Here is a 124,863-nt window from a genome sequence, read left to right as displayed (position 1 = left end):
AGAAGACTATCCCTTGTTGGTAGTAGGGTTCTGGTTCTCCTACACAGCCGTCTCTGAGCTTGGCTTGTCTTTAGTCCTTCAGTTGGTGTGTTGCGGTGATCCAACATTGACAGGTATGGGTCCTCTCCTGCAGCTTTGGCTTTCCTCATCAGTCGTTTTGCTGTTTTCACAGCAGACTCTGCCTTCCTGTTGCTTTGTGGGTATCCAGGAGATGAAGTTCTGTGCTGAAACTCCCACAGCTGACAGAAACGCTGGAACTCTTGGGAATTGTACTGTGGCCCGTTATCTGAAACAACTACATCTGGAATACCCTGACGGGCTTCAGCTTCCTTATCACAGTACTTGATTTTGTATCTGGTAAGTAGTCGATTTCCCAAAAGTTGGAATAGTAATCAACTGTAATTAGGTAGTCTTTGTTGTCATAAGTGAACAAATCTGTAGCAACCCTGGCCCACGGTCTACTTGGTACCTCATGTGGATGTAATGTCTCTTTTTGTTGTTTTACATTAACTGATCTGCAAATGTCACATTTTGCTATGAATGTCTTAATATGTTCGTTCATTCCCGGCCAGTAGACACATTCTCTTGCGCGCCTGAGGCATCCCTCCACCCCCAGGTGAGCGGAGTGAATACGGCGGATGATCTCACTGCGGAGTGTGTCCGGGATGACAGCTCTCTCTCCTCTGAAAATGATATCATCCTGAACGCTCAGTTCCTCTTGGAATGAGTAGTAGTGCATGATGTCCATTGGTGTGTCTTTCTTATTTGGTGGCCATCCCTTTTGAATGGTCTTATTTAGTGTCTGTAGTGTGTTGTCTTCTAGGGTAGCAGAGCGGATTGTGCTTAGTCTCTCTTCTGAGATTGGTAGGTAGTCTACCATGTTGATCGTCTCAATCTCCGCTTCCACTGAACCTGTAGTGGAGCTCTCCATCAAGTATGCTCTGCTCAAGGTATCTGCAAGCAACATGTCACGTCCAGGGACATAGTTCACATCTATGTCATATCTCTGAAGCCTGAGCAACATTCTTTGGAGTCTCTTTGGTGCGCTCAACAGCGGCTTCTTGACAATGTTCTCCAACGGCTTATGGTCACTCTGTACTGTCACTTTTCGGCCATAAGTATATTGATGGAATTTTTCCATCCAAAAGACAATAGCCAAACATTCCTTTTCGATTTGGGCATAGCCCCTTTCCGTCTGTGTCAGTGCTCTGCTCCCGAAAGCTACAGGCTCCCCTTTTTGTGTCAGTGCTGCTCCTAGCCCCGTTTCTGATGCGTCACACTGCAATGTCAGTTCCTCATTTGGGTTGTAGTATTTAAGTACAGGTGCTTTGGCTATATTGTCCTTTAGCCTGCGGAACGCTTCGTCATGCATCTCTGTCCAATCCCACATATTGTCTCTGTGTGTGAGCTGTCTCAGTATCTCGCAGTCGTCCGATAGGTGTTGATAGAATTTAGAGAGATAATTCACCATGCCAACAAGTCTCTGTACGCCTTTCACGTCTGTTGGTCTCGGCATGTCCCTCACTGCTCGAACCGTATCGGGGTCAATTTTCAGTCCATCGGCTGTCAGCAGGTGTCCGATGTAGGGTACTTCCTGTCTTCTCAGCCTGAACTTGTCTGCGTTCAGTTTTATGTTCTTTTCCCTGCATCTGTTTAGAAACTGTCTCACTTTCGCATCGTGGTCTTTGTTGGCCATCTCTTGTGTATCACCTTCACCTGTGACCAATACATCATCGGCTATGATGTACTATATGCCCGGCAGCCCCTCCAGCGCTTGTGTCAGCTTCAGCTGGAAAATCTCAGGTGCTGGGCTGATTCCCATAGGCATCCTGAGCCACCGAAATCTGCCAAACGGTGTCGAGAATGTAGTCAGATAGCTCGACTCCTCCTCCAGTTTGACGTGCCAGAACCCATGTTTTACATCACACACTGTAAACATCTTTGCTCTAGAGAGGTCTGGGAGGATGTCATCGATGGTAGGGAGGGGAAAATGGCTGCGCTTCAGTGGCTTGTTGAGTGGTCTGGGGTCGATGCATATCCTAGGCTTCCCATTAGGTTTCTGCACAGTGACCAGACTGCTGATCCACTCCGTGCTTTTCTCCACCGGTGTGATGATCTCTCTCCTTTGAAGATCCTTTATTTCTTCCTTCAGTGGAGTCATCATGGCAACAGGGACTCGTCGTTTAGGAAGTTTCACTGGCTCCACCCTCTCATCGATCTCAATCCTGTACTCTCCTTCCAGGCAGCCATCCCCTGTGAACACATCTCCGAACTCCTTCTTTATTTGTTCGATGGTTAGTTCACACTGAGATGGTTCCTCTTCAGTTACGATGCGGTCTATAGCTAGAATGTTCTCACATTGTACTTTGATCAGTTTCATAGCTTCACTTGCCTCCCTGCCAAGCAGTGGCAGTTTGCAGTCCTCATTCACTACCACAAACTCCAGCCGGTATAGTTTATGGTTTCTCGGGTTCCTCACCTTCACCTTGCATTTTCCAAGTGGATGCAGCTTGGTTTTGTTGTACATAATCAGCACTTTCTTTGTGCGTTCCATCTGAGTGTCTGGATTCAATAGATTTATGGGGATTACATTACAGGTAGCTCCACAATCTATTTGAAACTTCACAAGCTCTTTGCCTACCAGCATCCCTGCAAAAAGCTGGCTGTTCTTGGCTTCGTCATCTCTGGTCTCATTGCCAGTATCTCTGTAGTATTGACACTCATGACGTCCTCATAATCATCACTGTCCTCTTCAGTCACATAGTGTACCTGTTTTCCTCTTTTCCATGTCTCTGTATTGGATTTGCATCTGACTGCAAAGTGATTTTCTTTACCACATTTTTTGCAGCGCTTTCCAAAGGCTGGACATTTGGCCTTGTTCCTTTCATGTGTCTTCCCACAGAACATGCATGACACAGTGTCCATGTTTTTATCTTGCCTTGCTGTCTGGTTCACTATGTGTACTTCTTCCACTTTCACTTCCTTCAATGGTTTTGCTATTTTCACGTGACAACTCTGTAGCTCTGCACAACTGTTGGACACTTGTCCAATGTCAGCTTTCCCTCTCTGAGTAATCTCTCTCTCAGTCCTGAGTTATTGTTGCCACATACTATTCTATCACGTATAAGTGAGTCCTTTATGTCTCCAAAGTTACATGTGCTGGCTAACACTCTGAGATTAGTTACATATGTATCAATGTTTTCATCCCGTCCTTGATTTCTCATGAAAAAACGATACCTTTCTACTGTCTCATTTACGTTAGGGTTGCAGTGTTCATCAAATTTTCCAATCAGTTCACTGAGTTTCCTCCTGGGAGAAGTCACATCGCTCATCAAAGTTTCACAAAGTTCCCTACCGGTCTCTCCGATCAGGTAGTAGAACAGTTTCACTTAGGGATGCACCGAAATGAAAATTCTTGGCCGAAACCGAAAACCGAAAATGAGGAAACCAAGGCCGAAAACCGAAACACCGAAATAAATTATTATTCCAATTATTAGTACCATTGCATTTATGGCTATGACTGTGTGCTAACCTTACTAAAAATCAAGGCGTTGCAATTCAAAGAATAAATAAATCACGAAATTATGAAAATATTTATTTAGAACTGACATTATGCACAATATAAAATAAAATTAAATGTTTAACTTGACCACACATGTGTAGCCTACATGAAATAATAATGTACAGGCCTGTAAACTGACTGGCCTGCTGAAATATTGTAAAATTAAATATGTTCTCTCATAAAAAAACAAAGTGCATTTAAGTCAAGTGCATCGAAACTCTTGTGAATTAAGCAGAATCTTTTGCAGCTTGAAATCTGTGTCGATCCACTGTGCAGTTAGACTGAGCATACTCGTGATGCTGACGTCTGAGCTCCATATATCGGTCGTGAAACTGATTGCTGAAATATCAGATGCCATAAGCTCATGGACGTGAGTTGCAACAACATTGAACAGCTCAGGTAAACATACGTCTGAGAAATGTCGTCTGCTCGGTATGGCATAACGGGGCTCAATGTGCTCTATCAGCCTACGAAATCCCACGTCCTCTACAACAGAGAACGGCTGATCATCTAAGGCAATGAATTCCATCATTTTTTGTGTAATGCCCTTAGCCTTGGCACCATCACTGGGAAACTTTTTGGCCTTTTCAAAAACGTCTGCCACAGACGGAGTCGGTGTGCTCGGAATGGCTTTCCTTTTCTGTGCCGCGTTTTTCTCAAATTCAGAATAGCGATCGGGGTGTTTTGATTTAAGATGATGAATTAAACCCGACGTGGAAAAACTCTTTGCAGATATACCCCCTCTAGAAATTTCGGCTTTACACGTATTGCAAATTGCTATTCGTTGTTCTTTTTCAGACACAGTGAATTGCGTCCACACCGCAGACATGTTGGCCCGAGTGCTGTTCGCGGTTTTTTGCTTGCGTCATCATCACAACGTTCTGTTTCGGCCTTGTTGTTTCGGTGACAAAAGTGTTTCGGCCGAAAACAGAAAATGCACTTTTGGGCCATTTTCGGCCGAAAATTTTCGGTGGCCGAATTTTCGGTGCATCCCTAGCCCTCTATGGGACTTCGTCATTTATAAATGACGCTTCAAAAAACAGCTTTAAAAAATAACACAAGCCTCTAACCAATCATATTGCACCTTTAATGTGTCACCTAACATCCCTTCTAACCAATAAAATCAAAGATTATATAATGTCATGACAACAAGGAAGTTACAAGGAAGTACAGGAGACAAGAGCACATGTTAGGTCACATGCACAAGTAGCATCATGGTAAGTCCATTTTTAAGCTATAAAACACACATAAATCACCAATAAAAAAATATTACTAAATAGCCTAACAGTTGTTTTACTATTTTAGTCATTTCATGTAAGGAAATCTACAAATCCTTCTTCAAAACAGTTAAAAAAGTGCATGTCATGTATAAATGACAAAGTCCCATTAAGGGAAAGAAATGTTCCTAATGGTTTCTATTGTTGTGATGGAGATTCGACTGTTGTGATGCAGGGTCAAACTATTTATTCATACGTCTTTCTTAGGACGTTTCCAAGTTTTATGGTAAAGTGAGAGGGACAGCTATGCCTATTCCTGAGGGCAGTGAGGACAGTGCCAGCAGTGATGAGGACGAGGTAGTTGTGAGAGTGGAGCCCAGAAATGAGCAACAGGAAGACAGCGACAATGAGAGAGATGGTAGTGATGAAGGACAGGATGAGAATGAGGAGCCAGGCAGTGAGGAGGATCTTCAACCAGGGATAGGCCGTAGGTTGTTGTGGAAGTCAGCGATCCGTGCCCATTACCCAGTCCCTGCCTGGAAGATACGTCTGGCCACAGCAGAAAGGGTGCATTCCCCAACCTATTATTTTAGGCAGATGTTCTCCCCTGAGTGTTTCAAACACATTGTAGAGCAGACCAATCTCTACTCTGTACAGAGCAATGTGAACGCACCCCTGAATTGTTCAGAGAAAGAGATGGAGCAGTTCATTGGCTGTGCCTTTCATATGGGCATTTATGGTGTACCTGCACAACGCATGTGCTGGCAGACACACACTCGCATTGACAAAATTGCTGAGGTGATGCCAATGAGAAGATGGGAACAGATCAAAGCCAACCTCCATTTCAATGACAACACTATGGAGGGCCCTCATAATCTAGGCCAAGATCGGCTCTTCAAGGTCAGACCATTTCTTGACTTTACAGTTGAGACTATGAAAAGCATCCCTTTGACAGAGCATCTCTGTGTTGATGAGCAAATAATCCCATTCAAAGGGAAGAGTTATTTGAAAAACTATAACCCCAAAAAGCCCCACAAATGGGGTTACAAGGTGTATGTGCTTTGTGACTCCAAGGGTATGGCATACAACTTTGAATTCCATGTTGGAAAAATTCAACCAGTCAGTGGAATGCCTGACCTGGGTGCAAGCAGCAACATAGTCCTGCGGGTAGCATCCATAGTACCTCCATACCAGAACTTCAAGCTATACCACGACAACTGGTTTACTAGCATAGGTCTTGAAGTAGAAATGGCAAAGAGAGGTATACACTGCCTTGGCACAGTCAGAACAAACCGGTTGAAAGGATGTCCCTTGAAAACAGACAAGGAAATGAAAAAAATGGGAAGGGGCTATTTTGAGGAGAAGGTTGCTATGTGTGAAGGGGTGCAGGTAATTGCTAACAGGTGGCAGGACAACCGCAGTGTTACTCTACTCAGCACTTTCACAGGTGCACACCCAGTTTCTCAGGTCGAAAGATGGGACAAAAAGAATAAAGAAACAATCAACGTGACATGCCCCACTTCTGTTGCATTCTACAACAAACATATGGGAGGCGTTGATTTGATGGATTCGCTGATAGCACTGTATCGAACGAAGATCAGGTCACGCAAGTGGTACCTTCGAATCTTTTTTCATGTCATGGACATGATTTGTGTCAATTCATGGCTACTCTACCGTCGAGACCGTGAGACAAGTGGTCAGCCACAAAGAGGGGAACTCAGTCTAAGGGAGTTCAAGTCAATCGTTGCTGATGTTCTCTGCTCAGAGGGCACAGAAAGGGCCAAATGGGGGCGGCCAAGTCAAGTGGAGACTCCCCGAAAGATGGCTAAGAGGAGGGAATCATGCCCTCAAGAGGAGGTCAGGAAAGATGGCCTTGCCCACTGGCCATACTATACGGAAAAACAAGGCAGGTGCAAGTACGGCAACTGCTCAGGGCAAACAAGAGTGAAGTGCAGCAAATGTGACGTTCACCTGTGCTTCACACCAAAAAAGAACTGCCTGGTTCAGTTTCATAACTAATGGGACAAATTTGCATATATCTTTTTAATTATTATGGTTCAAGAATCATTCTGAAATGAAATTTTTTAAGTGTTTTATCAATAAAATGTGTTCATGGATAATGAAGCCATTGTTATTTAATCAATTGTTTTTTACATTAAGAAATCATGGAAAAATATATACCCGAATGGGACAAAGTCATTTATAAATGACGATACCCCAAAATAAAGGTCAAAGGTCAATTTGGGAAAGTGAGCATAGGAAATTTATTTTAGGCCTTAATACACTTAAAATCAAAGGTCATTAAATTTTTTTAGTTAATTTCCTTAATTAGTCCCATAGAGGGCTAGTTTCACTCTTACATCCTCTGCTGCCTCAGGCATGAAAAGATCCATGTATAGTGTAAACTCCTCCTTCCATGATTTCCAAGCCTTCGCTATGTTGCCGGTGTGCAAACACAATGTCGGTGGAGGTTTCAAACCTTCCATTTTTCACTGCCGACTGACTGGAGCGTAGCTCTTCAACTCCCGCGATTTTCTTGTTAGCCGGTCCGCTACCGTTAGCTAGTTAGCTGCACCGTAGAAGTCCGTTTTTCTGCTCCGTCCTCTTTAAGTTTCCGCTGCCACCATGTTTCATTCTGCCCTGTCTCTACCCGATACAGAATGGACGATTAAAGCATATTCCAGTTTGCTTACACTGTTTATTTCAATCCATCACTGGCTCACAACATAGTATTTGCAACTCTGAACATCTACCGTTCCTAGGTGTCACACTCTAACCCGTCCGTGTTGCAACAAACACTACATAACAATACTATTGTTACAATATAAACTTTGACATTAAAGTAACCAATGCATTAATGCATCATCCATTATGATTCATAATTTCTGTATAAATATATAATTTGAGCATTAGTTGTTATTAACCTACATATATATACAAATATTAATATCTTTTTTTACCTGAACCTACCCTATGTTTTTAAATTCAGGAATGTTAGTTGTAACCAAGTATTTCTAAGCTGCAGACTGAAAATGTAGTTTTCTATCCCTCCTTTCCACCTCTGACCATCCCAGTGTCCCCTTATCCCTCCATCCCTCCTTTTTCAGAGATATCGTCAAGCTACCTAGGGATATAAATAACAGGCCATACACTGTGCGTGGATATTTCCCTAAAATAAAAGGGTTCACTATAAATTCGCAAGCCACTTGTTTTATTTTGAAAATCCTAATCGGAAGTAATTTATATTGACAATATATAGATTTTGACGCGGGACGTCGCTGCTGTTGCTCCCCGGTCTCCACTCTGGATTTACATACCCTTATTTCCGTGGGACTGGGAAGCGAAAGAGGAGGGTGCTGGGTCTCTCAGGAACTGAGGAAACAACCACAAACAAGCTTATTTAACAAATTCACAACTTTATAGACACCTAGTCGACCCTAAAAATCGTCGGAATAAGGTTAACGCTACTTTTCTGCGCTTGTTTCGGCTCTCCACGGTGCTCCCATTGGATTACTTTTCTAAAGTCTGGAGGAGGGCTACGAGCTTTTCGGAGAAGCCTGGAAGCAGTTTGAGGTTTGAAGGGCTGTGGCCATGGCCGGTGGTGGTGGTGGAGGTGGAGGGATTTCTCCTTTGGGGCCCGCTCCGCCGATGTGGTATCACCGGGACCTGAGTCGAGCGGCGGCTGAGGAGTTGCTTGCCCGGGCCGGGAGAGACGGCAGCTTCCTGGTGCGGGACAGCGAGAGTGTCAACGGGGCTTACGCTTTGTGTGTACTGTAAGTAACTTTGTGGCAGAAAAGAGAAGCTTGTATGAACTCTGAACTCGTGTGTGCGGCCTGTGTTTGGCTATTATTTATTAGGAAAAGTGAGGAGCCGTGCCACTGTTTTGGTTGGTTGTATTTTAAGCAATGGTGTAAAGTATATTTAACCAAGTACTGTATTTAAGTTCAATTTTCAGGGACATTTTGCTACTTTGTACTTCAACCACACTACAATTCAGAGGTAAATAGTGTACGTTTACTCCACTGCAATTATTTAACATCTTTAGTTACTTTGGATTAATGATATGAAAAATAAACATTCATAAAAAGGACTTCAGTTACACCTAGAGTTACATTCACATTGAAGTGTACTTTAAAGCTAATACTTTTGTACTTTTACTTATGACAGAGTCTTCCTACAATGTAGTAGTTCTACTTTTACTTAAGTACAATATCTGAGTACTTCTTACCATCTCTAAGTAATTCAACCAAGCACATGCCTTTAGGTAATCCCCACCTGGTCCGTCGTTACGCCAAGATAAATAAACTGTAACTTTACACACACTTTCCTGAACTGTTGGATCAAACTGTAACAGTCTTTGGAGCTTTCATATACCAGTGTGCAACAGCCAAACTCATGTGTTTACTTTCTCCTGGAAGTGTGTGAGTGGCAGAGAGACTGTCTGTCTGCAAGGCAGTAAGACTCCAGCATGGCACACAGCTCCAGGGCTGTCCCTGTCTGTCTGATGTGGTTGCCTGGAGCGCCGTTTTTACATGGCAAAGAAACTCAATGTGGTGGAGGAAATATAAAGAGCAACTACAGGGCTGGTGAGGCCTTGCAGATGTTTTAATTTAAGGCTCAGATATGATCAGAGTGGTAGTGAAGCAGCTGAGTATTTATACATACTATCTACTGACCAGTGGTGTAAGGTAACAAACTTGTACTGTACTTTAGTAGAATTTTGAGGGACTTGTACTTGAATATTTCAGTGTTTACTACTAGGTAATTCTACCCCACTACAATTAAGGGGTAAATCGTTACACGGAAATCGTTAAGTGCATTTAGTTACTTGAATGATGTGAAAATAATTAACACTTAAATAGACTTTAGCAGCACTTTGAGTAAGCTTCACAATACCCTGCAGCGTACAAAGTAATTAACATTGACCAGCATTAACACTTTAAAACATCAATAATTATAATCAAAACATCTTTTTTTTTAATACTGAAATAGGCCAATCTGCGTAATAAGTTATTTTGGTACTTTACGTTTATTTTGGTGCTAATACTCTTGTGCCTTACTTGAGTATCATTTGGACTTTTTACAGAGTATTTCTACACTCTGGTACTTCTACTTTCACTTAAGTACAATATCTAAGTAGTTCTTCCACCTCAGCTTCTCATAAAGTATATACAAAAAATGACTCAAGTCTATGAGCTTTAAAGGACCTGCTCAAGTCTTTGCTAAACAAAATGATTAAACGCCTAACCATATTTACACACGGGAGAGTTTGTCACCAACTACCTCCATGTGCAGCAAGCAATCAATCCAAACGACCTCACCACCTGCTGACTGGAGGAACAGGTAACTGTATTCCTACTCTGTGCATCTGAAGAACAGACAACCAAGCGTCCAAACTTACACAACGCCATCAGCATTTTGTTCACCTGACAATGACTCAGGCAAGTCAAATTAACTGTGGAAAAGGGATGTTAAGATTTTTAAAAAATGACTCACATTGCCCCCCAGCCAGCGCCCACACAAAGTTAAACAAATTCAAAAACGACTGGCTGTGCAGATGCAGGAAATAAAAGGCCTACTGTGGTACTCCGACATTGGCTTGACCTACATCCCCTATCTGATAGTTTACCCCATGCTGAGTTTATTGTGTGTGTATACACTCAGTAGAACATACTGTATGCATTACCTGAACTTGTAATTGATGACACTAACACATCAATCCTTTATTTATTTCCTCACCATATCATATTCTGCTAGGACAGGCTTACTCTCACATTTTGGCTCCTAGCTTAGTAAAATAAATACTGGTGGTAAATATCTATGTTCCCATTCTTTGCTGGATGCACTGGTAATGCAGTGGGTCACTCAATGGCCAACAACATTCCTCACGGCCATGCATCATCCATTTCCGGATTTTTTTCCCGCCTCTCCCTTCCTCTCCCCTTTCACCTTTCGTATCGCGGACATTGTTTCATCTCAGAAAGTTTCTTTTGTGATACCTTAAGTTTGTCATAGAAAGGCTTTATTCCAACATTGCTTTATGAACAATGTTGATGCTTTTATCAATAAGTTTTGCCTACACGTACAAAAACCCCCAGTATTTTGACAAAGTAACACTTCATATGGAAGTGAAATGAATACGGTAAAAACAAAACAGTTAAACTCCATAAATTATATACAGCCATGCCCCAGTATTTTTGTACAAACCCTGAACCCGTGGATGAAAGGATGTCATGGTCTGTGTGCTATTTTGCTCAGTAAAATAAAGGATTTCCAGGAAGTCAAATCTGAATCACCAGGTGTGTGAAAAGCTTCCAGACTACTGAATGGCACACCAACGATGTTAGTCATCGCTCATAGTGTGATGTTATGGAGGCTCAGGCCTGATTTCTACACAAGACGGGTTCTCTGTTGAATATCATGCCCTCTGTCTTCTGCTTCACCATCTCAATTTCAATCAAAAAAAAAATTGCTGGTTTTTAGTATCAGGATTTGGAAAAAATAACGTATCGTCATTTTGACATTATCATTCAAGAAAATAAAATGTAAGAGGTTCTTTATCCAACAAGGATTTAAAAAAATGAATTCTGTAGAATTCTGGGACTTCTCTGCAGCACCGCAATACTTTATTCAGAATGATATTCAGACATATTACCAATTATTGTGCATAATGCATTTGGATAGTGCTCCGGTCCATATTACGATTCCGATAACATTTTGATTAATTTTGCAGCCTTCGTTCCCAGCATGCCCTGTCGAGTAAATTGGTAAAAATGCATTGTTTTTGTTAAGAGCTGAAATAATCATTGTATTTTCACATTTCCTCTAAAGCCAAGTTCTTTTAAACTGCTTAAACCAGCTGACTTATGTTATTCTTCAGACCTGAACATGTGTGGTAGAAATGGCTTTACCTTGGTAAGACATGGGTTGACCTTGCCCTTGAGCCTTACATACTGCACACTGACGTGTACTAATTTTTAGGGATTTGGAGAGAGAGAGAGCGGTGTGTTCAGGAAGTGTCTCCATTCTGAGAATAGACAGTGGGAACAGTGTTTGTGTTGCTGACATTTGGCCAGTTTATCCTTTGGCCTTTGCCTTTCACTTCCTCTTTATTTACATACAAGTCTGCATAATTCGGATTTTGTGTGTCTGCATGCAGACTTACTGGGAAGTGACCAATTTGACCCGCTGATACCAGTGATCGTGTTAAGTTTTTGTGTGAAATGGGTGTTTGGTATTCATGTGCTAGGCCTACATATGGTTCAGATAAAGTATCTTTAATAATGTGTAGTATGTTAGAGTTTTAGCATTTTTACCTCCCCAGTTTGTTCCTAAATATATATTTTTGAAAACAGTTTTCTAGGTTATTAATTTCTCCAATGTTTCCAGCTGCAGTGCCACACTTTTGACTCCAACAAGAGAGGTTCTGACCATAGTGTGAGGCCATATGTTTAACTTCAGCATTGCGTATGCATCAGTGGGAAAACTGCAGAGATATTGAACTGTTTTGTATTTTTCCTGTCAGGAAGACGATCTTTATTATCAGCACAGCGCGTCTAAACATGTCACGGTTCAGGCAGTGCCTTCTGCGTTTGCTGTGTGTGTTTGAAACCTAGATGTTTTGTAGAAAACATTCCTCATCAGATGGCGTTTCAGTGGGTGTTTACATTATTGCCTTGTGGAGTTAGTGGGTAGTTTAATGTATACTTTTTCTTTAAATGTCCAGGTGTTTATATATATTTACCGTCTGGCCTTACAGTATTTTTTAGTGTGAAGTTGCAGAAAGCTGTGAAATAGATTTATTGTCCCCTTGTGATTGATTGATTTAATAATAAGTGTAATCATTTGTAAATAGTGGCTTTTAGCTCAGTAATGAAATCTTTGAAAATAGTAAAATTTCCCTCATTTTTCTTGCTTTGAAAATATTTTCTCTGTAGGAATTGTATCTGGTCCTACACAAGTATGAGATGAGCTGTGAAACACACATTACATTTCAATTATAAATACTAGTATAATAATTATTTATCATATAGTTATTTATTTTTTATACGTGGTCATTGGTATGTTTTGATACAGTCTACAGAGCAGGGCTAAACTGAGGTTGGATGACACAGAAGAAGAGGAGGTGGCTCTCTTAGACAAAAGAACAGGGGAGTCAGGGCAGTCATTATCTTTAAGACAGGCCATTGTTGATAACACACACACATAAACACATTGTATGCTTTGGTTCTATGTCCATCCCATAATAAACCTCCCTCTCTTTCTCCCTCTCCCTCCCCCTGTTATAACTTTGCTGCCACTGAAACAATAGTATTTACTCCACAGACACACAGAGAATCTCCTCAGCTGCCAACAGGAAGACAAACACCCCTTCCCCCCAACACACACACAAACACACACACACACACACACACACACACACACACACACACACACACACACACACACACACACACACACACACACACACACACACACACACACACACTGCAGTGATTCCTGTGATATGTATTCTGTGCCACTGGACCTACAGTGCATTGTGTTTGATAATATGATGGGATTAAATATGGATATGGTTTCAGAAACAACAGAAACACGACATCTCACTGGCCGTGTTGAAAAAGACAGGAGCAAATATTTACCAAGTGTTTACTGTGTGTGTGTGGTTAAGTGCTGGAGGCAGCAACAATCTGATTAATATCTTGCATTAAATCAATTCAACATGGACACTCTTTCCTCATAGTTTAGCTAGCTAGGTCTAATATGAATGAACTCTGATGCTGTGGGTATAAATCTGTGCCTGTGTTTTATTATCTCCCCCCCCCCGTCGTCGTCGTCTCTTGTGTGCTGTAGAAAAAAGGCAAGAATACCAAAAAAATAACGTTTTTTTTGGGATCTACTACAGCAGGGCGGTAAGCAGCCTGTAAAAACAATATTGGCCAAAGTCGGGAAGTAGTCCAAAGGTCAAAACAGAGTGAGAGCAAATTTAAATCTCATCACATTTTATTTCCAGATGCACAGGAAACTGTTTTATGTCAGACACTGGCACAGCTTTTGGCATTTGAAACTCCCTGTTGAATAAAAAAAAGGGAAATGTTGAGGCAGCACTTTGTTGAGATTGCAGGTGCTCTCTGCATCCTTCAGGTGTTTGTTTAATTTTTACCAGGGCTCATTGCATGGGTGGATTATGGTCTCAGAAACACATTTTGTTGTCCTCATTGTGGTGTGCAGCATTATGCATTAGATAAGACAGGTCAGTCTGAGCACATTGGTATTTTTAAATACTTACTGCCTGGCAGCATAAAGACTGCCAGCCATATTGTTTTTAAGATAATATTCCATCCTTGCAATGAGCCATTCAGAAGATGTAAATATAGACCCAAAATATAGTGTTTTAGTATATTTACCAGAGGGCCACTTTTGCTCGAGTTGATTGTTTATCTGTGGGACACTGACCTGGAAAGACCGGAAAAACAGCTGAGGGGCAGGGCAGGACGAATTCCCAACATGGATTTATCCCTCCCTCAGTCCATAACATGTACACACATTGTAAATAAGCCGAGTACAAGCAGCAGTAAAATAATTCCTCATGAGTTTTGCATTGGCTGCAGTGGTAACACCCACACATCTAAACAGACGCGCCACCATAACCCACGGCTTCAACACACCAGGAAACATAAACCACAACATTTGTTTGGCAAATTGAACATTTTGCATCCGGTCCAATGAGCACACGTGACATGCAGACATGAAAATCATTCAACTCTAGCACGAGGCTGCAGGCGTGTAATCATGGCTGTGCAAACACAATGTCAGAGCATTGATCTGCGATTGGTTAAAAAGGTTGTGGCTCAATCAGTAATGCAATTCAGACTTTCAGGAGGTTTAAACGCACGGTAGTTGTTGACTAAAAGAAGCACTCTGTATCCCATCTCACAAAAGACGGTGTTTTTGGTCTCTCCTTTGTACATTCACTTCTACAAACATTGAGCTGACCTCTGTTCTGCTTTACTGTATCATGCTACCGTAAGGATAAAGCCCTCTCACAACTGTGACAGACAGCAACAGGTTGAAGCTCTGTAAACCCCCCTCACACTCATACATGATACACCCACCCGTATACACTGAGAACAAGAGAGTATGTCCACTAGCAGACTTGAAATGATATTTTTTTGGTTGTTGAATCAAACATGTCTCCTCTTCTTCTCTCCCTCTCCCTCCGTCTGCTTTTTCGCTCCATCTTTCTGACAAACATCTTTTCTTCTTTGGTGTTTTCCTTCTCTTTAGGTTTCAGAAGCACGTCCACACATACAGAATCCTCCCAGACGATGAAGGATTTCTGGCTGTTCAGGTACAGAAAAAACACACACACACACACACACACACACACACACTCCACTGAGGTCAAGTGTGTGTGCAAGTGTGCAGCATAAACTGTATTTGCTTCAGTAGCAGCTGGCAGGCAGAGATGCTTTTGTTGGCTTCAGGCTCTCTCACACACACACACACACACACACACACACACACACACACACACACACACACACACACACACACACACACACACACACACACACACACACACACACAACAACAGCAGCCTCTTTGTGCATAGTGCCCAACAGCTGTGAAGTCCCCACCACCAGCCACACACATGCTTTGTCACACACACGCACGCACACACACGATTACATGTTGCTGCAGACATATCGTGGCCACATCACAGACATCTGTGTCCCCGCTGTATACTTTTTGGGATCTTAGCTGCGACACTGAAGAGAGTCTAAAAGTCAAATGCTTCCTGGAGCTTGTTTGGGAACGATGTTTACCAAAACGGTTCTTCCTGGTTCGGATTATATTTAGAGCCGTTGGTCATATTTGCTTACAGAACATAAAGCATGGAACAATAGGGGCCACGGGAGATTTCAAAAACACGGCTGGTAGCCAAGGAGATTGGATGTTATTGTTATCCTCATGCCACGATTAAAAAAAAAAGGCTTCCCCTGTCTTCCTCTGTCCCTTGGTCTGCTCTCAGACGTCTCAGGGCGTGCAGCCTAAGCGGTTTAAGACGCTACCAGAGTTGGTGTCGTTGTACCTGCAGCCCAGCCAGGGTCTGGTGACCACGCTGCTCTTCACTGTGGACCGAGAGGAGACCGCTGTCAGCGACGACAGGGACTACTCAGGTATCTCCACACAGGCACACCTGCAAACTATGTGACTGCCTCCTCTTTTCCCATATGTTAACTCTCCTCTTCTGTGATTGGCAGATGGGGAGGATGAGAAGCCACCCCTCCCCCCTCGCTCTGCCTCCACTTCCACTCCCCCCGGTCCTGACACGCCCACCGAGAGGTACAAAGTCTTTATATGAGTCGGACTCAGTTTATCGTGTTCGGCTGTCCATATTGATATGTGAGCGCTGAGAATCAAATCACAAATCCCTCTGAGGGCTTTATCAAACCAACATGTTTAACAACTCTAGTTAGGAAACACACACACAGACACACACACACACACACACACACACACACACACACACACACACAAAGGAAGGATGTTGCTTCCCTGTGACTGTGGCTATGTCGGCTCCACTCACAGGGATAGTCAACAGATGTGTCAATGATTATATGAACAATACATACACTATACACACACACTATTCCTCATTCACTTTCACTGTTTCTGCCCCAGGGCATGCACACATCAATCATTAAACATATTAGTATCAAACATAAGAACACACACACAGGTGAATGTTCACAAGTTACAATTCACTCAATACATTATCATTGTGTTTCTGGCAAGTGAATGGTGCAATCCTACCAGCCACTTGCATATTTTAAGCAGTATTTGGCTGGTAAATGGTGCTGGGTTTGTGCTCTGCATGCATTAATAACCTCCGCTCTGCCTGTGTGCCCCCCTCTGTTTGCATAAAGAAGGAAAGCCACATCCTGTGTAAACCATGTTGGTCCCAGATGATGCTAAGCTTTGATTAAGTGTTTTTGTGTGCATATGTGTACATGTGGGGGTTTCTCAGACCTGTGTATATTAATGAACACATATTAGGACAATCACTGTGATTATGGTGAAGTGAGTTTGCTGCGTTTATCCTTCTGATGTGTCTGTTGCAATTCAGAGTGACTTACTCCACCATATTTATGACTACAGGTAGTATTTTTCCATGAGGTGAAAGAAGTACCAAAAAGTATGTTGCTGAAGGAATTTGAAAATCAGTTGTGATCTTTCCATGTGTGATTGATAAACATCTTCTAAATGAGAGCACAAAACATCATAGATCAGTGAATCATAAACACATTTAATTTACACTTGATATTTTGCCTATTTGCAGACAGGTCTAAAATAAGGCTTGGTGCAGGAAGCTTATTTGGAAGCTACAATGTGGACCGTATTAAAGGATCTTAATCATAAAAAAAGTATTGCTTGCTTGCAGGGGAGTGTTTTATTTGCCCATATTAAAAGTGGCATATGGACCATCAAAAATAAAAGAGAAGAGCATTGTGTCTCAGGAAAGAGCACAGCTGGAGGTATTTCAGTAAAACTAAAAAAAGGAAGCTGGGATCCTTCCTTGGCTAAATCCCCTTAATGTTCAGCTGAAATAGAACTGGCATTTTAAACCCACAGATACAAACTCTGAAGCTAGTTGTACAGGTATAGTTTACAGTGCGTGGGAGGCTGGGGGCATTCTGCTGGCTCAGTTGGTGTGTGTGTGTGTGTGTGTGAGGATGTGTGTGTTTTTGTGGAGCGGTGGGTAGCAGGTTAGACATACTGTAACTCAGCTCTCTGTCTTAGAGGAAGTTTGTGATTTAGAAACCCTGACTGCGCAGATTGCAGTGCTTACGGATTCTAACACATCGCTTGTAGCATATGACCGCTGTACAGTCCATTAAAGCTCTCTGTGTTCTGATGCTAGCAATGAAATTAAATGGCGTTTTTGATTGTATGTATTTATTATATATGGCAGTAATAGCATACAAGTAGTATAACAAAGCAGGTTAAGTATGAGCATGTATAGAAGATGGTTGTTCATTATGTCTTATGGACTTCATTTGTTTTAGCACTCCAGCAGCTAATGGCCTGAGCACCATTTCCCACGAGTACCTGAAAGGCAGCTACGCTCTGGACCTGGAGGCAGTCAAACAGGGAGCCTCCGCTCTGCCTCACCTCAACAAGACACTAGTTGCCTCTTGCAAACGCCTTAATGGGTGAGAAGGACGCACCAGCACACCGGTACACACACATGTTCTTGTCCATGCATATTCTATCTTCTCTGAAGTCTTGTTTTGGCCACAATGGCACATTCAAACATGGTGATAATACACAGGAAATGTACTATATTAAACAGGCTAGGAATAAAAAAAGGTTTCATCATGCTTGCATACATATACTTTATAGATTGGCTTTAGTCAGATCTAAATGAAGTAAACTATACATCTCTCTTTGTTTCCCGAACCAGGGAGGTGGATAAAGTTCTGTCTGGCCTGGAGATCCTGTCTAAAGTGTTTGATCAGCAGAGTGCTTTCATGGTCTCCAAGATGATCCAGCAGGTACACATGTTTGCCTCTGTATGTGTGTGTATGTGTATTTTAATCAGAAGCCTTCCTCCTGCCTCCTTTTTTAACACCATGAAAGTGGCAGTGTATTTAAGCCCTTTTCTGCATTCCTGCTTTAGACAGTATACTATGTACAGTATGTGTAGTATGTTTGGTCTGCGTTTATATTCAATCAGTTAAGAGTATTTATGGACAGCTGATCATTTTGAAACCCTTATTAAAAAGGAAGCTTCCCTAAGAATACAGCCACCCCACTTCCCAAACATCCACTTCTCTATTCTCTCAGTTTTGTGTCTCACTGCAAAAATGTATGGAGTTAAACAGATGAATAAAACAGAAATAGGTGACATAATGTCCTTAAGTAACAAGTGAAAAGCCTTGCTTACTAGCGAATACTAGCAAAGTTCAGCCTATCAGAATAGGAGACAGTCATTAACAAGCTCATGAAAACACAAATTGTGACCTATACATGCAAGGAGTGCTATAATATGGAGCTGTCACACACACACACACACACACACACACACACACACACACACACACACACACACACACACACATACACACACACACACTGTAGTGGGTGTCATTTTTCTCCAGGGACTTCTGGGGACAGCTGTGACATGCACATAAATAATATTTCACAGGGCAAAACTAGCACGACGTTGTTTGTGTTTGTCTCTGTAGGCTATGTGCATGTAGGGGTGTCTTATTTGCAATGTTTGCCAATAGTCGTGTGTGGTTGTGTTGCTTTCCATGTATAAATAGGGTTGAAATAATATCTTTAAATAGTTATCTCTTAAGTTACATGATGGATTGACTGGTGGCATACGTTTTGTATTACCTTAAGTCATCAAGCAAAAAACACTGTGATTTATGCATACATGTGTAGCTTGCTACGTAGCTTGTGAACGTTGTGTGTTAGCTGTGCCATTTCTACATTTTGGACCATTTTTTTTGTGTAAAGTCTCAACAAAACACATCATTTAGGCGTTCAATTTACTCACTCAGATTCACAGTCTTCCTACACTACACTCATTCTTTTTCTATCTAACCTCTGACCCGTTGTTCTGTCTTTGTTTTATCTCGTCCATCAGTCGGTGAATCAGGGTGGAGACCAGGAGTTGGAGAACCTTGTGACCAAGCTAGCAATACTCAAAGACCTGCTGTCCTCCATAGAGAAGAAGGTACACACACACACACACACACACACACACACACACACACACACACACACACACACACACACACACACACACACACACACACACACACACACACACACACACACACACACACACACACACACACACAGCTGTTGCTTGTTGGCGGTGGTTAGTTTAGATAACCCTCCCCATATGATGGATCATCTGCCCTGCTGGCTGCATGTCTAGCCCAGCATGATAACTCCAGGCTGGTGTGTGTGTGTGTGTGTGTGTGTGTGTGTGTGTGTGTGTGTGTGTGTGTGTGTGTGTGTTGTGTGTGTGTGTGTGTGTGTGTGTGTGTGTGTGTGGTGAGAGAGAGAGAGTGTGTGTGTGGTGAGAGAGGAGAAAGAGAGAGTTATTTTCTGCACTTGAAAGGGAGTGCTGATTTGTGACATTTCTTGATCAAGCTGCCATTGTCCATTTGTTGTTGCAAGCCTTTTAAAATATCTTGCATAATTTGTAACACTCAGAGAGCCAGATGAAGAGGGTGTAACATGTAGGTCATAAATGAAAGGTTATTTTGATTTTGTCATGCTAAACTGTGTTTTTTTGCACAGTGTACGACACCCATTAGACTTTTTGCTTTTATCCCCGGTTTGGAATTTTGAGCAACTCTGCCGCGTTAACAAGTGACACCATTCCTACTTGGACTTCATTTATAAGGAGGCTTTAAGCTGCCAGGGAAGGAAGTGGCCTCGGTGTAATGAGGCTGCATGTCATGGATCATGTGATGTCACTGGCTCCACCTTTTTTTGCTCCTGTTAAATCACATTCAGGAAATGGGAAAGTGTTTCCTTGTTGACACCGCAGTGAAGCTGAAAACTTTACAGTTAATCTGTTTGTTTCTGTGTGTTTTTTATAATTGTCGGTGCTCTCATTCTCTCTCTTTGTCGCCTTAGGCTCTGAAAGCTCTCCAGGACATGAGTCTGTCCTCTCCATGCTCCCTTCCTCCTCTCTCCATGCGTCACAGCAAAGCCATCCCTGTGCAGGCTTTCGAGGTACGTCTTCCCACACAACAGCTACACACGTTTTATTCATGGTTCTCTCCCTGCAGGGTGACATAATCGGTAATGTCATTTGTTATTATCTTTTGACATCTCTCTAGGATGGGCATTACCTTAAAACTGAAACTATTTTCCACCTTTTATCTTATCAGGGAAATGTGATGCGATACATATCTGAAGTATCAAAGTAAATACTAACATACTTGCTAAACATACTGCTCACTTATACATACTAAATTATCCCAGTTTCCAGTATGAGACATCAAAGCTTTTTCCACTATTGTCAATTGAGCTAAATGTCTTAATTAGAATTGTTGAGTAGATTTAAGACTTCAGGGCAAACTTGAGAATCTGTCTGAAGCTAGTTATGATTTATTTAAAGATAGTTTGCAGGATTGGTGGTTTCGTTTCACCGAGAACAGAATGAACCTGAAATACAGTAAACGGAGTATGAAGTCATATATTCCTCAACACATTGCAGGAAGTTTGTCAGCAGAGCCGATGTGAAACCACAGGAATGTTTGTAATGCACATCCTGTGGCATCTTCAGTGGCTTTAACGAGGAATATGATATTTGTCACTTTTTGGTTTTATGCACTCAATCGCACAATAGGTATGCAAGTACATGTGGATAACTGACATTGTGTTTTATTCTGAAAGTGTGCAGAAATAGTATCTCATATACTTATACAGATTTCATAGTAGGAGTGAAGAGGTTAAGAGAAAAAAGCTAATAATTATCTGTAAATCGGGAAAAGTGTGAGACGGAGGGGAAGAGGAGGTTAAGGCTTTAAAATATTAGCTGTGAGCCAAGTCTGCATCCTCTGTGGTGACCTGTTTTCAGCAGCTTCCTGTTGCACAGGAACAGAAGGGTTGTTACGATGAATTATGTTTAAGATGTGGCACCTGAATTATCCACTGACACAAACAAACTCTGTTAGGGTTCACATGATAGGACTTAAAGTCTGAATGCATTTCTGTCTTTATATGTGGACAGCTAAGAGTTATGTGTAAAAAATCAGGTCCTTGTGAGCGATTATAAAAGAAATCTGAATTCCTATCTTTCTGTTTATAACCAAGATGTAAGACTCAGGCTTGTTTTGTATGTGATAACCATAATTTTTAAAAAAGAGAGGGGGCAAATGAGCTGACTACTTTCATTTTGGAGACCCCTTGTGGTGTGAAATATCTGAGATTAAAAGAAAGTTGAGAGCTCTGTGGACACATTTATAAAATGCTCCTCCATTTTGTGTAAGTTTGTGTGTTTTTTAATCCTCCTCCTCTACGGGTACACTTACAGTTCAATGTAAATATTTCTATATTTTATCTTATAATCGATTTTTATCACAATCCCAATTTTGGTTTTATTTTGATGTGCAACACCAAGACACATTTATTGTATGTGTTGACCTACTTGGCAATAAACCTCTTTCTGATTCTGAATCTTTCCAGGTAAAGATGGATGTCTACCTGGCGGAGCTGACAAAGATCGGGAAGAGTCAGAAGTACACTCTGTCTGTGGACGTGGAGGGAGGACGACTGGTGGTGATGAAGAAGGTGAAGGACAGCCAAGAGGACTGGACCACCTTTACACATGAAAAAAGTATGAATCACACAAACACTTCATATAAGTAATCAATACATGTCCCACCCCTCAGAAATCTGTTTAACAGAGTATGCAGCACGGATAGTGAAGTATGTCATCTTGTGATCAATTTTGCTTGTAGAAAGGCTAACAATAGCCACATTCATCCATTGTGTGGCATCTTCTGTGTGTAAGAGCAACTCTACTCTGTTACTTGATGTCATATGATGTATTTTGAGCTAGATGCCTCCTGCCTCTGCTGTGTGAAACCCTGATTCATGTGTCAGTTTTAAATGTCTCTGTTTAATGTCTGTGGGTTCCATTGTAAGTGATATAATGTATTAATGGATCCAAACCTGTTCCAATATAGTTTTCTTTACGGTATCAGTTTGAGGTGAATTTGAGTTTAAGGCAAAATTATAAATGAGGATTAAATGAAAAATGAACTTTTTTTCTCACAATTTGTAGAGTCTATTATTTACTTGTTATGCCTTGTTGTTGTTCTCCCTCCTTCGTTTGAACCAGCTTTAACTCCATTCATTCGATTCGCTGACCTCGCTTTTTCTTTCTTCCTATCCCTGACCTTCTGTCTCCGGTATGTCTGTGTATTTGTCTGTCTCAGTCCGTCAGCTGATCAAGTCTCAGCGTGTGCAGAATAAACTGGGCATTGTTTTTGAGAAGGAGAAGGACAAGAGCCAGAGGAAAGACTTCATCTTTGCCAGTGCCAAGGTCTGCACACAGACACTCGCACACTGCCTCACACATACATTTATGGATGTAACAAAGTATACTCTTTCATTCATTCAAATAGACAAACGCATTTATATTCAAATTATCAGTGGCACAGACCCACACACATATCTTAGCAATTAATTCAACAAAAAAAGCGAAGGAGAGTTGTCTGCTTTAAATGAGAGAGCTGCTAAGGAGTAAACCCATAACATGTATTTAAATGTTAAATAGTTTAGTGAAAGCACATGAAACTCAAATGCTACCTAAAAACAAGGTGCCCTTTTGTGGCATCTTCCACGGACTGATGTGTGTGTGTGTTGTGTGTTTGTTTCAGAAGCGGGAGGCATTTTGCCAGCTGCTGCAGCTGATGAAGAACAAACATTCCAACCAAGACGAGCCAGACATGATTTCCATCTTCATTGGCACCTGGAATATGGGTGAGACACATGCACACACATTTATTATGTCTTTTAGATTAGGTTTTCGATTCAACATAACCTATGTTAATAGCAGTGGTGGAAGAAGTACTCAGATTTTATACTTAAGGGAATGTAGCAATACTACATTTTAAAAGTAGTTTATCACAAGTAAAAGTCCTGCGTTCGAGATCTTACCTAAGTAGAAGTACAGAAGTATCCTCATCAAAATGTATTAATTTAGGTGACTAATAACATAACTGATGTGTTTTTATCACAGCTGGTAAATGTAGAGCTAATTTGAACAACCGTATATGCTGCTGCTGGATATCTCGACCTGTAAATATATGACAACGTTTATTTAATAATTGATTTATATTTTGTAATAGCTAATGATCCAAATCTAAAATGTAACTAGGAACTAAAAGCTGTCAAATAAATGTAAGAGTAAGAGTAAAAAGTACAATATTGGATTCTAAAGTGTAGTGGAGTAGAAGTATAAAGTAGCATAAAGGGAGAATACTCCGGTAAAGAACAAGTAACGCAACATTGCTTCAAAATTGACACAGTTAGATGAATTTCCAGGGCATTACTAATATTCTCTGAAGAGAAAGTAACATTTTGTCTTTGTCTGTAGGCTCAGTGCCTGCTCCGAAGTCTCAGGCCTCATGGGTGTTGTGTCGCGGCCTCGGGAAGACTCTGGACGAGATGACGGTCACCATCCCTCATGACCTTTACGTGTTTGGAAGCCAAGAGAACTCTGTGTGTGATCGGGAATGGGTGGAGTCGCTGCGTGCCTTATTGAAAGAACAGACGGAACTGGATTATAAACCGGTGAGGAAAGATTTTATAGCATGTCAAGTGATTTCTGCTTGATCAAACATATCTATAAGTCCGGAGGCAAAGATAAAAATACCAATGCTGACTGTAGGTTCCTCACCGTCTGTTGTTCTTATCGGTTGTAGATCGCAGTGCAAACTCTGTGGAACATTAAAATTGCTGTGTTGGTGAAACCGGAACACGAGAACCGGATCAGCCACGTGGGAATGTCCAGTGTCAAGACCGGCATCGCCAACACATTGGGTAACAACAGTTCTCAGTATTCCAGTCTTTATTCTTCCTACACATATTTTAATTTCCGATCCAAATCTAGAGAAAAAAGACAACAATGGAATAACAGCATAATCTAACTCTGACTTGTTTCTGTTAACGAAGGGAAAGTTAAAGGATTATTATGGTGTGTATTACTTCATCGCTTGTGATCACACTAAAAATGGGACTTTGATTAAAAAGAAAACACATGGTAACCCTATGAGTAAATGCCATGATTAAACTCTGTAAAAAGTAAAGTTCTTATTTGTTCTGAACTCAAGATTCTGATAGAAGTGTTTTATTTAACTTTTTGATGATGTTTCATTTATTCAACAGGATCAAAGATGATTTTATTGTCTTGTTTTTGAACGCTTGTAATTAAAACCATGACAAATAATTGCTGTATTAAATGTTGTTTGTATGATTTGTTTGTTTTAGGGAACAAAGGAGCTGTGGGTGTGTCCTTTATGTTCAATGGGACGTCTTTTGGCTTTGTGAACTGTCATCTGACATCAGGGAATGAGAAAATTGCCAGGTACCTCCCACAGTCCTACACACATTATTTATGGCCTTTTAATTTCAGGGTATCTTACCTATTAACCCTTACATTTAGACACTTACTTGTGGTGGTCTTGACCTGTGACACAAATGACTTTTCGATATACTTTAACAGTTCGTCTGAGGACATCACACATTAATCTTTTACCGTCTTATTACCTGTAAACACATGTGACCTTTGACCCATACAGGAGGAACCAGAATTACCTAGATATCCTACGCCTGCTGTCGCTAGGAGACAAACAGCTGAGCTCATTTGACATCTCACTGCGCTTTACACACCTCTTCTGGCTTGGAGACCTCAACTACAGGCTGGATATGGACATACAGGTGAAGTAGAGCACAAACACACACACACACACACACACACACACACACACACACACACACACACACACACACACACACACTCACACACTCACACATGCTGCAGAATGATTGAATGGAGCAGGTTTGGATGACACTTCATTTTGTGGCCCTGTGTGCAGGAGATTTTAAACTACATTAACAGGAAGGAGTTTGAGCCCCTGCTGAAGGTAGACCAGCTCAACCTGGAGAGGGAGAAGAACAAAGTCTTTTTACGCTTTGGTGAGTATGCCTGTTTTTTCTATCGGACTGTCTTACTATCTATCTCACAGTACTGTTTTACCCCCTCTCCCTGTGCATATAGGGATAGGTAAGTGGGATCCTGATGCAAAATACAACTCCCACCTAGTGTTGTGTCCTAGTATGCAACATTAAAAGAAAGAGAGAGACGTTGTGTTTTGATTCAGCAATTGTCTGTTTGTTTATTCTCAATTTAATGTGTTCATCATATTAATTGATATTTTTGGGGCCTTTCCACTCACTTTCTTTGAGTCCTAACAATTTATTTTGTGTTTACTGGCTTGCAGGGGAAGAAGAGATCTCGTTCCCCCCCACCTACCGTTACGAACGTGGCTCGAGGGACACGTATGTGTGGCAGAAGCAGAAGGCCACTGGGGTTTGTTTACCTACTGATCAGCATCACAGATCTACTTCCTCCGATCGTTTTCTGACAACTGATATCTCTGCTGCGTCTTCCTTATTTCTGTCACAGATGAGGACTAATGTTCCGTCCTGGTGTGACAGGATCCTGTGGAAGTCTTACCCAGAAACACACATTGTCTGCAACTCCTATGGTGAGACCACCAGTAGAAAATAATTCAACACATTTGAATTGATTGTAACAGATTTTCAAAATGTTTTAAGCTGTTTCTGCCACTGGCTATAGGTGTACATTTTCTCTAGACATTGTTAACCTTTTTATAAGGGCTCTTCTATGATCAACAGGAGACTAATTGACCTATATTCTGCTTTGTTTATTAGGATGTACAGATGATATAGTGACCAGTGATCATTCCCCTGTGTTTGGTACCTTCGAGGTGGGGGTGACCTCCCAGTTTGTCTCCAAGAAAGGTACTATTGAAATAACTGAGCTTCTTCCTTATTTTGTTCCACTTCCTGTCAATCATTCTCCATCCTGGTCTTTCTTCCTTCTGATCTTGCTCTTTCTCAGGCTGCAAAAACATAATTTGACCAAAACCATATCGGCTTATTTTCAAAGTAGAGTGAGCACGTTTTAGAAACTTAATTAGGATTTCTTGTTTTCCAGCTCGGATATATACAGTTTGTGATGAACTCCTGTTGTCTGGTCAATGACTCACAGCTGAACAGAGACCAGAAACATGAGTTTGGCAGAACAGAAAGGAAAATCAAACTCATTCTACATGTTTATTCATACTTTGTTCTCTTAGGTTGGCAGATGTAGCATCACAGCTTTTGTTTTCCCATGATTTGGGATGTGCATGCCAATACTATAATCTAACTCATTACAAGTTATTATTACATCTATGATAAGCAAAATGTTGTTGGCTCATTCCTTCTGCATTTTCTTTAATTTTGTTCTTGTCTTTTGTAAATGCTATTTGCACAACTGGCTAAGATCTGCCCGCATCCCTTACTTCCATCTTGTTTTATTGTAGGTCTACCAAAGTCTTCAGAGCAGGCCTACATTGAGTTTGAGAGCATCGAGGCCATAGTGAAAACGGCGAGCAGAACCAAGTTTTTCATCGAATTCTACTCCACTTGTCTGGAAGGTGAGGAAATCACGCCTTTGCAGAAACGTTCTTTATCCCCAAGTGGATATACTTAAAAAGTGTGTCTGTTTTTTCTTCTCGTATGTCTCCCTCCCTCCCCCTATCTCAGGCAGTTAGTATACCTTTTAAGCTCAAATCCATGTTTGACCTGTGCTGCATCCCCGCCCCCCGTGAACCATGTACCTTTGAATGAATCATCTTCCTTCTCTCCTTCCCTCCTTATTCCCTTTGTTGTCTCCCCCCATCCCCCTCTGCCCTGCATCCCCCTCTCTCTGTCTCTCATCTGTAGAGTTTAAGAAGAGTTATGAGAACGACAGTCAGAGCAGCGACAACGTCAACTTCCTGCGCGTGGGCTGGTCCAACAAGCAGCTGACGACGCTCAAGCCTCTTCTCTCAGAGGTCGAATACCTGCAGGACCAACATCTGCTGCTCACTGTGAAATCCCTGGACGGATACGAGTCCTACGGTATAAAGAGAGTGTTTAAGTTTTTGGTGTTGCTGTGAGTTGACTTTAAGTCTGACAAACAAGCATGCCTGTGTTTCTTCCCCTGCCAGGAGAGTGTGTGTTGGCTCTGAAGTCTATGATTGGCAGCACAGCACAGCAGTTCCACACCTACCTGTCCCACCGTGGCGAGGAAACGGGAAACATCAGGGGGTTAATGCGGGTCAGAGTGCCGTCTGAAAGGATGGGAACCAGGGAGAGACTCTATGGTAATGTGCTGTATATGTCACTGTGATAATTAAAGTTCTAATCAGGGACAAGAACATATTTAAAGGAAGCAGTTGAGACAAATGAAAGTGGCTTTTAACCTTCAGGAGTTTGGAAACTTGCTCCAAATGATGCAGTTTCACTCATTTTTAATCCTACAGCTATTTTTTTATGGTTGTATTTCAGAGTGGATCAGTGTGGACAAGGATGAGACGGGCGCACCCAAAGGGAAATCCACTTTGGCATCCAGAGTGGGACATGAATACGTAAAGTCAGTACACTTTACTCGTTTAATTTTGCATGTGATGTGGATTTATGGTGAACTGCAAAAAGTTGAATGTTTTATTAAAATTGTTATCCTTTAGAATACTTCACATTAGTGTACGGTGTGCACACTACCTTTCCCTGCCGTTATATATTGACATTATATAAGATATACGCATAACACAAGATAAAATGGCAAGTATTTTGACTTATTTGCTTAAACATTTACAACAGTATGAAGAAACAGCTTTTTTAACTAACTTTCCGTCAATATTGATACAGTTAAACTTTTAGAAATACCATCATTTTGTCGTATTGAAAATAAGAAATCATTATATTGCAAGGAAAACACTTTATTGATCATGTTCGCCATTTTCCTGATGTGCCCCAACATGCTGGAGCGGTCACGTTTTGGGAGCTTTAATTAAGAGTTTAGATATTCTCCATGAACTTTTCCTGCTTATTGTTCTGAATCATCTGTTATGTTCCACATACTGACTTGTTACGATGTGCTCTCGAATGCAGGCCGTCTGCGGTCCGTAAACAGCTGGGAGAGCTGGGAAAAGTCAGTGAGGAGGGAGAAAGGAGCATCAAGGAGGAAACTGCTGCTAGGTACTGATGCACATTTATGTATTTATACACACTGACACATACGAAACCCATGAAACATCAAAATCTAAGCCATCACCCACCTGTTCTTTCCTTGCTTTTGTTGTGAAGGCCTAAACAGGAAGGAACAGACGGGGATCCATCCGTCTGCAAGAACAGCTACAATAATCCCGCTTACTACATCCTGGAGGGCGTTCCTAATCAGTCGGCCGCTGCTCTTTCAGCCGAGCTCCTTCCATCTCCTACCTCCTCAAACCCCCAGGTGACTAAAGCCCCTCTTGCCTCAGCTGGAGCTCGAACCAAACCCCCCTTTGTGGCCTCAGGGCCCTCCCACACACGCAGACCCACTACGGGGCACCCGGTCCGCGCTATAAGCGAGGAGGGATCATCAGAGGACGATGGAGGCGCCGGTGTAGCAGGAGTGCAGGTGGTGAATGTGGGGACAACAGTTGGAAGCACGCTGAATCGCCCCCCTCCTGACTTCCCCCCTCCTCCTCTCCCAAAGGGGGCCCTAGAGATGGTGGCAGAGACTCCCTTCTCCAAACCTCGCGCTCTTTACCCAGATCTAGCCGAGGTCAGGATCCCAGCAGCCAGTTCTGCTGCACCGCTGGCACTCGGGGAGGGATTTAGACGAGGAGGTGGGGGAGGAGGAGGAGGAGGAGGTTCGGGGGCATTGGACGACCAGTCATGTTCTGTGCTCCAGATGGCAAAGACACTGAGTGAGAGTGAGTTTTCTGGACACCCTCAACGCGCTCCGTCTGCGCCGCCGCTTAGAGGGCATCCAATGGGATTAAATCTGGACGCCTGCAGAACTTTCCCGCCCAGGAACGCCATCACAGAGAGTATCGCAGAGGACATGCCCGAGGAGGTGAGCACTTTATTTATTTTAAAATGTAATACTACTGTCAATGCTTTGGCAGATGTTGGGATTAAAATGTGTCTTGTTTGGGAAGTCATCATCCCATTTTGTGTACTAAAAACCCAAATCTCTTCCATTTGGGAATAACCCAGCTTCCTAGAATTTGATGTAAAAGCCTCTTACTGTTTAAACAGTCAGTTTTATCATCATACTACAGGGACTGGATCCCTTTCGTCTAATACTTTAAGTTTTAGTGCATCTTTCTCAGACTGAAGAACAATTCGCCCTTCCCTGAGCGCCATATTGTATCTTTAACTGACTTTTTGTGGAATAGCTGCAATGTTCTTACAGCAGTTTTTAGTGAATCCTGTATTTAATGTCCCCTGCGCAGGCACTTTGGGGAAGCAGTAGCTCGTCTTTGTCTGTCGGGGAATCCTCAGTGGGGGAGTGGCTGCAGAGACTGGGACTAGAGAGGTATGAAAAGGGCCTCCTACACAACGGCTGGGACGACCTGGAGTTCCTCAGGTACATAGACTAAGAGGTGTAGCAACTGGAATCTGTGTTGGAATAAAAACTAAATATCTACTGTTATTCTTTTAAGTACAGCATTACTGTTGAGTAATAGTAATTGTTTTCACAGTGATATCACTGAGGAGGACCTGGAGGAGGCGGGAGTGCTCGACCCCGCCCACAAGCGAATCCTGCTGGAGAGCCTGAGGCAGCAGCAGCAGCCTCCCAAATAAACTGTTTCAATCCGGCCCCGGGTCCCAGGAGGCTCAGCTGAACTGAACTGAACTGAGCTAGAATGTGCCAATTAATGCCAGACTGTGCCTTCTGAGAGAAATTGCACTCCCGTTTGAAATTGAAAAAAAACACTTGTAGAGTTACCATCTTGTTTTCTAGATGAACTGTATGTGTGTCGTCGTAGAGGTGGCCTTATTTAATGAGAATCATTTCAGTCCTTCCAGTGTCACTACATAACCCTCTTCTTGAAACCTCGTGAGAAGATTCAGGATGTGAAAATAAAATGTTTTTAATGACTCACATGTAGAGCAGCTGTTGCCTATGGTGCCATCAATTCTAACCTGCAGCTAAAGCTGGTTTGTTTTGCCCTGAGAAACTTTAACTTAAAGAGGGACTGAGTTTAAGACTGCCTTGATATTGGAAAGGAAGAAAACCAGAGCTTTTTTCCCCTCACTAACGGTCTTATTTGGAGAAACTATGGGAAAATTGTGAGGTAGCAATCAAGGGTAATGTTGACGTTTAGCTCGGGCAAAGGAGCACTTTGCTTCTGTGATGGAGGCGGACAGGAAGTGGTGACAAAGAAGGAGCTAGCCTTCACTCATGTCAGACTAAAGCTCGCTCAACTATCTCAAATGTTGTACTTTTGTGTTGATGTTTGGGCCATTGTTGTTTGAATATGGCATTTATTGTCTCAGTGTCCCTGCATGTATTTATGGTTTTATGTTTTTTTTTTGTGTTTAATGATAAAGGGAATATGGAGCAAACCAACCAAACCGGTCCTGGTAGAGCTAAAACGTTATATTTCACCGGGGTACAACATTTAAGGTCATGTGTTAGCCATTAGCCCCCCCAGTGTGTGCTTTGTTCACACTCAACACTGACATTTCATCTTTTCTATTTGAAATGTGCAGGTTTTGACAAGTTTAGAATCGGTGTTCGTTTGATCATCTAAAAAATCTACTTAATAGGGCTACAAAATCACAAGTGTACATGAGGAAATAAATGTTGTACCAAAATGAAATATCACTTAAAATGCTTTACCTAGCACATTTCATGCTCACATTTACCTAGCACATTTCATGCTCACATTTACCTAGCACATTTCATGCTCACACTTTAACTGTTTGTACATTTTAATTAACAGAAGAAGACAGATGTTGTTTTGGAAACTAATGCCCCAGGTTTGAAGGGCTAAATGTCACATCTTTCACTCATTTCATTTTTTTAATGGAGCAGTTTTCAGGGAATCGGTTACCTTAGCGAAAATAGATTACTTCTAACTAATAAGGATAATTATACAGAATATTAACCAAGCAATCATATTTGTATTTTTAAAAAGGAAAATATTCACCAAACATATAATGCCTGTAATACAGTCTAAAGATTTTTAAAATTTTGCTTATTTTATTTGGCTCTTTTGTTGGATTACTACAAACACACACTAGTTCAGGGTCATTAGATATTTTTTGTACTGTTGGGAGGAGATTTCACCTCTCATTATACATTAAAAACAGAATTGTCTGATTACGACATGACGTAGGTGGCTGCTGTTGTTCCCTTATGTGCCCAGCAGGTGGTGCTGCTACTCTATAAACACCATCAGTAGGTCTGAAGCTTACTGTGGAAACTTTGGGAAAATAACACAGAACTAAGTCATCTTCAGTGAATGGCGTTTGTTTGTTTAGAAATGTTTCCTGTGCAGTTACAATCATAGAGCTAACATACCAGTTAGTGTTCACTTTGCCTTGTTTTGTTCTTAATTTAAATCCTGCCTCTTTTCTTCCTGTGAAGCCAGTTTATAGTTGTTTTAAGAGATGCTGAGAACTCTAAACTCTTTTTGCCTAACTAGGACTAAATATGTGATTGTAGCAGTTTGTATTCATGTCTGTTCCTCCTATTTCTTTGTAACCCAAAGACATCCTTTAATTATGTTGCCCACATACAGCCGTCAAGTCTCAGCCATGGGTTTGTGTTACGTGTTGAACAATTTGTCTAATTTTCTAACAGTCAAACAACCGCAATGCAGACAATATGGTTTAGTCTTGTTAGATCTGATTTCTTTTCAACCCCTTTGGCCTCAGTGTTCTCCGTTATGTGTGAGGGTGTGTTTGCGTGTGTGTTTGTATTTGCGTATGAGTGAAAAAGACACCCCATTGTTTTCTCTGACTCACTTTATCTTGTTCCTTCATGTAGTTGCCTCTTTTTTTTATGTTAAGTTAATGTTTTGTTTGCCTATGTCTTTCTTTTTCAATTAAAATATAATATCTTTACTTTTTCCCTACATTTGCTCATTCACTTTTTGTTGTCGTCTGCAGGGAAAGCTAAGAGGATGTAACAGAAATGGTATCTGAGCTGTAAACTTGCCTCACAGCAGGAGAGGGAAAGAGTGTACGGTAAATAAGTGACATTTACGTTTTTATTTAGTCATGATTTCAGGGGCATGTCCCTCCAGTGTTCAAGAAAACAGATGTGTTAGTTTCTGTGGTCTGCACATAACACACAACACACTCAAAAAACCAGATCATTAAACGTATCACGTAGTGCTTTCATAATGTAGATTTATTAGAATATTCAGAGTAGTGCTATAACTTCTCATTCACTAGAGCTTCTGTTGATTCATAGTTTTCATGGACGTGTCGGTCTGTGGGACAGATGCTCCGCAATGAAATAACTCTGTAAAGCAACATGAGAGAAATCAACAAAAAAAAGCTACCTAATATTTATTATATTACTAATTTACAGTCACAAAATTTCATGGAGCAGTTCAAAGAAATATGTGGGTTTCCTCACTGACATAATAAAGAATATTAATAAATACATGTTTTTTCTTCAGTCTTTCTTCAAAAAGTCTGCTCTGAAATCAGTGTCGTTTCAGTGATTAGCTACAAAAAGAAAGATAGATGATACACAAGCAATGTCGCAAGGTGACAGAAAGAACAAACAGCTGCTTATTTTGTGTTTCTTGCAAAAAAGGATGGACGTAAATAAGAACAAAATTGAGGAATTAATGGATACACAGTAGAAAACTCCCCTAACTGTCTGCATCTCTCTTTATATTGCCAACATTAGACCAGCTTGCTTTTCATTTCTGAGAAAAATTGTCCCATATTCGTCATCCTTTGTAGAGTGAATGGAAAAACTCATAAGAGAGTCAAAGTCAGTGTTGGGTTTTAAGTCCGTTTGAGTTCATATCGCAGACTCAACAAAATCATTGCTTTCTAATAGGCCAGCAGGAGATCACCAGAAAGCTCTTCAGTCAACGATGAAAGTGAGAAACCAGTTGAAGTCAGTTATAATTAGATTGAATGACTTGTGGGTAAACTCTGCTCTGTGTATTACTACATCTTTCACCCCTATCCACCAGGAGAAGCGGCCGGAAGCGGCACCATGCCTTGAGTTCTCCCTCGACATTGGCTTTCTTAATTTGAACAAAGTGCCCACTGTTTGATAGAGAAAGGCAGGAGTGAAGGGATGGGACCATAGAGCCTGTGTGTGTGTGTGTGTGTGTGTGGGGGGGGGGGGGTCACATTGAGGATGGTAGTGGGGGAGTCAGGACTTGATACAGTAAAGAGGGAGGGTTGAACTGGGGAGGTGTTGTATTTGAACCCTGCAGACCTAATTGGATTTTGGGCTGCTCTGCTCCGCTCGGCAAAGAGATTTAAGGGGACCCTGTTTCCCTTCTGCTGGGAGAATGTGTGTCGAGTTGTGCTTGAGGGTGAAAGTTTGTTTGTTTGGTTTCCTGAGCCGCTGCTCAAGCTGTCCAAGGCTCTGTTGCAATGCAGAGAGTGTGGGAATGTGAGGTTATGAGTGAGCAGGAAAGACTGAAAAGACGGAGGAAACAAGACTGTGTACTAAAGTTTGTATGCACTGCTTCAGAGCCTGTACACAAAGAGTGTTGCATCATTAAAAAGGGTTTTTTGGGGTTATCTGAGGACGTATGAACAGATTTTTCGATGAAATTAAAAGGGTTAAAGGGTATAATTGAAGGAATAAAATGGACCATGTCCTGGGTTTTGCAGGAGCAGTTGCATAATATGTTGGGGCGGGAGATGGTGACCTGACCTTTGACTTAACTATGTGAGCTTTAAGTTTGATGGGATAGTTTATAGAGGAGAACCAAGGGGCCTTTCTGAACTACAGCAGACTACACCTGTGAATTCAGCGTTATGATGGGTAAGTCCTGACTCTCAACAAAAGCTAGAAACTCCTCACTGTTCCAGTGGACAGCATAATGTTTGTTTCTCATTTCCTCTTCCTCTGTGCTTCAGAACAGGTTCGTCTTGATGTTGGGGTTGGGTTTTCTGTGGAAGGAGGACAGGACTCCGGCAAAAGGCCCGGTCATACTGTCTGCCGGCTGCCAGGCCTTCAGGATCTCCTGAGTCTGGGCAGCGGGCTGGGCCACGGCTGGGTTGGAGGGCCCCAGGTTGGACCAGCTGGGCGGCTTCAGCCCCTGCAGGACCGGAGAGCTGGAGGTGTTGACGTAGCCGGTGTTGGCAGGAGCCGGGCTGGGGCTCAGGCTGGCAGGGCTGCCCATGTTTCCATTGGCTGAGCCCGGCAGGGAGGCCGTGCTATCAGGTGTGGGGCTGCAGGTGGATTCTTTGGACTCGTCATCATCGGATGAAGATCTCAGCTCTCCACCCTTCTTCCCTCCTGAGCTGCTGCTGGAGCTGCTGCCCGTGGTGCCACCGGAGCCGTTGGCCTTTGAGTTGGCTGCACGCTCCTGCTTACGAAACTTAGCACGCCTGTTCTGAAACCACACCTGTAAAATACAGATTAGCTCCAAGTTAATATTTGTTAGAAATATAGATATTATAGATATGGATGGATGAATAGATAGACAGATAGACGGATAGACATGGATAGATAGACATGGATAGACAGATAGACATGGATAGATGGATAGATAGTCAATCCTATAGTTTCCTTCGCTAAAGTTGTGCATAATGTGTTATACGTGAAAGCAGAAGAATAACAGGCTGCTTCTCTCACCTGAACCCTCGCCTCGGTCAGGTCTATCTTCAGCGCCAGCTCCTCACGGGTGTAGATGTCCGGATAGTGCGTCTCAGCAAAGACCCTCTCCAGCTCCTTCAGCTGGGAGCTGGTGAAGGTGGTCCTGATGCGCCTCTGCTTCCTCTTCTCGTTGAGGCCGGAGGGGTCTGAGAAAAACTTGTAGGGGACTATAAGGGAAAAACGATTTCCAGTTAATGGAATAATAACATTTAAACGAACAGCAAGTGTAGGAGCCCTGCGTAAATGAAGGAGAACCCGTATAACTCATCTAGATTTTTTTTCATAAAACATCAAATTGTGCTCTAGTTACTGATGTGTGGATTTCGGATTATTTTATTGATTTCTTGTCTGCAGGGTTGTTTTCACAGCCAATGAGAGTATATAAAAGGCTGGGCGCCTTTGACAGACCTCCTTTAAAACAATAAAAAAACAACAACGCGGAACTCCTACTTTTTTATATAATTATTTGTTTAACCATTTTGATTTCTTATACTGAATAATTCGGCCAAAAGTAGACTCAAATGAATTAAGGTTTCAAACAACTATGTAGGCCTGTTGACTAAATGTATAAAATGTCTTGAATAAAATCCTACAGTAGCTATAATGGAATATCGGGAATATCACGAAACATACAACGAAAACTCCGTTGTATTTGTAAGCTTGTTAAATGGACATTAACTCGATCAGAAAAGAAAACCAATCCCACTGCTCTGAGCAGGAATTATCGATAGGTTTGTTTGGATGGGAGGGAGAACAGGGTGACGCATGTTTGCATTTCTTTTTACGGAATTAAGTAGATGTGCAAACTGGAACACGATACATTATTTTTGGATAATGACTTTAAAATAATAAATATAATTGGAAACAATTATGGTTTCAGGAAAATCGAACAATCTCACACCCAAACAATGTGTCCGATAGGCGGGACGATATGGCCAACAGGTGTGTGTGTGATTCGAGCTTATTTTCGATTTTTCTCTTAAACAATATAAATTATTATTGTTATTGTTATTATTATTGTTATTATTATTATTATTATTATATTATTATTATTATTATTATTATTATTACCAGCACATATATTATTTTCTTTATAAATTGGCGCATACATACATATCCTATAAAGGCCATTGTTCAAAAATGAAAAATGATGTTCCACATAAAATATATATATATTTGAAAGTCATCATTAAAAGAAAGAAAATGAATAAATAAATAAACGGAATTACCATTAAACGGCCTCTCTCCTTTAATTAATTTGCCGTAATGTATTTTAAATGACAAATTAAGTGCATTAAGATAAAATCCATTGAACCATTTAGGCTTTTAACGATATAGATCATTTGGTATTCAACAACGAAAAAAACATATCCCAATCACATATTTACTTTCCCTCCCTCTGTTTGCTTTATGAAGATGTTTGTCGCAGCTCGAGCTTAGAAAAACGATGGAGACGACAGAATAACTTCTATAACATGTAATATCATAGCTTTAAACATTTGAACAACATCTTTCAACATTCTCTATATCCCCGCAAACCTTCAGAAGATGAGACTCCCGTACCTGAGGAGTAGGGCGTAGGCTGGTGCTCCCGCAGGGCTCCAAGAGTGCAGCTGGCGGTGCTGAGAGGGGTGCAGCCCGGGTTGGAGAAGGGTCCGCTCCGGATCGGGTTGTATTGGAAGGAACTGGCCTGGCTGCAGGAGCTGAAGTCCGCGTAGGCCGACGCTTCCATGGCCGCCATGCAGGAGTCATAGGAGTTCAGGTAGGAGTAATCCATTTTATACATGGAGAAGAGCCGGTGCAAACAACCGGTTTGCCAAAGAAAACAAAACGTATAATAACTCTGAACAGAGACGCTCGGGTGTGTCTGCAGCCGCCTTTTATTTGAGGAGTTGCAGGGAATTTAGTTCGGTGTGTCTCTCCAGTATTTCCAGGACTGAACTCCTGTCAGTATTTTATCTCACTGTGACGGGACTGTTTTTGATATTTCTCGGTTAATAATCCAGATGTTTTCGCTTTTTCCTGTTCACTCTTCTTATTCACTTTCTCCTGTTGTCTCTCTTCAGCTCTCCTCACTGGACTGCTCCTCGCGCTGCTGTCTCTCCGTTTGACAGCGCGCTGCAGCTCGCGCAGTGTTTATAATAAACTTGGCAGAGTGCGAGACAATAGCGAGGCGGTGGTCTAGTTTCCATGACAATGCCCCCCACTCCTCCCACCACTCACTGCACCGCCCACGCGCTCCAGAGCATCGCGAGCTCGCAGGTGTCACCGGAGTTAAATCTAATGGCTAAAAAAACGAAATGCTTCTTCATTTAAAAAGTTATACATGTGTTTCCCTTATCAGACGTTCCTAAAATGAAGTGTAAATCTCCATACTCACCATATTTTGTGAGTTTCCTCAGCTCACAAACTCTCCTGGTAGAATTGTACAATTTTCAGCCATGCAAGACAGGGAAATATGTCTTTCTCCTCCTAAATTTTGTCTATATATCCTCTCTTTTTCCACTACTTTGATGAGATGCTGAGATTTAATTCAAGTAAGAAAACAGCCTGGCCTAACAGCCTGTCAAAGTGTCCATAAACCACGTTCGGTCTGTGAAGTACAGTTAATTTGTGGAATTGTCTTTTTAACAGCCTACCTTTGGAAGCAGACTTGGATACAAGCGGACTTGTGGATTTGGCAGTCCAAAATGTTAATTAAGTGTTTGGTAATCAAAAGTCTTGCGTTTATTAGCCCGTCGAGATTTTCAAAATGAAACCAGCAGTAATATTCAATCGGTTTGGGATTGAAATGTGTCCGATATTGGACGCACATAAGAAAACAAGGTTGAGGATACACCTTTTTTGATGTTCTTGGAGAATTTGATACTTTGCAATAACTTAGGGTATTATGAGTGCTCACGTTTCCCAAAACAGTATATTTGATGTATTAACATGCATCTTATGAGCAGGTGCAGGCTGAGAAATGGATCTAATAATAGGCCTACCCCATTGCTGGTCATAGTTTTACTGCCCCTCCAACGGATCGTCGAAACAACTGAAGCTCAGCCACAGAAGTCTTTATGTAGGGGAAAACGTCCAGATGTGACGGTGATTGGTGAGATTAAAAGCTTTGATTTGATTCCGATCACTTTTTACGGAGATGTCACCAGAGTGAGCGTCACTTGATGTATAGGACTAGAGAGGGAAGTGGCTGCGGAGACAACTGAGCATCCACGACAGGCTAACCATAAACGCATTGACGCTCAATAAATTGGTTTAAGTTTATTGTTCGGTGTCATACAATGTGATAAGTCATATCCCAAACGGCCCCCCAATACACACACACACACACACACACACACACACACACACACACACACACACACACACACACACACACACACACACACACACACACACACACACACACACACACACACACTCACTCTTGAAACCGACTTCATGCAGTTTTCAAATCTGAAGCAATTCAAAAACAAGACATTTGTACATGAAATTAACAGGCGTTTTATTGGGCTATACATTTCAACAAATAATATAACCCACAAACCAAAATTACGTTTGCCGTGAATGCGAGAAATTAATTAAGTTTCGATTGTGTGTGTCTGTTATCTCTTCTTGACCAGAGGCTGCATGATGATGGTCCTTAATGTCATTAACCCACCAAACACGCGCATGCGTGCATTTGCCGCGCTGCACTCACTTAAACTACCAATAAGTATAAATAATAAGATCTGTTTAAAGCGTTTATTGTGTGGTTGGTGAGAGCTGTGGATGTTTTGGGCGGGGCGGCACGCGGAGCTGCTGTTGATACAGTTGTTGGTGTTGATGTTGGCTCGCAGTTCTGGATGAACGTCACTGATGTCTGTCACTTTTTCCAAATCCGAGGCCAGACACAAGAGCTCTGAGTTAACCTCAGCCCTGATTTTTTCAAGTAATTCTTTCTAAAGATATATCTCACTTAAATACAATTACATATAACATTAAGATGTGGGCGTAATTGCGCAATACATCCCAGGGCCATATAGTGGCTATGTTCTTATTAAGGCGATTTTTATTCTGAGTTAGCTTCAGGTATCGAGTTTTAGTTTTAACTTTGATGTTGCAGACTTAGTATAACGTTTCATTCTTATTATCAAATTCTAAATGCGTTAAGGTGTCGTTAAGTAGCCTATCACTTATTTCTTACGTGATACTACGCACACGTGCCCAACCCACATGGACTTTTAATACAAGCCTACTGTTTTACTAGCGTGCTTTCCTAAACATATCAAGCCTTTTAGGCTTTTAAATTTGGTTCCAATATTCTTTTAGCCACTTCAAGTAAATAAACATTTTAAGCCTGGTGATTTTTTGCCTTGCACATTAACCAATCAGCTCCCAGGACATGCCGTCTGTGTGTGTCCTTGTCCCGGTCTGCTGGGTTCAGAGGTGAGTTTACAGAGAAACTTAAACTGTTTCAAAGTTAAACTCTATACCAGACCGTTTCTTCATCCCCAAAAAAAGAGCAGCCAGGAGCGACCCTAGCTCTCCCGCTTTAAGCATTTAAACTTTAATCCCTTCAAAGAGGGGACCGGTCTCTTCCACGCCACTAATCCGCCCTATAGTGCTGCAGCGCAGGGGGAGACTTCTCCTCTGCGAAGGCTTTAACTTTGGACTTTTACATTCATGGGGGCGATTTGACGGAAACAGTAACGGGGATCTTTGGCATTCATGACGTCTGAGTCAACAGAGAGGGACACAATGGTCCCCTAGAGGCTCCTGAGGGCCCCTGAGAGAGGAACCCCGACCATAGGGATTATAGGCCCATGGAGGACTGGGTTATTAGGGGATATTTTATGGACGCACTTAACATAGGCTGTCCGTTTGTAATGAGAGTTATGATTGAGTAATCATCAAAGGATCAATTCCCTTTTTCAGTGATCAGTGTAGCTGTATAAAATAATGATCTGTAGTAAAACAGTTTCAATTAAAGGAAACAAAAAAATAATAATTTAACGATAAAGACCATTCAGGCAATTAACCACACGTTGTTATATGGGAATCACGAAGGAGAAAACATAGGCCTTCCACAGAACTACGAATACATTATAATATATTGAGTAGGTTTTTATACATTTAAAATAATAATCGGATGTATCTGTTTTTCCTTGAAGGTGAATTAAGGCTTCGTGTTCAAATAACAATCTGACTTTTTTAAGGATCCTGATCCATCATATTACTATAGGGGTAAAGCTGACCTATACAAATAGCTCTTGGGGAACAGCACTACGCCTTATTTCAGACACGGAAGGGGCATAATCTGTAGGGAAAACCTAATCGAATTCCCAACATGTGTCCCCCCATCTTTCATGCCACTGTAATTGTTTGTGATGTCTCCACCGGCTGCAGATCTGTGGCGCTGCGCTGCATGCAGATCGGCCTTAACGACGCAACCAGCAGGACAACGTGTGTGTGTCAGGGTGCCGAGACTGGTCCCTATGATGGATGACTGGATGGATGGTCTTGATGGAGAGATGGAGAGGTGTATGGATAGAGACAGGGGATAAGGGATGAGTGAAAGATGGGACACTGGTTTAAAGAAAAGCCACACGGGAGGCCCCAGTCCGGAATCTGTCTCGTGACACGCGGTGGTGGTCTGAACACCAAGTGAAGCTGTCAGTCAGAGAGAGGGCCTGCCAGCTCCATCCATCATGAAAGCTCAAAGCAGAACATGTCCTGTGCGCCGAAAGCTGTTTTCCTGATTCAGACTGAGCCAGCTATTGATCCTCAGGTTTGGTTAGAAACATCCTTCATGTCAGGATTTGTAAAACACACACCTTAGAATATTTTAGTAAGAGTAAAAATAAAGTCAGGGCCACTGCTCAGATCACGTCTGCACATAAATGGAAACTGATTTTACGATGCATGATAGGAGCATAATTGCCGTGCAACTGTTGCTAAAAAATGCTACTGGAGACAGAACACAAAAACAGACATTAATGTTGTTCGTTTTGATAAGGTTGAAGTATACACTCTCTGTAACAAAAATAACCCTCATACTGTTTGATTCACTCCGAGATAACATTTTAATTAATATGATAATGCTTTGTAATTGGAAAATAATAAAATTGCTGTATATATTTTTTTTTTACAAAAAACAACATTTATGCGTTTTAAAACCGTAAAACCAATTGCAGAGAGAGCTTAGATTACTAATAAATGTTTCATTTTTCATTATTTTTGATGATCCGACCTTGATAACGTGACGTATAATAATAGTAATAGGTCAAAATGATTGAATGTTAAACTATTTGTCCTTGTTTCATGTGTGCCTCTGTATTTTTTCTCGTTCTTGCATTTTTCAGTGGTGCATATTGAATTATTAGACCCATAGCGAATCTCGACGATCATGTGGACATCTTGTGGGAGTTTGTTTTCGATGCACTGTAACACGTTATAAATGAGTCCCTTAATGCTGATTTGATTGTAACCTGTGCGTATTTTACGCACAAGCAAAAACATACAGTATTAACACACATAGACACACAGGGTATCAAATATTTATTTCCTTCATCTGTTTGACATTTTTGGTTAAGCATGAGTCCCTAATTTACCGGAGATTTTATTTTAAATGTCCTGGATGTAATTGTAATTGTAATGCAAAATACTCTTGTCTTCTCTTGATTTATTATTTTTATATTTGAATATTAGGAATCATACTTCTCTCTCATCTGCTATGTTCAGCTCCCTCAGCTGTGTTAAACCCATCAGGTCAGTGTGAGCAGCTGGCTGTGCACCTGCAGTGTCACTAAAATGTGTCGTGTCATCGCCTCTCTTAAGATCCCCTTCTCTCGGAGGTGCATTTGATCGCACATAAAATAAATAAAAAATCACAGATCTTTCCGTTAACATGAGCCTGCGTCTTTGCAGCAGCAGAGGCTGGCGGTGCATTTGATTTGCCCGGTGATGGATGAGAGACGGTGCAGGGGGGAGGGGGTGTTTGACCAGGGGGCGAGGGGTCCCGTCGGTGCCCCTGTCCCCGCATTTCAATCCCCAATTACCGGAATGTACCGTGACGCTCCGGCACGAGTCTAACCGGGTTACAGACCAGCAGCAGCAGCAGCAGCAGCACCTAAACTCTCCACTCAGGTAGTGTTGATACACGTGATCAAAATCAGCGTGGGTCCTAGCCTACCCCTCAAGAGGAGAATAAAATACGGATACAAATAGGATATCATACTGTTTATTTTATTTAATACCTTTAATCAGATTATTTCAGCAATATTGTGTCCTTTATGAAGGTCAAAGCATTTATCTGGGCCAAGGTGCATCACCTACGGGAAGTTTATAAAGACATGATGCATACTGAAAGAGCAGAAAGGCAAACCTTATCACTATAACATTCAGAGTAAATGTCTTGTGCATGTACAATTCAAATTGTATTGCATGAAATTCAAATGTTAGAAATATCAACGTAAATATTGTCAAAAATCCTGAAATTATACATTAATAAGATTGTATAGAACACGTGAAGTGAATTACAGTTTAATGAGAATAAAATCATGACAGCACAAAGGCTCACCAGGCTGAAGTTTTGTCAATTTCCACAAATGTGGTCATACATTTTAACCCATCAAATTACACTCACACTAATTTAAGTCCACTCTTACATCAATTCAACATGCATTCATCAGCCGGAATATGACGCAGAGCAGCTGCGGTTATTCACATGCTGCGTACATCTCTCCACTGCGGCACCAGACCTGTATTATCCTAATGGATAACGGCATGTTACTTAAAAAAGAAGCTTTTTAGGATAAAAAACAGGTCCCGGGAGACACACACACACACACACACACACACACACACACACACACACACACACACACACACACACACACACACACACACACACACACACACACACACACACACACACACACACACCACAGCTGGAGCAGCGAGGGATGGCCGCGCGCAGGAGAGCTTCTCCAAACACGCTAATTAGATCTCGAGCTCTGGCCCCGCGCTCTGAAAGCAGCCCAGCGGCGGGACGCGCGGAGCTGTGGAAAGTTAATTGAATTAAATTCCCTCTAAACTAATTAGGCTGCAATCTGCCACGCGAGCTGTCCCTGAGCAAGGTTCGAATTAGGCGGAATGGATTCTTTCCTTTTCTTTAAAAGAAAGGAGGGCAGACTGGTGTGTTTTTGGTGGGGTCCTTTATTTGTCTTTTATGCTAATTCTCCCAGGGGACTGTCACGTGATTGCCTTGCGGTAACCGGACGGCATCCGGCGAGTGCAACCCCTGTACGTCGGTCCAGCCCCGAACTACAACAAAGCCCCTGCAAGCCCATAGTTAACTCAAGAGTCCAACATGTACAGAGGCTGAGATAACTGTGCTGCTTCACAGCTGCATGGATGAGGAGCATCTCTAAAGCTGAGAGGACTGAGGTAATGGAGGTGGAATCGATCGCTTTCCTGGGGGAGCACAATAAAGAGGAGAGGGAGGGAGAGAGGAGAGGAGTGCGGAGGGACACGGATGAAAATCCCCCGTTAAGAGCAGCGACAGATATGATAATGGGAGAGGCTGTAGTAGTCGTTCATCATTCACCACCTCCACCTGGCTGCTGCACCTCTCTCAGCTGCTGCTGCTGCTGCACAGCAACTGTTCTGAAATTAAATGCACCAAGACTTCTTCAGCTATCTTTTTGTTATCAAAACAGAGATTAGTAACCATAAGTAGTAGATGTCATGAGCTAGATCTCACATATGAATCAACACTGTGCATGTTACACGTTTGAACTGGAAACCCTATCACAACAGACACACACAAGTACCATCTCAAATCTAGAGTGATGTAAGAGAGATTTTACCCTCTCCATGTAACTTACTGGAGTACATGGGCCACTGCTCCTGACTAACATGGAATTCTTTATGTACAAATGAATGTGTAATTTGAATTACTATATTGATTATTGTAAGCATTTATTTTATTCCTGAAAGTACATAAGTGAGAGGAAATGAGAGGGGAGAGATTGGGAAGGACAGCAACAGAGGTCCCAATCTGGACTAGAACCAGGGATGTTTAACACCATGAACAGAAGAGGTTACCCCAAATGTTATTTTGAGTTAATTGTGTTGATTAGAGCTTGTTAAGATAATTTACACCAATATAAACTAAGGCATTATCATTGACTCTAGTGGCTCTGTGTGCAGCGTTGAGTCCTGGTCTTTGATCAATGAAAACAATCATCTTGAGGTACAAAAAGGAATGTAGTCTAAACTAATGGAAACGTTTTGCTTATGATACATGTTTTATTTCTCCCATCTTTCTTGTCTCTTGTCATATTTGACGTTTTACCTTTACTCCTCTGTTTTGCTTCTCTCTTGCACCTTAAACTCTCCTCCAACTCTATCCACTGCAGAACGTGGAAGAGACACAGAGCGGGACAGAAAGACAGACAGATGGACAGCAGTACAGGAGGGAAGGACTCAGAGAAAAAGGTGGATGAGAGGGAGACGCTGAGCACGAGGCAGAGGGAAGACTGGGGGATGGAGAGAGCAAAATGTATCGAGATAGAGTGAGAGGGAGGTTAGGACGATGGAGGGCCAGGTTTCTGTTTCTCCATAATCTAATCAGAGAAATGGCAGCAGTCAGAAATAGCCTGACGGACAGACTAAGAGCCTCTTCTCTCTCCCCTCCTCCTCTTATTCTTGTCTTCATCCTCGGGGAGGGTAAGTGGATACACACGCACACACACACACGGGCACGCCAGCTTGACTTCCTAAAACCATAAAGTGTAGATGTGTTTGAGGGTTATAAGAGATTGGAAAAAAGCCTTGAGGTATCATAGCAAAACCTAATCTACTGACCAGATGCAGCTACTTCAAGAGTCCCACTTTTGAAAATACATGCCGGTCTGTGGCTCATTTGATCCACTTCACATGCAGATAACATTTTAGAAATAAAAATAATTGAATGACTACGAGTAATTCAGCCACAGTGTCAGCTTAGATTCAAGACTAGTTGTCAGAAACATTTGTAAAATCTATATTTTCCATCGTTTCAGCTACCGACAAGTACAACGAATCACAAGAAAACCTTTTGAGGAGCAAAGAGTGGTCGTTATGAATGCACAAAATAAAATGTATTATTCTGCTGATGAGGTGGGTCTACATATACGCAATCCTTTGTCAGTCCTTTGTCAAAATCCATTACCAAAACGATACTAATCAGGGAGGAGATGGAGTATAAATGGATCGACATTTCAGTTTTCTGTTATTCTAAGACGGTGTAGAATTGTCCTAAAATTATTTTTGGAGGAAAATGTTTATGCCACCTGCAAGTTGGCAGAGTAAAATCTTCAAAAACCATGTATTTGAGAACACACAATTAATTTAAGATAATGGAAAAGAGTGTAAGGATACTGCACAAACTAATTCATGGCATTTTTTCTGAATAATGTAATTGATTGATAGCAATAAGAATATAATTATAGTGTTTTACTTCCATATCAACAGGGAAGGACCACTGTGTCTGTGGATGCGTGTAAAACGCTGAATGTTTGTGTTGATGGGGGGTCCAGGCGGAGCACAGTAAGAGTGAATGTGTCTTTTTCCTGCATGCTAATTCGTCCCTATAGGGAAGACATTCCTGCTGGGTGTGTGTGTGTGTGTGATGTCTTCTACGTTTCTGTGGCATTTCTCGCGCTGCATTCCCTCTCAGCGTCGAACACAGACCCCCAAACAGAGCAGAATTCCAGGGAAATTCCTCTGTCATGTTATTTTACAAGGTGGACAAGCGTTATTGTTGCAGAATTCCCACCCAGGCACTGGTCTCTCTTACACTGACACACACACACACACACACACACACACACACACACACACACACACACACACACACACACACACACACACACACACACACACACACACACACACACACACACACACACACACACACACACACACACACACACACACACACACACACCCATCAATCAGGAGTGTCAGTGCTATACAAACAGAACAAAAAAAAAGAGGAATCCCCTTTTTGTTGTGATGACTTTATTTACACGGTGGAGGTTGGGATACAAGAATGAAAAATGTCGCTCCATTACATTTGGCGCCTTGTCGAGATGCCGTTAAAACATTCATGAAACAACACTTTGAATATTATTTCTTTATGACTCTAAATTTCTCTAAATGTCAGTAGACAGTGTACAGCATGGGGCACATCATCATGACAGAAGAGACTTCTTTACATCCCCATGCATCAACAGAAACAATTCACAAGGCAGTTTTATTACCCATCATTCAAACGGGCTGCTATACATTTCTTCTTGGTATTTTTCCGCTAACATATTATCCACTAAAATGAAATGAATTAGCAAGTCGTGTTTGAAAACATTTATCAGTGAAGCTCTGCTGGTGAGGATTTTCTAAATGAAGTGTGCATCAAAGTGAACTCGCAGGCAACGATCTGAGGCAATGTCAAACTCTCTTTGGTCATGTAAACGTTCCTTTCCTTCAAAGCAAACAGAACACTCAGAGATGTTATTCATCCAACCATAATCATTCTTAATTCAGATCATTTTTTACGTATTAAAGGAATTTAAGTTTTGCTATTTGTTAACCTTCTATAAAAATCAGTTTGGATTTTTCCCCATTTGACAATATTTTCTCTGCTAAATCATGCAACGACAAATCTACCATTCAGCCTTTAAATGTTGGATATGCCACTGTTCATTGCCATTAACTTAAATATATCTTCAATAAATATTAAATAATTTGGCTGATTTTAGTGCTCTACACTATAAAGTGGACATTAACTTCATCACTACGTCACAGCTATCAACAATAGTCTACTACAAATGTAATGATATGAAGTTTCTTTTAGCTTATACGATGGTCTCCCTCCACTGAGGAGATGTTCATGAAGCTGCACAGGCACACTGAACCCTCTGTGCTGCGTTTTCAGCCTGCAACATTTTCTCAGCCTGTACTTACATTTGATATCTAACGACTGCGTGCACAGCTCTGGATATCAGCACCCAGCTGATATGAAAGTCTGTTATATGATAAACTCTAATGGTCATGTAGGATGATTTTATATACTGCTTACAGCACACATAGTTGGCAGATATTATACTGCGATATTGCGGAAGAGTTGGCATATGATTACTGCATGTGTGTACTGAAACAGAGAGGCAGTGATGTGTTTATCAGAGGTACTTTTATTGGTAACATCCATCAAGAACTATCCATCCTCCTGACTCTATGATGATGATGGGAGTGTGGAAAGTGTGCATAAATATCTGGATAAACTCTTCTGTGTTTCTGTGTTAGTGTTCAGGGCTGAGCGGTGGACGGATGTCCAGCGTTCTCGATGAGCTGTCCTCTCCTACCACTTCGAGGCGCAGGCTGGGCGTGCTCGGCTCCTCCTGGTCCTCTGATTGGACGATGAGACGCAGCGTGCAGCCTTTGGGCAGCAGCTCCTGCTCGTACGCCGCGGCTAACTGGTTGACGACCCGCCGCTCAACCTGAGGGATCGGCCACCAGGTTAGAAGGGAAGTGAAGTGCAGAAAATTTAAGCTATATAGGCTGTTTTGTCTCATGTGTTGTTGGGCCCATAGTGTCAGAATATTCCCATTCCCTAATTTTTGTTTTGAATCTTGTATTTCTTAGATTTATTTATATAACAGTCAAGGATTAACTAACCAAACCTGCATTGTTTATTCAACTTATGAATCGACAGAAAAATATGTACCAACTACTTTGATAATCAAAAGATTAAAGACACATTTTACTTACCAAAATGGAAGAAAAATCTTCTGAATATCAGCCATTTTTCGTACTGAAATGTGACCCTTTTGGTTATTTAACTAAATGTGAGGGCTAAAACATATTAGAAAAAACCTAAAAACACTTCTTTCCTTTAAGCCCAAGCATATTGCTATCACTCCTACAAGTTACATAACACATCCATCGCCAATGTCATTACTGAGATTTATGGATATGCCAATCATACACATAACCAGAATTTAATCAAACTATCTTAACCCAGTTACAGCTCATACCTCATGTTTGATGGAGCGTGCTCCATAATGCATGTTGTACCCGCCCGCCAACAGGTCCAGAACCGGGCGCTCCCACTGAAGAGTGATGTCATGCCGCTGCTTGGCCTAATGACGGGGAGAGAAGAGAATAAGCCTGCTGAACTCCTGAGGTCACAACACATATACAGTATGTCTATAATACACTGTTCCAAATATGCACAGATTTAAATAACATCACAGTATACAGTATTAATTCTACTGTGCAGAATTTCATTTCACATTCAGTTTTATCCTATTCTGTTGTACCTGAACACAGCTTACTTATCCTGCATTTTACTTGCACCATTGTATAAATAGCATGTATTGTACTATTTTACTTCCTGTTTCTTTATGTCTTTAGCTTATTGTATGTTGCACTGTTCTCTCCACTAAATAATGAATTGCCTTCACTGTTGCTTTAGTGTATATGACAAAAAATTGTTGGCATCCCAGAAGAAAAAAAGGTTAAATGTGATGAGCTGATGTCAAAAAATGGTGAGGCCTTAAGTATATAACACTATCATAAACAGTCAAATCGGAAAGAGCTGATGGTGGATGCAGAAGTAGAGGACACAGAGGCAGAGAGGAGATAGTGTCAGGCTGCATGTCTGCCAGTGCTAATCAACAGGCCCTTAATGCGTTTTAATCAAACATCAGTCAATAGCAGCGAGCAGAGCTGCTCATTTAGCTTCTCATGTTAACGCTCCATTCAATAAGTCCTACGCCATGTTTCACTCCAGAGATACAAACACTAATATCACAACATTTAAATACCATATTAAAGGCAAATTACGATTGCACTAAACATTTAATTGATTTAATATAAGTGAGTGACAAACAAATGTCTCCTGAGGATTCTATCATAATGAGATCTCTGCAGCCACATGCAGACAGAGGCCAGTTATTACGAGACACTTAAAACATCAAATAAAGCAAAAACACTATGCAGAAGAACACACTCACACACACAGAGTGAGTCATGAGTCAGGATCCTATCAGCTGCCTGCAGGGCCCATGCTGGCTGTCAGGAGACCAGCTGTAATATTAATAATTAAATATTGATGAAGGCTCCACATGTTAAACACTGTAATCACATTATAGTGAGTAGTAGTGGCACATCCTATTGATCTGCGTGTGTTCCTGCACAGCTCAGCGGCTGCAGGAAGAAGTGGGCGGGGCCCTACAGCCCCACTGCAGGACGCCCATGTTATGAATGTCGGGTTGCTGAGATATCACAGTGCTACGTACCTTCTTGGCCCAGAAGTTGAGCTCTTTGCTGACCAGCTGAAGCAGCTCTGAGTGACAGAACGGCAGGAAGTATACGATCTCATTGATCCGACCCAGAAACTCGTCCCTCCGGTAATGAGCCTGGGGAGGAACCAAAGCAATGACAATGACTTCCGACGTCTCTCAGGCCAAGTACAGTACACGGCTGAAGGAAAAGTAGAGGAAGCCATTTTTTTTCTGCTTACCTTCAGGATTGGTCGAATCACACTTTCTTTAAACTGTCGGGAGATTTTGACGTCATCCACTTTCTGTACGTCCTCTGTGGAAAAGCACAACATCAACATTTATATAACTTTTGATTTTGTTTGGGCTCTGTATGCACACTTCACATCATTGACCTCACACACATTTTAAACTACAGCAGCAAATGAATAGGAAACCTCAGAATGGGATTAAACCGGGAACAAATAAAATCACAGACGTACAATTCATTTTGCAGCTGAAGTAAGATGACAAGTCTGACTTACGTAATGCAATCCACTGTGATGATTGCAATGCGTAATCGTGTTCGCATTTAAAACATGTTTTGCGTCTCTCACCAAGTTTATCTGCCAGCTTCCTGCGGCTGACCTCTTCCGCTTCCTGGCGTAGCTGCAGTGCATGCTGGGCGATTTCATCACTTGCAATGTTAGAGGTCATGATGAAGATGGCGTCCTTACATTCAATGGTTTTCCCCTTTCCGTCTGTGAGGCGACCCTGAGAGAACAAAAGAGCGATCAACTTATTAAAATTTGCTAATGTTTTATAAATGTCACTTTAACAGGTATTTATGTGCTGTTTGGTGGTGTGTGTGTGTGTGTGTGTGTGTGTGTGTGTGTGTGTGTGTGTGTGTGTGTGTGTGAGAACACCTCGTCAAAGAGCTGCAGCATGATGGTGAGAACATCAGGGTGGGCCTTGTCTACTTCATCAAACAGCACCACGGCGTTGGGACACGCCTTCAACAGCTTGGTCAGCTGACCGCCTTCCTCGTGTCCCACGTATCCCGGCGGGGAGCCAATGAACTTTGCCGCCTGTGAGACGAGGAAGAGAGGTACGTTATAAACAATGTAACACATAAAGAGTGAATTGTAATAATCACACTTAACATGTAATGCTGAAAACCACAAAACAATTCAGGTGGGAAATTATGAGATTTTGGTTCTTCAACATCGTAACAAAATACTCGGATTAACTGATTAAATCTCTTTATTAACAAAGCTTCAAAAACAAGGAAAAAACTATTTTGGTTTATGCATCCATTATAAGTAGATAAAGAATGAACATTGTTGTTACTTCCTGACTTCCCTCTAAATGATTTGGAATAGGTAAGAAGGGTCTTACCTCGTGTTTTTCCTGGAACTCGGACATGTCCATACGGATGAAACCCTGCAATCACACGATGGGTTAACCTCCGTACTCGGCTGTATCAGTGTGTATCATCAACATCTGGTACTAACAGTTACCATGGAAACCGACACAAATTGAATTGTCTGTCATTTCTTCACAGCGAGAATAGGTCGCTAAATTAAATGTAGGTGTTTTTTTTTTTATCTATGAAAATACTGTTTTTCCACCTATTGACTGAATGTTACATCACTGGTGTGTATACTGTGTGTGTGTGTGTGTGTGTGTTGCTACATCACGTACCTTTTTGATGTCCTTGTGCATGTAGCGAGCCACCTGTTTGGCCAACTCCGTCTTCCCTGTGACATCAGACAGAACAGAGACGTTGTTTAATTATTCATCTTCAATAAGGAACAACCCGCGCCTCCATTTAATAATTTTGTTTTCAATATAAAAAACACAATCCCTCTTTCTTTTTTTTTTAATACATCAGTACGCAGAGATTTCAGGAAAACAAGCTTACTCATTTCCGACAGTAAGACGATGTCTCTCCTTCTCTAAGTGCTGGCCTAAATCCCAGTGCCTCCGACGACTAAGCTTTCAATCATCTCCCGCTCTCCAGAAGCACACATTATGTTTGCCGCTAAAATATTCTGCATATAAATGCTCATATATGATATTGATGTCTTGTGTTTGGTATGGGGATGATGATTGTGTGTGTGTGTGTGTGTGTGTGTGTGTGTGTGTGTGTGTGTGTGTGTGTGTGTGTGTGTGTGTGTGTGAGTGTGTGAAAGGCTGTGTGTCTTGTTGCTGTGTTTAATATTGATGTCTTATGGCCACAGTTTGTCGCTGAAGGCAACAGAGAATATGAACACCGTCTCTCCTTCATCTATCTCTCTGGCCTGTCATCTCACCATCTCTCCCTTTTTTAGCCATCTATCTGGCCCTTAATATCCCTCCGTCTTCCTCTCTCCCTCTCTCAAACACACACAAACACTTTTTCATCCTGCTGCTGCTTGAGAACATTTAAACTTTTCTCCGTACTAGACATGTGAAGTTTTGTCCTTTAATACTGAATATCTGATGACAGAATTGCTCTCAAACTTGTTTTCCTACACAATTACAGCTTGGCAATATATTGATATTGTTATATGAGACTCGGCAGGTTGTTAGGATTCTGATAATGTAATGTTCAATAAGTGTTGTCTTTTTATGGCCTTAACGGCTGCTTTACAATAAAGTTATGTCATTTTATGAATTTACCGTGATTATATCCACAAAACTACTGAAAATGTATCAAAAACTTTATTTTGTAAATATTTTGTGAAAGCACAAGCATTCAACCCTACAATATCTCTGCAGTATCGATATTGTGATATTTCCACTTTCTTTCTTCCCCTTAGAACACACAGCTGTAAAGCAAACATTGGCAGCCCTCCATTAATGGTTCCCTTTTTTTTGTTGTTATTTTTGAGGCTATGTTGCCTTTCCCCGACATTAAACGTGAGAAACAGATGCATGGACTGAGGAGCGTCGGTGTGAATCTGTTGTAGCAGAAAGGTCAGCACAGAGTTTCGACAGTCTCAATTCATCCCCAGCATCCCAGTGGATTTCTTTAATTGAAACGGCTGTAGTGTTGCTCTGAGACTTGGTCACTCTCTGCGTGTCAGAAAAAGAGTCTGGCAGTGTTTTAAAGTGCAATCAGCTGTTTTTGACACCTAGAGCTCAACGGGCTACAATAAAGTAAATATTAGAAACGGATGGCATTTTATAAAGCCAGTACTGGTCAGTCAGAAAATGCCTTGATCAGTCCGGATCATACACACATGTAAACAATTATTCTCAAGCAACTGATCTATTATATGTTTCTTCACTGTATTGACTTCTGTTGACTTATTGTACACCCACTGCAACATACATACAGCCCGGAAAATATCAAGAGACCACTTCAGCATTATCATTTTCTCTTGTTTTATTATTTAAAGGTATGTCTTTGAGTTAAATGATTTTTTTAATTGTATTCTATAAACTACTGACAATTTTTCTCTGTGTTGAAATTCAACAGACACTGGAACGGCTGCCATACATGTAGAGATAAAGATTTAAGAAACATTTGGAGTGGTCTTTTTTTTTAATGTATTTGTAGAAGGGTGTTGTGTAGTGTGTGTAGTATTATGCACATTAGTAGCAGCTCTGCTTAATGAGCACCAGATGAAGCCAGGTTCATGACCTCAGAATCGCTGCCTACGTTTAAAAATTGTTCAGTGATTCAGGAGATCTGTAGTCTTTCCGGTTGGGAACTGATTGATGATCAACTTTATTACCCCTCAAAGGGACACTGATTGAGAGAAAAGGGAGCCAATCAAAGAAATGTGGGCGGGACTAAATCAGGTGACACTGCTAGTCTGATAAGACATCTAAAAGAGTGTACAGCCGCTGTTGTTACCAATTGCTAATGTAAGTGACATCGAACAATAGAACACATTTAACTTATTCATGATGTCATTACTTTCCTATCCAAACTGTTGAATGTTATAAAACCTCTTAGTGTGTTGACTACAGGAATAATTCACCGCATAGATCAAGGAGGACGATCTTCGAAAAAATGTATTGTTTTAGTTCTTTGTCTTTATCTACTGAAATTCGGCCCTTATTTTTCTTTATTTGAATTCAAATCTTTATAAAAATTAAGATATATGCATTTAGTTTTATTTTGTCTTTTGTCCTTTTATAATATGTTGCATTGATGAAGGAGCTCGGGACCTAAGATTTTCATTGCCATAACTACACTGTAGCTACTGTGCATCTGATAATAAAAACCCTTGAACCTTGAGTTTGTTCAAAATGAATATGTTAGAAACAGTCAAAAATGTTGCTTCAAATTCTTATCTTGTTTCACTGAGTAAATAGGATTCTTCTTCAGTGAATACTTGATAGTTTCTCTAATTTGTGTTTACATTTCACAGTGTGCCACATGTGCTTTTGTAGTCTTGTGCATTCTGTTTCTTTTGAAATCAGTAGACTGTCAGAGGAAAATACACTCAACAAACTTCAGAAACTCAACTTGCTCGAGTGTTCTGTTTATTTTGGCAACTACTTTCAAGCGTGCTTTTTTTCACGAGATAAAACGAGGGAGAGGAAGGGCTTGGTGTGAAAGATGAGAGTGATTTACCGATTCCTGATGAGCCGAGGAAGAGGAATACGAGAGGATGCTCTTCGTCGTACCAACCATTCTCCTTCCTCCTGATGGCTGCAGAAACAGAGAGAGGCAGAACACTATTATCTCATTTATTTGCCTTTGTTGACTTTGCTTTAGCACTCAGTATTCTGAGTTTCTCCAGACTGAACCGAGTTGACCCGAGGGCGATGGGTATCCCAGAAACTATGATAAAAGAGCGAGAGAGCAGGGATGAGAAAAGGGTCAAGACATTTGGTGGAGACAAAAAAAGAGAGACAGAAGAGAGAAAACAGAGCAGAAGAGCAAGATGAGAGACCTCGAGAAAGCTACCCACGCCGCCTCTCTTCCCCCCTCAGTCAGTGGGGCCATTAGCCAGCAGTAATTGTGTTAGCCTCCCTGGCGCGGCCATGGTGAAATCAGTTTAGCATGGATCGCAGCCTCACACACACACAGACACACACGCTTGCTTAAAGAGGAGTGCCTACCCAACCCTGCCATCACCCCAGCAACCACACTCACACACATGCAGAAAGACGAGATGATGAGGTTGATCCGAGGCGAGTAAAGAGTGTATTTGGCCCGTTGTTTCAGCCACTCCTCGAAGAAGCAGACACCAGCAGAAACTCATCCAAATCTGAAGCTGTTGAGAGGCCTGGGCCAAAAGCAGAGCCGAATACGGGCACGGTTTGGATGATAGCAATACTGTAATTTAGAGCAAAAAAGCTCTGGGTTTGAATCCAGTGGCAGGCTGAGGCCTCGCACAGTCCAAAAACACATAATTGGGACCTCTAAAATGCTCGTAGGTATGGATCCACCTAAACACCTCTGAGTACAACTAATGCTGGCAGACATGCTGCTGCAGAGCTGGTATTCACTTTATTTAACACTTGATGGTGGTCTGAGATTATTCTTATAGTCAGGAGAACCTTTTATATGTTGTGTAACAATAAACTTAAATTTAGGTCATTTTTCGGTTGAAAATTACAGTTCATGTCATTTTTGCTCAAGGTACATCCAATGGAGTGGTACTAAAAAATGGACTGCATTTATAGCGCTTTTCCAGTTTAGTCTTTACTACTCTTCAAAGCGCTTTGCCTCATTACAGAGGCAGAAGCTGCCATACAAGGTGCCACTTTCTGAGGGAAACTAACTTGCTAACAGTCTCGCAGATCTTTTGGCCATGCCATCAGGAGCAATTTGGGGTAAGTATCTACAAGAAATCCAGTGTGTTTTGCTGTAGAGATTTTAAATAATAACGGATGAATGCCGTACATTAACTCCCACCCCTATCCATCAAACCGATGTCTAAAAGTACAGAACAAATACAGTATGGTTTTTAATATCACAATTGTACCTCTGGTTGTAAATGTTAGCATTTAAAAAGGTCCTGCACATCTATCCATCTCAAAATCTGATCTGTTTGAATCTAAGAAGTGATACCACAATCCTGTTAAAGTCTCAACCCAAAAACACTTGTGGAGATTTAACTCCCTGGTAAAATGATTCAACAATTGTCCTTAATTTTAAATGTTTTCATACACCCATTTACTCTTCCTAACTTGTTGTTACCTTAACAACTTCTGGCTTCTACCCCTAACCCTAACCCTCTTCTCAACATAAATATCTTACAGTTAGCATCTCGGTTCAACATAACAAGCCAAAATATTGAATCTAAGGGGTGTCGATTTCTTGGCAAGTTATCGAGTGCAGCCACAACATAAGTGGCAGGAGAACGCTGTGGCCAAGTTGCTAAAGAGAACAGATTAACCACAACTTAAATTACATTTCAACAGCCACAGTATATCCTATATATATAGCATCTTTTACCAAGACGATGAGAACTTTCCTGCTCACATTTTGTATTTAAGAGGCTGTGTGTGTGATGCAGGGAAGCTGAAGTACTTCATGACAGACATCAGTTGTGAGTGTTAAATAAGCTACTAATAGCTGATAATCATAAAGAACAGATGCTTGGCAGGAGGGGGAGAAGGAGAAGGAGGTAGAGAGATGATGGTAGAGAGGGGAGCAGAACGAGGAGCGTAGATAAGGAGAAGAGCAGGAGTAAGGATGTAGGAGGAGATGAAGAGGAAAGAGAGACGAGTGATGAAGATAAGGAGACAGAGAAACAAACGAGTGTGTCAGAGATGGACACAGAGATGAATAGTGACAAGAGGGGCTCCAAAGCTCCGTCTGCTTTATCAATGACTGTGTGAATGACAGCGTAACCTTCTGTGTGTGTTTGTGTGTGTGTGTGTGTGTGTGTGTGTGTGTGTGTGTGTGTGTGTGTGTGTGTGTTTTAGCTGATTGAGACCGACTTTGACAGAAGGGCACATTGACATTTCTCAGAGGACCCTGACGACAACAACAAGGAGAGGAAGGAGACACAAAAACAAATGAAAGCTTGCGCTCTCTCTCTCTCTTTCTCAAACAAACCCTCACAACACACACACACACACACACACACACACACACACACACACACACACACACACACACACACACACACACACACACACACACACACACACACACACACACACACACACACACACACACACACACACACACACACACACACACACACACACACACACACACACACACACACACACAGAGCAGTGTGTGTTGGGCAGGTCTGGTTGGCTCTAACATGATTACAGAGGGATGATTCTCCTCAATAACTCTTAGCCCTGAGAGCTAAACCTGGATCAATCTAACCTCCTTCCTGTGTGTGTGAGTGTGTGTGTGTATATCTTGCTTCAGGCCAGCTGTTCGTCATGATGAGTTCAGGAGGAAACAGCAGTTTTGGAGCCTTGACAACACACCAAATGCCAGATATGAAAAAGAAAACTTGAATTTGTGGTCTGCTAAATGAATTAACATAGATATATAAACTATGTAAATAAAAATAATGATTGTAAAACCATTAGTGTATAAATCATGGTTGATAGATATCAATCAAAGGATCAATAACTTGGATAAAAAATGTTCCATGCTTCTTGAATTTGAATTGTTTCTTCTTTTTTTTAAACTACTTTATATCATTTTAAACTCAATATTTGCAATTTCAAATCCTCTCATTGATCTCTTGGAAAATGTAATGTGCATTTGTTTTTGTATTTAGACAATTATAGGGAGGCATAAGAGGAGCTTTTCACTAATTGTACCACTCATATCAGTCAATATGTATAGTAAAATACATTGTTGTATATGTTGCTTCTTTGTTGATGTTCTCTGGTCCTGTGCAGCGCTCATTATCCGTGCATCTCTTTCTCATTTGTCGTCTCAGCATATCCCTTCCGCTCATCCTGGTCCATCTCCTCATCTCTAAATCTTTACTTCCCCTCTCTGATTCACTCCTGCTCAGCCCATCTTTGATAAAACTGACAAAATAGCAAACAACACAAAGAGTCAAAAAGCACAGTAGATAACATGTTTTCTAAATATCCCTGTAGATGAATGCTCTATCTGCTGCTTGGCCACTCTTAGGCATCCCTCTCCTTGCGTTCATTGTCTGTGTGTGTGTGTGTGTGTGTGTGTTTGTGTGTGTGTGAGAGATATATTCACTGTAATACTTCCCAGAGATCAATAAGCTGCTCCTTTATCACTGTGGCGACGTCTTGTATGGCTTTCAAGACAATTTGCCACTATAACAACAATCATTCATCACCTTGCCAAAGACTACAAGTCCCACGAATCCCTCCTCCTTCCTTGACTTACAGCAGAAGGTTCTCTGACATCTAACATAACTATTGCTCAAATAGCATCACAGTTTGTATTTTCAGAAGCTATAGTTTGGATGTTAAGAACTGTAGTTATGTATACATATTTTGTATGTCTGGAGGCAAAGGAGTTGTTGGTTATAAACTCTGCAGTATTTGCTTTCACAGAAAAATATTAGAGATTATAATATCCGCTTGTAGCTTTCAGAGTGAGTTGATTATTTTCACAAATCTGTCCAGGATCATAAAAATAACACACAGCCTCATTCTTTGCTGCAGAACCCTATCTAAACACACACACTCTCATCTGTGGATCAATACATGGCCTCCGTGGATGCCTGGTGTAATATCAGCTCTTTACTGTCTGCTGGGTTATTGTGCTCTAACTCATCCTCCCTCCTCTTCTCTATGCATTACACTCGCTCTCTTCGTCTCTCCGTCGGTGCTCCGAGCTTCTCGGCCACTTCTCTGCTACCTCCTCCCATCATATCTTTTTTGTCTCCCTCTATTTTGTTTCACCCTGTGTCTCATCTGTTTTCCACATCCTGTCTCCATCACTTTGCCTTCCGCCTGTCCATCCTGTGTGTTTTCAGGAAGAGAAATGGAGGGCACAGCATGGACGAGCTATGATGGAAAGTGGAAGTAGGAAAGGTGAAGGAGAAATAGTGGGTGTGATGAAGATCTAGGGGGTAATGAGAGAGAGATGGAGGGAGAAACTGAGGAGAGGGGGAGAGTGGGGGCAGAAAGAGGGAGAGAAAAGAGGAGGAGGGGGTCTGTAGTATGTCTCCTCTCTCTGTAATCGTGTTAACTGGCGGCTCCAAGCCTGGCCTCCTCAGCTGTCACACGCACAAACACACACACACATGCACACAGCACCTGTGTATGCCTGACAGACAGCTCATTCATCACAATTAACCAATTACAGCCTCCGCCGGTCTGTCTGAGCCCGCCTACTGTGGGAAGGAAGGGAGAGGGAGGAAAATGAAGGGAGTGCAAAACAGAAACATGAAAAGATAGAAGGAAAGACAAAAAGCGTGGAAAAGCGGCTGTGGCTTAAAAGCATGAATTTATAATATTTTGAGGTGTGTGTGTCTGTGAGGGTGTGTTTACCTGAAGCCACAGTATTGATGGCCCCCTCCTGTCCGATGATGTACTCCTTCAGCCTCTTCTCCAGGGGGAACCTCCGCCTCTCCGCCGCCTCCCGCCGAGCCTGCACCTCCTGGAACTACATGGAGACAAGAAGATGGACATTGGGACAACAGATGAGACAGTCAATGAAGAAAAGAAAAGGGAGATGTAAGAAAAAACACAACATGGCTATTTTGCCACTACACAACTCATTTCCACTACAAAAGACATACAAATAAGAACGTCTTAGTGGAAAAACACACCCTTAGACGGTTGTGCAAAGCTATAAGTGGAAAACCTTGTTAATGCAACAGTTTGTCGTTTCTCCATTTTCCTAATCCCAGTGCTTTTATGTCTCTGAAACAAATGTCCTCTTTTCTGCTGATTTGATATCTATCTACCTCTCTTCCTCTGCTCAGATCTTCCCTTTAGTTTCCTGAAAACTTCCCCCTCAGTATCTGTCCCTCTCTCTGTCTTGCAGCCCCATGACTCCTTCATCCTCTCCTCTTTGTGTCCTCAGACTCCAGGTTTGCACCCTGCAGTGGAGGCAGGCTGTTTATTCTCTCGCTCCATCTTGCTTAGTTCTGGCCTGCTGTCACGCTGCTAGATAACTACGGGTAACTCCAGTTTTATTTAAGAAAAACAGCTGACTCGCCCTCTGCTGCTATACACCTGTAAAAAACTAAGAGCTGAGCTGAGTCCCTGTAGTCAGCATTTCAATTTCAATGAGAATTTATCCATCAGAAACAAAAATAATACACATAAGGAGAACTTTCTCATAGTATTATAATTGTATTGGTAAAAATTCAGCTTGTTTATGCGTTGATTAGATGTTATATATGAATACCTATATAGAGTTGATTAATAATCCGCCTTTACTGCTGTTTTTAACCTCATTTAACCTTTACCAGCTTTCACAAATCTGATCCTCAATAGCACCTGCCACTCAGTCAGCGCAGTGACACAGACCTCCTGAGGAGTGTGTGTCAGTGTGCATGAAGGCAAGTAAATGACACAGATGTCTTCCGAGTGAATAGTGCAGAGTCATTCGGGGACAGGAAACGAGTACAGTATCAAAACATTGGTGTGCATGGAAACAAATGTTGTTTTAATTGCTTTCAAAGTCTGCACAGCTTGTACGGAAAACAAAATGAAGAGTTTGTGCTGTGACGTACCTTCCCCTCAAACTCCGTCAGTACTGTGCTCACTTCTCCATCCTTGGCATAGGCCCGTGCTGTGTGTCCCAAACCATTGGTGTGCAGGGGGTTGGCACCTGTATTCAAGCAATCAACACACACAGGTCAGAAATTAGAAAAATTATCAAATTATTTATATCTAAAACTTATCAGAATGGCATAGAAAAAAAACAAACGTTTTAGATTTTCTGCTGTTAGTACGATAAGAATACACACACAACCTCAGCAGGAGGGTCAAAACGTCGATATAGAGAGTGAGGTTAGAGGTGAGGGGTCACATGGGTTCAGGGGTCACTGAGACCAACTGCATTGAAGCGGAAGGGCGATGCAATGACACTGCAGGGGGCTTCATATCTGCAACGCGTGCCAATAGCACACACTTTGACCCCTACATCCGCACAGGTCCACCCTGGGTTATTATACAATCTATACACACTGCAGGTTGTTGCAGGTTGGGGGCCATTGATGCACACACACAACACACACACACACACTTTACACAGCAGGAGGGGTCAAATGGTGGAAAGTGTTGTTAAATGGATCTTTAAAGCGTCAGAGTTTAAATGAGGAAGAACCATAATGTCACAGCGGCACGTGTGCAGTGTGCCAGGACTTGTCAGTGAGCGTGGTTAGCAGTGCCTTCTGCCCTGACCTGTGCCACCACTACCAACACACACACGGGCCTCCACATGAACAAGTGAGTGTTTCCAGCTCAACAGCTATGCAATGAAAATGAAAAGATTTCTTTAGGGAAAATCAGATACACATTAGGAAAGCAGTATTTCTGTAACAAAGTGCGACACAATACAAATGTGTACTGGAAGTCTACGGTAGATTATCCACAGCCCCATACCATCTCAGCCTGTGACTTCCAAAAATCTAAAAATTCAAAGAAACTCAAGTAGTGTGAGGCCCTTAGAATAACACCTGAACTATGGATCAAGTTTTTCTAACATGATATACATTTGATCTGGTCTGTTTTGGTAGCAGCTGATTGGTTTGTAGGCATTGTTGGAAATTGTCTGATTTTTGAGAGCGGTTTCCAACTGACTCTTTTGTGAAGTTCCTCGACCAAACGTCAATTAAACACTTGGTCTCCTCCTGTCTCTGTGTGCTCCAGTGGCTCATTTAGTTTTTCAGCTTTATTTTTTTCTCTTTTGATCTGACAATAGCAGGACACCACTTCCTGTAATTGAGCCAAAGGTCTGACCCACACAAAAAACAAAACGATTGTTATATGGTGCATTGAGGATCAGATGACCAATCAGTTTTACCATGAGCTACTTTTAGGTAAACTGTATCAGTGTTTGTGATCATCCCAGATGCCAGTTATTCCTGTTGTTCTGAGGACCAACCGCAGAGAATAATCACTGTGATGATTATCGATAAACACCTAAAATTTGTTACCAGCTCACCAAGCTATCGATCCCGACAACAATACACCACTAACCCCCCAACAAAAACAAGAGGGAGGAAAGCAATAAAACACACACACACACACACACACGCACACGCACACGCACACACACACACACACACACACACACACACACACACACACACACACACACACACACACACACACACACACACACACACACACACACACACACACACACACACACACACACAGGACATAATAAATAGCATCATTTAGGGCTTTAATATCAGGCCACCCCTCTGGGCCATAGCACTTTATAACAGGATCAACACTAATGACACTCACAGAAATGGACACACACACCAGCTGAACATTCACACAAGCACACACACACACTCTAACCCTCGCATACACTGGATCCCTTCATTAGGAGTGCTTTAGTTATGCCTATTAGGAGTGCCCTCCTCTTTCCTATTTCCTCCTCCCTCTCTTTCACTGCAGCTGGTGGGAGAGAGCCCCTGCTGGTCTTTGTGTGTGTGTGTGTGTGTGTGTGTGTGTGTGTGTGTGTGTGTGTGTGTGTGTCCGTGTGTCTGTGAGCATGTGTGTCTCCTCTGGCCTCCTACCACCTACAGAGACGTCCATTACCGAGTGCCTGTGGCCACGGGCCTGATGCGGAGCCTGGGGAGAGTCTAGAGAGCCTCGGCAGGTAGGGCAAGGGACTGTGGGGCGAGGAGGAGCCCGAGGGTGGGCCTGGAGACTGTGATGGATGGAGATCGAGTCGAGGGCCGGCTAAGGCCAAAAGAGCAAACCCACGGCTGGTGGAGTAACATGGTCGCACACACGCACAAGGGAAATAAAGTATAGGATACACACAACTCATACAGACATTTTGCACATACATGAAAACACAATGAGAAACACCTTAATCCACATAATATCCTGAAGCTGTGGCAGTTCACACGATTTTTTATTGATGATGTAAATCAATATGGATAGGAGGCCACAAAAAGGACATGAATTAAAGAAAAAAAGATGATACAAATGACAAGCTTTGTGAAGAATAATCCATTACATTAAAAACGTGTATTAAAGTCTATTATTAAGCCCCCATTCACACAGAATCACACATGAACATGGACAGTGGTGACGTCATGATTGTTATTGCCCATGATGGTGGCGCCAAACAGGCAACAACCCAGCCTGGCGAGCCACAACCCGCCCTGTCTTTAATCAGATTGGCTTAAAACAAATGCCTCTGCTTTGTGAAATTTCTTACCTTTTTAATTCAAAAATGCGTCTGCAGAACATTTGATCGAGTTAGGCGAAGTGATTTGTTTAAGCGTACGGAGTGCTTACTGACGCAGGGGTGAAACGGGCAGACCGAGCCTTTGGATGCACCATCCATCATAAACATAAACAAGACATTAATACTGTGTGTGTGTGTGTGTGTGTGTGTGTAGGGATGGTGGTTGGGATGCTTGATCCAAAAATAAATTGAAAAATGCTTTTAGATTAAAAACATATCAGCCTAACAACCTACAACTACAAATGTATCCTCAATTTATGATTCAAAAACATATCAAACATATCAAAAGGATAAAAGCATACATGAATATATGAATATTTTAATAAATAAGATGGACACTTGAGTGCACAAGCACACATTTGAACTCACTGAAGACACACACACACACACACACACACACACACACACACACACACACACACACACACACACACACACACACACACACACACACACACACACACACACACACACACACACACACACACACACACACACACACACACACACACACACACACACACACACACACACACACACACACACACACACACACACATCCTGTGTTTGTGGAGTTACCCCAAGGGCATGTTCTGAGCGCAGGTCACAGTTCAACTAGGCCTGGCTTGTTTAAGAGCTGCTCGCCTGGAAACTGAGGGGGATACTCTGCCCTGAGGGTGTAACAGTGTGTGTGTGTGTGTGTGTGTGTGTGTGTGTGTGTGTGTGTGTGTGTGTGTGTGTGTATGGAGTTGAGTCAACGACAGGTGCGAGTGTAATGGGGGTGAATGGAGAGGGGGTATGAACGAGTGATCAATTTCAAATGAGCTTTGTAATACTGTTTATATTACTCGGGGGTGGAAGCGTTATGATGATGATACATGGAAAGCTTTTTAAAGCTGAAGGAGACGATACTGCCTACAGCTCTAAAGGCTTGATGAAAACCATTTACTTTGGATAGCAAGGATCAAGGTAAGGATCCTGGCATGATAAAACAGGTGCCCTTGATTTAGTCATTCGTTTCCTCAAATTAAGAAATTGCCCCCCCAAAATAAGTAATTCTTGGACATTGATTTACACTACAGGAACGATGTTATCCCCTAAAAGCAGAGTGACAAGCAAACACAAACCAGTGTAGAGGCAAACAATCCAAATACAACCGTATAGAGATATTTAGAAGAACCTTTAGAAATGGTGTTGTTATACAAAAGCATACACACCCAGGCAGTGTAGACTATGTGCTGGACAGATGCATTTTTTAAATGTTTGCACACTAGATCAAATAAATGAATTGAACTGAATGAGTAACATGAATCAGAGACCTAGTCAAGAGCATTTTTATAACTCGGCTAAAGATTTCCACTATTTATGTTTTTTGAAGTGCTTCACACCACCATGAGGTAAAACTGCAGATGATGTGTTCCTTAAATACACAGTTTATCTAAACCCCCAGAAGCCATCCACTCTAAAGTTTGGTGAGTGATGGTTGTGTTCGGTTTAACGTACCAGACTCCAGCAGCATGCGGACGGTGCGTGGGTCATCTGCCAGTGTGGCGTAGTGAAGCGCTGTGCAGCCACGGAAACCCGCCCTGCTGCTGAGCCTGCTGCTGAACTCATCCTCCCTGGAAACCAGTACTGTAGAGAGAAACAGAGAATGAAACATGAATGAGAGAAACAAGAAATATAGAAAGAAAAGACACCGGTTGAAATATTAAAAACACAAAAAGCCTGCTAGAACATTTGTAGGTTTGTTTTTTACAAAATGTCAAGCATGTTGAGGTGGGTTAAAAATGGATTTGAATAAACACTAGTTTCTGAAAGAAGGACAACTCCCATATGAGATGCAAGCAGGAAACTTTGTGGTGCTGGAGAGATTATTATGATGAATTTACTAACAACCTTAACTGGAAATGTTTTAGCCCTTAAATCCGTAATAACTTTCTTTAATCCATTCAGAGTCAATGGTGATTGGTGATGCTCCAGAAAGTGTGTCAATGATAACACTGCAGCCTACAAAATTGTCTTTCCTGTTTCCAGCTTTAGAGGAGTTGTTCATTTTCACAGATTTAAGCTCAGCTGTCCGACATGATAGGAATTATATGAGTTCTGTTTTAGGGGCCTCGTTTGCTGCGCTCCTTACAAATAATAGAGATAGTCTATCATTCTCTCCTTACTTCCCTTTTTCATAAGAGCACTCATCTCCTGCCACTACTCCATCATCCATTTTTATTTTTTCCGCCTTCTTCCTCATCAATCCTTTCATCATTCGCGCCCTCTTCCTCCCTCCCCACTCCTTCTATCCCAATAACTTTGTCTCATCCATTTCCTGACTTCCTCGCCTCTCCCTTCCTCATCATGCCACCCATTTCCTCCAATCCCTCCCTCCTTCTATCACCGCTTCAAACAGCCACATCTTCCTCCTTCTCCTCCATCTTCAACCTCTCCCTCACTCCATCTGTCTCCAGCTGCTCCCTACCATCTTCCCTCACCCTCTTTCCCTGCCTTCCTCCTTTCATTTTTCCTTCCTTCATCAGTCTTTCCCTTCCTCCATCCATCCCACTCTTTTTCTCCATCTCTACGATAGTCTCTCTCTGCAGTGTCTCTGCATGTGTGTGTGTGTGAGAGAGAGAGAGACAGGGCGGGATAATCATAGCTAACCCAATAAAGCGTCGCACAGGCCCCCCTAGCCCATCCATCAGCCTGCGTCTGGGAAACGCTTCCCCACGCTACGCCGGCCCCACGTGGACCCAAACCTGACAGCCATATAAATGTCTGCAATATACATATCCCATATAAATATGTCTGCAGAAACCCAACACAGACTGGGGGGGGAGTGTGTGTGTGCGCTATCTTGTCTGTGTGTGGAGGAAAAACAAATAAAACACACTGCTACTTGTCACAGAAGATATAAAATAAATAATACGGAAGAAATGAAGCATGTACATATATGCAAATGTTTATGCAAATTATAATGTCTCATAATATCTAGTTCAACACTTTGGGATTCATATTTGTAATATAGCAACCACACACACACATATGTGACGGAGGAACAGAGGTGCAATGTGTTTTCTTTTACCTTCCAGTGAGTGGATGCCTTTCTCCCTCGACGTGTCGTAAACATTGTTGAAATCATCTCCTGCGTTTGGGTCGGCACCGGCTTCAAGCAGAACCTTCACCGCACTAAAACACACAACAGAAGACATAGACACACATTTAAACACACGTTATTACCCTGCGTACATCGTGTGTTATATATATATCTGCACACATGAACACAGACCAAGCCTTTCCTTAGTAATGATCCTGCCTTTACAGCAAAGATATAATCAGGTCTATGGGACGGCAATATGGATAGAATCTTATATCCCAAAATATGTACATTCATACTGTTATATCATCAACATATATTATGATATAGCACATTTTCTGGGAATCCTATTAAGAAAACTGTTTATAGATGAAGTATCAGAGGGTCTCCCGGTTTTTTGGTGACTCTAGTGAATTAAAAACAAATGAAAGTCCTTCATCACATTTATGCAAAAATATTGTAAATCCAATATTGTCGTAAAACAACTTTCTCATTTACAGAAGGGCCCTCAGTGGCCTCATACAACCAAATATATTAAAGGGATAGCTACCTTAGTGTAATTATCTCAGTTTGTATTGTCAAATTGCCCAACTCTTTCAAAGTCTTACTTTTTCTTAGCTTTGGTTACAGGAAGTAGGATGCAGACTGGATTTAGGACTTGTATGAGACTTGCTTTGTTTGTGTCACCAAACATAACCTTGACTCTTTAACGATGTTTCTCACACAGCTTGAAAACAAACACACAGATGCAAATAATTCCTCAATTGGCCGCGACTCTTCCACCTGATTGACTTCCATTTCTAGTCCGTCCCGTTATGGTGGATACACCCCAATGGCCGCTCCCCTCATTCACTTCCAGTCATCTGCTTTGTAACATGTACATATGTGTACATTGAAGGGGGCAAGGGTCGGGCCTGTTTCCGGCGCCTTTTGGGGCGGTCTGTGTGTTTGTATGTAGCACTTCATTGGAGCGTACCGCCTTATAGAACAAACACGAGAACCTCGGCAACACCAGTCACTGTGACCCAACGGACATTCCAGGTACCGTCTCTCCGTCTACAGAACACACTCCCACACACACACACACGCTTTACATTTACCACCATGAACGTGTGCAATGGCTTTGACATTGAGACACAGAATACACACACAAAAACTAGTCCGCTAGTTTTTGCCCACTGAGTGCGGGAACGGGGGCGATGGCCGAAACATGAACCCTGCCAGTTCGCTGCTGGCTGCCATTAAACCTGTGACTGCGTAATGCAGCCTGGGAGGGAGTGATGGATCATTTTCAGATAAATGGTTATGGCGGGGGGGCTGAGAGGTTTTAAATGGAGCAAAATGATTATTCATAGGAGGACGAGATGGACCTCTTTTATAGAGCAACTACACTTGACCAAGTAACCGGATACAGCTCTCGTTTAGGAGAAGCTCTGCTTTTGAAGATGAGTATTGACAGGAGATATGACCTCAGGAATTATGGAGGGACGTGGCGCATCAACTTGGATATTACACAGTCGGTTTAAAGGGGAGGTGTACAATTAAAGCAATTGTAATACAAAGTAAAGTAATGGTTCGAAAAGAAAAAGATTGAGTATATTTTAACATGGCAAAAATGTATTAAAAACATCAAACATTTTACATTTGACAGAGGCAGGATGGTATTTTAGGTATTTATCAGTAAAAAGACTAAGGGATGCAACTAAAAATGTTCTCACTAAAGACTTTGAGATGATTTTTTCTATGAAATATTTAGCAGAAAACTGTGAAAAATGCCACATGTTATTTCCAGGAGCCTGAGGTGTCGTATTCTCATCCACTCCATCATCCGACTTACAGTCTACACACAAAGACACTTAGTCTACTAAAATGGTAATATAAAGATATGATTAAAATAGCATGACATGTTTAGGTTTGAGAAACTGGAACTAGTACATTACTGACATTTTCGCTTAAAGAAACAACTGAAATTGCCATTGAATAATCAACATAACCAATACAATGTTCATGTTCTGAATAGTAGCTCAGAGAATTGTATTTGTGGGATAGTAGTACAGGTTTAAAAATCACAGTACAGTGTGTCATACGAACAAATAATTCCAGTATAATCAGTAAAACAAAACAAAGACAGAATTGTATAAAATTGCTGCCAGTCTCCCTGAATAATATTGAAATGGGAACAGATTTTGGTAGTGTGTGTTGTCTCATCACTACAGGACATGTTCCTGTGGGAGCGGAGAGCTGAGAACAGGCCGGCCTGGTCTTTGTGTCTGACCTTGCTGAGGGGGTATAAAGGACTATCGGGGGGTCTCCTTTTGTTACTGTATCACTGTGGCTTGGGGCGGCAGGGGGGCCGTGACCCACAGGGGGCTCTCCTCTCACCCTTGCAAGCACTTCTACAAACACCTCGATGCACCCTCCGAGACACATACACACAAACCCCAACTAAGGTTGGTCACACGAGGCTGGGCAGGACTGTGTGAGGGAATGAGACGGCCTGAAAAGAGTTAATGGCATCAGAAAGGTAAACACGGAGGGATAAATAGAGGAAAACTGCAGAGAGGAGGAGGAGGAGTGGATGAAAGGAGGGAAGTGCAGTGAAAAAGATGAAAGAGGGAGATTTAATTATACAGGAAAGTGCTAAAACTAATGAGCTTTTGAAAACAGTTGATGGTTTAACTAATCAACTGATGATCAAGTGGCTAACTTTATTTGGGACCTTTAGGAGAGCTGCAGCACTAATTTAAGGCCAAACTGAAGGCATGCAGAGGTTAATTAGGTTACACGCCCATTTAAAATGGAGTGGGCCAAAAGTTTACATTTACAGACTTCTAAAACATGTTCTCTGTAAATTAAAGCATTTTACATTTAGAAAAGGAAATGTGTCAGTTAAATGAGGATGTAGCAGCTGACTTAACCCCAGTGTCTCAAACGTTGTTCCATTGTGTCTGCTGTCTTGACCCTTAGTGGCTGTCAGGTTTATGTTGAAATTGAACATCCTTAACCTACCGTATGTTTGCCTTCCCACATGCTTTAAATCTTTGTTGAGGTTTTTGTTTTATTTTCTCCTTCTTTTAAGTGTAAAATTACATAAATGTCAAGATATAGTAAGTGCCATATAAGTGTTACAAAGCATCACCCGTGGAGTTGAGCGGGAGTCAGCGTCTTCCTTGAGAACACTCCAACAGACGCTTGAGACTTGGACACATTGATGGACGTTCCCACTGCTACTTCACCATCCAGCTCTTGTACCGGAAGTTCGAAATAATGGCTGCAGCTCACTTAACAAGCTAGAGCGCCTGGTAAATTTAACCCTCCAGCTTGTCCCGAGGTTTGCCAGCAGGTGACTGGTGTGACTGCCGGGGGCTGGTGTTAGTTTCTCATCCTGCCCTGGAGGGAAGACAGGAAATGGACACTTCCGTCTGTCCTGTGCTATAATAGACACCTGAGCCGAACTGACCATCCATGTCTCAGACCACCTGGCTCAGACGCTGGACCTCACTTGACCTCATCTCACCTGCACATCTGGGGTCAGAGAGATGCCAGGAAGTGAGGCTCACTGCTCTTTTTTATTCCAACCAGAGAAGCTGATTAGTCAAACTGTATTCTTTTAAGGTGTGCCCATTTCTTTCTTCCTTTGTTTCTCTCCCTGAGGACTCCTCAAGTGTTTCCTGTTATAATTTATTTTATCCAAATAAAAGGTGTCAGGATGCCCTATGGATTGTAAAGCCCCTTGAGGCATATTTGTGATATCAGGGTAATAAAATTGACTTGACCTCGTGATGCTAATGACTTAAATAGTTGCAAGTGTCCATGACTTATCTTTGATTTTCCCATTGACAATCATTCCTACAAAACAAAGTCGTAATAGATTGTATATAGAAAGGTGCCCATAATGTGTTTGCAATTTAGCCAGAACAAAATAACTGCAGCTTGTATAAAATAACCACATATTTTCAAAGACCTGTCTCCTTTCAAGCTTTTAGGAAACCTACTTTTTAAATTGAAACCACTTAAACCATGTCTATATTTCTCCATTAAAGCAAAGCAAAGTGCTGAAGTTCATGTTCAACAGCTATTATTATCATAACCTTTGCATGGTTGCTACTGTACAGAGCTGTAAAATCAAGGAGATCCCTCAATTCCAGCATTTCTTTTTCTCAATACAATTTTATTTGAATAACGTATCAGTTGAAAATGTAACCACTGTACACATGTTAAAAATGATTACATAAAAAAAGAATGTGGTTTTAATGCGACAAAGGTTAGAATTGAGGATAGAACATTAACGTTATTTTATATTGTAATGGCGCACCCAAGAAACACGTAGAGAGAACAATAAGTGTAGGAAACATTACTCTGTGGCAACTTAATTTGTCACTTAACCCGGCTGCTTACCATCACAATCATGTTGTATCGTGACCAAATGATAGGAATATTTCACTGGGTGTTTTCCCCCACTTTTATATCCAGCTAATCCTGGTCCCAAATCCATAATCCCACTCCACATCCCTCTCTCTCCACATCTAAGCTTTTCTGTTCTCTGCTTCCCAACGAGCCACTCATCCTCTCGTTCCATCATCCCTCCGCTTTCCCTCGTTTGGTCCCCCTGCCTCCCATCCAGTCACTCGGCCGACAGGTCGGAACGGTCAACAGGCGTTACACTTGGCTAAGCGCTCATTGTGCACGTGAAAGCAGCGAGGGAGGGATGGAAGGAGAGAAAGAGAGATGGAGATGGGTATTGTGTGTTAAAGAGTGCAAATAGTGGGCCAGGCCCTGCGCCTCCCAGATTTAGCCTCACATCAAAGCTAAGCAAACACACGCCCCCTCAATGTCTCACCCTTAATTCTTCCACACAGCCCTGTACTCCACCCCTGATTCTCTCACACAGCCGCACCTCGACCCCTGAGCACCAGAGATGATGCGCCAAGCTCCTCAGCCTTCACTGAAACAGCTCTGGTCAATCTTCTGTCTCTCAAAGCACTGTTACCACTTCTGGTCCAAGAAAAAATAAATACAGAGTGAGTGAGGGAGGGAAGTTATTCAGCAGTAAGATCCATGCTGACAGTCTAGCTACAGGCTAGACCTCGCTCATGAGTAATGTTTGCTGTGTTTTCACTTAACGGCTGCAAATAAAGTTGTGTGGGACTGAGTAATAGGCAGTTGGCCTGTAAGATATTTGGTATAAACTCCCCTCGTCTTTGTGTGTGTTTTCTGCGTGCATTCCCACCTGCATCCATACTTATGTGTGTGTGTGTGTGTGTGTGTGTGTGTGTGTGTGTGTGTGTGTGTGTGTGGTTATGGGCGTATGTGTGTTAGTGAGACATGTGTGACTGATGTGTGTGAACCGTGTTCTGTCTTCCCTGCAGCAGTGACGGCGCACTGGGGGGTTAGAAGAAGGGATTAAACACAGAGGAGTGTCACTGCCTCGCTGAGTTATAGCACTCATAACACACACACACACACACACACACACACACACACACACACACACACACACACACACACACACACACACACACACACACACACACACACACACACACACACACACACACACACACACACTTACTTTAAGGACAGTGCAGGGGCACACACAGGCAGTCCCGAACACATATTTGTGTCCAAAAACACATTATCCATACATCAAGATGTTACGCGCAACTATCACTCAGCACTCGTCGTGTAATTATAAAGACGTAATGTAGCTCAAACATCAGCAAAAAGTGAAGAAATCAAAGCACATCATTGTTTCAGTGTCTGAGAACGCGTTACAGACAACATTGTAACTAGAAGTGAGTGCAATTAACAATTCCTCTACACATCCATTTTTACCATTGATTGATAACTGTCCAAACAAATTGTGCAAATGTAGGACGTACTACTAAAAGAACCCACTTTAAAATCATATAAAAGTAGCAAATTCTAACGTTTGAGGAGAATGATCCATACAATTATTATTTATTTATGGACTTGACTCATCAACCAATTCTCAAAACTTGTATTAGATATTATTAGATATATTACGGTAAGTATTAGAACACATTAATATAAATACTGAAAACACAATAAACAATATATACTATAAAATCAAAGCCAATGCAGAAACATAACACCTGTCACATTTTAAATTTGTCTTGCATTTCTTTCATATTTTAAAAGAAGACTATTTTAATATTTGAGTTTCACATGGGGCTTCTCACCGGCACATTAGGCCGTTAAACAAAAAAAGTGACCACACAGTCATGATAGAAGAACAAAAAAAAAGCCTGTAAATTGGATTTGGCCCAGCCTTAACCTCGGCCCCTCTCTGTGCTGTGTGTGTTCTGGGGGCCAGGAGGCTAATTTAATTTGTTGGACAGAGGGATGGGGGAACGGGGAAAGACCGTCTGTCAGTCTGAAACTCGCACTTTGCTCTTCTGAAGGCCGACTGTAACAACTAGAGGGGGGACACGGATGACATATGCTCACATACTAACTCATGCAGACAGCTGCCCTTTACCAAAACACTACATTAATGTTACGTATGTTCACCAGAGAACATTTTGGAACTGAAAAACACATGACTTGCTCAGAAACAAACACAGACCTGTGCTGTCGGTTCATGGCAGCCACCATGAGAGCGGTCCAACCGAGACGGTGGCGCTGGTTTGCGTCGACCCCCTCTTTCACCAGCCTGATGGCAAAAAGAAACAAAGAGTAGTTTGAATTCCACATCGCCATTAATGTGAGCACATAGAGAGGCAACGTCATTAGGATTATGTTATTGACTTATCGTACGATAGATGAACATGACCTTGATCATTTTTGCTGACATCGACAATCCCTGTTGTGTTTACATGCGTGTTTGTGTAAATAAGACCGTCAACAACATAATGCGGGAATAAACAGCGGGGTTTTCCTACCATTATTAGACTTGGGAATTAGCAAACATTGCATTTTTTCTTTAGTAAAAGAGGCTAGGAGTCTATCTTATTTATCTTTCATCTATTACTATATTTTATTTATTCAGGATATTTTTAAAATATATTTTAAGTTCAGATTCCAATGTATGATCATTCCTATGATAAAAAGTCAATTTACTTCTTTGAAAGGGGTACTGGAATTATTATGCTAATAAATGATCATAACATCTGTGGAATTATATAATCTTAAAACAGACATGACATGTTAATCACAATTATGTTTTGTCCAACATAACTAGTTATTATGACAGGCCTACAGAGGGCGTCAGAAACAAATGCCCATATAGCAATGTTATCAAACCAATAGGAAAATAGAAGTTATTATTTTAACATATACAGAAGTATCCTGATGGAAGAATAAGTATTTGTTCACATTTAAATAAGGAAAAGGCGGAACATGATAATGCACATATGGCAAAACAAGAGATGGGGCTTGCCAGCAGCTTGAGGTACTGTATGGAAGAGCTGCCTTGTTAGACACACCAGCATGAAACCAGCCCCTGATATCTGTGTCTATATCTGACACACACACACACACACACACACACACACACACACACACACACACACACACACACACACACACACACACACACACACACACACACACACACACACACACACACACACACACACACACACACACTTGCTCTTTGACCAGTTAATGTGTCTGTATGTTAGCCAGGTGTGTGTGTTAAGTTTCCTGCCCGAGGGTATGACATCAGGTACTGGAGTGACACAATCCTTATAAAGAGTGTGTGTGTGTGTGTGTAAGTGATCCGTCTGTCGCCTTATGTGCTGAGCAGGCAGACAGTGTGTGTGTTTACAGTCAACACAGGGGCCTCTGTCTGGTCTCCACTCAGCTCTGAAGCTCTCTTGCTCCGTTTTCACTGCAGGGTCTGCATGCAGATTCAGGGTCTGGGTAGAGGAAACGGCTCACAACTAAAACCATGTCCAGGCTTTTCAGGGCAATGTACTTGGTTTATTCAAACTAAGCTATTTTTAAAATGTTTACAAAAGGCTCATTTAAAAAAGGAGCCATTGTGGGAAGTCAGAGCTTTAGTATTTCACAAAGACATGTCAGAAGAAGATCAAGAAAGATAGAGAAACATTTCAGATGTTTTTGCTGAAATGTTCTCTATATTTCAAGTGTTTGACTGATGTATCTGACAACTTGCACTTCAACAAAACTTGAATATTGTCTTGTCATTGTTGCATCAAAGAGAGCAGAGAAAGTGAGCAGAGCGTCAATTATTTTTTGTAAATCCTGCAATGAAACCAGACCTTATGATTGGGTTTACCAAATTTCACAAAATCCTTAAATGTGTGTTTTACTGGGCTATATGATCACAGAGACAACATGCTGTTTCACAAGCTTGGCTGCTAGACAACTGCACATATACATATCTAAAAATAAAGAATACAAGAATACAATTTGACCTGAAAGCAACTTCCATTCCTGAAATGTCCGCATTGTTATTAACAATTTGAACCCTGATTGGTGAAACCTGCTTATCAAAAATAAGGCTAGTCTCACAGAATATCGACTACACATACATTTTCCTCTGTTAAATTGCAATCTCAAGATTAGATAATATTTCACTTCTATCACAACTGCTTTATAAGGTCAGTGTTAAAACGAGACCTCTATCGTCTCGTCAGCCTCTCAGTAGACACGCCCTGACACTCTACCAGTTCTAGAAAACTAAACCAAAGCACTTAACACATCTGTGGGCTGCTGACTGGCCGACTGTCCGTCTGCACTCTCACCTACACCATCTGCCACATGGGCACAGGTAACCCAATCCAGCAAATGGAGACACACATGGATAAGCACATGTATGCTGCCCTAATGTACAGTACACTGATACAAATCATCAGTGATTTCACACATATATTTACATGATTATTACCTAGAGGCGGGCATGATTGCTCCAACCATACACCAATATGAAGAGGGATGTTTGTCTGTATTTTTTTTGAACCAATTACTCTGATCCGTCAAATCAAATGGCAGAAAAAAAGAAACCGTCAATACGCCAAACGTGTGATTACAGCGCGTTCACACAATCTAATTTGTAATACATCATCAGCAGAACAGATGGGACAAAGAAAAGGCCTGACATGGCTTTTCTTGGGTGGCTCTGGTAGATTGTCTCTGAGTGTGCAAGGGGAATTGTATCAGACTCGGAGCAAATGGCATTTTAATCCGCGAGTGAGAAAATATAAATAAAAGGGAATGAATACAAAGCAAAAGAAAAAATGATTCTTAAACACTTGAATCAAAGGGGGAACACAAATCAAGGCTAATTGTTGGAATTGAGTTCTGAGTGGCTAAGTGTGACATCCATCCTGCAAACAGTTGACACACACACAGATGGTCCTCTTCTTCCACCTGGTGGTTAATAATGGGACTGCAGAAAGTGAAACAACTGGATTTTAGCTGTTGCTTCAGCAGATGACCAGTTATGTATTTAAAGAAATGCTTTCCATTATATATTTACCAGAGCCCAATAGAGGTCAACAGTGACAAACCAATTTGGATTCAATCATTCAAGGTTTCTTTACTCAGGTAAATTGAGTTAATTGTATTCCAGGCTGAGTTAGATCAAATTAAGTTGCCCACTATTTCTGCCTCAATACATTGAAATGAAGACAATATTCGTACTGAGGATCAGGGGATATGGTTCTGACATAATTAGATACAATTGCCAAGTAAGCCAATTCAATTAAATACATTTAGATAACAATTGAATTTTAAAAATTACATATAACAATTAAAGAAAATTGGCGTTATGGCGTCAGTAATGTTATATCAATCACTGCTTTAATGACAAATTAAAGTTTGTTTCTGCTGTTGTCTGGCAAAATGAATAGTTGTTTTAAAGACAAAATAGTGCTACTTGTCATGCCATTTATTTAACACCCTTACTTTACAAAGTAAGCCTCCTTAAATCATGTGGTTCACAACAGAGAGCAAAGAATGTGTCTCTGCGTTACGGTGCTTGTATGTGCATGTGCAAGGTATTAAATTGTGTGGGCTTTGGGGGGGTACCTGGCAACATCTTCAGAGTTATTGGTCCTCGCTGCCTCCAGAAGAGCATCACCTTGTTTTGCAAAAACAAAAATGGAAAAGCATTACACAAGAAGGATACATAAAACTTGATCACATACATAAAATAAGGGATGACAATACTGTTTCTTTTAAATCAAATAACCAAATATCTTCACAATCAAAAATTGTCCAGTATGACACACTGTGCCTTCTGAGAAAATGTTCAAAGGGTTAGGGTTACTTTTTTTGAATGAATAAGATACGTACCTTTGTTATCAGAATCTTTCTTCAGGCAGAAGGCCAAGGCTGCAGCAGACAGCACACCGGCAGAGGCCACTCCTGCTGGGCCGGCTCCCCCACCTGTCCCCCGGCCCTCACCTCCACCGCTTTCCTCCCAGTAGTGGTTGTTGTTGCGCCCCCTGTTGGCCAGAGACGCCCATGAGCTGCGGCGGTTCTCCAGGTTGGAGAGCCATCTTGGGGCGAGATGATGGTACTGCACCGCAGGGTTCACACTGGTACCAGCGGTCTCCTCGGATAAAATACCCCTCCTGGAGATCCGGGATGTTGACACGATGGGGTTGCGGTTGTTCTCTGCCGGTTTCTCCCGGGTGCCCTGCCGAGCAGCACCGTTGGCGCTTGTCTGGAGGACGCGGCTGCACGGTGACAGGCTGCGCGACCTTCGAGCAATGAGCCTGGTGGGAACCGATGATAACATGGCGAGGATCTCACCGAAAATGAACCGGGGGATGATACCCTCAGTCTTAATGTAATTTCAGGGGTAATCGGGGCCGGGGACACCACTGTAATCCGATGAAACAGCCGTTAAACCACGATTTCCAGGCAGCTACTTTCAACCATGGAGACGAAAACAACCATTCACCTCATCGTAGCGCGGATGTCACCAGAACGCGCGGTGCATTGTGGGAAATTGTGTTCTACTGGACGCTTCGGCGTCAGGTCATGTGCACACGGCAAGAGGCATAATTCAATGTTCACTTAAACCAAGTTAAACTGTTTTGAGACGCGCAACTACAGATTTAGATAATCACACAACCCAAAATAACACATTAATCCTTTAGAAAAATGCTGACATAACAGACTTAGAGTTTATACTTCTAATGTTGCCAAGCACGAACAAAATGTTACTTTATAAATGCCATATCTATACCTACCTTCTTACAGGATAGGTTTTCTGTATTTCTTACTAATCATAGGCCTACAACCAAAAAACAGCTATTGACGCTGTTATATATTTTTTTCTAACAGGAGAAGATGTCACATTGCATTGGTTTCACTTTGTATTTACTGCGAGCTGAGAGGATTTCTGGTCCTTTCGCAGGATATTGTATACGAGAGGCCCTGAGAATAACAAAGCACTGACATTTAATGGCATAGGCAGTCGTTTTGTCAGTGCAGGCTACTTGTCCCTCAGTTCCTCATGGCCACCAGATGGCGTTAGAACACAGTGCTGATGTGTAACAGGCTTCACAGGCCATTGCAGAAAGTGTCATCATCTTCATTAAATGTCTTTAGTTTTGGCCATAATAATGACAGTGGCTGGAACTTACGAGCAAAAGGACAACACAGTTCAAGACCCTAGCCTCAGACTCTAAACATCTGAAAAGTGTAGTCATTTTAAAACTGTTCTGTAATTACTGTGACACATTTTTTAAATGACTATTCTTGAAATACAATTTAAGCAAAGCCATTCTGACATATACACGAGTGGACACAATTTACTAGAAGGTTAAGTTGTCTGCTGGCAAAAGGCTTACTGTGGCTAACCAGATATGAATCATAGAGGGCTTCAGGCTCTGCCATCATAAATCCACTGGCACCTTCACCGGCAATGCTGTCTAAATGTCAGTGTGGCTTTGCCATTGTAAACACCTGACAACACATCCATTCTCTCCAACAAATATAGCTAAAGTTACCCACAACAACCTGTCGATAGGTTTCTAATGCATATTTTGAAGATATCATAAATAACTGTTAATTCTAATTCATATTTACATCGCTTTCAAATGTATTTACCTCACACCTTCCTTTACAGAGTCCATCAAAGTCTTTGTTCACAAGCATGGGATATCATATGTAAGTAAAGTAAATAAACAATACATGGTAAAAATAAAACATCTTTAATATTGTTTTGCTTTACAAAAAAGTGCTCATCTGCACCATTAGAGCATTCTTGTTTTTCATGTTCCTAAATAAATCAGATTCACTGACCTTGCAGCAAACATTTCGACTCAATTCACAGGTGGAAAAAAGTACCATTAACCAAGGCTCTGTCTTAAGACTAAATGCAATGTAAAGCATCAAATAGTTATGTATTGATTATGATTGTATTTGACAGGTCAGAATGTCTGCTTTGAAAATGATTTACTTCACTTGGTTTCGCTCCACATTTTCCCCACATGGTCAAGTGTGGCCCTCCTGTAACACCCCCAAGTTATGGAACAAATGTTGTAGACATACTAGATAATAGTGGAATATTTATTGTATAAATTGATAGAATTGAATGATAAAGATCATATGATAACCATCCTGGTGAGAAATGTCCATTCTCACTTCTCTCTCTCTCATGAGGTCAAAGGTCAGGGGCAGAATGGAACACTTTTCTTATTCAAAAGACAGTTTTAATAATTAAAAAAGGTATTTCTTCTGCGTAAAGGAAGACATTTAAGTGTCATTTTAAGAAGAAAGAATGTGAGGTGCACTTGAGAATATCTTGGCTTGAAGATGTCGTTAGCACACCCACAGATCAAATTGAATGTAGGAGACCAATAATGGGCTTACACACTCCAAGATTAAAGGAGTGAGAGCGGTGTGTATAAGAAGAATTACATGACACACGGAGTGGAAAATATTGGAAACAGGCAAACAGAGTAAGGGAATATATACGCAGCTCGCACACACACACACACACACACACACACACACACACACACACACACACACACACACACACACACACACACACACACACAGTTCATCTGCAGTTACAGTTCATAAGGAAGTATGAATCAATTTTTATTTATATAGACCAATATAAAATAGCCTCTATTCCAGAAGACAGGTGAAGGCTGAAGAGACTTCACACGTCAGCCAACAGGGGCCAGGCGCGCCCCCGCGGCTCGGTAAACTAAGTAGTTTGCAAAAAGGTGCACGTGTACGATGTGATAGCGCGGGTTGCGTTCAAAAGCTATCGGATATGAAAGCAACAGGCGTAGCTTAACTGTTTGAGCTGTAATGGAGACTATTATTGTGTAGCTTCTTTAAGAAGTGCTTAAAAATATAGTTAAATATGTCCAAGTAAAAGCCTAGGGCCCTTCTCACTCCAATGTGTTAGGCTGTTTGATGTGCAATGCAGATCTGTTTCCAAAGTGCTACACCTTGACTATTTTCCTCTTTTCTCCAGCTTTAAGGTAAGAGCTACCATAATAAGGATATAGTTTGAAAACAATTGTGTATAATTCATTTCATGTAATGTATACACCACTTTTACATTGGTGCACATAAAATGATGTTTTCCAATTAACTATAGTTCCAACAGAGTTAGCATAAGCTAGGCTAGGTTAGGTTCCCAACATGTAAGCGATCAACTGTGGGTAACTCTGTATTTCACAATGTTTTCAAACACATTCACGTGAACTTAACATTAGTAGCTGTAGTGGGATGCACTTTACAGAAGATGTCATTAACAGTCTAGGATGCTAATGTTTGCAATCTCTTTCTGTTTAAATGGTTTAAAATAAATCCATGAATAGAGACTGCCTTAAATTGAAGCCAATTAATTAAACAAAGAATTTATTTATTTTTAAATAAAAAAAAGTAACGTGCAAAAAACAAAGGTTGATATGGCATGAGGTTATATTTCAGCTCTTTTATGATACAGTAAAGTAGACTCCCTCTTCATCAACTAAATATATATATGTATTTACATGTATTCATTCATTTACTCTACAAAATAATGTAATCCAACCCAAGGTCTTTGTCGCTGTTTTACGAGGAGCGCCTGAAGGCAGCACAGGGAGGCGTTTCCATTGTAGCAGCCCCTGCGTCGCCTGCCTGTTCAGCCTGATTTCTCCACCTCTCCCCCCCTCGATCTCCCCTCTTCCTCTTATTTCTCACCGCATCTCCTCCACCACCTGCCACAGCAGCGACGCAGCGATGGAGAGCCGCTGCAAATGATCCTAAGCTCAAGAAAGACTGCAATTGAGAGAAGGGAAAAGAAAGGCAAAGGTAGGGGAAGACGGATGAAGAGGGAGACACGGAAAGTGGGAGATAAAATCGGTGAGAGACAAGCGGAAACAGAAACATATGGTTTGGCTCAAGAGTGGCTGTTTCTGAGGACCTCGCTAAAACTTATTCAACCACCGTCATCAATTAAAAAAGCCACATTTGAATCTACTAATACATCTGCTCTCACCTGTGTGAGTCTTTGCTTATAACCCCCCTGTTTGATTAGTTTGTGCAGGGTGGATGCGGTTGTTGTACCTCCCTCTATGCGCACACACATACACGCACGCTGATCATCACAAGACGCGGTGCAGCCTACAACAGCTTCTTGCAAGGAGGAAATTGAATTAGACAAGTTATTCCCACAGAAGAAGAAAGTGGTTGGCTCTCTGCGTTGCCTTCATATCCCCGGCTCACCGACAATCCCCCCGGGCCCGAAAGGAGTCTCACTACCCCCTCTCTTCTCCCACCTCCACCCCGGTAACAAGCAATGTCTGGACAGACTGTGACCATACCGGATGACCGGGCGTTTGCCAGCTTCAAGGCGGAGTGTCTGTGCGAGGAAGGCTGGAGTATCAACCACAACAAGGGGGGCATCACGGTGTTCACCCAAGGTCTGGAGGAAGGGAAGTCCATTCACAAAATTAAGGTGAGACACTGTTTAACATTTCACAGAAGTCCCAAAATGTGTTTAAATATGACAACGTATACAATTCATATGCGTTAACTTTCTTCTTGAGGTAATAGAAACTGTTGTTGAAACACCTTCTTGGCTGGAAGGTGATATTTTCTCTAAATTCCCATATGATTCAAACTGCTGACATGCTTAAACTGATGCTTTTTGCTTCATGCAGAGGATTCTCCAATCCACTAACATTCATTGCATTTCAAAGACATTTATTAAGAAAACACATCGTTCTTTGTTGTCCCTGTCTAAGCAAACAAACAAAAAGGGTTAATAGTTAGGATATTATGCGAACATTGCAAATTTTAAACCTCCAATGTGTAACTTTTTTAATATCACAGTTTAGTGCACACATCCTGTGTTGGATTCAATTATGTATTTATAAATGTGTGCAATGGCAGGAGTGTGAATACATCGCCTAATGCACACTTTCAAAATGCCTGGTATCATGGAGAAGTGAGAGCCTCAGGAGTCAGGTTTAATGCTCCAGAGAGACACCATTACACGCTGCCAGTGAAACTATTTTCAAGTCTCTACCCAAAAGCATATTGTGTAGTGGAAGGTGTTATATGTCGGCTCTCATTGTTCACTTCTGTGTAGCTGGTTTTGTGTACAGTTTGTGATTCCACACAGCACAAGGAAGTGAACAAAAGCTAAAACGGTACAATAGAACATTGCTGATAGACACAAAAACAGAAAATAAACCAATAGGTTCAGTTATGAATTGCATTTCTATTACGTGGTTACATCTCTTTGAATTTGACATATGCTGCTTTTTTCCATTTCATACTCTTCTACATTGAGTCATTTGGGGTTTAATGAGAAACAACCAGGTCAAATACCTTTCTTTGGACTTTGATATTTTGTGTTGGTTATTTGTCAGTCTTTCTCTTGTATTGACTAAATTATAAACTAGTTGTAGCTCTGCCCTAGTGCAGGCTACAGTTAGACATTAACAAGGTGCAGTACAGTAGGTGGGAACAAAAAGTGGTTCCTGATCATTGTTTAGGTAAGGCAAATAATGCGATAGGCTGGTGAAAGCATATGATAAGAAATATTGCTATCCAGTGAGAAAGCATTCGTGGCAGCGTGGCAGTTTTTTTTGGGATTCGATGTGAAGCAGTCATTACGACGGCAGTGTCACTTTAATCTATGGAAACTTAACTGCTGCTGTATCATCAACACGCATTAAGTTTCACCAGTCATTAATAATGCTTTGTTATTGTGCCAGGACAACTAATTCCCTACTTTCCACACATATGAAGATACAAAGTAAAAGTTTAATACAAAAAGTGGTGTAAGCCATGATAAAGTTTGTTGTTTGTTAGTATAAATTCCTTTTCACAGTACATTCATTCATATATATTTAGGTTGTATATAAATGTTTGTAAAGATGGTATAAGATTTCCATCCAATGTAGACTATGTGATTTGTTCTGCATCTAACAACCAAATCTATTAGCCAATGAGATCCACCCAGCAATTGTATTAAATGAGTCAAATAATATATGTTCGCTGTATCGGTTGTGCAGACTTTGCCGGTGCACACTATAGTCTCTACTGTGGCCTCAAACCTGATTGACATGTAATGTACAGCTAAACTGGCTCAGAAGCTCTTGTAGTGTTGTCACTTGCACTTTAAGACTGATTGTCCTTCACAGCTGACAGTTTTTGGGAGGTTGCCTCCACATTTCCAACCTTTATAGTACTTTCTAAACTGACACTATAATCTGATACCAGTAATTTATTCTGGCAAGCATTGACCCATAGATAAAAATGAAACACATTGTCCTGTGTGTGTGCTTTCCTGCTGGTGCATCCTGGTCTGATGTAGGTGCGCAAGCCACCAGGTGTTTACTTTGTTAAATAAATTAGTGTGTGCATGCATGGGTGTGTGTCTGTGTACGTAAGGGTGAGCAGGGGCCAAAACTGACAAGGGCTTTTCCAAGCCCCCCCTCCAACTACAACTACGGTGTCTTTGTACCTGTAAGGAAGGGTCTGTGTGTATTTTCATGTTTGTTTGTTTTTTTGTGTGTGTGTGTGTGTGTGTGTGTGTGTGTGTGTGGGAGGGGGGTGTATATGTGTAAACGGCTATCAGGATGCTGGAAAGGTCCTCATTTGCCAGTTTGATTCCTCAGGGTATATACTGTGTGTGACAAAGGAGAGGTGTATTATGTCTGCATTAGTTGGGAATAACTTGTGTGTGGGTGTGTGGGTGTGTGTGGGTGGGTGTCTGTGTCTGTGCGCAGAGGGTAAGAACAGGTGTGTTTCCCCAGGACAGCTCTGCAAACACAAGTAGAAAGTGCACACAGACACATTTGGAGTTATATTTACATAAAGATAAAGTCACAGGGATACCTTTCCCTTTATCTTCATGTAAATATAACCGTTACAAGAGCTTTGTTTTGCATGGTTAGTATGGATCATGCTAATAGTTGTTTTTGTCTATCTTTATTAGCATATATACAAATAAGTCAAAGATGCAATTTATAAAATGCAAGAGAATGTGACGTAGAATTGCTTAAAAAAAGGATCTCTCTTCAGGCAGCCTATCAAAGGAAATAACAGGTATGTATTACAAACAGTATGTACAAATCAATAGTTTTAGATGACATAGTTTGGCTTGACAACAATGCATCCCATTAACACCCTTCTGGTACACAAGTATAATGGGTCAGTCCTAGACCCACACACACTAGGAGTACTCACTCGAATAATGCATAGGTGTGTGTGGGTAAGGGTAGGCGCACACAGCAGTTCCACAGATACAGCTATTCTATTCATAGACGAAATAAAAGCATGCATCTTTGCTGATGCGTGCCGAATGATTAATGTGTGTTGAGACTATTCCTTCGTTCCTGTCTCCATCTACACTATAGCATTAATATCAATAAGGAAAAAGTGATACATCCCAATCAGAAAGTGAGAGAGAACATACTGGCAATCATCATTATCATTAGCGGACTAATTATCATCAGCCACATTGTAATCATTGCCACTGCCATATTCAAGACTTTTGTATCACTGTGTAATCACAGCTGTAACTGTCATCAACAACATCAACTCATTTGTCAGCACATGACTTCCCCACACAATGCACTATGTGTGGGTGTGTATAAGAGTATATTTGTTTTTGAGTTTGACAAACTGTCAAGCACATACCTGGGTTTGCTTGCTCCCCCAAACAGGGAAAGCCCAGCTCTGAATCACACGTACACATTTTTATCTTTTCTTGTTTCATAATTGTCTTCTGCCATCATGTATTGGCACCCACGGGAGCAACGATGAGAGTTGACAGGTTGGAGGGACCCAGGGAGGAGGGGAAGAAAGAGAGTGTCAGGGAGACACGAGTGAGTAAGACAGGGAATAAGAGAGGGAACAGGTATTGGGTGGCGTGGGTCGGATGTGCAGGGGTCAGAGGTCACTTGGTGCAATCTGAGTGGGCAGCGTGGACTCGGACAATACAGGAAAAAAGCCTCACAACACACATTTTATTTGTGTACCTACTTGTCTTCGTTTTTCCCTCGTTCTGTCTCTGCTTTATCTCTGAACTCCCTCTCACCCGCCTCTCTGTTTCTCTGTCTCCTTGCTTCATCTGTTAGCTTCACTGAATTAGTGTTTAATAGAATTATACACACATGTACTTTCCTGGCGTATGTCTTCTTTCTGCACTGTACGCCTTCTTCTATCTAGAGTTCTCCTCTGTTGCCTTTTCTTTTGGTTTTCCTTCCTCCTCCTACTCCTGTTTCACCTTGCCTTTTGGATACATAACATCCATTATTCTCCCTGGTCTTTGTGACCTACAATACTGAGCCAATCTGTTTGCACACACGCACACTCGCGCACACATATGGATATCAAATATGAGACCTTACTGGTAGTGTAGCACTGTCATTGTTGCCTTCGGTAGATATAACAAGCATAACATTCAAACTTTTTTTTTGTTTTATTTCAGCTAAGGTACACTAAAATAAAACAAATTGGCACAATTCATGTAAACTTTATCCCTTTATACTGTATGTACTCGTACGTGTTTTTGTAGTTCATGTTAATGAGTCAAAACGAGCCAGTCATTTTGTAGCCTATTAAACAAAAAGTTTCCATCACTGCTACCAGCAGGAATCATCATGCAATCTCTTTTATAGTCTTTGTTTTCCTTTAATGCCATTCTGCAGCTGTCTCTTAAATAGACTGGCATTAATTTGGTTGAGGCTCAGTATCAGATGACTTTACGATCACTAACCACAATTTGAACGATTAGCTTGTTTTTGTAATCGTAAGTGCTATATTTCCTGGCCTTTTCCATTATATTTTACTTGCATCACAGTTCTACCAGAATAAAAGACTTTAATGTCATGCATAATAAAACTTAGTGTAAAAAAAAGTCATGCAGAGTGCCTCATTTTATTATGCACTTAGTGGCTACTGTTATTTTGACAGTGTCAGAATTAGCATTGCTGTAGACTTTAGGTAACTCTTTTTACTTTTTGTATATGACATAATTCTTAGTGTGTAATTATTAAAGGTATTGCAGATTCATATTTGAGTACGCAATTCAGATATATATTTTTTTATAAAAGTTAATTATTATGAGCCTTTACACCTTAGAGAGCTGTACAGCCAAATGAAGAGTACATGTTGTGATCATTTTCATAAATTAAGCCTTTGGGATCAAGGGAAAGAAATTGAGTTCCAACCCTTCTGTACTGATATATTATGGGAGTTCAAATCATCACTCAACCATTTCTTTTTCATTCACTATTCTTCTCTGGCTCAGCCGAGCTTGGCCTCTCACTTGCTCCGAGTGTCTTGTTATGTCCTTCATTTCTCTGTCCTCTGTTTGTTATTTTTAAGACTAGTTCCCCCTGGTAATTGTAACTGTAGTAACAGCTTTACCCAAGAGCTGCAGACTTGTCGTTACACAGCACGTATATGTACAATGCCATCTACTCCAAAGACAACATGAGTAGAGGAGTCCCTATGGTTTCATTAATAAGCTGTGACACACTACACCATACCTCTTCCACATCAACACCTATGTATAAATAATGTATTTCTCTTAGATGTTCTTATATGCCCTATCATTTATCTAACATTTTTTTAATTTAGTTTCTGGGATGAGTATGGCCTTTTTGAAATCCAACCTCCTGCTACAGTTTGACAAACTGTATGTCTTTCTGTTCTTTACTGATTGTGTTGTTTTCCATTATAGAGCTCAGGTCCAGTAATGACTCATCTGCGGCCTGTCTCTTGATTCTCTCCTAATATTCTCTCTCTCTTTCTCTTTCTCACACACTGAAACCCACACTGTCTTTTTCTGACACTGATACTTTCACACCATCTAATCTTTAATCATTTACACATCAGTTTACAATTTACTATCAATTTATTGGATGCAACTTCATTCAAATGTAATGGATTTTCTTACTCCGTAGTTTGCATTAGTCTAAGTTCTGAAATGTTCTGCATGATAAGTGCAATTGCATGAATTACGTATAAATCTTGTTTAGTCTGTGATTCAGTTATTTTAAAAAAAATTAACACTGTCTCTTTCTGTCCTTCTTACTCTTCCAGTGTCGGATGGTGTGTAAGGATGTGTCTGCTGAGACCATGTACGACGTTCTCCATGATATTGAATACAGGAGAAAATGGGACACAAACGTCATTGAGACGTTCGACATCGGGAAGCTTACGGTCAATGCGGATGTTGGTTACTACTCATGTATGTTACACACTCGAGTGCTGCTTAAAGAAAAGCGTTCACTTGTTAGTAATATGATTTGGGGCTTTGGAGGGAAGCAGAGTTAAACAGAAAGTGAACATACATCTACAGTTCACTGTTTAATTCATCAGATTTCTCCTGTGTTTTAACAGGGAATTGTCCGAGTCCTCTTCGGAACCGGGATGTCATCACGCTTCGTTCCTGGCTACCAATGGGGAAAGATTACATCATCATGAACTACTCTGTCAAACATCCCGTGAGTAAAAACAAACACACACACAAACAGGTTAGATTTGTTCAGCTGGGGCCCTGCTCATTTGCTCCCATTTCACTTCCTCCATATGTGTTCAAAAGTGCATTGTGAAACACACGGCCCTTTTTGAAATGAGCGCACATCAGGTGAGCCAACATGATCCAGTTAAGCAAGCTTAGGGCGTTGTACTGTATGAATAAAAATCCTTAAATATTTGTGGAAAGGCAGCAATGCAAAGCTGTGTGTGTCAGTCATTTTAAAATACCTACTGCATTCTGAAAGAAAAGACAGTTTGGCACCTTTCCAAAGAGAGAGCACCCCATGCCTCTTGCTGAATGCTTTTACCTGGCTGGAAGCAAGATGGATGCACTGTCTGCTTGCACTTCTTCAGTTTAAGCATAGGTAGTTAATGTGATTCAGTTGAATGCATTGTGTTTAGAGTTCAGCTTCTAGTGGTGCTTTTTAAGAATCAGAACGATTTAAATGCCAAAGGCCAGTAAAACAAAGGCTTATTAGAGAAGGCAGAGACCATGTGAGTGACGTCAAGTTCGGAATCAGGCCTCAGACTGTACTTTGGCTCTGTTTCTGTGTTTCCGCGTTCAACAGGAACAAAGCGACAGTAATGTATTTTCCTCTTAGGTGAAAAAAACAATTATTATCAATTAATCTGCAAACCAATTGTCTCGTTTATAAATTGTCCATAAACAGCTTGATTTGTCCGACTAAAACCAAGTGATATTCTGTTTTAAAATGCATTACAAAAAGAAAACCTGCAACCAGATAATGTTTTATGTTGTGTTTTAGATAGGAAAAGGAAAGGAAAAGTTACTTATTTGATTAACTGAATATCAAAATAGTTTCAATTTTTTGTTATAACTCTCTCCATTTGTGTTGCTGTCTTTTTCTCGCTTTTTTTCCTGCTTCTCTCTCCGCCTCTTTTTCCCTCTCCATAACGGTTTCTCAGTTTCACTCACTAATATGATGTTTACAATAGGATAAGACTTCTCATGTGACTCATAGCTGTTGACTTCCACCTACCCCTTCCGCATTCCTGCATCAATAAGTGGCTACCAACTTAATTCTGTGTGTGTGTGTGTGTGTGTGTGTGTGTGTGTGTGTGTGTGTGTGTGTGTGTGTGTGTGTGTGTGTGTGTGTGTGTGTGTGTGTGTGTGTGTGTGTGTGTGTGTGTGTGTGTGTGTGTGTGTGTGTGTGTGTGTGTGTGTGTGTGTGTGTGTGTGTGTGTGTGTGTGTGTGTGTGTGTGTGTGTGTGTGTGTGTGTGTGTGTGTGTGTGTGTGTGTGTGTGTGTGTGTGTGTGTGTGTGTGTGTGTGTGTGTGTGTGTGTGATTAGCCAAGGTCACTGTATAATCAGTAGAATTTGATAGCTTGGCTGGTGGAGTGCAGCTAAAGGGGATCCTTAGAGCTGAGATCACACGTCCACTGCCAGGAGTCACTCCACTTATCGTGTGTTTGACACCACATTTCTCTACACTCTTTCCCGTGATAAATAACTACGTATTTTCAGTCAGTTTTTCAGCAATCACCCTTCGAGATCCACATAACACTGCCCTGAAGTAACTGTGTTAGTCTAACTTGTCTTTGCCAGTGAGGCCTATATATGTATATCAGGGATACAGCTAATGACTAATTTATCCGGTTATCTATTAAGCCCTCTTTTAGCCACAATGGCAGCCTGGCTCCAGAGATGACAGCACTATTATTGGATGGATAAAAAATGCTTTTGGTAATTTTTTTACTAATATTGTACCTGCAACGCTACCTCAGCTGGACTTTATGTTTAATGCTTTAATGAGCAAATACGGGCATGCCAGGGGTGGAATGTAACAAACTAAATGTATTTAAGTGCTGCTTTTTGGTACAAGTTCAAGGTTCTTGATCTTTTCTTGAGTATTTTATTTGAATGTTTCTTCATACTTCTACTTCACTATATTTCAGCGATAGTTCCTGCTTTATTTTTCCTCTACTACATTTATCTGACAAGTTACTTTTCAACCTAAGAAGAAGTTAATGAAATACAATTGTTTATTATGAATTATGAAGTCAAACTACTGAAGAATTCATAGGCCTAAGTGAAAACAGTAATGATAAGCCAATTAAGTGATTAGTATATTGTCCTTTTGGTAATTTACGATGTTAAAAAAACCTCTTTCCACCTTTTCAATCAAAGGTTTTTCTGCATATCAAATGTTAAGGTCCATTTTCCTCATTTACGTACATACTTCAATTTAAAATCATTTTAAATGACTTCTTTTGCTTAGCTTGCTCAACCACTCACAAAGCAACACTTTACATTAAGCACAGCCTTACAGATGCTGTCATGACTCTAGACTCTATGTTGATTATTCTTTAAATATATATTTGAAAGAAAATGCAGATTGTAAGTTACTAGATCCCAGGTTGTGAACTTGTGTTTATGGTGACTTTCGCTTAAAATCCTCTGATCTCTTCTAAAACATTACCTCAGAATCTTATAATGTTCTCCCTGAATCCCAAGAAACCTGCAGATGTAAGGTTTAACAACAACTGTCCTTGCACTGTCAGCATAAATTCTTACAGAGGTGCGGGCACTTTAAGTTGAATAATAAGGAAAATGGTGAAGCAGTTATGTGAAGTTCTTCTCTGATAAAGGTTCTTTACAGTACATTTCATTTAGCTGACTGCTGCTCTCTCTGTGTCGCAGTGTGCCTAGGGTTTAGCACAGGCTAACCAGTGCTGTACTTTATCATCATGAATAATAATCTTAGATATGTAGTCAAAGAAGCCAGCAGTGGGCATTAACTGCTGTGTTATTCACAGTGTGGACCGAATATGCACCAGAAAGATGACTGAAGCAGAAAATGTGATATACTGGCATCAGAAACCCACAAATAACCCAGAATCCCAAAGCTTACCATGCACAATGTTTTCCATTTGACTGATGGACACAAAGGGCTAATACAGTTTTCTTTAAAGTAGTGGTTTCTGAATCTGCTCTGCTTTTGTGCATGTGTGTGTCATTCATATACTGCAATATTGAAATCTGAAGCCACCAATTTAAAGTAATAATAATGATTTTAGTAGGCTGCTGCTCCTGTTCAAGGTTAGTACTTACAATGAATAGGGATTATAATTATGTGGGTGTTTGTGTGTTTTCTCTACAGAAATACCCTCCTAAAAAGGACAAAGTGCGAGCTGTGTCCATTCAGACTGGTTACATGGTCCAGAGCCAGGGACCAGCCAACAGCTGTACCCTCACTTACATGGCTCAGGTAGATCCAAGGGGTAAGTCGGACACACAAGCTCACACTCACATACACACACATTCACACACAAAGGCAATCGACACAAGGACAGGCTCGTACGGAAGAGGAAAAATAGAAGTTCAAAACCAAGAATAAAACACACACACGCGCACACACACACACACACGTGCTTGACGCTCATATTTCTAATGAATGATTCATTCCCCTGCCTTTATGTCAAATGAGTCGCCATAGAAACCGTATGAAGGACAGAGTCTATTTCACTCAGCCACCTCATTCTCTCCCTTCTCTCTTTTCACCTATTAAATTGATCCTCCCTTTAATTGACTTCTTTGCTATCACACACTTTTTAATTGTGCAAATGCCTTTATTCAGAGTGTAAATGCCTTTATTCAATGTGTGTGTGGTAGTAAGGAGCAAGTTACTAAGCTCCACTTTGATCTTTGAGGACATGACATGCAATAAAGCTAACTTTAAATCCCTCTTTTACGTCTCTTCCCTCTTCCTCTTTCGTTCCACTTTTCATTGTCAAACCTTTTCTCCTTCTTCCTCGGTTTACTTGTGTGTCCTTGCAGGTTCGTTACCCAAGTGGGTTGTCAACAAGTCCTCCCACTTCCTTGCTCCTCGGGTAAGAAATTTACAGATTAACAGGGGTTCTGTGTTATGTGTTTGCAGACCTTTTAATCCACCGGCACTAATACATCCAATTTATAATCTGTCCTACACATTCCAGAAACACACTAGTATTTCTGAGTATATAGGACAACATAGCTGTTCAACAAGATGAAAATAACAATATTGATGTGCCACATACTGTAGTACATATAAAAGCATTTAGGATTAAACATTTTGTACAATCTTACTGCCTTACTGCTTGCTGTGGTTGTGAATGATTAAATCTGATCTATAAAACATAACAAATATGTTGTTTATGTATGTTGTCTATTTATTATCTTTTTAGGCAATGAAGAAGATCCACAAAGCCTGTTTGAAGTATTCTGATTGGAAGAAGAGACACAACCCTGGCTTCAAGCCCTGGCTCTACCCCGAACAGACTACATTACCCAGCATCCCTCTGTCTGAGCTCAGCATCCAGCGTGCTGAGAGCCTGGAGAATATTGATGAGAGCTCCCTGGCCGAGACCCAGGAGAGAGAAGACAGCGACTAACACATACTCGCACACACACAGTCATGGATTCAAACACACTCAAACAGTACTGCAGGTTTACATGCATGCCAGATACACATCCATGATTCAACTGATGTATATGTGATTTTATAGTGTGCATGCACATGCAATTGCATATGCAGGCATACTTACTGGCACGTGTACTTAAGCATGCATGCACACAGACATACTACTTCCCATCTCATACTTACATACATAATGTATCAACACATACATGCAAAATAGATGCATTCACAGATACACACCCACCACTCAGAAGCAGCATCAAAAACTACCCAATTATAAAGTCACTAAACTCAGATTCATTGTAATCAGTAAAGTGGCTGTGTTTTTTCATGCTCCTTGAGGGGATATCATATTTTTCTGATTAGGACCTATACAGATAATCATAGCAAAAATATATTTTCGGTAAGATTTACTGTTGAAAAGTTTACAGACTGAACCTAAAATCTAGCTCTCATTCAAAATATGAACAATGGATTTCAAAGTTATACTACTCTGTCTGTGAGTTATGGGTTACAATCTATTTAATGGTAAAGCATCTCAGCGCAACCCCTTGTCTTGTATACATACCTGTGTACACATATGGTCACATGCCATTCATTGATACTTATTTTATGCACCCAGCTGTGTATACACACACACACACACACACACACACACACACACACACACACACACTCTACCCATGTTGTCTCTGTCTCATTATGTGTCTCCATCACATTTTGTAAGCACATACCAAATATGCAGGTGTGCAGAAGGCAGCTGGAACCCACAACATACACACACAAACACAAAGTCAGATGTTACTCACATACTGTGTCCACTCCTCTAATCGAGAGATGTATGAATTTATTGAGAGTTTAAAAAAATAAATAGAGATTCCTACAAAGGTTTTGAAGATTCAATGGTGATCCGAGTGTTTTTTCTCTCTATATGCTAGGCTTGATGTCTGATGATGCAGGATTATTTGATTGTGCTAAACTAGGTATTGGTTGATTGCTCTTGTCTACACACACACACACACACACACACACACACACACACACACATTGATCCTATTGATTAACCGTTATTCCCTAATGGAAAAGTGTGCATGTGTGTTTGTTTGCTTGCCTGCACTTGCATGTGTGTAGCATGTTTGTGCACATTGGCCTAGATCAGAATAAGGAATTCCCCAATCTGTTGGCATGGCAACTCTGAGATCGACTCAGCACTGAAAAGGAGACACATTTTTCTGTCAGAGGTGAATTATTGCAGGGTGTCCGCCCCTTCTTCAATGTAGAATTCTTAACATGCATATTGTAAATGCACCACATGTTCACCAGCTTTAATTTCTCTTTTCCCTGTAGTGTGTTAATTTGGTGACATGACAGCTTGTCTTGCTTCACACAAACTCCCATGCCTTTTATATATGGTTTAAGAACATTAAGCATATTGGGCGAACATGAGAAGAGCAATTATTTGAAGGTCCATGAAGCTACATCTCTGCCTTTGAGTTCCTCAGAAAGAGGAATGTAGCAATACATGTTAACGTCATGCCATGAGATACATTTTTTGCATTTCATCTTCTCTAACAGTTCCCTTTTTATGACATCCGCCTCTGCATATGCACCACCTAATAAATTATGAATGATGGAGGAAAGAATGTATGAGTGTTGCAGAAAGGCAGGAGGTGCATGCAGCTCTGGTATTCTTTCCCTCAGCTGCATCGACTGTTTTCTAGCTCTGACCATGTTTAAAACCATTCATCTATCCTCAAGAGTGCTAACAAGGCCTCTCCCTAAGCCTTCATCATTTTGTGCATGTGTGTGTCACAGAGAAACAGCTGCATGTGCACAAGTGTGTAAATGGTATGTCCCAGTGGCATCCCTGCATTGTCTTCCAGCCGCCTCCACAGCAGGAGGAGACGTATGCGCAGCACGAAGGCAGGCATCCCTCTGTGTGTGTTTCTGCATATGTGTCACACTGCCGCCCCCTCAGAAACCCGGCCCACCAGGGCTGAAAGTCTACCGATGACTCATCACAACCCCACCTCCTCTTTCCAGCTCCCTCCGCTTCTTTTTTTCTCGCTCCTACCCTGAGCCTCAATTTCCCCACGCCTCTTTTTATTTTCCTCTTCCCATCTCTTCATCCTCTTGTCAGTCCTTTCATCTACCCCTCATCCAGGGCTCTTCTCCTTTGATCCTCTTTTCTTCAGTTCTTTCCTATCCTCATGTCACCCCCTTCTTTTCTAGTCCAATCCATCTCGTTTCTCTCATCCTTTCACCTTTTCTTTATCTAAAACATGTGTCATCAATTCCCATCCTATATCTTTATTGGTTCCTGATTTTGCTCTCCTTTTCTGCTCTTTTTTTTACTCCCTTTTCACCTTTTTGTCACCCCATTCCATCTGTCACCTTTCATCTCCTCTTCTTCTTCCTTGTTCAATCTCGTTTTCACTCTCTAATTTTGCTGACACAGTTCTTTAATGTTTACCCCAGGTCAGAAACAAAATGAATAACACTGCCAAGTTATCTTATCACAGAGTCAGTGTGTTGTTCATCCAGCCTCCACAATGCTTGAATATTACACTTGTATTTGTGTTGTGACCTTTGTAGTCTATAGTGGTGCATGAAACTTGATGAATGATAACACAAAGCATCACATATGTGACACAAAAGAGAAACACAAAGGTAAAATTCTAGGCATATTTCCCCTTCAACTCTCTAAAAGAAAGAGGAGATGACAAATTTGACCTTTTACATTTATGTAAACTTAGGGGTAGGATATGTTTAATTCATATATGTTATGTATTCATGTAGAACAGTGATATGAATCTCACGGGTCCAGTTTTGGTTTAGTTTATGATTTTTATTGCATGCCAGCCTCTCTTGCTCTCACTTGCTTTCATCTTGCTGACTGATTCTCTTTACTGATGCTGAAATGCAATCAACAGAACCCTCTTCAATAATTTAACAATTATTTACATGCAGTATTCTCTTTCCACTATAAAGGCTGGTTTCCTTTTATTATGCTGTGTTTTATTCTTATTTTTAACATGATGCCTTTTGAAATTCGCTGTCCATCTATGAGGCTCTACATCTCAGTGGTGAGTGGTTTCCCTCTTCTGGTTACAACTGGAGCTCACAACTGTCTGCAGCCTATCGGCAGCGTGTCTGATGTAAAACTGGAAACGAATGCCACACCACTGCAACATCCGTACAAACATCTGTTTGGAGTTAAATCTACTACAACTAGATTAAACCAGTTCATATCATCTTCATTGCTCATGGACTGGATTGGAACTCATGCAATTAAACAGACATCCCTTATAGTCTTACTTTTTGTTGTTGTTGTTGCTAGTGGTGGTGGGATATATTTATATTAATTTGTCAAATAAAATCATGTAAATCAGTAGCTGCTTCAACAAAAACCTAACAAAAACAATTAAATTCAGAAATGTTTAGGAAATATGTTTAAATGTAAACACAATTACTCCAAGAGGAAAATTAAGAAGGCACCAATATCCTTTGGGTCATGTGTATGTGTGTGTTTTATAATTGATTGTGTGTCTCGAGGTCAATAGAGAGTTAATCATTGCATTATTATTTTTCTGCGACAATAGTTCAATATTTTTGCTTTATGGGGATTTATGCAATTTATAATCTTGTTTGAGTTATGTTTATTAGTTATGTATTAGTTTAGGTTATTATGGCCATTTCTAACCTTTCCAACTCATATACTGTACACAATTTAGGGTGACACGTACCCATTTTTTATTGTTTAATCTAGACACTTATCATATAATGTATGCATTGAAAATCAAATAATCTACATTTGTATTACCCAATAGTCACAAACAAAAAATATTATATACACTGGTGTTCATATTTCTGTTTTATATTTATTTATCTTTGTTCACCTATGTGTCATATACAGCATATCAATCTTTATCTCTACATGTATGGCAGCCATTTCAGTGTGTGTTGAATTTAAACAGTAGTTCATAGAATACAATAATAATAATAATACAAAAAAGAATAATTCAAAGACATACATATAAATAATAAAACAAGAGGAAATGATAATGCTGAAGTGCTCTCTTATTTTTTTTCTGGGGCTTTATATGACACATAGGTGTAAAATGTTTTCATTTCCTTTTCCAAACTTTTCCACAAATAACTTATTTTTCTGTTTCCATTCCATGTTCTAATCCTTGTTTTTGCCAACATACACATTCCTTTTAGATTACTGACTCACTTTAATTTGGAACAACAACAAGCATGTTATTTTTTACATTCAAACATTTATTTTGCAGTTTAAAAGGTCACCAAATATCTGCATTTGCAAAATTTGAGTTTATAAATGATGTTTGTTAAAGGAAAGTTAAGGGATTAATAAATAAATGGGATCATATCTAGATAAAGGGCATTTACATGAAAACAAAGTGGGCTGTCCATTCTTTTTTGATGGTCACATGACGGCCATAAGGAAGTTTTGCAATTTTGCTGCAACAAATTAGCCAGAGAAACCCCGGAAATACTTCATTCATATCCTTCAAAATAAAACACCACAACATCAAACATGTATGTGTTTATTTATTTTGAAACACAGGACCAGAAATAGTTTTCACCTTTTACTTTAGCTTAATGCCGTCTGTGAGTTGTTTCTGCCACTGCAGCTTTTTATCCGGGAGAACAATCTTATCCGCTATTTTGCGTCGCAGTTGTGGCCGCTAATTTCCCCTCAAAAAAACAAAACGTCTCTGTATTTCAGTTGAGTTAGGCACTTGCAAAGACTTGACAAGGTAAGTTAATGATAACAATTCACAACTTTTATGAAAAAGAGAAACTTTCCCACCACAGCTGATAAAAATAGACGCTATTTTAACTGCATAAACCCCAGATCAGGCTACACCAGAAATGTGATGTGACACTGACCGAGTATTCAACCTTGCCTCGTCAAATGCTTTGATCAATTTAGCAATTCATCGAGTAATGATATCCTACCATGCTTTGGCTAACTTGTTAGATGTTGTTTTTCTCAGTTGCTCTATTCTTTTTGTGGGAAAAGTGGAGAGGAAATAGCACTGCCTACACTGGGCTGTTTATCCCCAGTGGAATTCATTATTTATACGCTGGAAGCATGGGTACATTGACGATTAAATCTCGTGTTTAAACGTATAGATAGAGTAATTGGATTTGATCATATGCCTTTTCCCACATCGTGATTTGTGAATCTATTGGCAGGTGGAATTGTGACAGGTGGTTACAAAGGTAACATTTTACCCCTACATCTGGGATTTTTACACTCATTTTCAGGTTGGAACCAGATTACACACACCCTATCTCAAGGTTGTTATACAAACTCTTATTTCATTGCATTCTAAGGCAGGGCTCCTGTAGGTGGAGTTTAAAAAAAAAAAAATGATAACATTAAGATGTGATCAATAGTGAAACTGTTCGAATATGCATGTATCAGATAATGTATCAAGTGGAACATGTGAGTTTTTCACTTTCAGTGCATGTGGGTTAAATACCTTAGAATAGAGTAGGTTATGCATGAATGGTTTTGCTCAGTAGACCCTTTAAATTGGTTTATACAATAATTAGTGCACAGTTCAGTAGTAGTTCTTCATCTCCCTCTAAAAAAATATATTCTCTGTCTTCCATCTGTCTCATACGCTTACATGATTCCTTGCTGCTGCATCATTCCATAATGAGGTGAGCGGAGGATTATCTCAGAGGTTCAGAGGACGTGTTGAGCAGTCTGGCTGTAAAATTACACAGGCTTGGTGAAAAGGCCAGTTGTGCATTGTGCAAGGATCAATAAGTTGAGGCTGGGATTATACATGATATTATATTAAATAGTTATATTTGTTATTATGCTTCAAGACTGTTCATATTTACAGGGGAAGGAACCAGTTAATTCTGTCATGAGATTGTACATTTTGTGAAGATGAGATTAGCTTGGCATGGAAGAACTTGTGGAGCTTTTAAACCAATTGTGGTGTGTTTTTAAATACATAGTGAGTACATTTGTGTCTGCACCTAATCCTGCTTGCAAAGCTTGTGCTGCTGTTGAATACAGAGACTATATTGTAGACTTTATATTCAAATGACCTCTCTGTGGTCTGTCAGAAAATCAAAGATGTCAGGTAAAGTAAAATGGAAATTGACTTTAAATTAAATGAGCTCCAGCATATTATTATTATACTGCAATTAGTTTACGTTATGCAGTTTGCAGTAATATTAGCTCACATTAATTTAAATGAACAATATGAGGAACAAATGAAGACCCTAGAACTTAATACTCACTAGTCACTATATGGTTTTTTGACATACTGGGTGGCGACCTTTGTCCAACTAAAGGACTCCTAGGCTCAACGCGGTAGTTACAGGAGGGTTACCATGAGGAAACATTGTCCTGTGAAATGTTGCACCCTGAAGAGTCAGAGTCAAGTGTTACAGGCTTGTTCACTAGAGGACATTGTTCAGGATGAATTTCTTTACTGGCAGGGCTGAGTCACTATTCAGTATTAATTGAAAGTGGGCTGAAAAGACCAGTGTGTCTGCTGGTGGGTACATGAGTCATGTCCCCTGTGTGTGCTTGTGTTATTTCAGTTAACCATATAAGGTCAATACCTTGATAGAAAGCTGAGGGTCTGAGGGAAACTTTAATCTTGTGGCTATCCAACTTCTTTTCATTGGTAGGTTAACAGTGAAGTAAATGAAAATTAGCCCGGATGCTAATTACAGAAATCCGGCATTAACAACAGAAACACCAGTGCAAAATCAAAACCTCCATGTGTGCTACCTGACCAGTGAAGTTAGCATTCAAACATTATAAATATAGAATCGTGTACTTTTCAGTCATTCAACAGGATGCTCCAAATTGATACTGGATTTTTGACACAGATACAGTTAGGATAAATAATGATATACAGTTAAGCCACATTGACATTTTAGTATATTGACAGTTTTGTCACCTATCAACATATACTGATGACTTTAAGCCAGTAAATGCTGTTTTGACAGTCTGGGCTTCTATTGGTTTAGATCTAGTCTATAGACAATTGACCAAAGAGCCAAATTTAAAGACCTAAACATGTAGCTTGCTGTATATTTTGAATGTTGGGTTGTAATGATAATCTGTGTAAATGATTTACCACCTAGTTTTACTAAAATGTGAGTTCAAAGCAGTTGAAGGCTCTGCAGTAGTATTACTATGTATATCAATGGACAGTCCCTGTGGCATTCAAAGCAACGTTGAACAACAGCCAGAGTTTTCAAGTCAAAAGCAAAGCTTTACTGTGTTTTATCTGCAGTGTTTCTTGGAAGTCATACTGGTCCCTTCTTTTATTAAATAGTACATTTCTTAATATATACTACATGCATTTAGTTACATTATATTTGTGCCAGTATTTGAATCACAAAAGAGACTCTTTATTTATTGTCCGCCTACTACTTGGGGTACTAACTACACAATGTTAGAAATGTTAAAAAAGAAAGACAATTTCAAAACACTCATGTGTAAGACTGCCAGAGAGAAGAAGGTCTTTCTCTGTCCTTGTTTTATAATGATATTTTATGTGGACTTCAATAATAACGGAGGTTTTAAATTCTGTACATTGCTAGTCTGCTGGTATTTATTCTACATCATGACTGCAGAATGGTAAAGGAGACAGCTGGACATCATTTGGTGACAGAGAGAAATGAAAGTAAATTAACTGTCATCATCATCATTCAGCTCCCTTTGCAAATTTAAACAGTGTTCAGAATTAATTAAACTAAATTATCCACAATAACAGCATATTATATTAGACTGAATTCCATGTCATCATTTCTGTCATTGTAATATGTGTGAGTTGTTACAACATTTCTCAAGGATTGTGAAATTCAACTGAAGTGGGGACACTCTACCTACTTTAAATTCCATTAACAACATGAAGTCATTTGTGCTACAGTCAGTGCTTTCTTGTGGACTTATGGAATGGCAATCTGTTTAATTGGCATACACACTTATTTGTGCTTTGCATCCACTGGAATTTTATTTTTTATCTGTGACTAACATAAAACCAGCTGACTCCTCCACAGCTACCTCAGAAGTTATATTTTATTCATTATCAGCAAGTTGAGTGAAGGCTGTCAGAACAAGGGGGCTGTAATTGTAGCTCACATCTTATTTGTTAAAGTTAGAAAAAGAAAAAAAGAGTCCTATGTGTTTTTGAAGTAGATCTGTTTTTCTTGATAGAAAGATCGTTGAAGCTTAACGTCTTGAGATTTTTTCAGGGGGACTTTTTATATTTAAAAACAGCAACTTAATATTGCACGCACCATACTCATGCTATGAGTGTACACGCATCCTTAAAATCATCAGCTATATCGACATTTAAGTGCTGTAGTATGCACAAATTCTGGCATTGGAACTAGAATAAAGGTCACATAACTAGAAATGAGTATGTGATAGGTATGAGAAATACTTTTTGAGCCTTGTGACATACGTCACGCTGTTGGTTACACTTAACAGTTTGTGGGTGTTCTGTATGCAGTCAAGAGACAACACAAGGTCATGTGTTTCTGTGATCAGGAATGTGCTAAGTTGGTTGCATTTTCGTAGATATCACTAGGGCTGAACGATTATGGAAAATAATCTAATTGCGATTTTTCGCGCCAATATTGCGATTGCGATGCGATATGCGATTATTTTTTAAGGACTTTGTCTTCTGTATTATTGACAAGCAAAACATCATATAGTATGGCCAATACTATATTACATTAATTTTAAACTGTTCTTTCCTGGAAGACATACCTCTGTTATGATGACATGAGTTTGCATGAATGATGACTGACAACTAATTCAATCAAAACAGTATATTTGAACATACACAATAGTATATTTTGAGTAGTAACATCTCTGAGCATAGTATAGTAACATCTGAGCATAAAGTGCTGACAAGGAACCCTGGTGTAAACATTAAAATGAAAGTCAGTACAATGTGCAGAAATATATATATATATATATATAAAAAACAATCTGTGGCTTTACCACACTCGACTTTCGACATCTGTGAACTGCTAGAAAGTCATTAAATTAAAAAATAATATTAAATAAATAAAACTAGTCAGTAACATTACACATAAAGTGCAAACATAATATAGCAATTGTATACACACACAAACACACCTTTAAATTAAAACTGGCTGAACATCTTGATTATCTGCAGTAACAGTAACACAGCACAAACTAAAGTGCACAATGAGTATGGCTCTGCCAGCCATAATCATCATAGCTCAAGGTTTTTTGCTAGGAAGACCAGCATATCAACTTTTGCTGGCTTTAAGGATGAGCGAGTGCAAGTCACTATATTCCCTCCAGTGCTGAACAAACGCTCTGAGGGGGCACTTGTGGCTGGCACACATAGATATTTGCGGGCCATCTTGCACAGTCGTGGAAAGTGAATGTTGTGCACCTTCCACCAGGCTAAGGGATCATCCTCTCCGTCAATGACAGGGCTCAACAGGTAACTATTCAACTCTGCCTCCACGACATCTTCAAGTGGCAGAGGCAAAGCTGAAGAGGCCACACTGGTTTTAAAAAGACTACCAAGAGACTTCTTTGCCTTTCCCCCAGAGGCCTGTGCACTTGGAGAATTTTGAGCGGTTTCAGTGCGAGACCTCTTCTCCTGCCAGATGGGAAAAGAGACATTAGTTTTGCAGTTAGCTTATATATACCTATTATAGTATGTGTTTGTGGAAAAATTATTTTCAAGGATTAACCTGATTATGTGTACGTCTTGCTGATTCCACCATTTCTGTCTTCAGTCGGGCCTTAATGGCAGGAAGGTTGTCTGCGCTGATGTATTGCGTTTTGAACCTAGGGTCCATGAAAGACGCAACATCCAAAAGCTCCTGGGTGATGAGGTCACTATACTTGTCGTTGAGGTAAGCCAGGACCTTGGTTTTAATTGATCTAGTCAGATCAGTGTCCTCAGCATCTTCAGCCAAGACTGATGTTGCCAGAAGATGGAGAACTGGCTTGAGGTAGGAGATGCTCACATACTCCTCTCCAGAAAGAGCATCAGTAAATTCGGAGAGAGGATGCAGTGCCTTATGAATGGACTTCAACACGGCAGCATCCTGCCAGGTTGGGATGAGGGGGCGTGCATGTCGGTCACCTGACAATACCTTTGATATGGCTGTCATCTGTTCCAGCACTCTGGCAATCATTTTCTCTTTGGACCCCCATCTTGTAGGGCACTCAGTAATGAGAGAGTGCTCAGGAAGCTTAAGCTCCTTCTGTGCCTCAGTGAGCGCTGCCTTTTTCTTCCAACTGTGGGAGAAGTGCCCCATCAACTTCCTGCACTGCCCTATTGCTCTGGATACTCTATCATCTTTGATTGCATTTTCTGGAGGAAAAAAAAATTAAGTAAAAAAGTAAAATTAGTGTAACTCAAACAATTGCAGTTGTGTGATACAAGGTTTCACCATTTCTCTCTCTCTCTCAAATTTGCTTTATTAGCATGACTATGGGAACAGTGTTGCCAAAGCTATTGTTACATACATCATGACATACAAGAACATCAGACCATAAGACAAAAACAAAAAAGAAAATACATAACGAGAGGTGGGTACATCAGCGTTGGGTTGACATAACATAACTAGAATTAACAGCATTAAAGAACAAGGGAAATAATAGTGTGGTGTGTGTTTGTGGGAGAGAGTGATACACAGGCGCGTGCATGCACACACACGCACACACACACACACACACACACACTCTCTCTCTCTCTCAGCAGAAACTTACCAATAGCAAGATGTAATCTGTGTCCGAAACACTGGAGTCTGGTCCATTCGTTCAGCTGTGCTGCTTTCACCATATTTGACGCGTTGTCCGTCGTTATGCAGACAAGGTTGTCTTCAGTGAGATCCCAGCACGCAAGCCCCTCTCTCAGGCCAGCAGCAATGTTTTCGGCTGTGTGGTCTTCGGGGAAGTAGGCCGTTTGAAGGCTGCGAGCTTCGAGGTGGAGGTCTTCAGAGATATAATGGACCGTAAGGCTTTGATAAGGCTCCGCTGTACGGCTTGACCACATGTCTGTTGTAGCCGCAAAAAACTCCACAGCCTTCAAGTCCGCTGCTACTTTCTGCCTACACTGCATATGTAGCTCCGGAAGGGCAGTCTGACTAAAATACGTGCGGGAGGGCATTTTGTACCTCTTATCCAGCGTAGTTACCAAATTATTGAACCCAAGCTTGGTCACCGTATTGACGGCCATCATGTCTTTCGCGATGCATTGGGTTACTGCTTTGGTAATTTCCGTGTGCCGCTTTGAACTGCGTTCATATGGCGTAACACCTTCAAACAGTTCGGTCAGTGATCCTTGCCGATTAACTTTACTAGGATTATTCTGCACACTGCTTGATTTTGTAGCCATACATCTATCATACACTGTTTTGTGCTGCGTTTTTAGGTGCTGGTACAAATTGGTAGTGTTGCCCCGTGATGTACCAACTCTGACCAGGCAGGTTTTACACAGTACCTGACTCTGTGCAACATCTTCTTTCTTAAAACCGAAATAGTCTCACACGACTGATGTGTATTTCCTCTTGAAACTAGCCCCGCAGGGTCTGGTTCTGTTGAGCCTGAGGCCATTGCGTAGGTTACAGCTAGCTTTGCTTGCGAGTTCTCTCCGGTAGACTGTTTCAAAACTTTGCTCCCTGTGTCACGTGACCAGAGTGCAGCCTCTGTGGTTAGACAATCTCGTTTTACTCCCGCATATCACGTGAACAGAGTATAATCGCAGCCTTTCTTTATAATGTTGATGTATTTTTATACGTGTGTACCCCTTGTACGTTTGTATGTTGATATGTACTGTATGATTTTTTAAATGATATAAAAAAAAAAAATTAAAAAAAAAAAAAAAAAAAAATTTTTTTTAAATTTAAAAAAAAAAAATTAAATCGCAGACTTTCGCGATTAGAACATCGCACTTGGTCATATCGCGATATTATCGCAAATGCGATATATCGTTCAGCCCTAGATATCACTCAACGCAAACTCAGTCAGCAGAATATAACATGAGGCCTGTATGATGAAACAGGATTTGGGGTTAGCGAGGTAACTTCAGGTTTTCGGTCCTACTAACCTGCTCCAGATAAGAGATCAACTCAGTGAAAGCATCGCCTGCTGACCAATCTCTGTGTGCAGAGTTTAAAGCCATGATGTCATATTACAGGATAAAGGAAATATAGTTTAAACGTCCGTAGTCATGGATATTTTTCTAACATGATAGTTTACTTTTCATTCGTAAAGTATGACGCTTCGCTGTCAGTACGCTTCTCCGTGTTTGTGATGTGTCAAATGTTGCTAACCCCGCCCCTTTCATGTGAACGCGCTCATAGCCAGAAACCCTGGGTAGATTTCGTTTGTGAGGGTTAGTCGAGCCAGATAACTAAAAGATATCCAGGGTGTGTTGAACTGGCTTCATCATACAGGCCACTAAAGTCTGCCAACACAGAATATGGAACAACCTGGCTTGCCGTTTGTGTGTAAAATGGAAAGGGGATATGAGGACTGAAACCCCCGCTAACTCCACAAACACAATGTTGTTAGGTGAGCACTTTTTTTTTAAGAGAGTGTGACCAGATTCGACCAGTGGGCCCCCACCATGCATTTCCCTCCTTCTTGTGTGTGTGTGTGTGTGTGTGTGTGTGTGTGTGTGTGTGTGTGTGTGTGTGTGTGTGTGTGTGTGTGTGTGTGTGTGTGTGTGTGTGTGTGTGTGTGTGTGTGTGTGTGTGTGTGTGTGTGTGTGTGTGTGTGTGTGTGTGTGTGTGTGTGTGTGTGTGTGTGTGTGTGTGTGTGTGTACTTGCTTAGGCAACAGAATGCCCCATTGTGAAGGGAGCACAGAGACCCTGTTATTGGCAGCTTTCTCAGTGGGAGGGAGAGAGGGAGTGCAGAAAACGATGGAGAGAGGAAGAGTTGAACAGAGAGGAAAATGCAGGTTGGAAACTTTAGAAAATAAGACAAAGTAGAAAAAAGGAAGTCAACATTTAATAAACAGAAGAACTAACTTTACAGTTCTGATAACATGCTTGATTTTCATTTGAATAATAAGATATCAATTTTATCATTCTGCATTAAAGTACTGAACACTGAAGTACTGAACACTTGGCATCACAGTATTTGATTTCAGTGTTGATGGTCCACAGTTTTACCTCTCATGTACAGCACATTAACTGAACAATCTGACTTTACTGCGCTCCTGTTAATCACATGTCAACGACTGGATTGGCGCTAACTTCCTACAATTAGATAGCAATAAAACAGAGGTTTTGATCTTTAGTCCAGAGCATCATAAACCACATACAGTTTGTCCTGGCTTTACTTTATGCAAATGTTCAAGCCGTGGCAAAGAACTTGGGGGTAACATTTGATAGCCACTTATCCTCCATCAGCATACCAGAAATGTCACCAACAGCTGGATTTTATCACTTAAAAAACACAAGATAAGACAAAGACGGAAACAAATTATAAATGCATTTATATCATCAAGACTTGACCAACTCTTTTTCTTGTTTAAACTCCCACTTCGTCTCAAAATGTATCCAGAACTCAGCAGCCATCATAATATGAACTTAACATAGGAGGTTCTGTCATAACGGTTAAGCATCATTGCACTGGCAGACCATTACATTTAAAAGTAATTTGTATTAATTACCTACAAGGCCATTAATCGTCTGGCTCCAGATTATGTTAAAGATCTTTTATCCCTTACAACCTTTAAGCTGCTTCACTGACCAGACTGAAAAACATAATCATTTTAGCATCTATGTTTTACACTTTTAGTTTGTTGTCTAAATCCACAAGTTTGTTCTTTTTTTAATTATTATTTTTAACATAATATTGAAAAGTGCTTTTTAAATAAGATTAGTAATGTGTTCGTATCAGAATTTGACCCACACAGCTGTGAGCCGCTGAGCTTAGTTGTGTAAGTCTTAAAAATCAATGTGAAATCTCAACTTTCTCAATAAGTTATGTAATATTTCATAAAGGATCTGCTAGATACAGTCTCACAGGCAATATCACAAATGGATTGCACAGTCTATGCAACTGCAGAACTTGCACTTACAAGACAAACAGAAACTGTATAATTCACAAAGCCCCTTCAAAGTGGGAAGTGCACCCCTAACTGTGCTGCAAAGCTAATAACGTCTCTGAGCTCTCGCTATTGTGCTATAAGCACGTATTTAAATGAGGTAACATGCATGCATCTGGTGAAATATTGGCCCCTTTCTATGCAAATGAGCCTAATTGTAAAAACACTCCAATTCCCAAGGATCTGTACCAATAGCATCATGCAGTGAAAGTGAATTTACTTGCGTCTTCAGAGAGATGCTGGGAACTAAAGCACATTTGAACTGACAGACTGGGATACTAGATCTAAAGTATGGTTTCCTGCTGTTGCGATAAAACTCTTTGCCTGAACCTTAGGGGAGTTGCTCTGCACCTTGATGGTTTAGCACCTGCAGCTTGTAGTCTGCAAATCAATATTTAGTTTTCTCTCTGCTATTGTTGTGTCTACTGGGTTGTTTGCAAAAAGACAGCATTTAAACTTTGCCACAAAGGGGCCAATTGCACTCAGCTTTATCACTTTATGGCCATACTTGTGCTTTAATATTATCAGTGCAATAACTTTTGTGAATTGAACTTTAGAAGCTGATAGTGTTTTGCATTGATGCCCAATTAATGCCGCTTTCAGTGGCTACATTCTTTTCAGTTTTAAACTTGATCTGTTATGCTTCACCTCGTTGTGTCTTGATTATTGCAGCTGCTTCCGATGCCTGGCTTTGGACAATAGTTAGAGGCAAACCTTTGTGCACATTCTGTGTTCATTAGTTTTTCTCACCCTTTGTATGAGCATTTAACACTTGATGTTCTTCCTTAAACACACACACACACACACACACACACACACACACACACACACACACACACACACACACACACACACACACACACACACACACACACACACACACACACACACACACACACACAAAGCTGATTAAGGGCTTTTGTAGACCAAAGTGCTGAGGTGAAAAATGTATCTGGTCAAAGATGCTGAGACCTGCTAGTTAAATATTTTCTGTGTTAGCTAATGTCGTTTTTGGACTCGGTGTGTTTGTTTTAGTTTATGAGTAACTCCCCAATGACGGCTGAAGACCAATCAGACTGTAATGCATCATGTTTCTGAGTGAAGAGTTCCTCAATTCAAAAATAGGAACTATGTTTGATCAGAGAGCAAGAATCATCCTGTCCCTTCGCTCTGTGGTCTTTGCCCTCTTAGAGGAAACATTTCACAGGAAATGAAATGCCCTCGTTTGTACTCACACACTGCCGTATAGCATGTCTTGGACTAGGCCTATATTGTGTGGTTCACTGCTCAGCCGCCTTCGCCTTCTAGCTATCAAGGTAAAAAAAAAAGGTGTTACTCACTTCTTGTTTGCCTCTGCTGTTAGTAACAAGACCAGCTACGTATCCTTGAATATTGTACTGTAATTGTATTTAAAATCCAGTAAAATGCTCAAGAAATGTAACATAATTCAAGCTATTTTTTGTATTATATGTCATTTTTGGGTAAATTTCACTCTGTCTGGAGTACTGTTTTATTTTTTTTTCGCTATTTTAAATTCCAATAGGGTGATCAGGTTGTGGACCTTGTATTAAGCTGTAGTGGAAGAAATAGATCACAAAGTACTCATTACTGTAGGCACATTACCAGGTCCCTCAAATATATACACAGTACAGTCTCACATTAAAGTAGTGTTTGTTTTGAGGTGAGACTAAAACTATTTGTGGCTCGGTCTTAAAATCTTCAGCTTTCCCTGTGGTCAAAGTACAAAACAGTGTGAATGCAGCAATTGTTTGTTTAATGATTATGAACATAGTCTATGGAAGCATGATGGACATTTATTTTTATTGATGTTCTTGTCATACTATAGCTCTTCTTTCTGCATCACAACAACAACAACAACAGCAGTCCTCTCAGAGCTAATTCTCACAGGCAGGCGGGTTTGCGCCATGTGACTGCAGCTGGATATGCCTGCTGTTTGCTAATCAAGGCGTTTTGGCTTGTGTGAAAACTTCCAAAAGACATACCTAGACAGTTTAAACACGGTCACATTATTCATATGTTATGTCACACAGCATTAGAAACTGAAACTTAGAGTGGAGTGCACACTAAGAGAGTGTAAAGGGATAAAGATGGGGTTGCTTTCTGGGAAGCTGATCTTGAATTTACTTATACAGCATTCAAGTGTGTGTTCGAGAGATGAAGAGAGACTTGGGTGAGTCTGTGAGTACGTGCGTTGTTTGCCAATACTTGTTGTGTCAACCACACTTCCTCCCAATTGTGGGCTGTTGTGTGATAGTGCTGCTCAATAGGAATTATCTTTAAGTTAAGTTATTTCTTTTTCAAAATAAGTGCTTTTATGCTTGTACAACACATGTGTGTTTGCCTCGGATGTGTGTCACATCAGCAGTTCCCTTCAAAGTCACTGAAATAAAACATGATCATTTGACTTTAGCAGTTTCTGAATGAAAGGTTTTGAAATCTTTTAAAGCTGTGTATACTGTAGTGAGCTTAAGAACTGTTGAAAATAACTTGAGGGATCTTTCTTAAGAAGCAAAAACACAACTTCCTCTTTTAGCGAGTTCATAGTCACCACCCCTGACAGCAATTCATCAGAAATTACTTTGACACTACAGTCTATAAAAATATGCAGCTCTTAGATGAATACTACTGTCATTTTACATGTTAATCATCATTTTGTCTTTTGGGAAGCAAAACATTTTTAGAAACTACATAACATTTCTCAATGCATGATTTCAAAAAATAGCAAATAAAGGAAGTATCTTTTATTATCTGGTGTATAATGAGACCAATGTGACACACACAAAACAACTTTGTTTATAGCTGATGCATGTGCTATTTGTTAATACAGTTCACGTTTGTCTTCCACATGTCTCGTCAGCCATGATCTGAGGTGTCTGCATTTTCTCTGCGGACATAGACTTGCCCTCCCACATGCTGCACTCACACACACCAGTCATGTCTGAATCCTGTCTGACTGTGTGGGACTGGTTAAGTGTTCTTCGTCTGGAGCAGTATTCCGAGGCCTTTCGGAGCGCCGGGCTAGCATCGTTGCCACAATGCCGCAACCTCACACCCGACACACTGGATCAGATGGGCATCACCCTGCCAGGGCACCAGAGACGCATTCTGGCTAGCCTGAACAAAACACATGCTAAGAGTGACGCACAATTTGACACAAACTCTTACATCTTACCGTCTGAGAGAAACCAGGGATCGGAGGAAACTGGACCTCCCAAAGTGTTGCAGAGAGAAAGACCCGTGCCTATCCCAGTGGAAGATAAACCTAAGGAAAGGTTAAGAGATGGAGAGACATCGATGCCTATACCCAAGGAGAGAGAGAAACCAGTTGCCAGGGAGCGTCAGGTGCACAGGATGAAAGAGGACAGTGGAGAAGGAGGAGAGAAGAAGCCAGTTCCTGAACAAAGACAAACAGCACCTGGAGGAGAAAAGGAGGAGGAGAGGGAAGGGGGAGGAAATGGAGGGAAGAGGAGGCCTGTGCCTAAAGAAAGGACCAGGTTTCGCTCCACTGCTACAACAGACTCTGACCCCAGTCAAGTTATTTCTCAAACTGCTGACACTTCTTTACCCCCTGTCCCCCCACGAAGCACCCCCAACTGCCCTCCCCAGTGCTTCACCTCTCCCCTGAGCCCCTCACCTCCTGCTCGAACCCCTGCCTCCCCCAAACTGGACAGACATGCAGTTAAAACCCCAACTGTACAGAGTAGATCAGTGTTCCACAGTTCCCCTACGCAAACCCCCACACATGCACCTCTCCAGCCTACTGAAATCCCCTCTGCCCAAACTCGGCCTCAGACATTAGCCATTCAGCCGCCTGCCCATCATTTGGGTAGTGATGGAGGAAGAAAAGCGTCAACCGCCTCCCAAATTGCACCCCAAAGCGATGATGTAATTGCCCCACCTCTTCCTCCAAAAGTAGGGACGGTACCTAAAGGCCCTCCACCAATCCAACACCGGCTACCTGCACAGTCTCCCAGATCTCACAGGTAAGACCAGTTGTATCCATAATTCATCTAATTATATGATTTTTATCTAAAGAAAAATCACAAATGAACTTGAAATGGATTTTTTCTGGTTAATCCCTCCCTCTTCCCTATTTTATTAAATGGCCACTCTTCTTCTTGGAGCAAAATACTGTTTTTTAGTATACGTTAGTTTTTAAAGGACTGTACTGCCTCCTATTGGACAGAAGGGATCATGCATCTCTTAAGAATACGTTTAGACACTAAAAATGGTGTTGGTGACTTTTAAACACTTCCTGAAATAAAAAATAGACACTTCCTGAAACTGAAAGGCTGCAGCATATTAACTGACAGATCGGACCTAAAGCTTTGTGGCTTGTTGAACACGGAAATGTGTGTACGTCTGATATGTCTACCTTTGTGGTTGGTCGTATGTGGGTGTTTTTCTTCAAAGGATCTATGGTTACTTTGTCTACACTTTTATTTTCCTACACTGTGTAAATGTGTAGAATACCTGTGTATAATTTGCACAGGTCATTTTATTTATTTTTTCTCTTTATGTGCACATTAATGTGTTTGCAAAACTGTGGATGTGCAAAACATGTTTTTAAGAGGCTGCACTTTTTCTTTTGCAAACTATTACCCTTGTACTAGATTGAAACGGTAACAATTCTTTATCATATGTTTGTATGTTTGTGTACTTCCTGGTGATTGCATGCAAGATGTTATCTGTATCTTGCCACCATTAAGGGGAAAGAAACATACGCCTACCCTCAGACTTTGGAGCACTTCTATTATGAACAACTTATGCATGTTTTCTTTCTGTGTTTTAAAAGAGAAACTAGCTGTACAGACAGAGAGAGGGAGGAAGTTACAATGAAGAACAAAACAGAGCGGTTTAAAACCCTCCACATTAGCCTGTCTGAGTGACACGGAAATAGAGAGAGTGAACACTAAATGGAGAAAGAAAAGACAGCAGTGTTTTTGTTTTTTTTGCCACGTTCACCTTTGGCTACCTTCAAAGTTTTTGTATCTTAACGATCACACATTTACCAGCTCTGATGTTTCCTTGTTAGTGTTCTAGTCATTGCCTCCTCCCATCATCTTGTAACTGTTCATTTCCTCCTTTTTTCCTCCTCTCCTCTGGTGTGTGTGTGTGTGTGTGTGTGTTTACGGTTGTTGTATTGCCACTGAAGAGGACTCCTTTTGAACATGTCCGGACAGGTAACATTGACATTAGTCATGTCTCTTTGTTGTTTCTACTTGTTTTTAGCATGCACTGTCACCTTCTAATCACCCTCTTCACTCTGTTCTATGTTATAGTCTCAACAAGGAATCCTTCTTTCGTTGTAATCTTTCCTGCTGTTACTACTCTTTTCAGAGAATAGAAAAAGAAAGTGTTAGTGAAGATGTTACCCTGTTACTTGAGGTGTGTTTTACCTTCACAAGAGTATATCATTTTGTTGTGATCCTGTTTATGACCAGTTATCCTGTCCAGTCCTCTCCTGGGTCTGTACAATTTTAGAGGACTAACTCTGGTATTATGGTATGACTGGTATGGCTGTGAAATACGCAAAAACCAGAAGGATGGTATTTTTCAGATATATCACTTTGGGTGTTTAGCTGTCAGAGAAATCAGGTCTCTTCTTAGAGGAAAACTGTAGCCTACTGTTAGCTTTACTTTTAGCACTAACTATCAGCAATGTCAAACAGACCGTTGTTCAAACAGAAGTTATAAATAATGCACTCTGACTTTGTGCCACAGCATGAAATAGCTTGGTGCAGTGGTAAACTGCTACATTTTGTTTGTATTTTAAAAAACAAAACACACAGGGAGGCCGTACAATAACCACATATGCTATCTTAAAATAACTCTTAACAACGTCAGTAGCTATTGTTACATGATCTCAGGATAAGGGTTAGAAATGTTCCCAGAATAAACATGCACACAGTGTGGGAGGAGCATTCATTGTTTCTTTAGTTTACTGACATCTTTAACTAGCAGAGCGCAGTTTAGATATAGCATTTAGCTAGCAGCCCCTTTCTCAGCACTCTTCCTCTGACTAAAAGGAGGAACTGTGTCAACCGGTCAGTTTCCCGTCATTGTGTATCATCTTCTGGATTATTATTCAACAGAGCAAAGGAATAGAATATTAATTAGGGAGCTCAAGTTTAATTTTAAGAATGGTTTGCAACATCATAAATTACTTACTTTACTGGAAGGGAAGGAACAAGCAAAAAAAGCAATGATTGTCTACAGGATTCTGTGGGGGGGCTTACTAATAATGTCTGTATGTAGGTGATCTGATAGCTTATTCAGACATGATTTATCCTACTCAATGAGGCACCTAAAACAGCAGTTTAAATGTGTCTTACCAGAGGATTTATCTGAACAGTTTTTTAAGTTTTGTCTTAAGCCGCCGGTCCAATAGCTAACGCAGGTTAATGTAACGACTAGAGGTTGTCCCTAAAGTAGTGGCATTGATGTAACGCCGTCAGTGATGTATTGGTTTAGTTTTTGTTTAAACTTCTCAGACGTTGCTCATTGTCTCATCATGCCTTTTTAACCTAAAACAAATCAGTAATAGTTTTCTGATAGTAATTCACTCAGGCAAGTGGAACTTGTGAGTGAAGATTTGTTTGGAAACTAAGTGACATGTTATTTATGTTGGATCTTGCGCCATGTGTAACACATATCTCTTACGCATTGAAATCTTAAAAGCTAACCATTGTGACTGTAATGAGTAGGATATCCACAAAAAAAAGGATGATAAAAGAGGAACTTTCACAATACTGGATAAATAGAAACCAGGAATGTGTGCTAATTCTTGAATTTCTTTCAGCTTGAAAGAATTATGTGCTGCTCAACGTTGTAGAAGTACATTTAATTTTTTTTAGATGTAAGATAAAATATTGGTAACTATATGAAAAATATGCAACATATCAGTTTAAAAAATAAGCAACAGATGTTCTTTATTGGGATGTTTCTATATACAAAAATGTTGTATACTTTTTTTTTTACATAAAAGTGGATTTATTAGTAGCAAAAATGCAACAATGTAAGAGGTATTTTTAGAACCAAATAAACATGTACATCAGAGGCACTTTCCCTATGTGCCTAGTCTTCACATTGAAAACCACATTAGTAACTTATCTCTTATTTTGGTTGGCTCATCAGTCTGTGCAAACTGAAGCCAAACTGAGCTGTGGTAAAGTTGTAGGTTATTTCTAAAGACAGGTCTTCTGGCCCTGTGTGTATGTGTTTTCTACTCAGAAAACAAATTGATGATATATGTAAGCAGTCGGAACAATTTGTCCGTTAGTTAAAAGTTAAAATATCTCAAAGTGTTGTTGAAAAGGGAGGGTGAGATTATGTGTGAGATCAACCCTGAATATTATGAAGGAAAGAGATAAGTAGTTATGTCTGAGAAACTTGCCTGCCACCAACACCACAACCCAGAATAAGCATCATAAAAAAACTGTGAGTGTGTACTGTGAGCAGCACTGTTGCACATATTGTTGCATATTTCATGTGTGTCGATGATAAACGGTATTATCACAATATTTAGTAAGCTGTCCTGAAATCCTGCTATAAGTGTTAAAATATTGCTAAAAAGGTCTGCATTAGATATAATCAAACATCAACTGTTTTGCAGATTTGCTTGACTCTGTGGAGCTGGATTTGAACCTAGGTTCATTGTTGGTGTCATAAGAACTGTGCCATCGGTAACACTATATATACAGTAGATAAAGTAAATACCATAACATGTATTCTGGAGTAAAGTTGGACTCTGCACGTCAGCTAACGTCAAATCCCCTTAAACACCAGGATTAAAAGCTGTTTGCACATTTAGATCCCCAGACTAAAGTTCATTTAATGAATTCATAAAAATATGTGCAGAATTTTGTCTGTTTTTTGATCCGACCAACCTGTTGGTTATTGAAAGTTAAACTGCAGGAGAGTCGTTCTGTTTCTGTTGTGTACAATTTAACCAGGAAATAACGTTATTAATCAGGGTCATGACGGCGATAGAAACTGTTACAGCTTAACATTGTACGACAGGTTAAGGCCCACCGGCACATATTTCACACATGCGTTTGTGAGCCAGAAGTATGCTGTGTTTACATGAAGATATTTCAAGGTGAGGCAGGCTCAGACTTGCTGCTTTAACCAGAATTGGAAAAACAGTCAGACATTCAGGAGAGGAGCAGACGGACGCATGCAACTACTCCGGGATTATTCCTGGGACATTTATGAAAAAATGACATAAGTTTGTTACCTGCAACTCTTTTCTTTAGCAGTAGGTGCCCGGAGTGAAATGGCAAATGCTGTATTCATGTACTTTTGATTATGGAATAACAAGACAGTGTATCGGGGAGGACCGCTTTCTTTCGTACAGAGGATGTATGCAATCGGCCGTCTTCTTGGGATTCTCACCCAACCTCCGAGCACTGCGGTGTCCGAGGACTTTTCTACTGCCCCTGAAACATCTGTAGACCTTACCTGTACCCTTTTATCCCCCAGCCCCTCTCACATCAAGACGGTCACTGATGACATCCAGAAAGACCAAACTCCTATGGTCCCTCCTCGCATCAGGACACCGCAAACTCTAGAAGACGCACATCAGTCGACCCAACCAGTCACTCAGCCAGCACTGCCTGCAAGGAGAGTCCCCCAACCTCCCCGTGAATCCAGTAAGTAGTAATCAGGATATACAACGTATGGGTTACTAATACATCCATGACTGTATATATATATAATAATAATAGAAACTCTCACTTTAAATTTCACCGACCGCCTGTACCAACTGTGGCTGTAGAAAATAGTAGTTCAGCTAGAAAAAGAGATGAAAAGTTTGATTATATTGCTAGGATAAAAAGTGCATAGACTCCAGTTCATACTAGAAACTGTCAAATCTGTCCAAATACAAAAAGGATTTGAGTTAACACAGACTTAAAAAATATTTGTTCAAACAAGCTTCATCAGTTCACACAGGCAGCTCTTGCGTAGTACATTATTTTCAAAAAAAGTTCAGTGACTATTTCTAGAAAGATAGGGTGGTAATTCTTGGCAAGATCAGGAGTTTTGCAGTGCAATGTTTATCTCTATTTCAATAAATGTTTTCCGCATGCTTGACTGACTGTATATGACTGTTTAATATCTGGTATTCGGTTGTTCGCTCAGCCAGCCAGCGAGAGCGAGCGAGAGAGAGAGACAGAGAGAGAGAGAGAGACAGAGAGAGAGAGAGAGACAGAGACAGAGAGAGAGAGAGAGAGAGACTGGTACCTGGTAAAACTCTGTTTGTCCTTCCTAGATTTAGTTCCTGTGTCCACAAAAATGCATTAACACAGATAACTCTGATGCAGATAACTGAAGTTTCTCTCTGCTGTTATTGACTTAGGTTTGTATCCAAATGCCTTACTCTTGTTCTATTAGGTTTTCCCAGAATCTGAGTGACTTCTAGTAACCCTAAGAGAAAGAATGTCAACGTTTTGCGGTTATCTCAGGGTTGACACTGAAGCCAAGTAAAGTTAGCTTTAAAATGTACGCTCAAAGTGAAATGGTTTTCTATGTCTATCCTGCCAAAAGTATTCAGCAGTATATTTTTGACTTCTTGTTTCCCCACTGAAAATGGAAAAAAATATAATTGACCATGTACTTAAGACCAAACTTACAATATACAGGAAGCACAGGGAGCATTAATGCTGCTGTTGTTCCAAGTCATAACAAAGTAGTCAGCCTGTTTGCAAAACAAAATGTCTTGTAAATATTGCTGTGTTGCAATATGGGTAATTGAGCCTTATCTAAATCCTGTGGTGTCAATACAAATGTAATACTGTTCTATTTGGGACAAAACATCATTTTATGCAATTCAATGATTTTATTTTATTGATAGAACATCATATTGTGTATGCTCTCTTTAAGTTAAAGGGGATAGTTTGCATTATAAAAAATTGGGTTGAATACGTTGCTTATCCATCAAGGTGTATTACGTAGAGTAGATTGTGGTTTGCACTCCCCCAGTTTGGAGACACAGATGGGAGTACGGTGGCAGAAGCTGATCAATGTACTGCCGTGGAGGGGCAGCAGCGAAACATATTTTACCAAACTAAAAGATGTGTTTAAAATGATTTATTTTTAAAATAAATTTCAATTGGAGTGCACAATATATTGATAACATTTTCAAAGCTTGCTGTCAGACAGCACTTGCCTTTGTGAATATACTGTAGTCTGGTGGCTTTAAAGAGGGCATGGATAACCACTTTAGAAGGTAAAGTGGTACAAAACTGATGCTGATTTCTTTGTAAGTGGGACTTTTTATAGGAGCCTAAAATGGGTTTTCTGCCCACAGCAGTACATTGCTTTGCTCCTATTCTGATTTTCCGGGCTGCTTCTTCAGCCTGGGTGTGGGCCTACTGCCATCTACTGTAATAGACCTCATACCTGTACCTCATACTTCCCACTTTTAAGAAATGATCCCTTGAAGCGCTACAACATTTGTTCTTTTTTCTACTCCCTTCAGGGTTTGATTCACTCAATGAAAGCTCTGATGAATACGAGGAACCAGACTTCTTTAAGCCCAGTGTTAATCGAATGAACGCATTCGAAAGGGTAAGAGAGAACGTCTTTTTTCTACGACATTCTTCTTCCTCTTCTCCTCCTGCACAATGTGACTGACGGCTGTCTCCTCCAATAGGATATGTCCCTGCAAGTGCCCGGCCATGTAAAAGGAAGTCGCAGTTCTTGGTTCAGTGATGATGAGCAGTTGGATGATGATGAGTGAGTCATACACCAACACAAAAAAACACTGTAACAAATCAAGAAACACACCATAAGGTCGCACAAAAGAGTAAGGCTAACAGTAACTATGAAAGTATTGGACAGCTTGCACAATATCATTGTAATAGTCTTTCAAGTTTGTATTTTTATACACCTTGCCTGCAAAGGTGTGGTAGACAGAGGCTAGTGTGCAAAAACATGATGTTTTGAAAAATCGATTTACCCGACTGATCTGACCGAACCTTTTTGAAATGAGTTTCAAACTTTCCAGCTGCTGCTATACATATCTTAAATTCAAGTTAATAAAATTGATTGAATTTAAACAAATCATGTACTTGATGTGTCTTAAGGCTGTGCAATTTTACTTTGTTTTAAAGTGAATATCTCCTGTTTTTGTTTTGTATTTTTGCACAACAAAGTTATTTGTTACTTAACGGAGATGTTGTTCTCTATGTTTTTACTACTTGTTTCTGTGTATTTGAAGCCCTAGCACATGGCAGGACGGGGGCATTGGAAGTCAGCAAGGAAGCATCTACCTCCCTAACACCGGCAGACTGTCCTCGGCTTCTAAAGACGACAGCTCTCAGCTTGCTGCTGTCATCAAGATGGGCTGGTTGGACAAGAACCCACCTCAGGGGTATGAATAACAGCACACTCATACCCACACAAGCTGAGGTTTCGCTATTTCAAGTGCATCTTACTTTCAACATGCCTTACATATCAGATCAAAGTATGTTTTCACTGTGAGGGCTGTTTTAATGGCTTTTATTATATGCTTTGCATTGAGTATAAGGCCAACCATTAATAACAACAACATAACAGTAATACATTTCTTATGCTGAAATGCTTCAAATTTCCACCGAGTTTAGCTTTGCAAAACCTGTATCTCAGTTCCTTTTGTATAATGGTAAAAAAGTTTGTACTTCACCTTTTTTAAATTTGTGTTTGTGTGTGTCTTTATTGTACACAGGGCCCTTTATTATCAGAGAAGATGGGTAAAGCTGGATGTCGACTACCTGAGATACTTTGACAATGAGAAGGTAACAACAAGTACAGTCACTCCATCCCATGATCACATGAGTCACTTTGGACGTGAACAGCATAAAAATATAAATCTAATGGCCTCAAATGTTTTCTATGTAGACAAATTGAATTCATGTGTTTATGTGTGTGTATATATATGACCTTAAGCTAGCAGGGTTAGTATACCTATAGTGTGAATGGTCAGTTATCACAAATACGTTTACAACAAATAGAAAGACAAAGTTAAACTTAAAAAGATGCCTGTATATGTAGTGCTTTATGAAGGCGACTAAATGAGCATTGTCTATGTGGCGCCTGGGTCTTATGGTGACATGCTTTACACACATGTGTCTTGGAGTCAATGAAAATGGATATGTTTATTTAGAAGAAAGTTCTCTGAGATGTTCCAGACGCATGAACCTGCATGTTAGATATTGATCCGTCTAACAGAGAAGTTATTTCTGTCTGTGTTGTGTAACAGGAGGTGTATTCCAAGGGGATCATCTCTACTGCCTTCATTACCAATGTGAGCAGCGTGGGGGAACTGAAGTTTGAGGTCGTCACAAACAACCGGACATTTATCTTCAGGGCTGAAAGTGAAGGTCTGTCTGTGTTTTGACGGTTAATCTGTGTGCTCACACACAAAAAAAATGATGTTCCTGTTTAAAAAAAATCACGTGCATGTATTTTACACATACCCATTATGCAACATGTCTTTTTTTGTTTTCGTTGCACGCCTATTTTACGAAAGGCGTTCATCTTTTCATGTGTTTGCACAATCCTCAGGGGAGAGAAACGAATGGGTGGCTGTACTGCAGGACTGCACCAGGGGGCGCCATCTGCGCAGCACCATGATCCCGGGCTCACCTTTCGCCCCCGACTTTCAGGGCAACCTGGAGCTCAGAGGGTTACGCTCCAAACTTTATACTGTTGTTGCCTTAGATAAAGTCTTTCTCTACAAAAACATTGAGGTAAGGACCCTCCGTGTGTGTCTGCAGAGACCAGTGTGTGCAAAACACAGACGAGTAGTGTAGTGTTTATTTTGCAAAATACTTTATAGAAGTGTTAAACTGCACGCAATAAAGGGTTTTATTGATGAATTAAAATGCATCTACTTATCCATATTTAACACAATCATTGCCTCCATGTTTTTTTTGCCTTTTCATAAAGCAAAAGATAATAGGGCTAACATTTTTTGCAGCTTTCAATCATATATGCACAGTTTGCAGTGTTATATTTAATTATACAAAGATACATTAGTGTAATATTAGTTTATTAAACTCGACTTGCATCATCCTGTAAATGTAAGATTAATTCTGAAAATAAACAATTGGAGACTATTTCAGCCTTCTTCACATTAAAGAAGCAGTAAAATGATTGAAAAATGTTTTTCTTGCAGGACTATCGTATAGGAGTGGGCATCACATCCATTGAGATGAATGTTGGAAATATTAAAGAAACAGATCGTCGTGGCTTTGATCTTACAACGCCCTTACCGCATATTCAGGTACTGCATGTGTACAAAATGCAAGACGTTACTCCAAACCCTTACATTTTTTGAGTCAATTCAAACCATTTGAGAAGTGTGTTCACTTTACTTTAAGGATGGAGACACAACTCTGTCTGTGTGTGTATTTGTTTGTATCATTTCCATCACTTTGTTTCATGTTTATACAGTGAGCTCCTTTTTCTGACCTGGTTGTTCTTTGTTTATGTATCATCTGCAAGCATCTTGTGCATACACATACTTTTGTACGCTGGATTTATGTTTAACCATAAGGATTTTAGAGCAAAAGAAAATCAATCGTTCTGCAAAGTCAACCGTGGAGTTGGTTTTGGTGCTTCAGGGAAATTAGATCATGTTTTTTTTACTGAGAACTCCCACCGTGCAGCTTCACTCACAGTCCTCAGCTGGACATCTTTGGAGAATGTGAAAAGCCTTTTGTATAAGTGTGTGTGTGTATGTGAAGAAAATTGCGGCAGATATGTGTGCCCAAGTGTTTTGTGTGTGTGTGTGTGTGTGTGTGTGTGTGTGTGTGTGTGTGTGTGTGTTCATTTGGCCGACAATCCGCAGCCTGCAGTGCAAGGGGATCAGCTTGACAGGATGGGGAAGGCTGAAAAGGCGTGTGTATTTGTGTAAGAGTTGGACTGTTGTGTTGCATTTTAAGTGCACATTTTTGCAACTCTATCTGTGTATGTATGTTTTAAGGACATAGATAATTGTGTTGTTAGCAAGTGAAAAGAGGAAGAACTCAGGCATGCGAGACTATGTCAAGCCATAAAATCTGTGTTGTGTGTGTGTGTGTGTGTGTGTGTGTGTGTGTGTGTGTGTGTGTGTGTGTGTGTGTGTGTGTGTGTGTGTGTGTGTGTGTGTGTGTGTGTGTGTGTGTGTGTGTGTGTGTGTGTGTGTGTGTGTGTGTGTGTGTGTGTGTGTGTGTTTGTAAAGTTTCCAGTCTTTGACTTCAGTATATTTAGCAAAACAAGAGCCGAGGAAGAGTCAGTTCTCAGAGGATTCAGGAGCATACGGAAACACTCACAACCACGGAGCAAACACAGGCTTTTTTTCATTTGGTGGTCATCAACACCATCATGTCGGCTCTAACACTCGGCCGTGTGTTTGTGTCTCTCCGCAGTTTCATTGCAGAGTCAGAGCAGCTGCGGGTGCAGTGGGTTGACTCCATGCGGGATGCCATAGGTGAGGCGCTGTCAAATAGCGAGGTGGCAGATCGGATCTGGGAGGAGCCTAGCAACAGTCTCTGTGCCGACTGTGAGGCTCCAAAGCCCGAATGGGCGGCCATCAACTTGTGTGTGGTGATCTGCAAACGATGCGCAGGTTTGTGAGGCCATGATGTTCTGTGTAATAATTTGTTCTACTTTTGTCAATGTGAATATTTAATGCTTCTCAAAGATGTAGGATTGCTGTTAGCATGTTTCCTGAGTATCTTCAGTGAATACATGTCTTCAAAAGGAGCTTAGAACACAGAGGATAGATTGCTTCTTTTTTTTGGTAGAATTTCACAATATTATTAATAATACAGTCTTCAAAAGGTTTGTTTGTGTGTTCCAGGAGAACACAGAGGACTGGGGCCTAGCATCTCAAAGGTGCGCAGTCTGAAGATGGACAGGAAAGTCTGGACAGAGGAGCTCATACAGGTATACACACACATCTTCAGACGTTGTCAGAGTTGTTGTGGTTTTTTTTTTATTAAGAAAAAATAATCAAACTGTCTTCATCAAAAAATGAACTCCTTATTCACAGCCAATGTATTAAGATATTTAAACCCAGATTAAGCTGCAGATGTATACTGAGGTAGCAGTTTATCAGGTACAATTGTATAATATTATTAATCTAACACATTATAGCCCGTGAAGCTAACACTGGCAAATTGTAACACAGGTTTCGCCTTCAACTCTGTGGTCATTTTTAAGGCAGTGGTTAGTGGCGGTGTTTCATTATTTGGAACTCATATTTATTAAATAGGGATGAATATAATGCAATGATAATGATTACTAAAAATGTACGTGGGTAATTGATAAACTGCACAGTGTACATGTTTTTTATTGTCCTGAGACGGTGCCTCTACAAGAATGCTTCCTACTTTACTTAATGTGGAAATACTTCTTCTAAACCCTACCTCATGCAGGTGTTCCTTTTGCTGGGCAACGAGCGGGTAAACAGTTTCTGGGCAGCTAACGTCCCGCCAAGTGAAGCCTTGAGCCCCTCTAGCTGCAGCGAAGAGAGACGCCGCTTCATCACCAATAAGTACAGGCAGGGCAAATACAGGAAGTACCACCCTCTGTACGGAAACCAGAAAGAGCTCAACAATGTAAGTTTAAAATCACTTGTTTGATTGAAACCCTTGTTTTTACGTTACATATATACAATTTAAAATGCATATATATAACAGTTAAATAAAAAATCTCCATAACCTCATACACATTTTATCCAGCTTTCATTATATATCTTGCTCCACTGCCTTATGAATTAGCGCAAAGCACACTGGAGTAGATCCTGAAATCAGCATCCTCTGTAATGTTTTGAACTAAATCATGACCATAAGAATCTAAATCGAATCATCATGACGATGTTATTATCATTTATTTGTCTTCTGACTGGTACGGTTAAATGTAGTTACTCACGGCTCCCTTTGCCACACAACATAGTCAATCCTTTAAGACTTATTTATCCTGCAGCTGTGTGCTTATGCCTCATAGAGGGTCACAAGTTGAGTTGTGACTGATCACTGCACTGCCATATACAAACACCATACATCTGAGTGCATACTAATCAGACCAGGACTCTGAGAATAACGAAGTGTCCTGGCGATTTTTTAACTAATCAGTCTAATGTATTCACTGACAGAAAGAGATACAGAAAACAGGCTTTTCCTCTGAAACCAGTTCAAGAGAATGCAGAACACATAAGTTAATCGCTCGCTGTAAATAACCTACTAGGAGTCAACACTAATTTAAGCAACTGTGAAATCCCTCATCAAACCCATCATAAAAGTCCAAAATAAGTATGGTGTCTCACATTTTCCATTCAGTGACAATAAAGTAGCCAGTCTAGAGTTAACTCTTTCAGTGCGTGATGTTTTCCCCTTTTTCAGTTAGCTGATCAGCTACATTTGATACTTGAACTCAAAGTGAGGCATTCATGAGGCTGAATATCTGAAGGAATTACATTCAGAGTCAAGGTGAACATCGCTCCTATTAGAGTAATAAGAGTGGTATTTTATTTGTTACAAAATAACCCCTTGTGAATTCCTGGCATGACTCTGAGTCACAATAGTTTGCGAAACATGTCAGCTCATACTCGTGGTGTAAGAGAATCAGCAATGTAGGGAAGACATTTCAAAGAAGTTAGGAATTAGAGTACCTGTAGACAAGAGCCCTCTCAGGATGGACTACCTGTGTATACGTCCTAGGTAATGGGGTACTCAGAAAACACAGACTTTTGCCCTGTCAAAGTGATAAAAATGGTCAGTAAAAGTCAGAAGTAGGACCCTCGGGGGCCGTTTCCGGACTGCTAGAGTCGGGGGTTTTATGTTGTGCCCCCGCTGCGCTCTGCTGTGTGTGGTGAATGTGTTAGTGTGTCATCCCCTGCTGGCTCATTCATTAGCTGCTTAACCCACTTACCACAAACAATGTGGAATGCTCACAGACAGTGTGTGTGTCTATGTGTGTGTGTGTGTGTGTGCCTGTGCGTGTGAGTGAGTGAGTGACTCACATTGAGCACCTGACTGGCTTCTATTTTTCCTCCATCAAGCGTTCAAGACTGTTTATGTGAGTAACTGTGTTTTAAGATGTGCAAAAGGAGATAAAGGATGTTTCCTTATTGCTTGTTTTGGTTTAAACCTCCTCCATGATGGTTAACTCTCTTTGCGATTTTTGAGAATGTGGCATGGTCTGTCTTACTGCCTCTCATTTCCGACAGATGCTGCTCTACCTGTTTCTTAAATCCAAATACTTTGCTTCCCTCAGCTCTGCAATGGTATTCTTTCCACTTGGGTGTGTCTTAAGAAAGAATAGACTCTGCAGTGTGTGTGTGTGTGTGTGTGTGTGTGAGAAAAGTAGAGAGAAACAGGAGTTTGTGTTCTGTGAGAGTACTGGAGTGTCTCTGGCTCAGGTTTGTTTATCAACTGCAAGCTTTTTACCTCCACTTCTCAGTTTCCTTTCCTCTTTGTTTTTCCTTTCATTTTTTCTGAATGTGACATCATTACTCACGGCTGTAGCTGGAATGTGCTGTAACTCCACCTCCCCCTCTCTACCCCTCCTCATTGTTTGGCTGCAACTGCAGAAGAAAGTTGATCTCTTCACTCCAGGCTCTCTTTCTTAACGTTGCTGCTAGACTCGAGCATCATAAACTGGTTTTAGTTTTTGCTATTCTCAACTTTGCGTGCGTCTGCACTGACACTCAAACACAGGAGAGACTGAAGGGAACTGAAAAGCTACAGGTAAGCGTGTGTGTATTGGTGAGGTGTAGGAAAGAGTACTGAAAGTATTTTGTGTGTTTTTGTGAATTACTTCAGTAGTTCAGTAGGGTTTTACAGATTGCAGGGTAGTGTTAGTTCAGGAATGTTTGTCAATGGACTTTGGATCTCTGCTCTAAAACAAACACATATTTAAAGTGGTTTGTGTGGCATAGTTTTATCTTGAGACTATAAGGACTGTTGTGTTGTAGCTCTATGTCAGCGAGCACATTAGAGTTATTGTGTGCATAGTTTCCACTGGGAGTGGGTGGAGATACATTTACATGCATTTAAATGTGTGTGTAGGCATGTTTCTGTGGCTTTTTTGCATTTTTGGTCTGTGTCGCTGCCTCTGTCTGTGCTTCCGTGTGTGTGTGTGTTCATGTGTTCTCTGTTACGAGAGGATAGGCTCACCTCTGTCAATGGGCATCATTGTCTCCCTCTATCCCCTCCTGCTCTGGGTCCCCCCTCTCTCTGCCTCTCTCTTTTAGGTAGTCAACTATTGATGCTTTCAACAGCCTTTCATTCAATAATTGGCTTTCATATTCCTCTGCAAAAACAGGTTTTTATGAGGAAATATTTAAAATGTGTTTCTTTTATACACCAGACATACACTGTGTGTTCATGGTGTCTTATTATAATACACTGAAATTATAACTTCCCTCAAAGCCTTTCAATCATCCCCTAAATCCCCCCCCCCTCCTTTGTTTATGAGAGGGAAAAGTGGTCAAAGAGCACTGGGTGGAGCATAAAAGATGATTGGCAGAGAAATGTACAGTACGGTGTTGAGTTGTTTAACACAAAGGGAAGTGTTGGCATAGTATGCATGTGCCAAGTTTGAAACAAGTAAGACTTCATTACTTTTTCAAGTGCAACAAAAACACAATGACACAGTCTGTATTTCCAAAGAGTCTAAAATCCATACACTGTTATGATCCCATTTTATATAACACATCACATTTTTGTTATAAGCATAAGTAAGTATTAGTTAATGTCTCCCCAACTGAACAACCACAGCCCATGACCACTCCCAGTCTTCTGAGTTGTGTTGACTTTGTGTTGGTGACGTTCAGCGTGTTTTCACTACTTATTATAGCAAACAGACCCAGCTGAGAGGCAGTAGTTAAACTTTTTTATATGCCTGTTTTTGTGCTTTTTATACTTTTGGAAAGTGGCTTCCATAAAATAAGAAAACTTCCAACTTAATCCCTTCATTTCAACATTGACACTTTAGGATTTTAAGTCATAGAACATCTGCTGTCTGTATTTCCCTATTCTATTCTTTTCCTACTTTTCTGTCAGTCTTTTTCTGTGTGTCTGCATTTCTGTTTTCCCTCAATGCCATATATTCATCCTCTTCTCTTTCCCTTTTCCATCCGTCTGGATTTTCACCTCCACCTCCTTCTCCATCTCCCTCTCTGTCCTGGTGAGGTAATGACGGGACATATGTGGATAACTGCTCTTTCTCATCTGGATTTAATACAAGGGAGTGCATACACACACACACACACACACACACACACACACACACACACACACACACACACACACACACACACACACACGAAAAAATGTGTGTTTTCTTTATTGAACATTCGGTATATGCTCAAATGAACAAAGCAGAGTGGGCTGCATGTGTGTGTCTGTACATAGGAG

General features: G+C 40.9%; 6 protein-coding genes across 7 annotated transcripts in view; 3 read left to right on the top strand and 3 right to left on the bottom strand.

Annotated features, from left to right (window-relative positions):
* The first annotated feature begins 8,072 nt into the window (after positions 1 to 8,072).
* On the top strand, positions 8,073 to 32,511 carry inppl1a (inositol polyphosphate phosphatase-like 1a). 2 transcript variants are annotated; one of them, XM_063907214.1, is made up of 27 exons: positions 8,073 to 8,552; positions 15,067 to 15,130; positions 15,815 to 15,962; positions 16,047 to 16,128; positions 17,853 to 17,999; positions 18,251 to 18,341; positions 19,445 to 19,534; positions 20,452 to 20,550; positions 22,009 to 22,159; positions 22,764 to 22,870; positions 23,208 to 23,310; positions 23,927 to 24,123; positions 24,255 to 24,372; positions 24,820 to 24,916; positions 25,131 to 25,269; positions 25,428 to 25,527; positions 25,833 to 25,921; positions 26,018 to 26,099; positions 26,287 to 26,376; positions 26,943 to 27,056; positions 27,346 to 27,522; positions 27,612 to 27,767; positions 27,952 to 28,036; positions 28,555 to 28,641; positions 28,750 to 29,506; positions 29,889 to 30,022; positions 30,138 to 32,511. In XM_063907214.1, the coding sequence occupies exons 1-27, from the start codon at positions 8,371 to 8,373 to the stop codon at positions 30,238 to 30,240; spliced, it is 3,789 nt and encodes a 1,262-aa protein (XP_063763284.1). In that variant the 5' UTR covers positions 8,073 to 8,370; the 3' UTR covers positions 30,241 to 32,511. The 2 variants fall into 2 exon arrangements, with proteins under 2 accessions (XP_063763284.1, XP_063763285.1); XM_063907215.1 differs by lacking the exons at positions 8,073 to 8,552; positions 15,067 to 15,130; positions 15,815 to 15,962; positions 16,047 to 16,128 and having other exon boundaries at positions 17,853 to 18,024.
* Positions 32,512 to 34,007: 1,496 nt separating this feature from the next.
* phox2a (paired like homeobox 2A) lies at positions 34,008 to 37,037 on the bottom strand. The gene is made up of 3 exons (XM_063907628.1): positions 36,815 to 37,037; positions 35,231 to 35,418; positions 34,008 to 35,000 (listed from the first exon to the last, which is right to left on the bottom strand). Exons 1-3 carry the CDS (start codon positions 37,035 to 37,037, stop codon positions 34,506 to 34,508), a joined length of 906 nt encoding a protein of 301 aa, XP_063763698.1. The 3' UTR covers positions 34,008 to 34,505.
* Positions 37,038 to 46,286: 9,249 nt separating this feature from the next.
* Positions 46,287 to 76,858, bottom strand: clpb (ClpB family mitochondrial disaggregase). The gene is made up of 16 exons (XM_063907423.1): positions 76,230 to 76,858; positions 75,963 to 76,014; positions 72,532 to 72,618; positions 65,931 to 66,034; positions 64,358 to 64,486; positions 60,147 to 60,244; positions 58,954 to 59,068; positions 54,116 to 54,193; positions 51,247 to 51,302; positions 50,941 to 50,985; positions 50,469 to 50,630; positions 50,160 to 50,316; positions 49,806 to 49,879; positions 49,582 to 49,701; positions 48,316 to 48,420; positions 46,287 to 47,778 (listed from the first exon to the last, which is right to left on the bottom strand). Exons 1-16 carry the CDS (start codon positions 76,675 to 76,677, stop codon positions 47,581 to 47,583), a joined length of 2,028 nt encoding a protein of 675 aa, XP_063763493.1. The 5' UTR covers positions 76,678 to 76,858; the 3' UTR covers positions 46,287 to 47,580.
* A 2,374-nt stretch (positions 76,859 to 79,232) lies between these two features.
* On the top strand, positions 79,233 to 92,221 carry stard10 (StAR related lipid transfer domain containing 10). The gene is made up of 8 exons (XM_063907783.1): positions 79,233 to 79,390; positions 79,953 to 80,258; positions 80,434 to 80,853; positions 86,463 to 86,610; positions 86,763 to 86,866; positions 90,023 to 90,143; positions 90,700 to 90,752; positions 91,086 to 92,221. Exons 3-8 carry the CDS (start codon positions 80,695 to 80,697, stop codon positions 91,290 to 91,292), a joined length of 792 nt encoding a protein of 263 aa, XP_063763853.1. The 5' UTR covers positions 79,233 to 79,390; positions 79,953 to 80,258; positions 80,434 to 80,694; the 3' UTR covers positions 91,293 to 92,221.
* Positions 92,222 to 95,984: 3,763 nt separating this feature from the next.
* The window catches only part of LOC134879997 (arf-GAP with Rho-GAP domain, ANK repeat and PH domain-containing protein 1-like), a 48,684-nt gene continuing 19,805 nt past the window's right edge, over positions 95,985 to 124,863 (top strand). Inside the window, 14 exon segments of the mRNA XM_063906627.1 lie at positions 95,985 to 96,102; positions 108,330 to 109,455; positions 113,957 to 114,126; positions 115,956 to 116,044; positions 116,130 to 116,212; positions 116,697 to 116,849; positions 117,183 to 117,252; positions 117,717 to 117,837; positions 118,022 to 118,206; positions 118,635 to 118,724; positions 118,726 to 118,742; positions 119,869 to 120,068; positions 120,303 to 120,388; positions 120,880 to 121,062. Coding sequence (XP_063762697.1) covers positions 108,383 to 109,455; positions 113,957 to 114,126; positions 115,956 to 116,044; positions 116,130 to 116,212; positions 116,697 to 116,849; positions 117,183 to 117,252; positions 117,717 to 117,837; positions 118,022 to 118,206; positions 118,635 to 118,724; positions 118,726 to 118,742; positions 119,869 to 120,068; positions 120,303 to 120,388; positions 120,880 to 121,062 — 2,520 coding nt within the window. The 5' untranslated portion in view covers positions 95,985 to 96,102; positions 108,330 to 108,382.
* On the bottom strand, positions 100,154 to 102,259 carry LOC134879795 (E3 SUMO-protein ligase ZBED1-like). Its single transcript, XM_063906309.1, has 3 exons — positions 102,102 to 102,259; positions 101,075 to 101,703; positions 100,154 to 100,980 (listed from the first exon to the last, which is right to left on the bottom strand). Exons 1-3 carry the CDS (start codon positions 102,172 to 102,174, stop codon positions 100,582 to 100,584), a joined length of 1,101 nt encoding a protein of 366 aa, XP_063762379.1. The 5' UTR covers positions 102,175 to 102,259; the 3' UTR covers positions 100,154 to 100,581.

The sequence above is a fragment of the Eleginops maclovinus genome, chromosome 18 (genome assembly GCF_036324505.1).
Source record: "Eleginops maclovinus isolate JMC-PN-2008 ecotype Puerto Natales chromosome 18, JC_Emac_rtc_rv5, whole genome shotgun sequence".
In the NCBI taxonomy this organism is placed as follows: Eukaryota; Metazoa; Chordata; class Actinopteri; order Perciformes; family Eleginopidae; genus Eleginops; species Eleginops maclovinus.
This window is presented reverse-complemented; position numbering and strand designations above follow the sequence as displayed.

Bases quoted from the DNA above. Each gene is read 5' to 3' on its own strand.
- inppl1a (XM_063907214.1), top strand. From the start codon at position 8,371: ATGGCCGGTGGTGGTGGTGGAGGTGGAGGGATTTCTCCTTTGGGGCCC. The intron at 25,270-25,427 runs GTGAAGTAGAGC...CCCTGTGTGCAG, and splicing joins GGCTGGATATGGACATACAG to GAGATTTTAAACTACATTAA. The intron at 25,528-25,832 runs GTGAGTATGCCT...ACTGGCTTGCAG, and splicing joins CAAAGTCTTTTTACGCTTTG to GGGAAGAAGAGATCTCGTTC.
- phox2a (XM_063907628.1), bottom strand. From the start codon at position 37,037: ATGTATAAAATGGATTACTCCTACCTGAACTCCTATGACTCCTGCATG. The intron at 35,419-36,814 runs GTACGGGAGTCT...TTTCCCTTATAG, and splicing joins GCCTACGCCCTACTCCTCAG to TCCCCTACAAGTTTTTCTCA. The intron at 35,001-35,230 runs GTGAGAGAAGCA...TGTATTTTACAG, and splicing joins TGACCGAGGCGAGGGTTCAG to GTGTGGTTTCAGAACAGGCG.
- clpb (XM_063907423.1), bottom strand. From the start codon at position 76,677: ATGTTATCATCGGTTCCCACCAGGCTCATTGCTCGAAGGTCGCGCAGC. The intron at 66,035-72,531 runs GTCTGTGTTTGT...TGTGTGTTTTAG, and splicing joins GCCATGAACCGACAGCACAG to TGCGGTGAAGGTTCTGCTTG. The intron at 50,986-51,246 runs GTACGTGATGTA...GTGTGATTGCAG, and splicing joins TGCACAAGGACATCAAAAAG to GGTTTCATCCGTATGGACAT.
- stard10 (XM_063907783.1), top strand. From the start codon at position 80,695: ATGTCTGGACAGACTGTGACCATACCGGATGACCGGGCGTTTGCCAGC. The intron at 86,867-90,022 runs GTGAGTAAAAAC...TTTTCTCTACAG, and splicing joins ACTACTCTGTCAAACATCCC to AAATACCCTCCTAAAAAGGA. The intron at 90,753-91,085 runs GTAAGAAATTTA...TTATCTTTTTAG, and splicing joins CCCACTTCCTTGCTCCTCGG to GCAATGAAGAAGATCCACAA.
- LOC134879795 (XM_063906309.1), bottom strand. From the start codon at position 102,174: ATGGTGAAAGCAGCACAGCTGAACGAATGGACCAGACTCCAGTGTTTC. The intron at 101,704-102,101 runs GTAAGTTTCTGC...TTTTTCCTCCAG, and splicing joins CAGATTACATCTTGCTATTG to AAAATGCAATCAAAGATGAT. The intron at 100,981-101,074 runs GTTAATCCTTGA...CCCATCTGGCAG, and splicing joins CAAGACGTACACATAATCAG to GAGAAGAGGTCTCGCACTGA.